Raw genomic sequence first — 137765 nt, 5'->3', positions numbered from 1 at the left:
AAGAGGCGGTATCGGATCTACTAGCATGTCAGATGCGAGACATAAATCGATGCTGATGATGTATCATGACAAGCGCTTTCAAAAAGATCCTACATTTTCTTTTGTCGCCTTTAGCCATTCTCAGATCAAAGCGTCAACTACAGGTACTTTTCTACTCGCTGAAAGATCCAAATTTGAGGAGGTTACCAATCGCATGCTAAATGTAGAACCTGCAGTCCTCACGTCTATGGCTAAGAGAATGGCCAAAGGAGAGAGAGTTAAACCTACCACGGACGCAGAGAAAGCATGTCTAAGAATCATTAACGACTTAGACAGTGTATCCGGGAAAGTACAAGGTTCAGCTACTACTAAAAAATATATGAACAATGAAATATGGTCTCTAATAGTGGCGAAAGGCTCACCCTCTTGGTATATAACATTATCCCCTCTAGATACAGCCCATCCTGTATGTATATACTACATATTGAACAACAAACGATTTGAACCAATCAACTTGCTGGACTCCAACGATTGCCAACGAGCAATCATAAATAATCCAGCAGGGGCAGCATGGTTTTTCGATTTCATGTGCAAACTTTTCATCGAAGAAGTGCTCGGATGTTCACCATTGAACAATCGTAGAGGCCTATATGGTGATACTAATGCCTATTATGGAATGGTGGAGCAGCAAGGCAGATTAGCTTTACATCTTCATATGTTAATATGGATAAGAGGCGTCCTTAGTCCTCAGGAAGTTCAAGATAACATACTGAACCCTGAATCGAACTTTCAAAAGAGAATAGTGCAATGGTTGGAAGGATGCCATATGGGTGAATTCTTCAACGGTAAGCAATCAGAGATTTATGAAAGAATGAAGAAAAACGAGACAATACCTGGTTATATTAATCCGACACAAACTTTACCTATAGGACCACCTAATGAATGTAAGGTTAAATCAGATCACGAGGATTGTTCCACATGTGATGACATTAGAATATGGAATACTAAATACAGAGAAATGGTAGATGATTTGATAATTAGATCTAATGTCCACGATTGCGAGAAATACCTAAATAAAGATGGTACATTTAGCAAGAAAAAAACCTATACAGGATGCAGAGAAAACAAATACAACAAATGTAAGGCTAGATTCCCTAGACCCACATTTACAGAAATGCAAATTGATACTGACACGGGAGCGATCCGACTAAAAAAGGAGGAAGCATGGATAAATATGTTTACATCAGCTCTGACCTATGTCATGCGTTGCAACACGGATGTCACTAGTTTGTCTTCCAGAACAGCAATCAAAGCAGTTGTGCTGTATATATCCAACTATATAACCAAGACGCCGTTGAAGACACATGTCATATTTGAAGTCATTAGAGAGATGTTTGACAAAAGTACTGAAATGCTCGCAAGCCCAATATCCAATCAGGAAAAGGCGTGAAGGCTGATAGGAAGAATAGTAAACTTGTTGGTAGTCAAGCTCGAGATGGGAGCGCCGATACTTGCAATGTATCTAATGGGCCAACCAGACCATTATACGGACCATAAATTCAAAAACCTATACTGGAAGAGCTACGTTATTGAAGCCAAGCAACCATGGCTTGATGATAACGAAAAAGAAGCAGGCCATAAGGTGACACTGATGCGTCACCACGGCCGAGTCATTGGTGTATCTCCCGTTATAGATTATATGTACAGACCGCTGGAGCTTGAGAACGTTAATGTATGTGATTGGGCTACTATCGCAAGGAGGATAAAAATCCCAAAATCAAAACAGAGACATAATAATACTGGCATAATTGATGAACAACAAGATACAACAGATGATAGGTGCAACGACAACAGAATGATTAGACCAAAAGGAGGACTATCATTTATAGATGGCCATCCACTCAAAGATACCCATTACCTGGTCGTAGACGACGCAGATGAATATACTATTCCAAACTTCATAGGAGAAACTATACCTCGCAAAGATAATGGTGATAGAGACGATTATTGCATGACGATGTTAACTCTGTTCAAACCATGGAGGATGGGACTAGATCTGAAACAACAAGGAGAAGGTTGGCATGACGCTTTCCAAAGGCATAAATTCACGGAAAAACAGTTAAGATTAATGAAAAATTTCAACCTGAAGTATGAATGCCTGGATGAACGTGATGATTACCATGCCCAGTTGAGAAGCTGGTCCTACCTTAGTACCTAGTTGGGATGAAGACAGTCATTTTTGAAACAGAGTTAGCCGCACCCGATTACTTGCCATCAACTAATAACGGGATAGATGACTTGCTGGAATGTGCAGACTTGTATTTCAAAGACAGGCAGAATGATTGATCCTGCTCAAGCATTCAAAATGGCTGATATCAAGAGAGTACTAGACTTGGCAGAATGGACGGAAGAACACCCGAACCCACTATCATCAGGACATAGAGCCTATAACGACATTGAAAGGAAGTGGCGAATGGAAGGCTATCGTTAAAAGAAAGCAGGCAAGAAATCATCGAAGATAGAATGAAAAACATACAAGACTCCGGAAAGACCAAAAAGGGCCGCCTGTAAGAAACTTAAAAGCACCAAAGTGAAAGTTGTGGACAAAAAATGGCTGGAGCTGACGTTTTCATAACAAACAGCATAAAGCGTTGCTGGATGAAACCGTGGAAGCTTACTCTTTAAACGAAGAACAGGAGCGTGCATTCAGAATCGTTGCGAATCATTCCACAAGTCCATACAACGATCAATTAAAAATGTACATTGCCGGTATGGGGGGTACGGGCAAGTCACAGGTGTTAAAAGCACTGGTTAAATTTTTCGAAATACGGAAGGAAGAACATCGGATAATTATAGTGGCACCTACTGGATCTGCAGCAGCCTTACTCGGCGGCTACACTTACCATTCAGTATTCGGTATCAACGACAGAAAGTCTGCAGTGAAAAACTTAGCTCAAGTACGAAGCAGATTGCAGGGAGTAGATTATGTATTTTTTGATGAAGTATCCATGTTGTCTACTCAAGATATGTACAAAATAAGTGCGCAATTGTGTAAAGCGAGCGGAATGGAAGACACGCCATTCGGTGGAATGAATATGATATTTGCTGGAGACTTCACTCAGCTTCCACCTATCATGGGTGAGGATTGGTCCTTATATGGACTGCAAAACAGTTTATATGGCCAAGAATCCATCAGGACAAAAAAGGGCAATAGGAAGATCTCTTTGGCATCAAGTGACAACCGTTGTTATACTCCGGCAGAATATGCGGCAGAAAACGCAGTCCAAAGAAGATGCAAAATTAAGGACAGCACTGGAAAACATGAGATATAAAGACTGCACTGACGAAGACATAATGTTCTTAAAATCCAGAGTCAACAACGCGAGGATCAATGGACCCAGGGTCAAGGACCCATCCTTCTGCAACGTGTCCATCATAACATGTAAGCCACTAACTCTATCGACTCAGATGTGTTAGGGTCGCTACTCGCACTTCGGTAGACGACGATCCAACAGATCAAAGGCAATGAAAGTCGATGGGACAAATAGTCACGAAGGACGGAGTTCAAGTTAGGTAGAATAAACCTTAGCCGAAGCTGGGGTTTAAGCCAGCTGAGGCTTTACTTAAATACACGTTGAGTAGACTAAAAATAGTGCCGCAGCACTTGTCCGATCAGAACCGCAGCACTGAGTAAGCATGAATGCATAAGGAAAAGGAAAGAAAAGAAAAAGAAATGAATAAACCGTAACATTACCCCCCCTTTAAGATTCGTTCGTCCCGAATGAATCCTGACTTTCCCCACTCTGTGCGGACTGGCTGTAGAAGGACCAGGTATCATCATCATCGTTGTCATTATCTTCGGAGTCGAAATCCCAGTTCTCGTGTACCCTTTGTAGGTTTTCGAGGTCTAGGTTGGAATCCTCATCGTTTTGTGTTTCTTTGACGATGGGTATTCCCTCTGCCTCCTCCGTGGTCACTTCCCACACCGCTTCTGATGATTGTGCGTGGGAGTGTCTCGGGTTTGTGCATTCGGAGGAGTAAACCGTTTCGATATCCGTGACGCATGGGGTATCCGGGTCGTGGTACGCCGTTCCAGCGTTTGGTGGTATTTTATCATCTCTCCCCACCGTTCGTCCATACGTGTTGACCTCCCACTGAATCCTTTGGAGGTGTGCTTCGTACTCGTTTACCAGTTCTTCCGCGTTGGCCATATCCGAACGTTTGACCCAGGAGTTCTCCTCCCGTGGGTATCCCTTCCATTTTACGAGATATTCCGTTATGGCACGGCGAGTTCGTCCTCGGCCTACGACCTTGTCCCGCTGCTCTACTATTTCCTCGATTTCGTATTCTTCTTCTTCGTCTATCAATTCTGGGGGTGGCCTCTCGGGACGTGGTTGATTGGGGAAGGCGGGAGCCACGTAAGGTGTCAGCAACGACTCGTTGAAGCGGTTGTGGATTTTCCATCGGACGGGTAATTTGAGCTCGTAAGCTGAGGCTCCCTTCTTGGCGATGATAGTGAAGGGTCCAACACGGCGATCTCCGAGTTTCTTGGTAGGGCGAGGGAGTTTTAGGTTGGTAGTGTCTAACCATACCTTGTCTCCCGGTTGGTATTCCGCCGCCTGACCCTTGTGCTTGTCATAAGCCTTCTTCATTGACTCGGCCGCCTTTTCCAGGGATGTCCTCGTTTCCTTCTGCGCCTTTTCGATTTCTGTCACCAATTTTGCCGCTGCTGGGACTACCGTCGGTTTTCGTGCTGCAGTAATAACCTGCCCGTCTCGTCCAAAGACTATCTTGTACGGGGAGTACCCGGTCGATGAGTGCTGGCGGTTATTGTGAGTGAAGGCCGCCAGGGGTAGCCATTCGCTCCAGTCACTCTGTCGATCGTTGACGAACATCTTCAGGTACTTTTCAATTTCCTGATTGACCCTTTCAGTTTGTCCGTCCGTCTGGGGGTGATATGCGGTAGAAGGGTTTCCTTCAACGTGAATGAGGGCGTAAAATTCCTTCATAAATTTGGAGACGAAAACCGAGCCGCGATCCGAAATGACTTTTTCAGGCATTACCCCGTAGGGCACATAAACATAATCCCTCAAGATCTTGGCGAACCCGAGAGAGGTGAGTTCTTCGGTGCAGGCGATGGGGATAATGGTTTTAGAGAAGCGGTCGACAATGACCAGGATGGAGTCATAGCCTTTCGAATTTGGTAGCTTGGTGATCATGTCTACTGAAATGTGGGTCCAAGGGCGGACCGGGATCTCGTTAGGATGTAACGGGGCTTTCTTTGGTCGACGGTCGGCCTTGGTTCTTTGGCAAACGTCACACCCCTTTACGTAGGTCTCCACATCTCGTCACATTCTGGGCCACCAGTAGTCCCGAAGGACTAACTCCTTGGTCTTTTCGATGCCTGGATGCCCGGCCGTGACGTGGTCGTGTTTGAGGGCTATGATCTGCCCTCGAAGGTCGCGGTCTATGGGTACATAAATTCGCCCATCATACCACAATAATTCTTGGTCGCGAGAGATGCCTTTTTCATGGTTAAGGGAGTCAGCGACTCCTCTGTCCCAACGTCGAGGTTCGTGGGTCGCTATCTTGATGCGCTCGTGCAAGTCCTCGGTCGTGGGCATGATGAGAGCCCTGAAATGTTCGGCTTTGAGCACCACGATGTCTTGATTGTCCTTTTTGCCCTGATCGTGGTCTGCCCTTCTAGACAACAGGTCGGCCTTCCGGTTCTGAGCCCCCGGCTTGTGGTGTAAGGAGAACTGGTACTCCGCCAGCTCGGTGACCCATCGGGCTTGTCGCCGATTGAGTTTCTGAGGCTTGCGGAAGTATTGGAGATTGGAGTGGTCCGTCCAAATCTCGAAGTCTTCCCTGGCTCCCATGAGGTATTGTCGCCATTCGTCGAGAGCAATCATGATGGCGAGTAGTTCCTTGTCGTAAATCTCATAGTTACGTTCCGTAACTGAGAGAGCTTTGGAGAGGAAAGCGACCGGTCGCCACTTCTCGTCTTGCCACTGAGAAAGTACTGCCCCCACCGCTCCTTCACTTGAGTCCGCTTCTACCTTGAACTTCCCTTGGTCGAGTGGAATGGCTAATACTACGTCCTCGCGAAATAGTTCCTTGAGCTTTTCGAAGGCCTGTTGTTGTGATGTCCCCCACTGCCACTCTTGTTTCCCAGTGAGCGCCGTAAGGGGCCTCACATGCTTGCTATAGTCGCGAATGAACCGGCGGTAGAAATTACAGAATCCAAGGAAGGATTGTAATTCTTGCTTGCGTCGAGGTACTGGCCAGTCGAGTAAGCCGGCAATCTTTACCGGGTCCATGCGAATCTTCCCTTCACTAACTATCACCCCTAGGTATTCGGTCTCTTCCACCTCGAACTCGCACTTCTCCGCCTTCAGGAATAATTTGTTTTCGCGGAGAATCTGGAGTACCCGGCGTACGATCCGCCGGTGCTCAGCCTTGGTCTTCGAGGCGATAAGGATATCGTCCAAATATACGGATACCTCCCCTGCTGCAATAAGGTCTTTGAAAATATCATTCATCATCCACTGGAATGTAGCGGGGGAGTTGGTGAGTCCGAAGAACATCACCAAAGGTTCATAGAGCCCGCGGTTGGTCTGAAAGGCCGCCTTCCACTCGTCTCCCTGCTTGATCCGAACGTTATTGTAACCCCAACGGACATCCAACTTGGTGAAGTACTTGGCCTTCTTCAACCTGTCCATCAACTCTCCGATAAGCGGTAACGGGTAGCGATTCTTGATCGTCATCTCGTTTAGTTTTCGGTAGTCCTGGACTGGACGTAGTCTGCCGTCCTTCTTTTTTACGAAAAAGAACGGTGAAGCCATGGGAGACTTCGAGGGTTGAATTCGGCCAGTAGACAAGTTCTCGTCAAGAAACTTGTCTAATTCCTCTTGTTCGGCATGGTTGAGGGGGTAGACCTTACAGTCCAAATTGGCGTTTGCGTTGGGGATCAGCTCGATAGCATGATCCCAGGGTTTTCAAGGAGGTAGCTCATCAAAGTTCTCTTTGTCGAAGATATCTTTAAATTCCCGGTATTCCTCGGGCACTACTTCCTCAAAGGACTTTGCAGTCTTTTTGGCGTTGGCTCGAGCCGCTAGCTCGTTAGCCTTAGTCCCCATGGCTCGTACGTGGAAGGCTTCCTCGAAATCAATCACTAGGATAGTATCCCCTTCCTCATACTCGTCCCAACGCGCCGAGGGATCGGTGTCGGGGAGGGAGAAGGGAATCTTTCTGCATGTACATCGGGCCAAGGTAACGGCTCCGGTATCCCAATCAATGAGCGGGTTATGACGTTGTAACCAGTCATGCCCTAGGAATAACGGGGTAGAGCCTAGGTCGACCACGGCTAGTTCGATCCGTTCCACGTGGTCTCCTATCCGTAGCCGTACTTCGGCATATTCGGTGATATCCCCCCCCTTGTTACGAGTGCCGTCGGCATTATAAACCGGGACGGGTCGGGCCGCTTTTTTCAAATTGAGGCTGTGGGCCTGGGCCCAGGCGCGATCAATCGAACTTCCCGTTGCCCCGCTGTCGACTAAGGCGGATAAGGCGTGAGTCTCCCGGGTATCAAGCGTTTCTAACTGCAGCTTTATTGAAACGTTCCGTCCCTTTCTCCCCCGTATATACATCGGTGGCTTCTGTAAGTCCTCCATCCATTGCCACCGTTCCCTGGCCTGAGCGGCCGTTTCGGTCTGTTCTTCCAGTTGATGACACAATTGATCGGTTACCTCCTCGCGCCGCCGTGGGTGTACCCATCCGTTAAGAATGGCGCGGGCTGCCGCATCTCCTCGAGCAATTCGTAAGGCCCGACGGGTCCACAGGATACCGTGGGGTTCGTAGTACATCGCCGCAAATACTTTCTTGTCGTTGGCATTCGCGGTGAGGGACACGGCGGGAGATGATGGCCTTTTAGGGATTACGACGGGTATGTCGGATCGTAGGTGGGCTTCTTCGTCTTCGACTTCCTCCAACAAGACCGAAGGGGTCTTCCCTCGAAGTGGCATTTGGTCACCTGGACGAGAAAGGTCCAGAGGCGGCACTTGGGCGCCTTTGATATTCGAGGTGGTGGAGGAGGGCTCGCTGCCCTGTGTTCGGCCCTGGCCTCGGGCGCTTGTGCGCGACGTTGTAACCTCCACTCCAGTGCTGTGCTTACCGCTCTTCCTGGACCCGGCGGTACTTCGGGTAACTCTTCGCGAACGCACACATGTTGGCTCGGACGAGGGGTCTGCACCGTTTGCCGCAGCATTGTCCTTGGCTACTAAGGGCAGGGGGTCCCTCGCCTTCACGGCCTCAGCTGCTTTTTCGACGCTTCCCACTGGAACAGACGGCCCTGAGGACGCAGGCCCAGCGGGCTGAGTTGGCGACCTTTCTCCCACTCCGGGGTGACCTCCCTTCGTCAAGGGTGCAGTCGGGACACGACCTAGGGGGCTCCGCCCTCGAGGGGCTTTCCCTGTACGGTCGGCCGGGGGTTCCTGAGCTGGGACGGCCCCTAGGGGTTCGTTACTGAGCACAGACTGCGCCCAGTGGCGGAAATCCCCTCCTACGCCGTCGATGATTGGCGATTCATTGTCTTTAGTTTCTTCTATTGGTAACGCGGCGAAAAAATTGGTATATTGGTCGTAGGGAGTACCTACACATACAGATTGAGCTTTACTACAAGTACATGAGCGCGCACCAGATGAAACTAAGTCCTTGGCCGACGTCGTCGAATCGCTTATTTTGACGCCGGCTGGTCTTTTGACGACTTATCGTCCTTGACCTCCTCGATCTTTGTCTCCTTCCCGTTCTCCTCTTTCACGGCTTCTTCGAGCAATTGACGGAGGCGGGCGACGTTGGGTTTTTTGCGCGGTGGGAGTTTGACGGGGAGCCATTTAGACTTGTCGTCAGGGCATTTGTGCTTCGGGGTCCACCCAGTGTTCCCACACTTGAAGCACCGCTTGTCGGATCGCAGTTTGTCGATCTCCATCGGCTGCCCTGCTCCACCGTACGTGGTTCCTGTGGCGTCCTTCTTATCGCCTCCGGAACCCGTCCCGCTTCCCTTTGATTGATTGCCTTGACCCGAACCACCCTGGTTCGAGGAGGACTTACTGCCCAGTCCTTGGGCTACTCCGTATCGATAGTTGGCGTCGATCCTCAAGACTCGCGCCTTCCATTGTGCATAGGTTGTGGGGCGCTCGTTGTCCCCATGCATAACCGTGTTTCGCACCGTTGGCCTTATCGCCGCTTCGACTGCTTCGAACATTTGCTTCTCGTCTCCGAACTCCTCGCACTTGTGGGCTAGCCGTTCGAACTTCGCGAAAAATTCAACTGCGGATTTGAAATCCGCTTGTCGGATCTTCTTCCATTCGGACTTCCAGATGGTCAGCTCCGCTACCTCGCGGAACTCGCGTCGGAGATCCTCGGAGAATTCCGCCCATGTGGGGAACCTCCAATGACCTTGCGGGTCCCGATATCGGTAGTATTGATCTACCCACCACTGCTGCGCGTCTCCACGGAGGTATCCCTGGGCAAACGTGATACGATAGGGGTTATGCCCCTGATCGTTCATGGTGTAGTACATGGAAAATACCGCGAAGTATACCTCGCAATGGTGGAGGAAGCGGGTGATGTCGGAGGAGACCCCGGTGAAGTACTCGGGCTGGGTCACCAGCTTAGGCTTCACGTCGTTCCAAGGATTATTGGTCGCTCCTTGGGCGAGTTGCCAGGGAGGAATGGGGTCCGGGGGAGATGGAATGTGCGGGGGTACCGGTGGCTTCGGAGGTCGGGATACAGATCGTAAGTTCCGATTTTCTCCGGGGGGCGGATACCCTGCGGGTTCGGGATAGCGTGGCGGCACTGGGGGTATTGGCGGGACCGTGGACTGTTTTCCCTTGTCCTGGTTCGAAGGTCCTGCCCCCATGTCTGCGTAGTCATCGTCGTCTCCCCCGGCTCCTCCGAAGAAGCCTTCTGGGAAGAATCCTTCCATGTCCGTTGGTGGCGGCATTGGTTGGGGTCGTCGATACGGGTCGCACCCCCGCTGGGGCGCATTAGGGTTTACCTGGTTCCAGACGACAGCCGCCCGGTGCCAGGTCTCTACTTCGAGGATGTTCTTCATTAGATATACATCCCCCATTTGCTTCGCGTGGCGGTAGTCTTGGCCCGCCTCGGAGAAGAGCCACTGCGGGTCTTTCTCCATATCTTCCATCATGATCTCGTATAGTCCGTGCCAGGGTAGTAATTCGAAAATGCCCGGCCTAGGCACTGGTCCCTGAAGAAGGACCTGCTTCACCGCCGCCATTACCGTCGGTTCCAGGGCTTGGTTTGGAGGCCGACTTGGCATCCTCTGTCTTCTTCCTCTCTCGGGCGATTCGGTCAATTTCCTTGTTTCTCCGCCACCGCCCGATGTCGGAGTCCTCGTTGGAGATCTCCTCCTGGTAGACTCTCCATGCTCGGGCTCTGGCCTCGAGATCGGTCCCGGCTCTTCGGACGTATCCTGTGTAGCGGACGGCGGCCGCTCGTATTCGGTTGTCCACTTCGATGGGAGTGGCGTCGGGCTCGAGGGGAAGATCCCAGAAGCCATTGGGTCCGTAGAGGGCATCTTCCTCGGCGCGTCGGATGCGTGCATCGTGCGCTCGCCCTCGGTCCATTCTGGCCTGGACCTCTGCGGACTCCCGGGCATCTCCTCGGAGTCTGAGGGACTCGACGTACGTGTGATAAAGGAGCGGCCACGGACGCTGGGAGAGGGGGACGGGATCGGCGAAGGCTCGCGATGGAACTGACGCCTCCCAGTTGGAGACTCCGGCGAGTCGCTCGGCGGCGGTAATTGTTCCAAGTTCCTCATCGTCGAGGTCGCGGAACTCGCTCCAAAGCTCCCCACTCGTCTGCTCGTGCGGGGCGACGGGGGAAGGGAGTGCTGGTGTCTCGGGCCTTTCAGGGATCGGGTCGGACTTTCTTCTGGACGCGATTCTGGCCATAACATCCTCTTCCCCGTCGTCGGCGTAGACCCAACTGGTGCTGGGATGCCAGCCGACTGGAGGGCCTCTATTGGTTGGCCAGGCCCTTGGAAGAGGCTGTGACTGAGTTGAACTGGTGGAAGCCGCGGAGGCTCCGAGGCCAAGTTCTCCGGAATCCTCATCGTAGTCGTCCTTTTGCCTCTGTATATACCTTCTTCGCTCTGCTCCGATGTCGGAGTCTCCCCACTGGGCTTCAACCCACTTTGTGGACGACCTTCCAGACCAATTGTCTCCGGAATAGGTTGCATCCTCCTCCGTGTTCGGGTAGATGTCGTCGAGGAGGTCGTCGAGGCGGGTTCTTTCCCACTCGGTGAGCTCGTCCCCTTCGAACTCGGTATCAGGGCTTTCTTCGCCCTCGACCAGATGCCTGGTGCCTTGTCCTCGGCCTCTGTCGGGGCTTGACTCGCCTTCGACTGAAGGCTGGTCGAAGAGGCCTGGTAGGGGCGAGTCTCCTCTGTCGAGGAGTATGCTCCTGGTATCGGTGATGTCGACGGAGTCGGTTGACTCGTCGGTAGTGCTTCTGTAGGAGTCGGTGCTCGACTCTGAGGATCGCGAGCTGGGTCGCGACGATCCGTAGAGGGACTCTCCATAGAGAGAGTGTGGCTCTAGCCGTGGGGTTTCTGGAACGGGTAGTGTCTGTTGTGAAGCCGCGGGGATATCTATCACCTGCGGGGGGTATGCGGGTGCGCTGGGCACGTAGTGGAAGGGAAGCTGAGGTCGAACCCTCCTCTCTCGTCGGCAGCAGCGGAGTGTGTAGTATAAAGAAATGGACAAGAAAAAGGCGGTAAAAGTTACGAAGATTGCAGGAATGGCGTCGGACCAGGGCATCCGTATAGGGATCTATCCTTTGCGCAGGTCGACGATTTGACCATGCAAGCTGGTATACCGCAAGGATGGTGAGAACGATCAAGAGCGCGATGATCAAGCTAAGGTCGGTCTCGTAATTAGAACCGTTCATTAACTGGATTTCACAGGATTCGTCTGAAGGAGTGCTCGTGGTTATCAACAATAAAATTGTCAATATCGACGCGAGCTGGAGGGCAAGTATGAAGGGTTTCGTGTTGGGATACGTGATGTCCTTAAACGAGGCGGGGATATAACGAATACAGGGCGGCTAGCAATCCTGCTAGTACCACTGCTGATATTCCAAGCCCGATGAGAACAAGGGTGAAAGTTACAGTCACGAAGACTGCGAGGATAAGGTCGTCGAAGAGGATTGATTCAGCAATCAACCGGGTTACTAACAACAGAAGGAGTAGCCGAGGGGGTATTAGCCACAAGGCTAGTGCAACGAAGTAGTGTATTGGATGAATGGTGACGGTGAGTGCTTTCCCGTTGGTCCACTCGCTGTACGTTGACAAGCACCGGGTTGTCCACACGAACGTAGGCGATGACCTCTCTGGTCAAGCGGGGTAATTTCTCGTAAAAGGGTTGGGCAGCGCTCTTTCTCGGAAGTGACGCTGAGCAACGTAGAGCGAGCTTCGGCTAAATGTAAGCCACTAACTCTATCGACTCAGATGTGTTAGGGTCGCTACTCGCACTTCGGTAGACGACGATCCAACAGATCAAAGGCAATGAAAGTCGATGGGACAAATAGTCACGAAGGACGGAGTTCAAGTTAGGTAGAATAAACCTTAGCCGAAGCTGGGGTTTAAGCCAGCTGAGGCTTTACTTAAATACACGTTGAGTAGACTAAAAATAGTGCCGCAGCACTTGTCCGATCAGAACCGCAGCACTGAGTAAGCATGAATGCGTAAGGAAAAGGAAAGAAAAGAAAAAGAAATGAATAAACCGTAACATAACAGCATGGAACGTACATAAAGACGAAATTAATAGATTAGGCATGGAACGTTTCGCCAACGAAACCGGGCAAGATCTGATAGACTTTTATTCGAACGACTCTTTGAAAAACACGAATGTGGAAGATAGCGAAGAGAATTTGTCCGGTTTTCATTCAAACAACAGACTTATACACTTGCAAGACATCAGTAATGAACTACAAACCTTATTGTGGAACCAACCGCCCTCGGCTACGTCGCAACATCTACCTGGAAAATTAAGGTTATGCTTGGGATTACCTGTAATGATTCGATATAACAACGCTACTGAATTATGTATAACTAAAGGTCAAGAAGCATCAGTGTATGCTTGGCAATCTACCGTCGGAAATAAAGGTCAAAGAGTACTAGATACTCTTTTTGTCAAGCTGACTAACCCACCAACAGACGTCCATCTAGACGGCTTGCCATTGAATGTAGTACCACTCACACCGTCAACCACAGCACTAGAAGTTAACCTACCATCGAGAGAACGTATTATTATAACCAGAGAACAAATTGAAGTACTTCCAAACTTCACAATGACAGACTATGCGTCTCAGGGCAAGACCAGGCCTTATAATGTAGTAGATGTTGCAAAATGTAGATCGCATCAAGCCCTGTACACATGTTTATCACGTAGTTCAACAGCTGCAGGCACTCTGATACTACAGAAATGGACAGGGGACATGACGATGAAAGTACAAGGTCGAGCAAGCAACGCTCTCAGACAAGAGTTCAGGGAGCTTGAATTACTAGACAAAATCACAAAGCTTCGATATGATTCACAACTAAACTCTAGAGTAATAGGTCTCACACGTTCTGATTTAATTAAGTCGTATAGGAAAGTAAAAGGTATGCAGTACATACCTCATCGCATACATTCATCTATCAAATGGGACAAAAACAATCCTTTCATCGAAGAGGATCATCCGGATATCAAATGGCATATCAGTTAAGCAAGAAAAAAAGAAGGATAACAGTAAATTCGTACCCGCTCAAGGAACCTGTGAAACTAGATGTAAATGATCATATCTTCGATGGATCGACAGCAAACAAAGAGAACGTGATTTCGAGAATTACGTCCGAACAAAACTTCCTTCAGTGTTGCACATCTAACAGGGCATACCAAGTAGCACACACGCCATATGAGAAAGAAACCAACCCCAAAAAAAGAAATTTATCACCACACGCACAAGACCCGCATGCATATAAAAGACTATGCAAAGATGAGACTATGACTAATTCCTCCCGAAAAAGACATGCGTCACATCAAGACTCAGACGAGCACATACGCAAGAAATCGCGTGGAAACGATGAACTTAGACCAAGTTCTCTATATTCGCCCGAAGGTTTGATATGGAGTAACAACAGCTGTGCGTATGACGCATTGTTAAGTATACTGTACAACGTGTGGAAGCAGGATATAGTTTCATGGGTCACAGGCTTCGAACAGCTTAATGGACTATGGTTAAAACTTTTGAGCGATTTGTTTCAACAGCACTACGATGGCGACATAACTGCTGGAAACGGCCAGAGACAGATTTCGTAGAAAACTGGCTAGACGCCATCCAGCAAGCCTCCGCTTCGGAAACTTTGTACACATAACAGATCTTCTTGACTGCATGTTTACTACGGAAGATAACATACGGACAACTTTATTAGAATGCCCAACAGGGCATGATACGCTGAACACCCGCATAAACAACAATAGCGTAATGCTGATAGGAGGTCGGTCAAACTCTTACATTAGCATATCAGAATGGCTTCACGAACAATGGGAGGCAGGGAGATATCAGACAGCAAAGATGTAGAACATGCGAATCTCACCTCAGAAGACGGCACATATGGTTGAAAGCACCCGAAATGTTGGTCTTTGCATTGATGAATGATCAGCTAAAAACAATCGACGAGCATCTCGACCTCGCGGTTGAAGGCAGACAGAATGTCTATAATCTAGCTGGTACGATATACCATGGACAGGAACACTTCACCTCAAGAGTAATCATTAATCATGAATGCTGGTTTCACGATGGTCTGTCAACAGGTAGAGATTTAGTGCTTGAAACCCAAGGCACGACGATGGACATGACTCGATGTAGGGGGAAAAAGGTAACAGTTGCTATTTATACTCTTAAAACACGAGGAGAATAGACAATATATATGTTCGATGCTAACCTGCCAGATGGCCAGTACTTCAATGGACTTGTAACATGCCGCCCCGCTCTATGAATTCAATTCTCGTATTCTACGTCCCTAAAGTCTTTTCAATAATTGTAAGCAGTGTCGTTCAAAACATTTTCCATCGCATCCTGTATCTCCTGAGGATGTACGTTGATGCTCGAACGGTCTACAGTGTCTCAGTTTGACGTTGTTTCCGTTCCCAGTCTACGAAGAAGTATCGAATGCCGCCGCGACCATGGCAATGCGACTGATCCTTGATGCGAAAAACTCTGAAGAGCACTCCTTTGGAATATGCTCCCGTATGTCGTCAAATTATACGCCGCATTTTTTGCAATAGTGGTGTCTCCCTCTTTTTGATGTGCTGCCAGCAAGGAATACATCCTGAAACTGTAGTGAACTTATTGATATGCTGCAAAATCTGCGATAGTACAACTGGTAGAAAAGTCGAAACATATTTTCTTGCCCGATAGGGTCCCATTGACATGTGTGCAACGCGTTCACACATGTAATTTTGCGAATTCTAGGAATGCAAACGTGTGTGTGCCCCGTGAATAATATTAGAGTGCATGTAAGGCATAGAGCGCTACACACTGAGGCAGAAAGCACTATAATAAAAATAATATGAGTAGAGCACATGGCTTAGACTTAGAACAGCACACTTGTGTCATTTAAGTGTGCAGTCTCAGTGCTTATACACACACACTGTGCCCTCCTCTGCAGTGTATCACTCAATTAAATTCACTGAAGATAATATATTGAAGGTGCTTCGCGCTACATTGATCTATGATGTGCGAACCCTGCCGATCCGGCAATCACCGAGAAACGTCATCCTGAACGAAGAATCAACAAGTCCGAATACTCTAAGGAGTTCTCGGCTGGAGAGAAATAAAACCCGCTGCCCATATGAAATATTAAACTAGAAATGGTTGCGCGGCAACCAATAAAATAAAACTTGCTCACTAGATAAGTTGCGTGGCACTGTAATTAAATCCGTGGAGCCAATAAGAAGACACACGCTGCATGGCATGACGAGGCTAGGCCTTGCCAAGTGGAGAAAACAGCGGTAGCACGCACGCCGACACGGAGTGCTGAGTAAAATAATGATTACTATCACTACGGCTGACGCGGCACGCAAGGGAAGGGAGTCCGAGGTGGAGTGTTGTCTATTTTCAGTATTTACATTTCATATAGTTAACGGTAAATATAAGAGCGGTAGTTACAGGTAGTTAGCAAGTTTTCAGACCCCCGCAGTTGTACTACGAAGCAGCGCGCTTAGTGTATGACGAAAGGATTTTATTTGAAGCTTCGAGCGAGAGAGTATTATTGAACTTAGAATTATTTTGAACACTCTGAGAGCTCGCGAGGCACGCCTTGCTCGAGCGCGCTTGATTCGTTCAAGTAAAGTACAGTAATTGATTGCGCTCTACTTAGAGAATATTGTATTGTGATAACTTGAATGTGCATTTGTGTTTTTGGAACTTGTTTGTGAATTCCGAGTTATTGCAAGTGGCAGAGGTTCGAACCCTTTGGCTTGTCAGTAATCTCTGAGGTTTTTTTGGTTTATTCCCAAGTGGCATAGGTTCAAACCCTGTGGCTTGTGGACGTGTTTTCTGTGTTTGTGTATCTCTGGATCGCATAGGTTAGAACCCTGTGGATCTACGAACGGGTTTTGAAGTGTTTTCTGCTTGGAGCGCAAGGCTTTAAGTCGTGTTAAGTGTATTGTGAAATGTTGTGGACACTTGTGTGTTGCGCGCGACATATTTTGAGGGTTATACGTTCTTGTAGAACATTTGGGGGCTTGCGAAATAATACTTTTGCCTTGAGGCCGAGCGATTCTGTCGCTCACCTCCTGTTCCAAAAGCATTTGGACTTAGAAGATTATTATATTGCTAAGCACGCTATATTATATTGTAACGTGCAAGGATTATTTCAATACTACTGCTATTGTGTGCTTGTATCGCACATCACCCCCGAACTACTGAGGGTTTGTGTGTGTGTGAGTGTGAGTGTGGGTGTGTTAGTGTTATATACACTAGTGCATTTCTAGCTTGGCACGCACAGAGCCTCTTCACCGTCCTTCAAAACTGGAGTGTATCGTCCTCACTGGTGGCACGGAGATGTGAATTTTGCACCTGTCAAGTGCTTATTGATATCCACCAAAATACGAAAGCAATTGGAACATCGATATACTCTTTGATTGAGCCTTGTCGGTAGATCGGGTGGGCATAGATTTCAATGCCATTTGCTCATCATTAACCAGAAGATGTAGCCTACAGTTCTTACGGCCGCTGGTGCCAACCTTGGGGCGTGAAGTGTCGACAATGGGGAGACGATGGAACGTGACAAGGTGATATAGTAGGTCGAAGAAAGTGAAAGGGTGAGTACCGCATGATGGCACTGGACACATAGTCGTCGGAGTCTTATCGGGGTCTTGTCAAGGTTTCCAAGATGTTGAACGAACATGTAGCTAGAAAAGACGCCATTGTCTCGGAACTTGTAGAAAAGGATGAGCTGAAGAAAGAAAAAAAAAAGGACAGAGAGAGGCTCACTAATACCTCCGTTTTTGGCGATGTTAGCAGCCCATCAAAGACACAGTATGGGCAGTAAATTGGAACGACAGCAAAGCTCTGCTCAATGTACCCATAAAGTTCTGGATGATGACCGCCCAAACCTTCCATCGCGTCATACACAACAACATTGTCATGAATGCCAACACTACGAGGTTGCAAATCAACGTCGCCTCCCGCACGCTCCTGGAATAAAGGGGACTGGTCATTGTAGTGAAAGACGCAGTATTCGGCCCAATCGGTTGAAGTGCAGTTGTTGTCTTCCTTGTTGCAGACGACCTCGTCAACCCACAAACATTGACTTTTCACCCCGACCGTCGGCGCTGTTTGCGTCAACATCTTTACATGCTGACCGATGTGCTTGATATATCCTTGGCGAGTCAGCCATATCTGGCTAGCCGAGCAGCAGTCTTGCCACAGGCACGGGTTGGGTTAGTAGTTATTGCTCGCATTGCTTTGAGCCTCTGCGGTCTTTTGCTTATCACTACAGTCATATAGATGCTTGCCAATCTGTCGCATGTCACTAAATGATGAATCGTTAGACCTCTGGCCACTCGAAACAACGGAATCCCGACATACCTAGAGTCCTTGTCGCATATCGCGCATTTATTGGCCTCTGTCAAACCCTCCCCTGAGCAACAAACGATGTGTTTGGTGTGATTGAAAGTCGTCAAGACTAGGTATTTATTGACAAACTCGATGATGCCATAGTTGATAGTGGAGAAAAAGGTAGTCACAACGTTATTCCGGGCGGCAGCTTGATCGGACGGAGCTTTGTGACGCTCAGCAACGAGAGTCGAAGTTGTATTTTATTTTCCTTTGGTTATGGGCAAAATGGTGACGTTGGTGGTCTGAATAAACCAATGAGGACAGACCGCCCGAGAACGCCAAAAGACACATACCTGTCCAACAAGCTGACAGGTCAACTGTTCTTGGAAAAACTGTTTCCGAAGTTCGTTAACTTGACTAGACTCTTCACGTTGCACAATGTTTCGATACTTTTCATCCAATTTCTTCTTCTCCATTTTCAATGAAGCTTTCTGCGTGACCAGCTCTGCTTTAGATTCTTTGCTGAAGTTGGCACATGTCAGGGGACCCAATGAGATCAGCGATCTGTAATTCACCATCGTCAGTAGTGTTGCCTGATGACTCGGCTCGAAGTCACCGAGTCGCCGAGCGGAGTTGAGCCGAGGGTGAGCCTAGTCATCGGCAACGACTCAGTCCCTCATATGGCTCGACTCGGCTACGACTTGACTTTGACGGCTTCAAGCCGACCAGAGTCACTGACTGCATCTAAATTGGGAAGATCTGTATTTACCTTGTCCTGGGAGACTCTAAGGCTTATCTATGAGCAGTAAAAATCAATCTTGAGCTATTAAGTCTGAATCAGTGAAACCTGGACCTGAACTCAAGGTTTTTGGTTAAGTTACAAGCCAGCCATGGGTACGTGGGAAAATAGTGCCTTGAATGGCATGATTTTCCCATGATATTTATCACAGTTCAATCTTTGTGGTTTTTTAATGTCCAGGGGCTTAAGAGAGGACAGCTATGACATGCATTCACATTTAGAGCCTTTTTCTAAACTCTTCTCAAATATGTACTACACGTTACTGAATTTTTCTAAGTCAATTCTAAGTTACTTTCCTATTTGAGAATGCAGTCAATGACTCGGCAAAAGTCAGTGGCTTGAAGCCGAGCCGAGTCAAAGTCGGTGACGTAATATGACTTTGGAGTCATCTTGAAGCCGAGTCGTGCCGAAGTTGAGCCGAGCTGAGGCGAGTCGAGTTGTGGCAACACTAGTCGTCAGCGGGTGAGCAAGGGTTGGGAGCAAAAGATATAACCTTTTTTTCGTTCCTTGTCCATTTCGACGAGTTCTGGTTCAGCCAAAAGCTTTGCTTTATACTCAAGAGACAACTTTGTATGTGCGTTTTCATCTCTACGAGATGGCATGTCTGACAAAGCCTGGAACGGACATAAGCAAGGAGTTGGAAAGGTTTCGAGCAACATACCTTGCTAGCCTCTACGTACTGGACATTCTGGTCTCAGGCCTTGCATGACTGGCTCCTGAGATCCGAAGCTATGGATCAACTTTTGTAGTGTTTCTAATTTATAAAAATGACAAGTTCGATTGCAAGCTGATACGTCAATAAAAAGACCTATACCTGTAACCAATCATCTTGAATAGCAAGCTCACCATTCAAGACGATTGGGTACAGGTCTAGCTCATGAGTGCTGCCCCATCTTCCGCACTCATTTAAGAGATGCGATTCTAGGCTCCATGCCGACAACAATAACAGGTTACATATATTAACACTACAGTCGTACTACTGGACAGACAATATCGGTCAAATCAATGAATAAAGCAGGACTCAGCTCTCAGTGATAGGTACTGGCCATTTTGAAAGATTTGAACGCCAACATCTTTGCTATACCGAAGTCATCAATTGGCTAGTTATGTAACAAATAGGCATAGTCCACATACAAGACACTCCAGAAAGTGCCTGTGATGTCTACATTGGAGGGTTTCCATCGCATATATCCAAAAAGACGGCGTCCCCAAAATTCAGCCTGATTGATGACCAATACAGATAGTAATTCTCCAATCTCAAGAGCAGACCCAGGATTGTCGTTCATGCGTACAGCCACCAATGAATTTTCGGCAGATGTGGAACTGGGAAAGTGGTCGGTAGCGCATCCCATTAGCAACAACATGATCAAACAGTGTTGCATGAGGAAATAGCATGATGCCACCAGCAGGCGGGCTGAGAGACAAATATGAATACAAGCCGCTGGCAGGAAGACTGCATCTGCAAGTGGGTCAACAATGGCAGATAAATTTCGGAAGGCAAATAGCGCTCTTCAGCGCGAGTGCTCGGTTCCAATCGGATTCCGTCTACACGTAGATTAGCAGATGAGCGTGTATGAAAAAAATAGCTCCATACCATCTTGACGAGCTTCGTCAAGTTCTTTGGCTAAGCTCTGAACAGTTCCTCGATCATCTGAAGATGCTGCGAACATAGCTTCTGCAGCCAGGCGTAACTCCGAGCCGGGGGGTTGTTGTGCTGATTGTGCTAACTAGAAAGTAAATGAGATGACGAGAATCACTGCGACATATTACAGTAGATGCTGACCAAACGCGACTGTTGAACAGTTCGGTGAAACTCCCGGAAGAATGTAGTTTCTAATTCACCGCCTGACTGATTTCCTGTCTTGAAACTCTTCAATACTTTATTCAAGCGCTCAAAAAGGAACGTCCAGAACTCTCGTAGAGGCCTATAGTTTTTTATACAAGAAGATACGTGGGTAGCATAGTGGTGGTTCGGTTTTATGACTGCTGCGCCATAGAGCTATGAGCGACAATCAGATGATGGTTCACAGTCAGAAAGAGACAACGTACCACCATCAACTCTTTCGTGTAGCTGCGCAAGAGACGATCCGATAACTTCAGGTCATCTGTTGTAATTGTCTTGGAAACCAGAATGCGAAGAACCCTGCATAGCTTAACAAAGTTGGCAGGATCGTCCCGGTGCAGATTTGAGGCCATGGCATTATCACGTTCTTCTTCTTCAGCAACTGACAGTGTATTAGGCTTGGGTCGTTTGCGGGCACGAGATAGAGCATCATAATCAGGATCATCGCCCTGCATGCGTGAACCATCATTGACACCATTGTCATCTTCGGGTTCAATGTCGCGTTGCTATATTATGTGTGTTAAGCGCACGTATTCTCATGGATACCGTGTCTAGACCTACCGCAACTCGAGCAGTGGGAATACGTGTTGGCTGAGGGCGACCTGAAGTGACTGAACTGTCTGCTTATTCTTGAACCTCCAGACGACGTTAACGAGCCTCCTCAGCTGCCTGTTTCTTGGCCTGAATGGCTGCTTGCTTCTTAGCCTCAAGAACCTCAGCTATTGATGCTGCTCTTCGTGTAGCCATTCCCGCTGGGGTTTCTTGATGGCCACCATAGTCGGACCAGATATGTGGTATCTGCTGATTCTTTGAGTAATGGACATGTTGATGGAAGTTGTGTGCTGACTGCTAGTGGTGCCACAATGGTGGCTAATATGAGCCATTGATCTGCCATTAGTGATCCTTCAGCCGGTTCGCCTATGAGACTGGGTAGTCAGCCGAGTTTGGATGGCATTCGAAGCTAGGAAGATAGCTCATTACTTATTAATAAGAGTAAAACATAAGCCATAATTATACCTCAGCCATAATAACATGGAGAGCTCGGAGCTCCTTCGTTTTGCGAAGGACATTTTGTTGGACCCATATGTGATAGAAGTGAGTCTTGATCAGTCCTTGAGACTTTGATTAGATAATCCCAAACGGTTATCTAGTTGACGTACCCAAGAAAAGGTTGTGCGTAGGATCAATCACAACCATCTCGCATACATCGAAGTAAGGTAGATGAAACAGCTCCGTCCATCGTGTTGCGTATGCTGTCGCAAATTCATCTCGAGCACTCTTGATTTTGCACTTCAAATATTCCTGTTGTAGTCGGCGCTGCTCTGCATTTGTGCGAGCCCGGAAAGCTGACAACGAATCAATATTGATGGAGTACCTGACCGAACTAGAGAAAACGTACCATCCTTGAGGCGTAGCTTTATCGGACTGTTTGACCCAACACAGCGTATAAAAATTGGTGTGAGAATGCGAGCCGAACCCAGCAAGCTTATGAGCAGCTGGCTTGTCGCATACTAGAGCCACCAATGCTACACGAACCAGCCGGCCTTCTGGAAACTTGGGGGTACAAATCACAACGCCTTCACACCATAAACGTATCAATTCATTCGCTAAGACCCGAAGATAGCGCTGAACTTGATCATAATTTGCTTCCTTTGGTCCCGGAAGGATACCTGCAAGTAAAATATTCGCTGTTCGGTATCTGCAAGACAGCAGCATCAGTTATGTATCCCTGGCACTAGTTCATGTTGCGTACCGTAAATGCTCCGGCAAGTTGATCATAATGTAAGACATTAGACATGATGTGTGAGGTGGCGCTAGTTGACTCCGAAGGTATTAGAGCCTGAGAACGTCTGTTATTGAAGGCTTCTAGATGTAGAGCCAAACTGTACCAGTCAACACCCAATGTCACACCGACTCGAAGCTCTCCTGCAGCAATAGTCTCTGCACTCGGCCGAAAGAAGCGATAACCATTGACAGCCTTCAATTCTTGACAGATTTTACCATCAAAAATACCGGTGTATACTCCCGGAACATGCTGTCGAACTTTAACCAAGGAGTTGCTAATTTCGTCTTCGATCCCCGGCACCATCAACAGTGTGGCGAGTTGCTCCTCAAGCGACTTCATAGGGAACTGAAGAAGTGGCTTAGGCTTCTCCCGTGAGGTATGACCATGTCTTTCCTCAGCAGCCGTCGGTGTCGTATTATAAAGTGTATGATTGCAAGCAGTGCATTTGGCATCTGCAGGAGTGTTCACAGCATAAACTTCCTGGCATTTGGGACAGACAAGCAAAATGCGAAAGGATGGCTCCACATCGAGATTGTGGAGAACGGCCGGCAGAGTGCGGTACATTGGCGGATCCACTGGTATACCAAAACTCTGCAGGGCAAGAGCAAAGACCACTGAGGAGGGCATTACACGCTCGAAATGGGAGGTGAAACTGTGAATGCAACCAGACAACGAAGACATAGATGATATAGACTATTTTATTAGGGTGTATGTCGGCTGGAGTGGGAAGGTATGATAGTGTCGATGGCTCGTACTGGTAAGGGCCGGGAGTATTTTCGTGGCGAGGATCAAAGTCATGCAGGAAATCCAACGGTTGACCAGACAATGTAGGTGAGGGAGCCATAGGCAATGGGCTATAGTGTGAACCCCCATTGGATGCTATTTCGAAGTCAGTCACCGGCCTGTCGAATTCCTCGTTGCTGGATTCGTCGTCACTGGATTCGTCGTCATCAGGTTCCTCCCAATCGTCAGTCCCTATTTCTTCGAATAGCTCCCTTGCGAGCACTGCCAGTAGATGCTCCAGCCCCAATGCTTCTGCCTCCTGGACCCTCAGATCATGATCATGCTTCTCCTCCATTCCACCTCGCTCACTCATAAATGAGAAGGCACTCTCATCAACCATACGTTCATCCTCTGGAACTAGCGGGGGAGTGCTCACTAACCGAACTGCAGGCTCGCATCTCTGGGACGATCGTCATCTAGCCCATTTTGAGGTAATGGGCCTGGTGGAAAATGACCTCCGAGTGGAAGTGGCGTTTGGAGCGACGTGCCCAAGTCCTGAATTGACTGCGGACGAAGACGAGGGAGTTCGGACAGATTTGGTGAAGGGTGAGTGACAGTTACCGGACGTGCAGAAGGTCCGATGAATGATGCAAGAGGGCGGGGTGCTGGCAGTGTCGAAATCAAGGACGCTGTTAGCTGGTAACTCTCCTCTTTTCAGTCGCCAAACTTCGTGACTATTCCACTTTTTGCGGAAGACGAGGTCTCCTTTGCATGAATAGCAAGAACAGGGTACTAAAGACTAAAAAAATAATGAAAGAGAACAATGCTAATAGGAGAAACCAACCCACCATTTAATAATACAACGAAATAGAACACATTGCGACGATAGTTTGACTCAAAAACGTTGGTGCAAGAAAGAGAAATCACGTTGCATTGATGCAAGTCTGTCCTGCTAAGTCTCGATTGCCCGGCGTCTAAACTTTCACAGCCACCACGTGAGTATTTGATCTCCCAATCGGCAATTAAGATATTTCATTGGAACTCATCGCGACTATTCATCTTCGCTACTTTTATTCGTCTTCGTCTTTTCTTAACAACCACTGTAACATCGTCTTATCCTATATGCCAGTAACACGAAAAGATGATATTAGGACTGAATGAAGATCAAGAAACTGGGTTCGCAAAAATCGGGGAGTTGCAGCAACCCACGTATATTGTCGAATCAAACACATCATCTGAAACGTATGCGCAGAGCTAAAAGGCATTCCTATCTCGTTATTGACCAACGCTAGACTACTAGAACCATTGTTAGGACAGTCAGAACCGATATTTCGTACACTGACCTATACCCACGAGAGGAGAAACAGCAGGATGGGGATCATTATCACTATTGACGAAGACGGGGTCATCCGAACTATCACAATTCATGCAGCGTATCGAGCCATGCATGCGAGAGCAACGTACCGATTCGGAGATCGAGTCAACATACGTCTTCACGTTGACGACACCGGTGCAGTTATATCCGGTGCCTGTACTGTGAAACTGGGTTGCGTCGAATTTGGTTTTGATCTTAGAAACAGAGGGTATCGTCACCTTTCTGATACTTGGTTGAATACTTACTTTGCCTATCCCTTCGGCCAGGGAAGTTCACGCAGAAGCTTGAATTTGCGTACAAAAGAGTACCTGTAGAGCGGAGAGACATAGATAAACGACGGCTTCTTGTTGTACAGACACTTCTTGAAAGCGAGCTGGATGTATTCTAACTCCAGGTGAGTGAGTTTTATCGGCATAGAGGATAACGGACTCAATAAAATCAGACATAATCTTGTCGTATCTTGCAGAGCAGACGGTTGCTAACTTGCGATAAACTGCAGTGATTCATGAATAACAAGTAAGTACCACGAACCTTACGTACAAAAAAAAAAACGAACTGACTACAGTTCGAAGCAATCCCAGCCACTGACACACGTACCACACGACAGCCATCACAAGCGCTGTCAACACGAGAAAGACCAGATCCGTAGATTCCAAGAGAAAATATGATATCCATCGTGGAAAGTCGAGTATATGTACATTATATATAACACATTATTGCCGCTCACTTCATTCGACAAAAGTCCGACGATTCTAACTCGACTCTCTAACAAACTTTTACCGTCAAATAATCCACTGTAGAGCCTCGTTACTCGTCGTTTGACGGAATGCAGAAAAATACTGATACCCGACAGACTACATTTAGTACGATATTAATATCGGCACATTTGATTCGGCATTTAAAGGCTGCAACACGCGAGAGCCAGTATAGAAGAAAGAAGCCAGAAAGTAAGCATAAGCACATACACATCTCGTTGATGCACTACAGTAAAAATGCTTCAGTGAAAGTGTATTAAAGATACAATATCATAGTGTTACCCACCGCAATGACCAACCAGATGGGACATCACATCACTTGCACCATAAATCTACTATCGCCCACTACCCATAAAGAACTTATAGAGTTACTATTCGCCCTGGGAAACCTGAGCTGAATCCAATGCACAGATATTAACCCATTCCTGTGTCCGAGATCTGTCCTCATGGAGTTCGAATGCCATTTGCACTTAATAAACTTGAATTTCCTGGCTGAACGAATCGCAACTAGTATACACGTATGTCGGATCCATGTTCTCAAACATATATGCACAGAATACATGGATAAAAATTCTTGTGCTTCTCACTCGCAAAAAATCGTACAAGAGCTCCACACAAGGGGCGCAACTATATGAAACACTTCAATCGATACCACTAACTTCAATCAAACATCATGAGACTGAGAACTACCATACAAAAGCACAGAGTTGGATGAACGTATAAAAAGACAAAGATAGATTATAACATTAGAGTGACTACTGTTCTGTTCACCCAGTAACACAACATCGAAAAAGCAGAAAGAGCAGTAATTGAAACTCCGCTATCGTTTATAAACAACTTTCTCACAAGCTTCGGAATTAGCCGCAATTGGACATCGGACTCGTACCCGTGCCGTTGAGCGGCCCACCCGTTCAAGTATTTAAATTTGGAAAATTCCTCCTGCTCTCTGTCGCACTGAACTACTACGGATTAACGAGTGGACATGAAGTTTCGAAAAGACCAAGCAGACAGGGCTGTACTCCATCCAGGGACCAGCTTATCGATCATTTCCTCCAATTCAAGGGATACGCTCGGCTCTAGATCCGGACAAGCTTTACATTACAGGCTACCTTGATTCATGATTATGGTTGTGCCTGAGAGCAGTATTGTGTTTAGACCCCACCCAGGGATCTGTAAAGTTCGACCAGTCTCTCGCGTCTATATTGAATCCCACCGAACTACACAGCCGGTTCTTGTCTTTGTTCGACTAGCTCTGGATGCTCCCTACTTTACGTGGATGTCAAGACACACCTTTGATAACGGCGCTTAATGCCATCAATACGAATGCCCACGACACAGCAACGTGGCTTCCCACGAAGAAATTGTTCATATAAAAGGTTCCCCTTCCTTTGATAATCGCACATCGACTACCCACCTTCGCTTACCCACCTTCGCTAGCCAGATGATCCTGGAAAAGAGATGGCCCGACGAATGGTTCTCATCTCCATCACTGCGGGTCAAATCTTCCTTCAATGTTCCAGTTATCACAGAAGTCGGTCAGCATACACTGAAAAGCGAGCCATTCGGATTAGGATGGATTGTAGAGTGCTCCATTAAAGTTAACATCATCGGTGGGAAATGTGTCCCATCGCAATCTCGGGAAAATTATTCTTTCTACATTCTGCCGAGCTCCTCTAAACACACCTCTCTTGGGAACCTGTCTTTCTGTGCATCATTTGCATCCAAGCCCGAAACCGTGAAGGAAATCCAGAATCTGACCATGGAAACCCTCCTCGTGAAGGATACCTTATCAGACATGGATTGGAATTACAATTCGAACCGCTCCCTCGAAATCGAGGTCACGTTCCCTTTTCGACCAAATCCCGCTCTTGCATCTTGGCCAAGGGTGTCTAAAGCTATAACGTCTACTCTTCATCATGACGGTAAACTGCCCATCGACCTCAAGTTCATCATATGCTCACGCCTGTCACCCCGCGGACACATTGATTATCCAAAGGCAGTTTTTGCGAGCAGTGAGCTCTTGGAGGGGCACACGCCATTTGTGGATAAATGTACGTACACCATTTTTGTGAAAAGAAGGTTGTTGATACTTTCTGCCATCAGACATTAACACGGGTGTGAAGGCGGTTAACCTTGATTCGGACGATTGCGACTCGGCGATATGGAGTGCATATGATTATGACGCAGATAGTGATTTTGACGGCGAGGATGATAGTGATCAAGATACTATGGACATCGACGCTGCACTCGCACCGTCTGCGACAGGTAATTCTTCTTTCTGACTGGGGCGTAATAATTGAATATCGGCACTGTCATGATCAGATATTGATTTCCAAAACCTTCAACCGGCGTATGAGGAGTGGCATTCACCAGGCCGTCTTTCACAAAATATCTCAGTCACGTCTTCCCCACCGAGGTCACCGCTGTTGGAGTTTCAAGTGTCGCGCATCACAGCGCAGTTGACGTCGGGATCATCGGTTGTCAGGGTTAGTCAGGCAAGAACTCGTTTATTACATCCTGTTGCTTCTATTAGTGTACACGGTGAGTAGATAAATAGGTAGTCAAATGAAGACAACCCTCGCCTGTTTGCGAGGGTTCCCTGCTATATCCGGGTGAGCAGCTGGAGAATTACCGCTTATCTCAACAACCGCTGCCACAAACACCAATATTAGCATCTCCATCCATCGATGACATTGATCTGCCAGCAGAAGATACCATAGCTGAGTCTCCTGATAGACCCTTATCGCCGGTTCAACATGGAGACCAAATCCATGAACCGGAAGTACATGGGACAGAGCGCTTTGGGTCTGTCTGGCATGTCGATGACGCCGCATACAAGACGTGGGTTGCTTTCATTAGATGTGGGTTGCTTTCATTAGATACGTGATCCACGCTGATTATTAATATATCTACTAGTTGGACAGCCCTTCTGGCATATCTATACACGCACGAAATCTCTTTTGCGTCCCTCAAGTCAAATGGAACAGCTCGAATCGCACCAGCGGATGCATGCTCTCCCAAGTCAATGTATCGCTTAGCTGTAAAGGTGAGCGATCATAGACACAAGTTTATTCTATTTCTCCTCATTTCACCATCAGGCTGATCTTGACAGTCTTCAAGAGTTGGCGTTCGAAAACCTTCGTTCGCAGTTGACGCCGAGTAACATCATCGCAGAAGTTTTCTCCAAGTTCAGTGGGCAGTACGTTCTCGTTAGCTCTACGGCGCAGTTTCTGATAATGATCCTGCTTAGGTATCCTAAAATACTGGATATGGAGGTCGAGTACTTGGTCTACCACTTCGATGACCCTCTTATGTTGGGATAGCAATCCCGAGTTAGTGCTAGAATGCACTCGAAGCTTCGGCATGACTAAGCGGCATGAACATTTAACCGCAATAGTAGGCACATATAGTAATCCGTAGTAAATTCTAGAAGTAGTACAACTTGTATTTAAGTACAATGCCTCTCCCTCGAGAGGCTAATTAATTCTCTCTCTCTTACATTCTCCTCTGTACTCCCAACAGGTTATGGGCCCCGGCCCTAACTGAACTACTTACACTGTTACCCACTTCGCACTTTTGTACATTATGTACACATACAGAACCACATGGAAAGCCAGTCCGTTTACAGAATTGACCCCCTTAAGGGCCCGGAAAATTACCCGACGTGGAAGATCAAGATGATCGACATCCTAACCGATTTAGGTCTAATTGATTATGCAGACGGAAGCACTCCGGCCCCGGCAGAAGCGGCACTGGTGGCAGATTGGAAGAAGAGCGATAGGAAGGCTCTTTCGACAATAAGGTTGCGGGTTTCAGATGGCCCGCTGGTGTATATTGCTGGTTCGAAGACTTCGGAAGAAGCATGGAATGCTCTAAAAGACATGTATGAGTCCAGGGGACCCATGGGAATTGTCCTTGTTAGAAGGAGATTCTTTAGAGCTCAGTGTGAAGAAGGGGGAAACATAGAGGAACATATTAGGACTATGAGGTCCTATCAAGAGGAGCTGGCATCCCTCAAGCAGAAAGTTGAGGAAGAGGACTTCTCTATTACACTGCTTACATCACTCCCGGAATCATGGAATTCATTCATTTCATCAGTGGACACTGCTGATTTGAAAGATTCCTACAAATTGATCTCCCGAATTCTCCAGGAAGACATCCGATTACGAGAAAAGACTTCTGATCCGACCACAACACTTGCAGCACATGGCAAGAAGTCTAACTCAAAAATCACATGTTACGGATGTGGAGAAGCCGGGCACATCAGGGCAAACTGCCCAAATGGAAAGAAGAATTCTGGAAAGTCATGGAAGGGGAAAGGGAAGGGCCAGACCCAGGCACATGTTGCCAAATCGGATTCAGATGAAGAAGATTACGCGTTTTGCACTACAGACACTGCACTTGTTATGCTTGCAGGGTCATCATGGCTGGGGGACTCAGGAACAACTAAACATATAGTCAAGAACAGATTGCATTTTTCTGACTATGTTGAGACCCCAGGACATGAAGTTATTGGTGTAGGAAAGTCAAAAGGCTTGGGAAGAGGAACAGTAAAGATTAAAATGGTTGAAGGGGACAAGACTACTTCAGTTACACTGAAGGATTGTATTCACTGTCCCGAGGCACCATTCAATCTTATTTCGCTAGGGCGCATCACGGATGCCGGGTTTGAACTCAAATTCAAAGGATCTCGGATGGATATTATCTCACCGCGTGACAAGACAATTGGTCATGGAGATAAGATTTCGAAGCTGTATAGCCTTGACATCATTGCGCCAGAAATAACTCAAGCCCATGCAATTAAACCGGCCCGATCGTGGCAGAAGTGGCACCGAGTGATGGGCCACTTAAATATAGGATCGGTAAAGAGATTATTCAGAAAGAAGATGGTCAAGGGTATGGATGTGGATGAGTCAGCTGACCCCCAGAAGGATTGCAAAGCCTGCATAAAGGCCAAGCACCATGTTGAGCCATTTCCGCAAGAAGCTCAAAGGGAATACACAAGAATAGGTGAAATGACATTTTCGGACCTATGGGGGCCAGCCCGAACTCACGGTATCCATGGAGAAAGATATTACATAAGCTTCACAGATGGCAAATCCCGGAGGACAATATTGTATTTTCTCAAGTCAAAAGAAGGTACAGAGATCCAAAAGAAAATCCAGCAGTACCAGAAATACATCAAAGTCCACAAAGGGGAGGACCTGAAGTTTATGAGGATTGATAATGGGAAGGAATACATTAATGAGGTGGTGAAGGAATACCTCCATGGCAATGGCATTCAGTTGGAACTGACTGCCACATATTCTCCACCCCAAAACGGAATTGCGGAGAGAGTCAATCGGACCCTTGTGGAGCATGCGCGTGCCATGCTAGAAGAACATCACTTGCCGAAATTCCTATGGCCCGAGGCCGTGGCATATGCCACGTACCTGAAGAACCGATCACCGACTAAGGCCATCAAAAATGATCTAACCCCCGAAGAAGTGTTTTGGGGCATGAAACCGGACATTTCAACACTCCAGGAGTTCGGAGCAAAGTGCTGGGTGTTGCAGCAAGATAACAAAAGGTCAAAACTCGACCCGAAATCAAGGGAATTCATTTTTACAGGTCTTACAGATGAATCTAGGGCCTGGAGATATTATAATTCTCAGACCAGACAGATTCAGACCTCAAGAAATGTTATATTCCTTGATGACAACACTAAAGAGCCTACAGACAATGACTATATTGTATCCCACCCTTCGTTGCTCGAGGGGGAGTCAGGGAACAATGTCGAGCAGACTCCAGGTGGAAATGATGACATTTCCGATGATTCCGCGGCTGCCGAAATTGCCGAATCAAAAGGGGAAATGCCCCTTGATGCCCCGGCAACCAAATCAAAGCTTCCCATTTGGCGTGGGAAGGTGATCGAGCCACGTACCAAATCGGTCCGGATCTCATCAATCAATCAACCAAGTTACCGGTTGCTCCATAATCCAGCTGCAAGAGGCACGAAACTGCCGGAATTGCAGCGTGAAATGACACAGGAACCTTTGGAAACTGCAAATATAGCAGCAGACTATGCATGTCTGGGGGAGACTGCAGATAACCTCAGTGATGAGCCATTAAGCCTTGAAGAAGCTAAAACAAGGCCAGATTGGCATCATTGGAAGAAAGCAATGGATGAAGAATATAATCTATTGACTTCTCTGGGTACATGGCAGTTAGAGGAATTACCCCAGGACAGATCACTTGTAAATTGCAAGTGGACTTATAGATTAAAAAGGGATGGTGATGGGAAAATCACCAGATACAAGGCCAGACTCGTTGCGAAAGGATTTTCGCAGGTTCCCGGCATTGATTTCTTCGAGACATATGCACCCGTTGTCAGGCTGGACACATTCCGCCTACTTATGGCCATTGCCGCACAAAGAAACTTGATTATACATGGAATGGATGTCGTCGGAGCTTACTTAAATGGAAAGCTCAATGAATCCATTTACATGGCTCAACCGCCAGAATATTCTGATGGAAGCGGCAAAGTGGCACACCTCAAATTGACATTGTATGGACTCAAGCAATCTGGCCGAGTTTGGAACGAAAAATTAAACGCTACATTTTTGGGACTTGGATACACGAGATTGATCAGTGATCAATGTGTATACATCAGACAAGCGAAATCAGGCCCCATAATTATAGCTGTGCATGTAGATGACATGACATTGCTTGCCCAGGATGATGAAACCATGTCTAACATGAAAGAAGAACTTAAGAAGAAGTTAAATGTTACAGACATGGGGGAGATTCAACATATATTGGGCATGAAGATAGACAGAAATTGGGAGAAGGGCACTATTACCTTATCCCAGAAGGCATATATTCTCAAGGTACTCGAGAGAATGGGCATGAAAGACTGTAAACCGGTCAAAATGCCTATGGACCCGAATGTACGGCTAGAGAAAATCCCCGAAGGTGACCCCCGAGGCACTGACACAGCCACCAGACAGTATTACCACACTGGTGTCGGATCTCTGATGTATGCGGCAAATGGATCCCGGCCCGATATTGCACATGCTGTCACGGAATTAAGCAAATATGTGCAGAATCCGGCTGCTGAGCATGTCACAGCCCTCAAACGAGTTTTCCGTTACTTGAAGGGGACTCTAGACTTAGGAATTACATATGGAGGGACTACAGATGAACTGATACCCTATTCAGATTCAGACTGGGGAGAAGACAGAACAGATAGAAGATCAACATCTGGTTATGTCTGTACCTATGCAGGGGGAGCTGTTACTTGGAGTTCAAAGAAACAGCCCACCGTAGCCCTATCCACTATGGAAGCAGAGTATATGGCCCTCGCGCACACAACTAGAGAAGTAATATGGTTGCGAGCGCTTCTAACCGAATTAGGGTTGCCACCTGATGGTGCAACTACTATTATGGTCGACAATCAATCAGCGATCAAATTCGCTGAGAACCCAATATTCCACGCGCGATCAAAACACATTGATATCCGTCATCATTTTGTTCGCGAGCGCATGGCTTCAAATGAAGTCAAAGTTCAGCACTGCGCCTCAGAGGAGAATTTAGCAGATATATTCACTAAAGGACTACCAAGACCATTACATGAATATTTATCTGCAGGTATTCTAGGTACTCGGAATTGAGGGGGAGTGTTGGGATAGCAATCCCGAGTTAGTGCTAGAATGCACTCGAAGCTTCGGCATGACTAAGCGGCATGAACATTTAACCGCAATAGTAGGCACATATAGTAATCCGTAGTAAATTCTAGAAGTAGTACAACTTGTATTTAAGTACAATGCCTCTCCCTCGAGAGGCTAATTAATTCTCTCTCTCTTACATTCTCCTCTGTACTCCCAACATCTTATATATCCCCAATGGCAAAACAAAATGACGGAGGTTGGGCGTGGCGAGTGTCCTCATGGAACAGAGGTCGTGAACCGGGCCATGTGCCTGGCTTTGTTGGGCAAGGCTCCTGCGAGTTAATTCTTTTATGGCGGCATTTTCAAGTATAGCGTATAGCGATGGCTTTCAATCGTTACATATATTGAGTAGCAGAAAGGTATCACTGGAAATCAATATTTTGTATCTCTTTCGTCGGTAAAGTAAACTTGGAGGAATACGACCGCCTTGTACTGATGCCCAATTCATATTGAGTCTGATGGTGTCGAGATTCGGAGATGACCCACTGCCAGTGCGCGCCGCCATCCGTCCCAGCCTCCAAAATCCGTCCTTCCCAATTCTCGAGTCGACGCCTAGTCGCGCAGATGGGAAAGGAGCATGGCGGCGTCCCTGGAAATCCTACCAAGGTGTCCTGGAGTTCGTGTTAGTGGCCGTATGCCGAGCTTGAGGGCGTGATAGACGACGTTAGATGCTAGAAGAGAAACAACAATGAACTAACTCACCACGTTCGGCCGTTTATCGATATCTACCGTATTAGTACCCCTCGACGCAAGCCAAATCCTGGAGTCCTGTCGACACGTAAGGAGGTGGAAACCGTGGAACGAGGATGTTACCTCGGAGCGTGAGATTGGGACCACGCCACTCAAATCGCAAAGCTTGTAGCCGGGAGCCTTGCATTTGATCCTCCTACCCAACAAGAAATAGTGTCAGCAGATACGACGGAGAGTACTTATATCATTGAATACTTACTACGTGCCTATTCAACAAGCTTATCGCCATTTGAAGAGAAATTTCATGTAAGTTAAGGCCAATATGAGCAGCCTCAGATTGAAATAGAGTAGAAGCGTACAAGTCGAGGGGCAGTGCTCATATCTCCTGATGATGTCAGTGAACAAGTTGTACACGGCATCCTGCGGCATCACCAAGGACACTTGTAGAATGATCGATTGATCGTTCAAAGTACCATCAATCTTCTCATACACGTGTCTACCTTGTCTGCGGTAGCTAGCACCAACAACTATGGCCAACGAAGGAGGGTTATTTTTGCTTTCACTGTTTCTTCCTTGATATCTGTGCTCATATGTCCTCGCCGTAGTCGGATCCTTTTCATTCGTGGTTCGTGTCATCTACATTTGAATACTCAGTCCAGCCTTAAAGCTCTATAGAACTCGAAATCGTCAAGATCGCACCTACAAAAGAGTCAAGGTTTCGCTTGAAAATCACTGCTGGCGCCAAGAAGCAGAAAACAGAAGTAATAAAGATCGATGGGGTCGGCGTCCTGCCGAAGTGGACCCAAAATTTGACGCTGTAAGTTGTATATGCACCCATCTCATCTTGGTGGATGTCTCACGATTTCACAAGTGACTTCGACCCGCAAACTGTGGCTTTATGGGAGCTTTACGGTCGTCTGTGGATGAGCCCACATTTCAAGGTCCTTGGCAGCGCTGAGAAAACACTTGGAGAATTGTTTGGAGAGACTAGTACGAGTGCGTGCTGTATTTCTTTTTTTATTCTAACAAATGCTGATTTTTCTGCAGGCGCTAATATACATCTATACAACGGATCTTCTGAGGTCGCAGTCCTCAAAGTATCTTGCAAGTTGGGCGGTGCCAAGGATGTCATGACCGATGTCGTCCCGAACATCGAGAAACCCTCAGAAGGCTCCAAGCTTCTGGATAGCAACGACACTCTGGACACGGTGCTCAATGCCGTGAAGCAGATGATTGATGTTCTCGCGGACGTAGGCAATATTTTACAAGCTAATTCATATTGCTTAACAAGCCTCCTCCCAAGGTGCACCCCGCGGCTACCATCGCTTGGGGATTTCTGTCTATCGGATTCAAAGTGGGTTGTGGACGGTGTTCCCAGTGCATGGATATCTTCACATCATAGATACAGGTCTTAAAGAAGCAGCACGACACGAATCAAGCTATACGTGATCTTTACACAGACATGATATCAGCATATGAAGTGTTCAGCAAGGATGATATCTTAGAGCAGCGAGATCGGTTACGGGGAACATATAGTTCCTTGTTCAAGCAGACCATTGAGTGCGCCATTTTCATTGAAGGCTATACAAAAGAGAGCGGGATAAGTATGTTTATAAGCTACAATCATCTCATGATATTTGACGGTTCTTTCAGAGCATCTCTTCAAGATGGATATATCGGCCCAAGCCGAAATTTTTCGTCAGGCTTTCGTTGACCTGAAGAACCACTTGAGCATGGGATATGCAAAGGAGGCAGTCATTGTCACTCTCGGTGTCCAGAAAAGTGTGGATATTCTGGGTGCGCCGTTTTTCAGCTGCAGTGCTTCTTGAGTGCTGACCATTGACGCCTTTAGTCATGAGAGAACGGCTACGAGATCTCCATCCGCCTCAAGAGCTAGGCCCAAAATCGTGGTGTATGCAAGGAACGCGTGTCGCGACCATCAACATAATGGTGTCGTGGATTGCCCAGTGTGACGGCAGGACGATGTGGTGCAAAGGATTGGCGGGGACGAGGAAGAGTTCCCTGATGGGAACTCTCCATGAGCTACTCACAACGAATTTCGGAGGACGCAGTCGGCTTGCAGCATTCGTTCGCTACGACCGTATCGAGTATTCAAAAGCTAGCAAGTTAATCACCAGTATCGCATACGCCTTGGGAGTGTTTGACGACCGTATCGGGATGGCCATCTCCTTAGTTGTCCAGACATTGCCATCGGTGGCGACCTTGCCACCGTCTGCTCAGTTTCAGCTTCTACTCCGTAATCCGCTTGAATCCGTTCCTGATCTTGGTGATGGAGGACCTCTGGTTGTCATCATTGATGGATTGGATGAGTGCGACGCATCTGATGATATGCTGGCTGTCCTCGCCGAGGGATTCGGTCCGAAACTTCCCTTCATGCGGCTCATTGTGTCCAGTCGACCAGTTCATCACATAGCTACGGTGTTCGAGGGACAAGACTGCATATATCCACTCTATTTGGATACCTCCTCCAAGAGTATAGACCGTGATATCCAGTTCTATTTGGAGCGAGAGCTTGCAACCATACACGACAATGCGTTCCTGAAGAAGTGTGAAGAGCTAGATGCTGTCAATGAACTGACAGCACGGGCGAGTGGTATATTCATTTGGGTAGCGACTGTTGCGAAATTTATCCATGCATTTCCAGGGATATCAAGGTTGCAGGCTCTCCTAGACACGAAAATCCCTAGAGACGCCACCGAGGCTCTAACAACCTTATACTGCAAGGCTCTGGATACTCTCGTGTCTGAACCGGGTACCAATACGGATATTAAGAAGTATGTGCGAAGCGTTTTAGGTGCTGTGTTGGTGACCCAGACACCTCCAGGGATGACAGAGGACGTCCTTGATAAAATTGTCCTACTAGGCAAAGGCAGCCCTCCTTCGCGTCACATCGTGTCTATGCTAGGAAGTGTACTTAGCCCTGAAACTGAGGACTCGCCGATCCGACTCATACACAAATACCTCGACGCTTTCTTGCAGGATCGGAGTCGATGTGGAGATGAATGGTTCGTCGATGTCGCTTTGCACCACAAGGCAATAGCTGAACAGTGTCGGATTGTATCGAAATCATTTCTGAAGACATGGTCTCCCAAAAGTGATATGGACATCGGAGCCGTACCGGTGTATATATCCAAATATACATTGTTTGGAATGTTCTGGTATTCCGCTTTTGACAAGAGTGACATAGAACTATTCACTTCCTTTTTTCCCCGGTACTTTCGTCCATGGTTGGAGGTTGTTGTCACGGATGGCGGCATTCTCCATTTTGAAATCATGGACACGTTCTGTCGACAACATGGGCTAACACGCATGCCAATCGAAGTCGATATCCGCGATTCGGACACTATCCATCGTGTTCTTCAAAGTTCCGCTGCGTTTTACTGTCACCTTCACCATTCTGGCGAAGAGAGCCCCCTTGCTGGAAAGGTCACTCGAGTGTTTGAAACTCCAAGCAGTGGTACAGGGCTCTCCCTTCGACCCCTACCCCCCAATCGCCGCCATCCCCTTCTGGTTCCCTATCTTCTTCCCTACCACCTTTAACCCTACCGGCAATAACCTGAACATCGAAGATGTGATTTTCGTTGATGCCGATATGCAGACAAGATATGGATTTAAAATTGTCAATACCACATTGGTGCCTCTTTATGTTTCGATGTTCATTTTCAATGTCAGTTCTTTGAGCATTCGTACGTAGTCCTGTCGATCTTCACTCTTTGCTCTACTGACGAGATCCTGCCTTTTTAGATGCATTCTATCAACCGGGAAGTGCAGAAGGTGTTGATGATCCGCTTCCCGCCGGAAAATCATGGACCATCGGGTACGGCACCAAGCAAAGGACTGGTCCATGGACCTTCAATGTAAAAGAAGGACAAGATGTTGATGTTGGCTTCTTGAAGCTTTTCTTCTCGACAGAGTATCTAGACTTGTCGGCCATCATTCAAGAGTCACCTTTTAAAGGCTATCGCCAGAGGGTATCGCCTCTGATGAGGAAGATACCTTCCCTATATCATACAATGTGTGTTCCAATTGTTCAAAAAAGGGGAGCTGAAGCTGAGACCAAAGACGAGGAGGAGGGTGATATTGTGGAGAGTGAAGAGTAGACTTGTTTTAATTGTATGGCTGTTCATATATATAAATATTTTTACTGCATTTTGGCACTGTGTATTTGAATCGCGAGTACTGGTCCGGCAAGACCATCAATTACATTTCGAATATCTCAGGGTATCGTGATGATGTTTTTAGGCCTGAGCTGAGGGCGTAGATTATCGAATGCGTGTTTCTTTCCACTTTCATTGCTGGCCTAGGGTATACGGGTTTAGACACTCGGATAGAAGAAAACAGCAATATCGTACTTTAACTGCAAGACGATACATTGCTTTCGGAGAACATGCATCACCGACGTCGTACGAGCGTCCACCACTGGATTTGGGCGGGATGAAAGCGACCTCCTTCAAGTTGGTGTACATATATACTATTAAGGCTCGGAAACTAAACGGGCGGTGGATCCATGTCAATTATTGTGCAGGTAGAGATGTAGGGGTACGTACGTCCTGAAAGCCATGGCATTGACCAATGCCAGGTGTGCAAGAGATGCCACAGCTTTCTCTTGAGGCCGCTCCGCTTTGTAGGCCAAGCAGTCTTCGGAAAACCGGCCCGTAGGCTCATCAACGTCACAGGTACTTCTTTTTCATATTCAGAAATGCAAATACTATCAGATTTACTAGCACAGCGAGTCAATTGAGGTATGAGAACGAAGGCCTTTAATCGGTGAATGTTTGGATGGAAAATCAGCGTCTACGTCGAATATTGATACTGTAGACAACATTTTACCGCTAGGAGATTCGGGTGGCATAGACTAGACTGTATCCAGATTTGGGATATACGAAAGATAAGGCCCGGGCAAGTGGATCCGGTTCCCGCTCCCTGATAGTGATGTCAGACATTTCGGAGACGTCGCGGGGGGGGGGGGGGAGCCTCGTCCAAGTCAGATACGAGATCACTTTCTTCGCCATAGAGATACTGGTAGATGCCAGGTGGATGAGAATCATCTCCAACACGGGAACCATTCATATCTAGAAAGAGGGTATATATTAGTATTTACGAAGGAATGCAGCGCCAGATGAAACATACAGATATCCAAGAATGAGTTGCAGCCCTTCAAAATGTTTCTGCTTGCAAAAATGGGACGATGGTTGCATATGAATGGACCTTTCCCCGTCAGTGTGACAATGAGATCAGTGAAAAGTTCGCCCAGTCGAAGGGATATCGCAGCGCCCGAGATGAGTTGTCGCGGTTCGTTCGACCTCTTTTACTCTCTTACCTCCACCTTCCCAGCCTCGTCCATATTGGGACGTTTAGTGCATGTGTTACGCATTAGCACGTGTCTTGCGAGGTGTTGCGACCAAAATAGCATGTTTGGCACACCGGCATTAAGTCAAACAAAGCGACGACTCCGTACCGCCATTCTCGTACTTGTTTTTGATCTCCCTTTTTCGTCCGGCAACGTTGTTCGAGGCCTTTCAAGACACTCTCGCTGCAGGGTGATTTCAAAGCATCCTGTTAGTAGAAGTCGGCATTGATTTTGGATGACAATTCACCTTGATTTTCAGCTTTTTCGATTGCTCCAAAGTTCAAGCACTCGACGTGAACCGCAATTTCTTCAAAAATTTGTCTCCGGCGAGCGAATCCCTACCAAGAGGACTTCAACGTTGGCACAGAGTAGGCGTGGAATGTGGGTGATGGCCGTTTTAACCATCCACCCTTCCCCTGGTCGTCGTTCCCAGACAGACTCTCTCTCGACGACTGGATTCAAGACGACTAATCCAAGGACCTGATTTTGGGTCAAGACAATGTTCGCCATCCGGCAAGTAGCGCCTACACGTCGTGAAGGGAAAGACTTGTTCGTCGCACTTGACCATGATGGGAGCCGGGAGACAATAACGACAGCATACCGTCGGATGAAGCGGGAGGTAGATGTGCTGGGAATGGTTAGTCTCTCCGATTACTTGCATTCATTGGCACTCACATCTCTGTAGCTCGATCTTACCTACATGACTCTCCTTCACATGACGACCTCAAGTACCAAATCTTGGCCATTAACGATGTATCGAGGACAGCTACCCAGACTCAGTGTATCATTGTCCGGTGAGCATACAACGATACTGGGAGTAGATGACGTGGGAAGGAGAATAGCCGCGGACATGCGCAGGAGTAGCCCGATCTCACTCGGTTGAAGAATACGCTCAAGGGACATATCGAGCCCTTCCAAATACAAACGCAACATCGTGGCATCTGGCGCGCTTGGGAGCGGGAATTTGGCACTATGCAGCGAAAGCAGACGGAGACTACGGATTCGTGTCTGGAGGGTGGCGTAAGGTTCTCTCTCACAATTCTATAACTTTGGCTAAATTGCATTATCCACCAGTATGTTCGATGCCGGCGTTCCTGCTAGTTACGGTCTGCAAAATCCCATCCGCGCTATTTGGCGACTGGCAACAAACGCGCCTGAACCATGACTACGCGACCAGGGTGTGCCTACTATCTTCTTGTCTAACATGAGGCTCTCGCGTGTCGTACAACCCACGCAGTCCGTTTATCCCTCTAACACCGTTGCCGCTGTGTGCCCACTCCTTATGCCAATGACTACTTTTCCTGCCCCATATCTTCCTCAACAGCCTCGCCGCTCTTGCAATGACCAGATCTCGTCGTGGAGATTTCGCTGCGGACAAGTAAACCGGTAAATGAGTCATAAGTGTGTCCATTTTTGTCCTAATCTCTCGTGATTCGAAAGCTTACTCTTGCTAGCTCTGGCTGCTCATGGGCGTCAAGATACACTTTTGATAATGTCGCCTAATGCCATCGATACGATGCAGCAACATAGTTTCCCACGGAGGAATCGTTCCTTCGACAACACTTTGACCGTTAGCCAGATGATCTTGGAAAAGAGACGACCCCACGAATCGTCCTCATCTCCACCGTTGCAGGCCGAGTTCTCTCCGTTCTGTTTATCAGTGAAGTCGGCAGCATACATCGAACACTAAGCCATTTGGATTAGAATGGATTACAGAGTGTTCCATTAAAGTCGACACATCCGGCGGTAAACGCACTCATACCTCTCTCGAGGACCTGTTCGTTCGCGTACAAGACTAAAGCTGTGAAGGTTGTGGAGAGTCTAGGCCTAGGAACCTGCCTCGTAAAGGCTACCTTAGCAGAATCAGAATTGATTTACTGATCGAACCTCACCCTCGAAATCGAGGTTATGCTGCCTTTACAACCAAATCCCGCTCTTACGTCTTGGCATGGGACGTCCCATCTACATCACGATGGGAAACTGCCTATCGATCTCAAGCTCCGGGGAGCGGAGTTTGCGAGCAGTGCATTCTTGGAAGGGGTACACGCCGTTCGTGGATAAATGTACGCACACCATCGTTGTGAAGGGAAACTTATTGACACTCGGCTGTTAGATATTAAGACGGGTGTGAAAGCAGTTAACGCCAATTTTGACGATTGCGAGTCGGATATGGATGACGCAGATAGTGGTTTCAACGAGGATGATGGTGATCAGAGTACGAAGGACATCGACACCGCACTGGCGCCGCCTATGACAGGTAATTTCTCCTTGTGCTTGGTGCGTAATTATTGACTGATAACTATCAGAACCGTCATGGCCAGATTTTGAGTGCCAAAACCTTCAACGAGTGTATGAGGAGCCGTATTCAGCAGACCATCCTTTACAAAACCCCTCGATAATGGCTTCCTTATCAGGATCATCACCACGAACGGCGTTAGCATCTCTGTCTGTCGATGACATTGACCCACCAGCAGAAGAAACCACAGCCGAGCCTCTTGATGGTGTGTTATCGCCAGTTTCATACAGAGAGAAAATCCATGAAACAGAAGTACAAGGGGCAGAGCCCTTGGGTCTATCTGACATCTGAATGACGCCGCGTATAAGACGTGCGTCGCTTTCATTGAACTTGCGATCCACTCTAATTATATGCTAGTTGGAAAGCCCTTCTGGCGCATTTGTACCCTCGCGATCTCTCTTTTGCATCTCTCAAGCCCAATGAGATCGCAACAACGGATGCATATCCGTCCAAGTCGATGTATCGCTCCGCTGTGAAGGCGAGCGATTACAGGCACAAGCTTATTTTATTTCTTCTGGTTTCCCAATCAGGCTGGACATTCGTACGCAGTTGACGCCGAGTAACATCATCGGCGAAGCTTCAGTGGTCGGTACGTTCTCGGTTAGTTTTACGGCCTGGTTCTGATAATGATCCTGCTTAGGTACCCCGAAATACTTGATATGGTTGGTCGACCACATCGCAAACCCTCTTATATATCCTCAATGGCAAAGGAAAATGGCATAGGTCGGGCATGGCGGGTGTCCTCGTGGAATTTGTTACACATTAAGTAACATGCAGGTATCAGAAATTAAATAATGTCTTGTATCCCTTTAGTCGGCGACGTAAATTCAACGGATCAGCCCAGGCTATTGAGTCTGGTATCTCAGGCTTACGGTGTCGATTGAAGCTTTTGGACGGTCCTTGTGGGGGTTGCGGAAGTGTACTTGACGCAGGCATCTCGCGATGGTGGTACTCATGAAGTCGACCGCGAATCGTGGTTCAAATTTGACCCTCGGCGGCGGCAGACTCTCGTCAGTTTGAACAAGTGGCGTTGAGGGCAATTTTTGTGGTGGCCAAGGAGGCTGCGGAGGTGTATCACATAGGCACGCCTGATGACCTGGTCGCCGTCGATGGAGAATCAACGTTTCAACGAGCGTACCCTTGAATGACCCTGCACTCAGCGTATCCGGCGTTGAACCAGGTGGTTTTCGTCTCCTCGAAAGTACTGGTGGTACTGGTGAAGTCGGAAGTGAATCGTGGGTCAAAGGGGACATTGTCGAATCCTCCGTCCTGAGAATCGGAGACGTTAACGACAGTTTTGCGAACGCGTCTGTTGGACTCAACGGCGATGGCGATGTCGGCATCCGAGCTCGGCCTTTCCTCGTCTTTGGCAGAACTACCCATCCTCACTCTCCTTGTTCCGTCCTTTTCTCCACCGGCAAGACCTCCTTCGCTTTCTTTTGGCATCATCTCGAGTACACAGCTCATCCTACCATCACCTGCACGAGCCACGAACGCAAACATTCCTTCCAAGGCATCGACAGCTTCAAGCTTCATAGTATTGGTAGCAGGTATGGTACTAAATGAAAATGTAAGCCTTGGTCGCAAAAGTACCAAAAAAGCGGCTCACCCGAAGAATTAATCCAGTCAGTGCGCTTCCTCCGCGGTTGCTCCAAACATGGCTTTCGGTTGCCCAATATACGGAGTGAGCCTATCAGCGACCGTGGCTATAGAAAGCTGGAGATGAATCAGGATCAATGAGCGCTACCACGTGCCTGGTTCGTCTTCCCTTCCGCGTAACCGAGCACTGGCAGATGACTTTTCTAGCAAACGTAAAACGAGGAGAGGAGTTGAGCTGAAAGGACTCTAGACCTGTAACCGGTCGTCTTCCATATATGGGAGCAAGCTCACGATATATTCATAAGACCGTGAGCTTGCTCCCATATATGGAAGACGACCGGTTACAGGTCTAAAAGGACTCGGCGCCGCACTGCGAGGTTGCCATCCGAGGTGATTCTCAATTAAGGCTCGCCATGAGTTGAACAAGTTGTACGCGGCATCACCAAGGATACGTGTGGGATGATTGATTGATCGTTCAAATGTTGTGGGACTTCCCATACATGTGTCAACCTTGTCTGCAGTAGTCAGCACCAACAACCATGGCCAATGAAGGAGGGTTAGTTTCGCTTTCACTGTTTCTTCCTTAATTTCTGTGCTCATATGTCCTCGCTGTAGTCGGATGCTTTTCATTCGTGGTTCGTGTCATCTACATTCGAATACTTGGTCCAGTGTTGATGTGCTGCACAGAGGCCGAAATCGTTACGATCGCAGCCCCAGGAAAGTCGAGGGTTCACTTGAAGATCACGGCCGGCAACAAGAAGAAGAAAACAAAAGTAATCAAGAAACCTGATAGAGGTGTCATGCCCGGTGGCGCGTTGACTATAAATATGAACCTGTAAGTTGGTATATGTGCTCTTTCGTCTTGGTGGATGTCTCATGATCGCAGTGACTTCGCCCCGCAAACCAGGATTTTATGGGAGCTTTACGGTTGTCGTTGGCCAGTGATCCCACGTTACAAGGTCCTTGCCAGCGTCGAAAAGACACTTGGAGAATTGTTTGAAGGGAGTACTAGTACGAGTGCGTGCTGTGCTTATTTCTTTCTTCTGATATATCCTGATTTTTTCTGTAGGTGCTGATATACATTTATTCAACGGATCTTCCGAGGTCGCAGTCCTCAAAATATCTGCCCAGTTGGATAGTCCCAGTAATATCGTGATGGCTGTCGTCCCAAATATCGAGAAACCCTCAGAGTGCTCCAAGTTTCTGGATCCCAGTACTCTGCAGACGGTGTTCGATGCTGCGAAGACGATGATCGATACTCTCGCGGGGGTAGGCGACATTTTACATGTTAATATATATCGCTTGACGAGCCTCTTCCCAAGGTCCACCCTGCGGCTACCATCGCTTGGGGATTTCTCTCTATTGGATTTGAGGTGGGTGTCAACGGTGTTCCCAATGCACAATATCTTCACATCATAGAGGCAGGTCCTGAAGAATCAGCGTGACACGAAAGATGCAATATGGGATCTTTACAAGGACATGATATCGGTGTATGAAGAGTTCAGCAAGGATGATATCTTAGAGCAGCGTGATAGGTTACAGGGAATCTATAGTTCCTTGTTCAAGCAGACCATCGAGTGCGCCCTTTTCATCGAAGGCTATGTAAAGAAGAGCGGGATAGGTACGCATTTGGGTCACAATCATCTTACGATATCTCACAGCTTTCCCAGGGCGTCTTGTCACAATGGACATATCGGACCAAGCTGAGAAATTCAGTCATGCGTTCGCCGACCTAAAAAGCCAGCTGAGCATGGGATTGATAAAGGAATCAGTCACTGTCACTCTCGGCGTCCAGCAACTTGTGAATGACGTCCAGGAGCGCGTGGACCTTCAGAGTGCGCCGTTCTTCAGCTGCAATTCGCTTTAAACGCTGACCGTTGAGACCTTTAGTCATGAGAGATCGACTACGAGATCTCGAACCACCTCAAGAGCTGGGCCCAAAATCACGCTGTATGAAGGGAACTCGTGTTGCGACGATCAACAAGATGATATCGTGGATTTCCCAGTGTAATGGCGAGATGATGTGGTGCAAAGGCTTGGCAGGAACAGGGAAGAGCTCTTTGATGGGAACTCTCCATGACTTACTCACGGACATGGGGGGACGCAGTCGGCTTGCGGCCTTCATTCGCTACGACCGCATCGAATATTCGAATGCCAGCAGGTTAATCACCAGTATCGCTTATGCCTTGGGAATTTTCGACGTGCGCATTGGGATGGCTATCTCCAAGGTTGTCGAACAATCGCGATCGGTGGTGACTATGGCGGACCCGTTTGCTCGGTTTCAGCTACTACTTCGTAGTCCACTTGAACGCATCCTTGATCTTGTTGATGAAGGACCCCTGGTTGTCATCATTGATGGATTGGATGAGTGCAACGCGTCTAGTGAACTGTTGACCACACTCGCTGAAGGATTTGGTCCGAAACTTCCCTTCATACGGCTGATTGTGTCCAGCCGACCAGTTCATCACATAGCTACGGCGTTCGAGGGACGAGACTGCATATATCCGCTCCATTTGGATACTTCCTCGAAGAGTGTAAACCGTGATATCCAGTTTTATTTGGAGCGAGAGTTTGCAACCATATGCAACGATGTGTTCCTGGAGAAGTGTAAAGAGCTAGATGTTGTCAATGAACTGACAGCACGGGCGAGTGGTTTATTCATTTGGGCAGCGACTGTTGCGAAATTTGTCCGTGCATGTCCGGGGATATCGAGGCTACAGGCTCTCCTAGACACGAAAACCCCTAATGGCGCCACTGAGGCTCTGACAACCTTATACCGCACGGCTCTGGATACTCTCGTGTCTGAACCAGGTGCCAATGTGGATATTAAGAAGTATGTGCGAAGCGTTTTAGGTGCTGTGTTGGTGACCCAGACACCTCCAGGGATGACAGAGGACGTCCTTGATAAAATTGTCCTACTAGGCAAAGGCAGCCCTCCTTCGCGTCACATCGTGTCTATGCTAGGAAGTGTACTTAGCCCTGAAACTGAGGACTCGCCAATCCGATTGATACACAAATCCCTCCACGATTTCTTGAAGGATCGGAGTCGATGTGGGGATGAATGGTTCGTCGATGTCACTCTGCACCGCAGGGCAATAGCCAAACAGTGCCGGATTGCATTGAAATCATTTCTGAAGACATGGTCTCCCAAAAGTGATGTGGACATTGGAGCCGTGCCGGCGTATATATCCAAATATGCATTGTTTGGAGTGTTCTGGTATTCTGCTTTTGACAAGAGTGACTTAGAACTATTCACTTCCTTTTTCCGCTGCTACTTTCTTCCATGGTTGGACATTGTTGTCACGGATAGCGGCGTTCTCCATTTTGAAATCATGGACACGGTCTGTCGACAACGTGGGCTAACACGCATGCCATTCGAAGTCGATATCCGTGATTCGGACACTATCCACCGTGTTCTTCGAAGTTCCACTGAGTTTTACCGTCACCTTCACCATTCTAGCAAAGAGAGCCCCCTCGCCGGAAAGGTTACACTCGAGTGTATGAAACTCAAAATGAGAAATGGCTCCTTCAAGCCTAGCGGCAATAACCTGAACATCGAAGGTGTGATTTTTGTTGATGCCGATGGGCAGACAAAATATGGATTCAAAATTGTCAATACCACATTGGTACCTCTTTATGTTTCAATGTTCATTTTTGATGTCTGTGATTTAGAAATCCGTATGTAGTCCTGTTGATCTTCACTCCTTGCTCTACCGACCAGATCCTGCCTTTTTTAGGTCCACTATATCAACCGGGAAGTGCGGAAGGTGTTCATACTCCCCTCCTCCCTAGAGAATCATTGACCATCAGGTACGGCACCAAGCTCTGGGACGTATGTTCCTTCAGTATAAAAGAGGGACAAGATGTCGATGTTGGCTTCTTGAAGCTTTTCTTCTCGACAGAGTATCTAGATTTGTCGGCCATCGTCCAAGAGTCATCTTTTGAAGGCTATCACCAGAGTGTTCCATCTCCGATGAACAAGATACCTTCCGCATGTCATGCAATTTGTGTTCCAATTGTTCAGAAATGGGTAGCGAGTGCCTCGCAACGCCCCGGAGGCAGGTTACAGTGGCCAGGGCCGCTAGTATGATTTCCATTTTGTTGATTTGACATTGCTCCCAAGTACATCCCGCAGTAGTATGTACCATACCTAGTGTACCCCGCAGTCCATTATTCTTATACAAGGTTCGGCCTCCTTTGATAGTACCTCGTCCCTTAAGTTCACTAGCCAAAATCTGAACATACCTCTCTTTTCGTACTTCATTTGCGTCCAATCCCGAAACCATGGAAGTAGTCGGGAGTCTACTTTAGCAGAGTCTGGTTTGATATACAGCCGAACCTCACCCTCGACATAGAGGTTACGCTCCTGTTTCAACCAAATCCGGCTCTTACGTCTGAGTCGAGGATATGTAGCGAGCTTGAGTGCAAGACATGCGACATTAGATACTAGGAGAAGAGAACCAACAACTCACCAACTCACCATGGTTTGACCTTTTTATCGATATCCACCATACTAGTGACCCTTGACGAGTACCAAATCCCAGAATTCGGATACTACCCAATGACGTGTTAGTTTGTGAAAACACAGTGAACATAGGCGATGTGCCTTGGAAAGGGAGACTCATCCTGCAAAGTGAGGAATTTTCAACGTTATTCCCATATAATTCCTCCCTCATAATCACCTCCTCATACCGTCTACACACCCGACAACTCGCATCCCAACTCAGTCCAATTTGAGACTCCTCGACGCGTGTCGACCCTCGGAGGATTGAATAAGTGGCGTCGAGGGCGATTTTTGTGGTAGAAAGGAGGGACGTCGCCAAGGTGTATCACATAGGCACTTCTGACGAACTGGTTGCCGTCAATGGAGAATCAATGGACGTGTTCTCGAATGGCTCTGCACCCAGTGCATCCAGCGTTGAACTAGGTTGTTTTTGTCTCCTCCTCGAGAGCGCTTGCGGTACTAGTGAAGCCAGCAGAGAATCGTGGATCAGTTGGATTCTCCGCCTTGAGAATCGAGGATATTAACGAAAGTTTTGCAAATGCATCTGTTGGGCTGAAGGGTAATGGCGACGTTGGCATTCATGCTTGGCCTTTCCTCATCCTGGGTGGTACTCCTTGTTCCGTTCTTTTCTCCACCGGCAAGACTTCTTCACTTCCTTTCGCTTGTGCTTTCCTTTTCCTGGTACAATCTTGGCGCCACCTCTCTCCCTTGCTCTGCTTCCCGACCAGCGGATCTAGGTTGCCAGCCTTCCAATCCCCTCTGTGCATCACCTCGAGTGCACAACCCATCCTGCCGTCGCATGCGCAAGTCATGAAAGCTCCCTCCAAGGCGTCGACAGCTTCGACCTTCCCTTCCTCACCACCATGTATGGGATGGGCATCGTCCCATTCCCATCCAAGCACTATCTCATCTCCGGCACTTAGCTCTTGTATGGTAAACCTGAACCCATCGTCATGCGGCAGCTCACACATGCACTGGAGCGTAGAGTCGTCAGGAGAGAATATTTGCTTGGCCGTCATCGAAGTAGAAGCACAGGGAGAAGAGGAAGCACAGGGTAGCGTTGGTAGCAGGTATGGTACTAAGAGAAAGTATAAGTCTTGGCCACAAGTACCCAAAAAAGAGAGGCTCACCTGAAGAAATCAAGTCAAACGTGCTCATTGCGCAGTTCATCCGATATGGCTTCTGGTTTCTCAGTATATGGAGTGAGCCCAGCAGTAACCAATGGCCATAAAAATCTGGATATAAATGAGTACCGGCACAGATCAATGAATACCGCTACGTACCTGGTTTGTCTTCCTTCCCGCGTAACCGAGCACTGGCAGATAAATTTTATCGCAATACAAAATGAGGAGACATGTCGCACTGAGCAGAGTCAACGTCTAGCTGTTATTTGCCATTTGACAGATAGATTACACTTGGTGGACGACCATGCTCAAAATGGAACCTTAAATAAAAAGAGAACCCAGCCTCATCCATACTGGGACGTTTAGTGCGCGTGTGTTACGCGTTAGCACGCGTCTTGCGAGATGGGTGTTGTTGACCAAAATAGCATGTTTGGCTCGCCGGCATTGAGTCAAACAAAGCGATTACTCCGCACTGCCATGATGCCATCCTCTCCATAACGAGTGTACCGTCGGATGAAGCGGGAGGGAGGTAGGATGTGCTGGGAATGGTAAGTCTCTCCGATTACTTGCATTCATTGGCACTCACATCTCTGTAGCTCGATCTTACCTACATGACTCTCTCCTTCACACGACGACCTCAAGTACCAAGTCTTGGCCACTAACGATGTGGCAGCTACCCGGAGTGTATCATTGTCCGGCGAGCATACAACGATACTGGGGGTAGATGACGCGGGAAGGAGAATAGCCGCACTGGACACACGCGGGAGTTCGCCCACATAGCCCGATCTCACTTTCGATTAAAGAATACGCTCAAAGGACATATCGAGCCCTTCCAAATACAAACGCGACGTCATGGCATCTGGCGCACTCGGGAGCGGGAATTTGGCACTATGCGGCGAAAGCAGACGGGGACTACGCATTCGTGTCTAGAGGGTGGCGTAAGGTTCTCTCCCATAATTCTATAACTTTGGCTAAATTGTATTATCCATCAGTATGTCCGATGCCAGCGTCCCTACTAGTTGCGGTCTGAAAAATCCCCTCCGCGCTATTTGGCAACCGGCGACAAACGCGCCTGTACCATGACTACGCGACCAGGGTGTCCCTACCATCTTCCTGTCTAACATGAGGCTCTCGCGTGTCGTACAACCCATGCAGTTCCTTTATCCCTCTGATACCGTTACCGCTGTGTGCCCACTCCTTATGCCAATGACTATTTCTCCTGCCCCATATCTTCCTCAACAGCCTCGCCGCTCTCGCAATGACCAGATCTCGTCGTGGAGATTTTCGCTGCAGGCAAGTAAACCGGTAAATGAATCATAAGTGTGTCCATTTTTGCTGCGATCTCTCGTGATTCGAATGCTTATTCTTTCTTGCTAGCTCTTTACTCTACATGGACGTCAAGATGCACCTTTGATAATGGTGCTTGATGCCATCGATACGAACGCCAACAGCACAGCAACGTGGTTTCCAAATCTTTTGGTAAAATGCTCGGCCTTCGACAGCACATTGAACCCCCGGTCTCCGCTAGCCAGATGTTATTGGAAAAGAGACGACCCGACGAATGGTTCTCGTCTACATCACTGCAGGACAAGTCCTCCTTCTCCGTTCTGTTTATCAAAGAAGTCGGCCAGCATACACTGAAAAGCGAGCCATTCGGATTAGGATGGATTGCAAGGTGTTTCGTCAAAGTCGACACCATCGGGGGCAAATGTGCTTTAATGCAATCTCGGGCGACGTTTATCTTCTACATTCTGCCCGACTTTTGCGCCACGATGCCGTTTCGAATTCGGGCGAGCAAGGACGCAGCGTTGGTAGTTGCAAGACTCATTTTCAACACGAACGATACATCTCCCACCCAAGGTTCTCCCTGGACAATGGCTTTTGCGCCACCACGACGTGTCAACATCTGGCGAGCAAGGGCATGACGTTGTGAGCGCTGTACCGTGTGTTTCTGAGGTGTGTGGAGTCTAGGGAGGATGTGCAGGAAGACGGTACGTACCTACCACATCAACGGCTGTTTTTGTTGCTAATCATTCCAATACAGGCTACTCGTCACGCGTCAAGCTTCAAGGCTTGTGTTCAATAGGAACGATGCATTTACCATCCAACGCACTCTTTTAATGACGACCTTCGCACTGTGACGACGTATCGACGTCCGGCGAATGCTGTATGGGCGAGTAGATGTTTCCGAAGCGTCATATTTCTTTAAAGCTAATGATCTCCATATAGGATGTCGACGGTACCTTTTCTTTCTAATTGTATCCAGTGTCGGCGCCACCATCGTGCGTCTGTTCAGAAGGAGGAAATCAGTGTGGATCTCCGCACCATCCTTTTTCTGCTGTTCGATGTTAACTCCATTCTCTTCAGCTGTGTAGTCCCCGAACTAAATTAATATTCCTGATGACTGTGAGCTTTTCCGTACCCAAAATCTTGAATCTTGACTTAAGCTACCTTTTCAGACTCAACTCGACTCTACCGCAAGCTCGAAAGCAGGAGCCGCGCCTTCGTTCGTCCCCGTTTTGTGTGTCGCGCTTGAGTAAGGAGGGGGTGTCCTCTCATTCATGCCCCGGCTAAGCGTAGTCTCCACTTGAAACTATTCCAATGAGAAACCAAGGCTGGCTCGCAGTTTGTGTGCCAAAAGGCAATAAAGAACGGGATGGGATCCCCGTCGGACAGAAACGCAACGAAACACCCCCCGGTCAGAGCCAAGTCAGAGCATGTAGGATTATAATCTCCCGACTGACGCTCTTTTTGGGGGCATACAGTGGGATCTCATTCATAACTTTTATAACTATTCTTTGACATTTTCTCTTTACTTTGTGTACGCGACCAGTATCAATAACAACTCGCTGCTTTCCAATTCCTTATCGCGCTCATCATTGTCAAGAAATCGGGCTTTTTGTGCTCGCGTTCGTCATCGTTGATGGAATACACTGCCACTGAATACCCTGACAAACGGCGAGCACAAAGACCAGCTTCGAGAAGATCTCCACATCTAGAAAGAGGATGTATATTAGGGTGTGGCTCCGATAGCCTTCGACATCAATAACAGAGCTTTTTTGGGGGGTCTTTCATTGGGTCTGAGTGAAGGAACATGGTGATGACCACGTCAATGAAGAGTTCGCTCAATGGAAGAGGGATATCGCAGCACCCGAGCGAGATGGTGCTCTCTCCTTGCAGCACCAAATTCTGCTGATCATTCTCTAGGGACACGACCCCCTGACGCACAAATCGATAGGGTCCCAAGCTGAAAACCCGCGGAGCTTGACTGGGGCAGGTATCTCTCTTGGATTTCTCGAGCCGCTTCTTCGCACCATTTTTTTCCCTGGACGACAAAATAATGCAATGGAGCAACCCACTAGAGGTAGACTTAAAAGACGACTACCAGAGATCATCATCTGCGAGCCATGCCTGGCGCTAACATTGGCAAAGGACTGTCAAAAAAGGTCGAGGACTAGCCATCACCGACTACAGTAACAAGATGATGGCGAAAACGAGACGCTCTCGCCAACATCAAGTACGTCGAAAACGTGCGGAGCCGGACAAAGTCCAGATACTGAGCACATCCTCGACATTCACCAGCCCGAGTGCTCATCACTGAGGAAGAGTGATTGCCGAGCTCCGAGGATTTCAATGAGACGGTCTGTATTTATGCTTTTAAGTCAATCATATCTGGAGGAATCAATAGCTTCACCTCGGCAGCGATAATTACTACCGTATGCACCACATTCATCCTGTGCACGTGCGGCAACCAAAACGTAGTTTGGATCCAATTCGACAGACACCCTTCGACGAGCCGCCATCCCTCCCGGCCTCCAAAATTTATCCCTTCCAATCCGCGAGGAAAGCGTTGACGCCTATCATCGTGCAAGTCCGAATCCAGGATGCTACCTCCATCATAAGGAAAGCAGATGGGAAAGGGAGCATCGCGGTGTCCCGGGCAATCCTACCGAGGGGACCTTGTGTTCGTAAAAGTGGCCTTGTGCCAAGCTTGAGGACGTGATAGACGACGTTAGATACTAGAAGAGAAACAACAACGAACCCAACTCACCACGTTCAGCCGTTTATCGATCTCCACCATATTAGCAACCCTCGACGCACGCCAAATCCTGGAGTCTTGTAATATCAAACGACGCGTAAGCAGATGGAAACACAGTGAAACGAGGCGACGTTACCTTGGAGCGTGAGATTGGGATCACACCACTCGAATCGCGAAGCCCACAGCCAAGAGCCTTGCATTTGTTACATCCTACCAAGCAAGAAACAGTGTCAGCAGATACGATGGAAAGTATAACATAGAATACGTACTTCGTACCTGTTCAACGAGCCTGTCGCCAATTGAAGAGAAATTTCAGCCAATATGAGCAGTTACAGATTGAAATAGAGTAGTAGCCTACGAGTCGAGTCCTGGACTGAATAGTATGCACCCCAGTAATGTTGATTTCCCTACGCAAGATTAGAATAAATGAAGTTATCGAGGGGAAAAGAACAGGACTCGCCGTGTCGTCGTGGTCACTGTCAAAGTGACGAAACATAGTATTATCAACGAACAAAATCCAGTTCGGCGATAATGATCACGAGAACAAACGATCTAGCCCGCTGCTTCGACGACGAGGTGTACAGCAGGGAGGAGTAGCCAGACACGTTTTCAACAGCGAGTGCGGGGCTCGCTCCCAAGAATCAACGGCCATATCCTCCAATGGCTCTGCACTCAGTGTGTCCGGCGTCGAACCAGTTGATTTTCATCTCTGGAGAAGTCGGCAACGACTCATGGATGAAATTAAAGGTGACATTATCGAATCTGGTTAACGACAGTGTTGCGAATGCGTCTGCTGGACTCAAGCTCAAGGGTGAAGGCGACGTTGGCATCCGAGCTCGGCCTTTCCTCGTCTTCGACGGCACTATCCCCCCCTTTGTTCCGTCCTCTTCTCCACCGCCAAGACCTCCTTGGCTTACTTTGGGCATCACCTCAAGTACACGGCCCATCCTCCAAGGCGTCGACAGTTTCAAGCTTCATAGTACTGATAGCGGGTGTGATACTAGGTGAAAATAGGCCTTAGTCGCACAAAGTACTATAAAAAAGGGTCTTACCCGACGAGTCATGTCAAACGTGCTCCCAGCATGACTTTCGCCCAGCCGTGAACAATGGCCATAGCAAGCAGGAGATCAATGAGTACCGGACGGGCCAACGTACGGCCACGGTTCGTCTTCCCTCACTGTCAAATAAATTTGCAAGCAAATGCAAAATGAGAAGTAGGTGGCAAGTTTGGCGTGTAACGCGTTAGCCTTCGGAGTACTTGGCGTCGACTGGTATATATCCTCCGGCTCCGATGGGGGAACGGAAATGAGAGAAGGTAGAAGATGCTCCACAACATGGTCAAAAGGAGAGTGGGGAGTGGTATGAAGTTGGCGGCCTGAAGTAAGGTTGCAAATGCATGATGTCTTAAGGTCCGGAGATTTGGACTTGCTTTGAATACGTTTCTGCATATTAGAGACACCAAAACAGGCGTATCTGGTTGAACATAGTCAATATCTTTGTACGTGACTATGGGTAATAACTTTACTTTGTAATAAGCTGGACTAGGATGATGTTCCCACTCAAATTACTCTCCCAAGTTCATGCAGGGTGGCTCGGTTACGGTGAATGACGATCGTCAATGAAAGAGTTGTCCCGTCGAATCTTGAGGCTTGATATATATGATACTTCAAGCCGCATCTTTGTTCACACGAATTTGTTCCAAGTTAATCCTGGCTATGTCAGTCAGACGAAATCCGAGTCGACTCGAGTGCGTTGCTGGCAAGCACAGCAAGTACTCAGCTGGTCGGCAACCAGGCATGATGTAATGCTGTTTTGTCGTTCGACGGATGGCGACCTGCTGGTCCGTGTGTCCTTGTTGTTTTCCCTCTTTCACCGGTAATGACAACGACGACTGTATATATGCGAGCTCAGCTCCGTGATGTCGATGAAAAACCATGACTAGGACTTACATCGACGACAACGAAGTAAATATTCTGTCCAGGCATCCCAACACGCCTATTGCGCCCTTTGCCTACCACCTCTGAAGATCTGAACGTAACCTTGCTACCCGCATCCGACTCCCGACTGCCATCTCTCTCCTTCCCTTTCCATATACCTACGGCCGTTCCATGGTACAGCAACAGATCACCTCTCTCCGTAAAGACCTCTTCGTCCGTCTGCCCTACCTCCCCTCCCGCGCACTCTCTCCGGGTGTCCGTGCACCTCTCATACGCATGCATGTCCCGTCCTCGTCGCACTCTACACGTACACACATCCCAACTACACGCCCGCACAGACTAGAACCGGCCTCGTTAGTATGAAAACCTTTGCAGTGACAGGACTTACTTTCGTCAATCTCCCTATTCAGTGCCACTTTGACTGGTGCACATCGCATTAACTATAGACCATTAGCCTTGTGTTCGTACAATAAAATGATTATCCTTACCTTTGAATCCTCGTTTAAAATCCGCCTCAAGATGAACGGCACGGCACGTCTTGTGGCGGGATGTCTGTGTGCGGGGGAGATATATCGTCGACATGGCCGGTGTAAGGAAGACTGCAGAAAAATTGAGATAATGAAAAAGTAGATCAGAGGGTAGAATGTGCACCTTGGCTACCACTATCCCTTCCTAACACTGTGCAAAGCAACCAGCGAGCGGTGCCGGCTTCAGGGCCTACGCAGAGATTAGTTAGCTCATGATTCAAAAAAGGTTGATCGAAGTCCTTGCGTCAAGAAAACGAAATCCTAAGCCATATATCTTCACTGTAACGTCTGTCGTTAGTCTAGAGACTCGCAAAATAAGGAAACGAATCCCAAAACAATGTGAAGCAATCTACTGGCAGAAACGACTACTAAACTCCTCATCACCAAGCAAATTCCGGTATTGATGTTGGGAAGGGTAGTTCCAGTCAAAAAAGGGCGAGAATGGACCGCCACTGGCTACAACCAACAAGGCAAACATCCAGCACATCGAGCTAGACAAAGCCCGGCTGCGATGATCTCAACGAGGAACACATGCTCGACACTCACCAGCCCGAGTACTAAGGGAGTGTGAGTGCCCGGGAGTGCCGAGTATTCCATTGAAGCAACCTTTATTTATGTCTTTAGATCAATCATATGCGGAGGAATCAATAGACTCACCTCGGCAGCGATAATTATTAGCGCACGCACCACGCTCAACCCGTGCGCGGCAACCTGAACCCAGTCTTAATCCAATTCGGCGCCCTCCCAGCCTCCAAAATCCATCCCTTCTAGTCCTCAGGGAGAGCATCTACGCTTATCGTCGCGCAAGTCAAAATCCCGGATGCTGGATTCCTGACTCGATTGCATAGAGGATAGATGAGAAGGGAGCATAGTGGTGTCGCCGGCAATCCTATTGATGCTGCTTTGAATTCATAAAAGTGGCTGTATGCTGTCTCGGTGGCGAGCTTGATGGCAAGAGAGACGATATTAGATATAAGGAGAAGAGAAACGACAACAAACCAACTCACCACGTTCGACCGTGTACGAAATCCCGCAGTTCAGAATACTACCCAATGACATGTTAGCTCGTGAAAACGCAGTGAATATAGGCAACGTACCTTGAACTACACCGTGATGGAAGCGTTTGGTGCATCCTGCCAAGCGAGGAATTTTCAACGCTATTCCCGTTTCATTACTCCCGACCCATAATCATCTCCTCGACCCATCCACATACGACTTGCATCCCATCTCAGTCCAATTCGAGACTCCCCGACGTGTGTCGGTCCTAGGTGGCTACGAACTCTTATTAGTTTGAGTAAGCAACGTTGAGAGTCATTTTTATTATGGCAAAGGAGGTCGTGGAGGTGTATCACATAGGCACGTCTGATGAGTTAGTCGCCGTCCGACGACTCAGGGAGAATGACTGATTGCTATAAAAAGCTGGAGATGGCTCATTAAGAGCACTGACACGTACTTAATGCTTACCAATCCCGAGGGTGAGTCTGGCGAGTGTGGGCGCTTGCGATGATCCACACTAAAAATAGCACAGTCTTCTGTGGGGAAATTTACGAGGTGGGGAGGAGTTATGCTGAGTGGACTTGGCGTCGCACTGCGAGGTCTCCATTCGAGTGATTCTCATGTTGTAAGGTTCGCCATGACTTGGTTTTTTTGGATGAAAGTAGGATGAGATGGTGGCAGGCGAACGCCATCATCAACTGATTCCACAAGTAGGTTTCCCACGAGTATTTATCCTTAGGACTCGGAACAAGCTGCACACATCATCGTCTTCTCACCGAGGGGTTGGCATTTGTGGAACCCATCATGCTATGGGACTTCCCATATACGTGTCAGCCTTGCTTTTCCCTCGTACCGTCATCTTTACCAAAGAGTTTCTGTGGTAGTTAGCACCAACAACCATGACCAACGAAAGAGGGTTAGTTTCGCTTTCACTGTTTCTTCCTTTATATCCGCGCTCATGCGACCTTGTAGTAGTCACCAGATGCTTTTGATCCATGGTTTGTGTCATGTACATTCAAATACTTGGTCTAGCATTAATATGCTGTACAGAGCTCGAAATCGTCAAGATCACGCCTACAAAAGAGTCAAGGTTTCGCTTGAAAATCACTGCTGGAGACAAGAAGAAGAAAACAGAAGTAATAAAGATCGATGGGGTCGGTGTCCTGCCGAAGTGGACCCAAAATTTGACGCTGTAAGTTATATATGCACCCATCTCATCTTGGTGGATGTCTCACAATTTCACAAGTGAGTTCGACCCTCAAGCCATGGTTTTATGGGAGCTTTACGGTCGTCTGTGGCTGAGCCCACATTTCAAGGTCCTTGGCAGCGCTGAGAAAACACTTGGAGAGTTGTTTGGAGGGACTAGTACGAGTGCGTGCTGTATTTCTTTCTTTATTCTAATAGATGCTGATTTTTTCTGTAGGTGCTTATATACACTTATCCAATGGATCTTCCGAGGTCGCAGTCCTCAAAATATCTTGCAAGTTGGGCGGTGCCAAGGGTGTCATGATCGATGTCGTCCCTAACATCGAGAAACCCTCAGAAGGCTCTAAGCTTCTGGATAGCAACGACACTCTGGACACGGTGCTCAATGCCGTGAAGCAGATGATCGATGTTCTCGCGGATGTAAGCGATACTTTGCAAGCCAATTTATATAGCTTAACAAACCTCTTCCCAAGGTGCACCCTGCGGCTACCATCGCTTGGGGATTTCTGTCTATCGGATTCAAAGTGGGTTGTCGACGGTGTTCCCAGTGCATGGATATATTCATATCATAGATACAGGTCTTAAAGAGGCAACATGACACGAATCAAGCTATATGTGATCTTTACACAGACATGATATCAGCATATGATGCATTCAGCAAGGATGATATCTTAGAGCAGCGTGTTCGATTACAGGGAATTTATAATTCCTTGTTCAAGCAGACCATCGAGTGCGCCATTTTCATTGAAGGCTATACAAAAGAGAGCGGGATAAGTATGTTTTTAAGTTACATTCATCTCACAATATCTGACGATTCTTTCAGAGCATCTCTTCGAGATGGATATATCGGGCCAAGCCGAAAAATTTCGTCAGGCTTTCGTCGACCTGAAGAGCCACTTGAGCATGGGATATGCAAAGGAGGCAGTCGTTGTCACTCTTGGTGTCCAGAAAAGTGTGGATGTTCTGGGTGCGCTGTTTTCCAGCTGCAGTGCTTCATGAGTACTGACCATTAATACTTTTAGTCATGAGAGATCAGCTACGAGATCTCCATCCGTCTCGAGAGCTAGGCCCAAAGTCGCAGTGTACACAAGGAACTCGTGTTGAGACAATTAACACGATGATGTCGTGGATTGTCCAGTGTGACGGCAAAATGATGTGGTGCAAAGGATTGGCAGGGACGGGGAAGAGCTCTTTGATGGGAACCCTCCACGACTTGCTCACTGCGGACATTGGAGGACGCAGTCGGCTTGCGGCCTTCATTCGATACGACCGTATTGAGTATTCAGATGCCAGCAAGTTAATCAGCAGCATCGCATATGCCTTGGGAATGTTCGATGACCGCATCGGGACCGCAATCTCCAAAGTTATCCAGACATCGCGGTCAGTGGCAACCATGTCAGACCCGTCTGCTCAGTTTCGGCTTCTACTTCGTGATCCGCTTGAATCCCTCCCCAGTCTTGTCGATGAGGGTCCCCTGGTAGTCATCATCGATGGATTGGATGAGTGCGATGTATCTAATGAAATGTTAGCTGTACTCGCCGAGGGATTTGGTCCGAAACTTCCCTTTATGCGACTCATCGTTGCCAGCCGACCGATTCATCGCATAGCTACGGTGTTCGAGGAACGGGACTGCATATCCACACTCCATTTAGATACATCCTCGGAGGATGTAAACCGTGATATTCAATTCTACTTGGAAATCCAATTTGCAGCTATACACGAGGATGCGTTTCAGGAGAAATGTAAAGAGCTGGATGCCATCAATGGACTGACAGCACGGGCGAGCGGTTTATTCATTTGGGCAGCAACCGTTGCGAAATTTGTTCATGCATTTCCAGGGATATCAAGGCTTCAGGCTCTCCTAGCCACAGATATCCCTAATGATGCGACCGAGGCTCTAACATTCTTATATCGCACCGCTTTGAATACTCTTGTGTCTGAAATCCCGGGTAACAATGCGGACATTAAAAAGTGTGTGTGTGCTGTTCTCGGCGCTGTTCTGGTGGCCGAGACGCCTCCGGGGATGACAGAGGAAACGCTTGATGACCTTGTCCTAGACCAAGGCAGTCCTCCGTCGCATCACATCGTGTCTATGCTAGGAAGTATACTCAGTCCTGAAACTGAGGACTCACCCATCCGACTCATACACAAGTCTCTCGATGATTTCTTACAGGATCGGAGCCGATGTGGGGACGAATGGTTCGTTGATGTCACTTTGCACCGCGTGACACTAGCCAAACGGTGTCTGACTTCATTGACATCTTTCCTTCTGGAGTGGTCCAAAATCAATTCACATAGCTCGGACTTCATCGCTGTACCAGAGTATCTTTCCCGATATGCACTGTTTGGAGCATTGTGGCATATTAACGCCTTCGACAAGACTGGCTTAGAACTCTTTGCGTCCTTTTTCCGTCGCCACTTTCTTCCTTGGTTGGATGTACATCTATTTATTGGATCTGGCTCTGTCCTTCCAAACATGGCGATGTTGCTGAACTGGTCTAACGTACGTGGCGTGAAATGAGCTTTATTTCCCGAACTAAATCATCTTGGTACTAGCAATTTGATGGCACTGAGCCTCGCACTTTATTCTACCACGCTTATCTGTTTGCGTATAGAGCAATAGAGGACGGAGGGCGATCTACGTTAGGACCATCATATGTTTACACTCGCGCGATGTGTCTTTCACCGTCGAGTAATGTCATTCGCAAGACCTGGGACTTGGAGCAGTCCAATGTTTCGGGTGAACCTGTGTTCCCTGACAAAGAGCGCCTTCTCTCTTGCATGATACGTGGCCAGCATCCCTACTATTACACTCTTCCAGACTCCAACACTCTCATGACCTTAATGTTGAGATAAGCGGTAATTCTCCAGCCGCTCACCCGGATATAGCAGGGAACCCTCGCAAACAGGCGAGGGTTGTCTTCATTCGACTACCTATTTATCTACTCGCCGTGTACACTAATAGAAGCAACAGGATGTAATAAACGAGTTCTTGCCTGACTAACCCTGACAACCGATGATCCCGACGTCAACTGCGCTGTGATGCGCGATACTTGAAACTCCAACACACCCCCGCAAGTTCGCGCATCAATCCCAAGAAAAGAAAAGAAAAAACGAGAGGAGAAAACATACAATGTACACCCCCGGAAGGTGAACACCGTGGTGGGAAAAATATAGCCTAGAAAGTGGCATCGGAGTCACTCTCATAAGCCAACCCGGCGAAGTCCGCCGCCGCAGTCTTCCCCTTTCTCGACTTCCGCCACTTTGCCCTCTCCTCACAATCCACCTTCAAGTGCCCAGGCTTATCGCAAAAGAAGCAAATGGGGTCAACTCGACTGTTGCCCTTCACCTTTCCGCTACGAAAGGCGACAGCTGCAACATCACCATCCTCTTCCTTATCTACCTCGGTGCGTTCAGGAGCAAGCGACGCTTGACGCGTCTCCTCGTTGAGCAAGCGAACGATCACATTTGAGAGTGTGAGCTGGTCGGGTGGCGTCGCGTCGAAGTTGATAATGACATTTTCGTAGGAAGGGGGGAGTCCCATGGTGAGCGCGAGGATTAGATCTTGGTCGCTGACGTCGATACCGGCTAGTTCCATCGCCTTCGCCATTCGCCTGATCTTTCCAACCCAAGCCTCCATGCCCTGGCCCTCAAGCATCTTCGCCGTCAAGAACTTCCTTCGCAAAGACAAGCTCGTTGCAAAGCCCTGTGCACGATGCACAGTCTGCAAGTTCCCCCAGATCTCCCGTGGGTCCTTCGAGTCCATGTGCGCCAGCTGCCCGACATCCACCCTCAAAATCATCTCAGCCCTCGCCTCCGCCATCTTCTGCTTATCCCGCGCCTTCAACTTCGCCGTGACCTCTGCCAAGACCTCCGACTCCGACTTCCCATCCCCATCAACCTCAATCTCGACAATGTCAGTCCAGAGCTTCCGACGTGTGAGCTCGGCTTCCATCATCACTCGCCATTCCGCAAAGTTTCCGACCGATAACTTGGGAAAACGCGCACCAAACAACTCGTCCGACATTTTGCTCTATAGGCGATCTCGACGCGGCAAACAACGAATGTGGAGAGCAAAAAACGAACAACTGGACCGTCTCGTGGACCAGCAAAGCGAACGACCAGACCGTCTCGTGGTCTAGCAAGTGACAAAGGTGATCTCGACACCAGTGTCGGGGTGGCGGTGTAGCGATAGTCTCGAGAGTCAGCACAGAGAACGAGAGCGACAAGGACTGTGGGTTATGCTGCCTGTTTGTGTTGAGATAAGCGGTAATTCTCCAGCCGCTCACCCGGATATAGCAGGGAACCCTCGCAAACAGGCGAGGGTTGTCTTCATTCGAGTACCTATTTATCTACTCGCCGTGTACACTAATAGAAGCAACAGGATGTAATAAACGAGTTCTTGCCTGACTAACCCTGACAACCGATGATCCCGACGTCAACTGCGCTGTGATGCGCGATACTTGAAACTCCAACACTTAAGAACCTCATCATCATCCGTATTCATCCAGCAATGGGAGATCGACACGGGACGACAGAAATCATCGCCAGACATGCACCATATTATTCAACTTCCATTTTTCAGCAGTTACGAGTCTTATACCGTCTACACGTATGGACGGTCAGTACTCTTGTTTGAAAAAGAAACTTTGACACCTCCGCCAACATCAGAATGGATAATGCTACCCCAAATCCCCAACTATACTTCACAGGAGACCATCGGTACCGCTTCATGGCTTTGCATCGGTCTCTTTGACTCCCGAACTCAAACGTTCAAAACGTACCTGTTGTCGCTGCCTAACACCAAGGCCGTCTCAAAGGAAGTATATGACAATGGCATCGTCCTCGCACATAACGCTGGATTTTTTATGAAGATTACCATCTGTCAAGAAGACAACTTTGTATGGACATCAATTCCGGCACATCGAGAATTACAAATTAATCGAAGTGGATCAACAATTCTATTGAGGTACCACAATGACACTATACAGCTATGTGATGCACGGACGGGTGCTGCTGTCTTTGACTCCCTTCACAGTGATAAATACCTGGTTGGTGACTCTGATGATGGAACAAAAATTGCGCTTTGTGACTTGAATTCGGATGTGACGAGTGTATTCGACATGGCCTTGGGTGGTAAGGTCATTGTTGTATTAGATGGTCGAGTGGGAAGGGTCTTGCTCTTTGGAGAAAAGATTACCTATGAACTGAACAAATGCCTAATCATCCAAAGTTTGGAAACGGGTGACATCCTCTTTCGCCACGGCATTCCCGAGCATTGGGGGCCGTATCATATAGATGCTACTCCAGATGGAACGAGAGTTATCACTTATAATTCACGCACATGTATGGTATGGGACGTTGGAGACTTATAGTACAGTATCAGTACCTCAATTACCATCTATTTCTTTTGAAAATGTCTATACATTTCAACTCTCAGAAATTCTTATGCCGATGTCTGCTTTTCCTGTCCCGTATCTTCCCCTACAGCCATGCCGCTCTCGCAATGATCAGATCTCATCCCACGTATTTTTGCTGCAAGGAGGTATACAGGTAAATGAGTCATAGGTGCCACAATCTCTCGTGATTCGAAGGCTTACTCTTTCTCACTTGCCCTGGCTGCTCTCTACTCTACTCTATGTGGACGTCAAAATACGTTTTTGAAAACAGCCATCGATACGAACGATCAAAATGCAGCAACGTGGTTTCCCATGGGGGAAATGTTCGTATAAAAGGTTTGGCTTCCTTCGACAATGCTTCGAGTCCAGGTCTTCGCTAGCCCGATGATCTTGGAACAGATACGACCCGACGAATAGCTCTCGTCTCCATCACTGCAGGCCAAGTTTTCCTTCTCCGTTCCGTTTATCAAAGAAGTCAGCCAATCTCTACCAGTTCCAAAGCTGTGTCCAAGGATTAGTCGAGCTAGCCATTTGCCCGTCTACATGCGCAACCATCACTCCAAATCTCCTCACGACAAATGGCAAGGAAAAAAGACGAGGAAAGCACTCGACGAGGATGTCCAATGAGAAGAGAGAGCGCTAATTGACTGCCCATTCGGGAATTAGCATCCCGGCATCCTAGACAGTGGCGCGCGCCATTGAGGCCATCACTCCGAGGCTGTTGCATGCTTCCCAGTCGTAAAGATGAAGCCAGAGAAGCCAAAGTCGGTGGGTAAGGTCCATTCTTAACTGCTGACGTAGACTGTCTTTGAGGAGGTACATCGGTTGCAGATTCGTCCTTTGTGGCAGAGAAGGGTGGCGAGTCGAATATCGATGCTACAGATCACCTTGCACCCCTGCAGAATTTGGGTGGCGCGGGCTGTACTGTATTCAAGTCTGTGATATTGAAGGGAGATAAGGCACGGGAAAGTGCTCCCGGTTGTGGTTCTATGGTCGTGCTGTTAGACACTCGAGGGGGATCCTCGTCCAAGTCAGATTGGAGATCACTGTCTTCATCATAGGAATACTAGTAGATGCCAGGCAGAGGATCATCCTCAGCGTGAGAAACCGTCATACCTAGAAATAGAGTATATATTAGTGTTCATGAAAAAAGATAGCGCCTGGACAAAGCTTACATCTCTCCAAAAGCGCGTTGCGGCCTTTCAAAATGCTGCTGCTTGCATAAATGGGGCAGCAATTCTGGGTCTACGCGAAAAGGGCATAAATTTGACATCAACAGGAAATTCGCCGTCGAGGGTGGCTCTAATCGGCGTGGAGAAGATTTGTTCGAGGGACTTCGGAGGAAGGCTCTGAACCCGAAAGGGACAATGGTGACGACCAGATCAATGAAGAGTTCGCCCAATGGAAGGGGAATATCGCAGCGTCCTAGTGAGATTGTGCTTTGCTTTTGGGGTGCGCAGTCTTCCTCCAGCACAGAAAGGACACAGCCTTCCCTCCTGAATGGCGCATGAGTCGAATAGCTTCTGGGCGGAAAACCAGCCAGACCTGACTGAAGCAACGCGCGCACATAACCACACTGGAATCGATAACGATGGATTGCAGTCTTCCACCTCCCCGCCCTTTACTGACAGGGGTAGTTGCCAGACAAAGATCGAGCTTGAAACTCCATCCCATGCCACATGCAGGGCTACAGAGCAGCCCAAAGTCATTGTCAACCTATGATAGCGAATGCGGACTTGATCTGTAGCGGACTCATGGACGACAGCTCATGTCCCACAGAATCTGGGTTGATAATCGGACACGGTGATGATAAGGGAGGTGAATAGACCCCTGGAGAAGTAGGTGACAAGTTTGGCGTGTAACGCGTTAGCCTTCGGAGTGCTTGGCGTCGACTGGTATATATCCTCCGGCTCCGTTGAATGGGAGAAGGTGGAAAATCTACAACATAGTCAAAAGGAAAATGGTATGAAGTTGGCGGCCTGAAGGCTGCAAATCAGCCATGATGGATGAGATCTTGAGGTCCGGAGGTTTGGACTTGCTTTGAATATGTGTCTGCATAGTAGAGACACCAAGAATAAGCGTATCTATGGTTGAACACAGTAAGTATCTTTGTACGTGACTATGGGTAATAAATTTACTTCGTAATAAGCTGGACAAGGATGATGTTCCCACCCAAATTACTCTCCCAAGTTCATGCAGGATGGCCCGGTTACGGCGAATGACGATCGTCGATGAAAGAGTTGTCCCGTCGAATCTTGAAGCTTCAAGCGGCATCTTTGTTCACGCGATTTTGCTCCAAGTTAATCCTCGCTATGTCAGTCAGACGAAATCCGAGTCGACTGGAGTGCATTGCTGGCAAGCACAGCAAGTACTTGGCTAGTCGGCAACCAGGCATGCTGTAATGCTGTTTTGTCGTTCGACGGATGGCGGCCTGCCGGTCCGTGCATCCTTGTTGTTTTCCCTCTTTCGCCCATATTCGCCAGTGACGACAACAACGACTGTATATATGCGAACTCAGCTCTGTGATGTCGATGAAGAACCATGACTAAGACTTACATCGATGACGACCAAGCATATATTCTCTCCAGACATCCCAACACGCCTATTGCGCCCTTCGCCTACCACCCCTAGGCCTCAACGTCAATCTTGCTACCTGCATCCGACTCCTGACTGCTATCTCCCTCCTTCCCTTTCCATATACCCACAAGGCGAACATCCAGCACATCGAGCTAGACAAAGCCTGGCGATGATCTTGACGCAGAGCACATGCTCGACACTCACCAGTCCGAGTGCTGAGGGAATGTGAGTGCCGGGAGTGCCGAGAATTCCATTGAGGCATTCTGTATTATGTTTTACATCAGTCATATGCAGAGGAATCAATAGGCTCACCTCGACAGCGATAGTTACTAGCGCACGCATCACACTCGACCCGTGCGCGGCAACCTGAACCCAGTCTTGATCCGACTCGGTGCCCTCCCAGCCTCCAAAATCCGTCCCTTCTAGTCCTCGGGGAAAGCGTCTACGTCTATCGTCGCGCAAGTCAAAATCCTGGATGCTAGATTCCTGACTCGATTGCACGGAGGATAGATGGGAAGGGAGCGTAGTGGTGTTGCCGGCAATCCTATCAATGTTGCCTTGAATTCAAGAAGTGGCCGTATGCTGTCTCAGTGGTGAACTTGAGGACAAGAGAGACGACATTAGATATAAGGAGAAGAGAAACGACAACCAAACAACTCACCGCGTCTGACCGTTTATCGATATCCACCATATTGGTGACCCTCGATGTGTGTGAAATCCCAGAGTTCGGAATACTACCCAATGACGCGTTAGCTTGTGAAAACACAGTGAACATGGGCGACGTACACTGAACTACACAAAGGGGCCGTGATGATAGCACTGAGTGCATCCTGCCAAGCGAGGAATTTTCAACACTATTCCCGTTTGATTACTCCCTCCCCATAATCACCTCCTCGACCCATCCACATACGACGACTCGCATCCCATCTCAGTCCAATTCAAGACTCCCTGACACGTGTCGGTCCTAGGTGGCGACGAACTCTCGTTGGTTTGAATAAGCGATGTTGAGAGCGATTTTTATGGAGGCAAAGGAGGTCGTGGAGATGCATCGCATAGGCACGTCTGATGAGTTGGTTGCCGTCGACACAGAATCAACGGCCGTGTCCTTGAATAGCTCTGTGCTCAGCGTGTCTGGTGTCAAAACAGGTAATTTTCGCCTCCCCTCGAAAGTACTGGTGGTATTGGTGAAGTCGGCAGCGAATCGTGGGTCAAAGGGGACATTGTCGAATCTTCCGTCCTGAGAACTGGAGATGTTAACGGACAGTTTTGCGAGCGCGTCTTTTGGACTGAAAGGCGATGGCGGCGTTGACATCCGAGTTCGGCCTTTCCTCATCTTTAGCGGCACTACCCCTCATTCGTCCTTTTCTCCACCGGTAAGATCTCCTTCGCTTCTTTTCAGCATGAACCTCAAGCGCAAATTTTCACAGCATTGATAGCGGGTACAATGCTAGGTGAGAATATAGTCATTAGTCGCACCAGTATCAAAAAAGAGACTCACCCAAAGAATCAAGTCAAAAGTGTGCTCCCTCCGCAGTTGCTCTAACAGGGCCTTGGTTACTCGATATACGGAGTAAGCTCAGCAGCGACTAGCTAGGTATAAATGAGTATTGGCATGGACCAATGAACACTACCACATACCTGGTTCGTCTTCCCTTCCATAGCGAACACCGGCCGATAACTGTTGCAGCAAATGAAAAACGAGGAGAGGAGAGTCGACGAGGTTGCCATTTGAGGTGATTCTCAAGTAAGGCTCGCCACGACCTAGTTTTCTTGGATGAAGCCGGACGAGATGGCGTGCCAGTTCAAATTGATTCCATGAATAGATGTTCCCACGGTATTTAAACTTAACCGAGAGTATTTATGAAGCTGTACGCAACATCATTTTCTCACCAAGGCGCTTGTGGATTGCATGCATTCAGATGCTGTTGGACTTCCATGCACGCTGTCAGCTTTGCCTTTCCCTTGTACCACCATCTCTGCGGTAGTTAGCACCAACAACCATGGCCAATGAAGGAGGGTTAGTTTCGCTTTCACTGTTTCTTCCTTGATTGATGTGCTCATATGTCCTCGCTGTAGTCGGATCCTTTTCATTCGTGGTTCGTGTCATAGATTTGAATACTTGGTCCAGCCTTATGTAATGTGCTATATAGAGCTTGAAATCGTCAAGGTCGCGCCTACAAAAGAGTCAAGGTTTCGCTTGAAATCACTGCTGCCAACAAGAAGCAAAAAACAGAAGTAATAAAGATTGATGGAGTCGGTGTCCTGCCGAAGTGGACCCAAAATTTGATGCTGTAGGTTATATATACACTCATCTCATCTTGGTGGATGTCTCACGATTTCACAAGTGACTTCGACCCGCAAGCCGTGGTTTTATGGGAGCTTTGCGGTCGTCGTCGGTGGTGGCTGAGCCCACATTTCAAGGTCCTTGGAAGCGTCGAGAAAAAACTGGGAGAATTGTTTGGAGGGACTAGTACGGGTGTGTGCTGTATTTCTTTCTTTATTCTAATAGATGCTGATTTTTCTGCAGGTGCTGATATACATCTATACAACGGATCTTCCGAGGTTGCAGTCCTCAAAATATCTTGCAAGTTGGACAGTGCCAAGGGTGTCATGATCGATGTCGTCCCTAACATCGAGATTCGAGAAACCCTCAGAAGGCTCCAAGCTTCTGGATAGCAATGACACTCTGGACACGGTGCTCGAGGCTGTGAAGCAGATGATCGATGTTCTCGCGAATGTAGGTGATATTTTACAAGCCAATCCATATTGCTTAACAAGCCTCTTCCCAAGGTGCACCCTGCGGCTACCAATCGCTTGGGGATTTCTCTCTATTGGATTCAAGGTGGGTTGTCGACGGTGTTCCCAGTGCATGGATATCTTCATATCATAGATGAAGGTCTTAAAGAAGCAGCACGACACGAATCAAGCTATACGTGATCTTTACACAGACATGATATCAGCATATGATGCATTCAGCAAGGATGATATCTTAGAGCAGTGTGTTCGATTACAGGGAATTTATAATTCCTTGTTCAAGCAGACCATCGAGTGCGCCATTTTCATTGAAGGCTATACAAAAGAGAGCGGGATAAGTATGTTTTTAAGTTACATTCATCTCACAATATCTGACAGTTCTTTCAGAGCATCTCTTCGAGATGGATATATCGGGCCAAGCCGAAAAATTTCGTCAGGCTTTCGTCGACCTGAAGAGCCACTTGAGCATGGGATATGCAAAGGAGGCAGTCATTGTTACTCTCGGTGTCCAGAAAAGTGTAGATGTTCTGGGTGCGCCGTTTTCCAGCTGCAGTGCTTCGTGAGTGCTCACCATTGACACCTTTAGTCATGAGAGAACGGCTACGAGATCTCCATCCGCCTCAAGAGCTAGGCCCCAAATCGTGATGTATGCAAGGAACGCGTGTGGCGACAATAAACATCATGGTGTCGTGGATTGCCCAGTGTGATGGCAGGACAATGTGGTGCAAAGGATTGGCGGGGATGGGGAAGAGTTCCCTGATGGGAACTCTCCATGAGTTACTCACAACGAATTTCGGAGGACGCAGTCGGCTTGCAGCATTCGTTCGCTACGACCGTATCGAGTATTCAAAAGCTAGCAAGTTAATCACCAGTATCGCATATGCCTTGGGAATGTTCGACGACCGTATTGGGATGGCCATCTCCCTAGTTGTCCAGACATTGCCATCGGTCGCGACCTTGCCACCGTCTGCTCAGTTTCAGCTTCTACTCCGTAATCCGCTTGAATCCGTTCCTGATCTTGGTGATGGAGGACCTCTGGTTGTCATCATTGATGGATTGGATGAGTGCGACGCATCTGATGATATGCTGGCTGTCCTTGCCGAGGGATTTGGTCCGACACTTTCGTTTATGCGCCTCATTCTTTCCAGCCGACCGCTTCATCGCATAGCTACGGCGTTCGAGGGACGAGACTGCATATCCACGCTCCATCTAGATACATCCTCGGAGGATGTCAACCATGATATCCAGTTCTATTTGGAGCGAGAGTTTGCAACCATACGCGATGATGCATTCCTGGAGAAGTGTAATGAGCTAGATGCTGTCAATAAACTGATGGCACAGGCGAGTGGTTTATTCATTTGGGCAGCGACTGTTGCAAAATTTATTCATGCATTTCCGGGAATATCAAGGTTGCAGGCTCTCCTAGACACAAAAATCCCTAGAGACGCCACCGAGGCTCTAATAACCTTATACCGCACGGCTCTGGATACTCTCGCGTCTGAAATCCTGGGTGCCAATGCGGACATTAAAAAGTGTGTGCGAAGCGTTCTAGGTGCTGTGTTGGTGACTCAGACACCTCCAGGGATGACAGAAGACATCCTTGATAACATTGTCCTACTAGGCGAAGGCAGCCCTCCTTCGCGTCACATCGTGGCTATGCTAGGAAGTGTACTTAGCCCTGAAACTGAGGACTTGCCCATCCGACTCATACACAAATCCTTCGACGATTTCTTGCAGGATCGGAGTCGATGTGGGGATGAATGGTTCATCGATGTCACTCTGCACTGCAAGGCAATAGCCGAACAGTGTCGGGTTGCATCAAAATCATTTCTGAAGACATGGTCTCCCAAAAGTGATATGGACATCGCAGCCGTACCAGCGTATATATCCAAATATGCATTGTTTGGAATGTTCTGGTATTCCGCTTTTGACAAGAGTGACATAGAACTATTCACTTCCTTTTTCCGCCACTACTTTCTTCCATGGTTGGAGGTTGTTGTCACGGATGGCGGCGTTCTCCATTTTGAAATTATGGACACGATCTGTCGACAATATGGACAAACACGCATACCATTCGAAGTCGATATCCGTGATTCGGACACTATCCACTGTGTTCTTCGAAGTTCCGCTGAGTTTTACTGTCACCTTCACCATTCTAGCAAAAGGAGCCTCCTCGCCGGAAAGGTCACACTTGAGTGTATGAAACTCAAAATGACATGGCCCCCCGAGCCCCACGTCAGGCACTCGGGGATTGAGAAGTTTGGCTGCGATGAAATGACAACTTCCCGTCACTTCCTCTCCACTCCGAGTCCCTTCTGCTCCTTGTCGCCTCCGCCTCCGGGCTTCAAGCCACCTCCCAGCTACTGGTTGCCTACCGGCGATAACCTGAACATCGAAGGTGTGATTTTTGTTGACGCTGATGGGACAAGTTATGGATTCAAGATTGACAATACCACATCGGTGCCTCTTTATGTTTCGATGTTCTATTTTAATGTCAGTTCTTTGAGCATTTGTACGTAGTCCTGTTGGTCTTCACTCCTTGCTTTACTGACCAGATCCTGCCTTTTTTAGATCCATTCTATCAACCGGGAAGTGCAAAAAATGGTATGGAAAATACCGTTGATGCCTATTACGATTTCATGCTTTATCTTATCTTATCAACGTCATCGTAATCCTGCTATGCTAACTTTCTGTTCTTGATCGCATTCTACCATGCTGGTATCGTGTGTTTCCCGCACCGTTACAGACTCTTGTAGTATATTTAGAACGACTCAAACTGTATTTAAGTAGCTCGACTGCAGGTCTTAAACCTCAGTCTCGAACTAAAGTTTATTCACCCGATAACTTAGTCTGAACTCACTCTCGCTAAACTAAGCGGAAGCTCCCTGCATGCAAACCTGCGAGCAACATAAAGCGCCTGACCGAAGTGCGAGTCACGCTTAGTTGTTTGATCTTGTTTGTGTAATCGGTCGCTAACAATTAGTTCGAGACTTTCTTACTCCTCATCAATAACCACGTTGACGAGCAGTAACGAATGAACCCTATTGAACAATACCTCACCGACCTCTTTGGACTACAAGGCTTTATTGCCATAGCCTATCTCGCATTCCTATATGGATACGAATACCGACGAAACCAGGAGCCAGTCTCCGAAGAAACTATCCCCGTCGAAACCCCCAACCCGGAGGCTAGATGACCGGACACACCCCCTCCCGACTACGTCGACGACCAACCAGAACCAACCATCCACTTCATCTTCATCACTGACGACGAGTGGATCACAGAGGACTCCGACACAAGCGAGTCCAGTGAGTCCGACTCCGAGATGGAAGGATGGCCCGCACAAAGAGGCCCAGTCATTGAAGAAGAAGAAGAGCGGGGAATCTACGAACAAGGGATGGACCAGCGTGTTCTCTCTACCATTACCGAAGAGGAAAGCGAAGGGGAAAGCGAAGGAAGCGACCCCTGGAATGCACCATCCCCCACCTCCACCGAAAACTCAGCTGCCAACCCTGGATATGATTCAGACGGACAGCGCCTCTATCAGAGAGGGCTTAGATACAATTTGGGAGAAAGAAGGGCGACTGAAAATGGAACTGGAAGCAGTTCAGCTGAGGAAAGCAGCGATAGAGAGGAGGACAGTGACAGCGACAAGCTCCCAGGGCCGCGCAACAACTGGTCCCCTCCAAGGCTGGACTCACGAGGAGAAACCTGGGGCAACTACTACGCCCGTGACGACTCTTCCGACGACGAAGGAAGTTACCTCAACTTCATCACGTGTCCGAACACCCCAGTCATCATCAACGATAGGGCCAGGGAAGCCACTACCGAGCTCGACCAGTGCGAGCCCACATACGACGCCAACACCAGCTGCGATATATGCAGACAAGTACAGGACTACGCGGATGCCTGGCTCATATACGAAGGAATCGAGCCCCCTTCCTCCGTCGTCCCCTATGCAATCTATCCGCTCGCACCAGAACACCCCCTTGCCACCCCTGTCCCATTCATTGCACCCTGGGTATGGGACTGACCCCGACGACCCGACTTCGATCAAGTCGTACTCCGGGTCAATGAGTGGGCCAGAATCATTCGGAACTGGAACCGAATCGTTACAGGAAGCACAGAGCCTTTCGAGCGAGTCCGACCCATCGGACTTTGAAGAAGGCGAAATCTACGAGAACCCTGGAACCGCGCTGCCATCGATGCGGAGCGGTTACACCGGGCGGGAGAGTATGGAGACGAAGACATCATCCCGGAGTTCATGGAAGGATCTAGCTCGGGAGCCTACTGAGGCTGAGTTAGAAAATATGACATATTTGGAAATGCTGCATTGGATCGAAAAGAAGTTACCACGAGAACTTTCATGGAATGGTTCTGATCAGGGAAGATACTTCCAACAGAACAAGGATTCGCAGGTGGGAGGACAAGTACTATATCGAGAAACGATCTTCCATACCACCCTCCTATGGAACCAAGTACACCCGGACAACTACACGGACCCCGGAGAACGATACGCGATACCAACCGTGTCAGAAGCATCAAGCGGAGAAACGGTGGACTTAAGCCACCTATCCATTCTCAAGAGAACCGGGTACGTCGACCCTAGTAGGTTATTCGCAGCGGCAGGAACACCGGGAAGCGCAGGCACAGCCGCACCAATTCCCGTGGTCCCAGCTCCTGTGCCGCAAGGACCTGTATCCCCTCATCATAACCCTGCACTACGATCGTTACCACGTCCCGCAGCCATTCCAATCCCCGCAGACCCTGTACAACCACCAAACACGCCACCACCGTTCATAGTCGGAGTGGCCAACATGAACCCATGGGGACAGGTGAAGCCACAGTTGGTGGAACCACCCGAGAAGTTCAAGGGAGAATCAAGCGACGTAGACAGGTTCCTGAACCAATGCGAGGACTACTTCCACGTATTCCCGCAGCAATTTACTATGAACGCGCATGGACAAAGCCCGAATCGGGTAGTGTTCTGCATGTTCCGACTCGCGGACAAAGCATTACATTGGTGGAATCATGCAAGGGACGAGTATTACGACGAAACTTGCGAATATCTGCGATACCCCACATGGCAAACCTTCCGACAAATAATCGAAGACCAATTCTGAACCGACGCAGAGGTAGAGCTCAAGCTACAGGAGTTCAAGCGTATCCGACAAAACACCTATAAGTCGGCAAAGGAGTTCTTCCGGGACTTCGAACGTTTAGCCAAGGAATCCGGAAAACGGCACAACGAGGAATACATGATCGAAATCCTCAAACCAGCCATCCGGAAAAACGTGAAAACTGCCATACACGCTACAGGAACCGCACTCCCATGTACGTACGCGGAATGGAAGTTCCGAGTCGAACAAATGGACTACAACTACCGAGTGGGACTAGCTGAAGACATAGGCAGAAATCAAGGCATGCAGGGCCAGCAGAACAAGGGAACGGGAAAAGCTGGAAGTTCCGGGAATTCCCAAGGTGATAGGAAAATGGGAACGGGCACCACGTACGGGGGCCAAGGTCAACCGATGGAGATAGACCGACTGCGGAAGGAAGGGCGATGCTTCCGCTGCGGTCACAAAGGACATCGGAAGCAGGACAACAAGTGTCCCAAGGACGAGAGCACCTGGCTCGTCAAGCACCAACCCAAATTCTCCCGAGCCCAAATTCACACAATGTATCAGCAAGTAATCAAAGAAGAAGAACAGGAAGCCTCCACGTCGAAGATTGAGGAGGTAAAAGACGAGCCGGCGGCATAAGCGACAAACGCGCATCGGCTAAGGACTTAGTTTCATTCAGTGGTGCATCACAGAAACCCGCAGGTCAGACTAATGTACCGCATGTAGTAACTCGAGGCAATGATCAATCTGTCACGCATTCACAAAATGAAATTACTCAGTCGCATAAAAGGAACGGTGTACAGGGGATTACCACCGTGCACGAAGAAGAACCCCATTCAAGATCCTTGGCCACCGGTGTGAAAGCACAAGCGGCTAACGCTGCACAAGGCGGCGGGATACTCGGGATCAACCTCACTCCGTCGGGGGCAGATGATGGCACGGGGAACAGAGGAAGAGCGGCCGAGCCCAAGGCGAGCAGTGAAGAACCCCACTCGGGGGCGGAATGTATGCGCCAGCCACGAGTGACCGACTGCCCCCATTGTGGAATGGAGCCGCAAGAGGGAACGCGAATCCCCAGCAACAAAACTGCTGCCCCGCAAAGAACAGTCCAGACGACCGGGGACCCCATCCCTTTACAGCCCTCTACAGTACGTTTACCCCCTTCATCGCTAACACATAATGGCACCGGGGGCTCGTGTTCCCCGGTGGGCGGGTCGGTGGGACCATTATGTGCTTCTCCTATTCCCAATAAAAATACCGTTTCTATCGAAGAAGTACCAGACGAGGAAGATGACTACAGTTACCAACAAAGCCTCAAGATGCGTTCCAAAGGGGAAGACCCAGTGATACACGCCGAGGAGTACCCAGAAGACTACGAGGTAACGGAGTTAGAACAAGAATACTACAACGACAAGTGGGACCGAGGGTGGCTAAAGCCACACAGCGCAGAGTGGGTAAGGAGAAAAATGAGGCAAGAAAAGACTATGGAAGGAAAACTCGCCACCCTCCGCATGTGGATACACCCTCGACGCCTAATCGAGGTAGACGAAGATCTAGTCCTAGATCTCATTGGCTCCCCTGAGGAAACGTATCGGCAACGAGAACAATGTCTACAAAACATGGAAGACCTACGAGTACCCCCACAGTACATACGAGGAGGGAAGGGGAGAAGCGTCAACGTTCGGGTTCAATTAGAAACCCTGGACACGGCCCAGACCAAAGCTGTCGATGCCTTGATCGACAGCGGGTGCACCGGGAGCTGCATAAACCGGTCGTTCATACAAGAACACCAACTAAACATGGTAAAACTGCCAAAAGCGCAGGCGGTGTATAATGCAGATGGCAGCAGAAACAAAGGAGGAGATATTACCGAAGTAGTGGAGCTCCGAATGACCATTGGGGATCATCACGAAAAAATCGACCTGGCCATCGTGGACCTGGGAAACGTACCCTTATTCCTGGGACATGACTGGCTTAAACGACACAACCCCATCATAGACTGGAAAACAGGAGCGGTAACCCTAGCCCAGTGCACATGCCGCAAAGTACCCTTTCTTCTCCCTGACGAAGACCCAGAACAACATTGGGGAAATGAAGTAGAAGAAGGGGATACCATCCTTGTCATCGACTTCAAAGAAGCCTTACACGTTCGAGCCATGGGAAGCAAGGTGAATGAGCTAGCTGCCAAAGCCAACCAAGCAAAGGAGGCAAAGACATTTGAGGAAATAGTACCGGAACCGTACCAGGAATTCCGAGACGTCTTTGCAAAAGAAAACTTTGACGAGCTACCACCGCAAAAACCATGGGACCATGCAATCGAACTAGTACCAAACGCAAATGCCAGTCTAGACTGCAAGGTCTACCCTCTTAACCCAAACAAACAGGAGGAGCTAGACAAATTTCTTGATGAAAACCTAGAGTCAGGAAGAATTCGACCTTCCAAATCCCCGATGGCATCACCATTCTTCTTTGTCAAAAAGAAGGACGGGAAGCTGAGACCCGTACAAGACTATCACAAGCTAAACGAGATGACCATCAAAAATCGCTATCCTCTCCCGCTCATCGGGGAATTGATGGATCAACTCAAAGACGCCAAGTATTTCACGAAGTTAGATGTGAGGTGGGGATATAATAATGTGCGCATCAAGGGAGGAGACAAGTGGAAAGCCGCCTTCCGGACCAATCGAGGGTTGTTCGAGCCCATGGTGATGTTCTTCGGACTCACCAACTCACCAGCCACTTTTCAATGGATGATGAACGACTTATTCAAAGAGCAGATCGCGAGGGAAGACGTCACTGTGTACCTTGACGATATCCTGATCTGCACCAAGGACGAGGACAAACATCGAGAAGTCGTAAAGGAGGTATTAGCCATTCTCCGCGCCAACAACCTCTTCCTTAAAGCCGAAAAATGCGAATTCGAGGTACTAGAAACCGAATACCTCGGAGTAATCATCAGCCAAGGATCGATCCGCATGGACCCCGTAAAAGTTAAAGGGATCACAGAATGGCCCCAACCAACGAAGAAACGAGAGCTACAATCGTTTCTGGGGTTCACCAACTTTTACCGAAGGTTCATTCAGGATTACAGCAAACATGTGCGACCTCTAACCCAACTCACTGGAAAAACCGACTGGAAATGGGGAACCGCACAGGAGAACGCATTTCAGGAGATAAAAAGGAAGCTAGCAGAGGAAGTAGTATTGGCAATACCCACACGAACGGGAAGATACCGCGTCGAAGCAGACGCCAGTGAAGGAGCCATAGGCGTGGTATTATCCCAAGAACAGGAAGGCAAATGGAGGCCCGTAGCGTTCTTGTCCAAAGCCCTAACAGTGACAGAACGAAACTACGAGATATATGATAAGGAGCTCCTCGCTATCATGCTGGCCCTAGAGGACTGGAGGCATTATCTCATGGGGGCGCAACAAGATTTCGAAATCTGGACGGATCACCAAAACCTCCAGTACTTCCAAAAACCTCAGAAGCTCAACCGTAGACAAGCACGGTGGGTAACGGAGTTGGCGGAATACCACTTCACCCTTCACCATAAGCCAGGAACCGCGAACAAGAAGGCGGACCTATTATCCCGACGAGCAGATCATGACCAGGGTGGGGAAGATAATAAAGAGGTCGTAGTGCTCAAACCCGAGATGTTCAGAGCCCTCATCATGCCAGGGGAGGAAGAAATTCACAAAAGGATCAGATCGGCACTGAGGGATATCACCAAGTGGGACCAGGGGATAGAAGCATCTATTCACCACCCCCACGGTATCACCCAAAAGGAAGGACTAATGTATTACGATGGACGACTCTACATCCCTCGGGACGCCAAATTACGAGGAGAACTGATTGCCATACATCATGATCATATCACCGCCGGACATCCCGGAATCGAGAAGACCAAGGAGCTCGTACAACGGGAGTATTGGTGGCCAAAACTCAAAAACGATGTAGAACGATACGTAAAAGGCTGTGAAGCCTGCCAACGCACCAAGACAAGCATGCAACGGAAGAGAGCACCATTACATCCCCATGCAGTACCCTCTCGACCATGGGAGCACATCACAGTTGACATGATAGGAGAATTACCAGACTCCAATGGGTACAACGCCATCCTAATGATCGTAGACCAATTCTCCAAGGAAGTCATTCCCGTACCATGTTCCACAGAGCTGTCCTCAGTGGGATGGGCCAAGATCCTCAGAGATCACGTATGGGCCAAACACGGAATGCCTCAAAAGGTGATCTCGGACCGAGGACCCCAGTTCGTATCCAAATTCATGAAGGAGTTGTATGAGATGCTACACATCCAGGGAAACCCATCCACAGCCTATCACCCGCAAACGGATGGACAAACCGAAAGGGCGAACCAAGAAATCGAAAAATATCTCAGAATCTTCATAAACCATCGGCAGAACGACTGGAGCGATTGGTTACCGCTCGCCGCATTCCAACACAATAACCGAAAGCATTCTGCCACTGGATACTCCCCTTTCGAAATCAATCATGGGCAAAAGCCTCATCTCGCACTGCTCACGATTAAAGAAGGCACAAACCCGGCAGCAAGGGACTTTGTTGCAGATATCCAAAAAATCCACGAGCAAACAGCGAAGGCCTTAGAAAAGGCAGCCGAAACCATGAAACGACAATATGATAAGCATCAGCAGACCGCAATAGAGTACCAACCAGGAGACAAAGTCTGGTTGGACTCTACCAACCTACATCTTCCCCGACCAATGAAAAAGCTCGGAGACAAATGCGTCGGACCCTTCAAAGTATTATCAAAGAAGGGTGCCTCCGCCTATGAACTCAAACTACCGCCGGGCTGGAAGATTCATAATCGGTTCAACGAAGGCTTGCTAACTCCTTATCACCCGCCGGAGTTCCCAATCCAGATACAGCCTATGGCACCACCACCAGACCTCGTGGATGGACAAGAACAATATGAGGTAGAAGAGATCATCGATCGACAAGAGCAAACGATGGGAAGAGGAAGGAAACGCCGCACCAAAATCGAATATCTCATAAAGTGGAAAGGCTATCCGCGAGAGGAAAACTCCTGGGTAGATGAGCAAGAACTTGACAACGCCAGGGAGGCGATTGAGGACTACGAACAAGTGTCCTTCATTACTCGCCCTCCTCAAAATTGGTGGGAAAACGGAGACGAATCTGACTCTTGGTCCGAAACAGAGTCAGTAACGGAATCTGAGGTCGATCACCCACTGGTTCAAGCAATTAAGGAGTATCTAGTTAAACCGAACCCGAACTCCTTAGTCGGCGCACACCTACCGAAGCCAGACGACACCGCAGCCGGGACGACTGCCTTAACAGGGGGGTAATATTACGATTTCATGCTTTATCTTATCTTATCAATGTCATCGTAATCCTGCTATGCTAACTTTCTGTTCTTGATCGCATTCTACCATGCTGGTATCGTGTGTTTCCTGCACCGTTACAGACTCTTGTAGTATATTTAGAACGACTCAAACTGTATTTAAGTAGCTCGACTGCAGGTCTTAAACCTCAGTCTCGAACTAAAGTTTATTCACCCGATAACTTAGTCTGAACTCACTCTCGCTAAACTAAGCGGAAGCTCCCTGCACGCAAACCTGCGAGCAACATAAAGCGCCTGACCGAAGTGCGAGTCACGCTTAGTTGTTTGATCTTGTTTGTGTAATCGGTCGCTAACAATGCCCCCCTCCGCCCTGGAGGATCACAGACCATCGGATACAACGCCTTCATCAGCTGGCGGAGCCTGAGGACTGGTAATGGTCCACAGATGTTCAGCATAAGAAAGGGACAAAATGTTGAGGTTGGCTTCTTGAAGCTTTTCTTCTCGACAGAGTATCTAGACTTGTCAGCCATCATCCAATAGTCACCTTTTGAAGGCCATCACCAGACTGTTCCACCTCCAGTGAGGAAGATATCTTCCCTATGTCATACAATGTGTATTCCAGTGGTTCAGAAAAAGAGAGGTGAAGCTGAGACTGATGATGAGGACTCGGAGGAAGGTGATATTGTGAAGAGTGATGATGAGGACTCGGAGGAAGGTGGTATTGTAGAGAGTGAGGAAGGTGGTATTGTGGAGAGTGAGGAAGGTGGTATTGTGGAGTGATGATGAGGACTCGGAGGAAGGTGGTATTGTAGAGAGTGATGATGAGGACTCAGAGGAAAGTGATATTGTGGAGAGTGAAGAGTCAGATTTATTTTAATTCTATGGCTGTTCTATTTAATATACAGACATTTTACTGCATTTTGGCACTGTGTATTTGAATCATAAGTACTAGTACTTTTGTGTAGGGCCTGGTTACAGCAAAGGAATGAAGAGTTGTTTGGTACCGGGCTCTTCAAGCTTGACAGTACTTCAAGTAACCGTAGAAAGAAATAAGTAGTAGTAGAGCTGCATTCTTATTCGCCGCGGCACGATATTGAAGAACCAGATTAGCAACCTAACCTCAGATTACAGACGACTCGGCCGATACAGAGTTCGCAGAGTTCGGCAAATGCCAACATTCGGCCGGCGGTACTCTCGGCAAGTAGCGGCATGACGTAACGGTGCTTTGTCATTCGATGGATAGCGGCTCGCTGGTCCGTGCGTCCTTGTTGTTTTCCCTCTTTCACCCATATTTGCCGATATCGACAACGACGACTGTATATATGCGAACTCAGCCCCGTGATGAACGACCATGACTACTCGAGGAGCTCGTCGAGCTCGAGCAGCAGCAGGAACGGTAACGGCGCCACAATTACATCCCATTACACTTCACCCCGTGCTTCCTCTTCTTCACCCCGTGCTTCTACCTCAACGACGACCAAGCAAATATTCTCTCCTGACGATCCTACACTCCGGTGCATATGTGAGCTGCCGCATGATGATGGGTTCGGGTTTAGCATTGGCTGTGAGGACTGCTTGAGGTAGGCAGCACCCTCATTCTTCTCCCAGCTTGCGCTCACAAGCCATTTATTTTACCTCTCTTCTGCAAACTCTATTCCGAAATTGGTTTACGAATACATTTACCTTACTTAGATGGTGCCATGCCGCATGCTTTGGGATTTACGCCGGAGTCAACGAGCCCGACGAGTGGCGCTGCTGGGTGTGCAAGGGTGAAGGCGGGAGCAGGCGACGAGGGGACGAAGTCGACGAAGAGGAAGAACGTCAGACATACGTTCGTATCGAGCAGGATATCCTCCGACTGCATTCCCCCAACCATTCGCCTACGCCACATTCCAGTCCCCCAGCGGCGTCGGACCCCCACCTTACATACCTCTTGCATTTACCTTCCCCGCCTGATTCCGTCCTTCCGCCGACATATACATTGCATACCGCCCAGCGCGTCGGTCCAGGGACGTTTCTTATTCCTTATCTCTCAGTAGTCACAAGTGCGCGGTCGTACGTCGAGGATCCGCTCAACGGGTATGCATATGCACGAGTCCCGAGAGTATTCGTCCATCTCATTCCTTCGCATGACGACTCCGATGATTGTGGTGTGGCTCTCGATGCGAGACTTGCGGGTAATGCCGCCCGCTGGATCCGCTCGGGCTGTTATCCCAATGCCGAAATACATGCAAACGAAGACGGCGGATGGGGCGTGTATGCTATACAAGAGCTAAGCGCCGGAGATGAGATAGTCCTGGGATGGGAATGGGACGATGCCCACCCCATACATGGCGGCGAGGAAGGGAAGGTCGAAGCTGTTGACGCCTTGGAAGGAGCCTTCATGACTTGCGCATGCGACGGCAGGATGGGTTGTGCACTCGAAGCGATGCGCAGAGGGGATTGGAAGGCTGACAACCTGGGTCCGCTGGTCGGGAAACAGAGAGGATTCAAGACCAGGGCAAGGGAACGAGGTGGCGTCGAGATTGTAGCAGGAAAAGGAAAGCAGAAGCGAAAGGAAGTGAAGGGAGCGGTCTTGCCGGTGGAAAAAGTGACGGAGCAAGGAGGGGTAGTGCCGCCCAAAATGAGGAAGGGTCAAGCACGAATGCCAACGTCGCCGTCGCTGTTGAGCCCAACAGACGAATTTGCAAAACTGTCGTTAATGTCACCGATTCTCAAGACGGAGGACTCGACGATGCCACTTTTGACCCACGATTCACTATTGACTTCGCCTGTACCGCCAGCGCTGTCGAGAAGGAGAAGAACGTCACCTGGTTCGACGCCGGACGCACTGAGTGCAGATACATTGGAAGGCATGGTTGTTGATTCGAGGGCGACCAGCTCATCAGATGTGTCCATGTCTGAACCACCTCCGCGACCTCCTTTGCCCAAGCGAAAACCTTCAAAAAAATTACCATCGACGCCACCTATCCAAACTCATGGGAGTCCACCGCCGCCAAGGGTCGATAAAGACCACTTTACGCTTGCAGAAGCACCTCGACGACCTTCACTACCTAAACGAAGACCGCGAGCGAAAGAATCTCCGGACTCCACGCCGGACACTCCGCCTTTAGAAACCCCTGATGGTATGATAGTCGACCTACCACTGCCAACGCCTAACGCCCCGGCAGCGGAACCAGCTATCATGAGTCCAGGAAAGAAGAGGAAAGAACCAGATACAGAACCACCGACGTGTCTTAAATCGCCGTCGCCCGTGATGAGGACCCCTTCACCTGATATTCCCGGCCTGTTCCTTGTATCACCGAAGACGCCGCCATCGCACAATCCCTCATCTTCATTCCCATCATCCGCTTCTCCCACAATCCGGTCTCAACTATTCTCCTCACATTCTCCTCCATCACCACCCTCGCCGCCTTCACCAAACGTATCAAAATCACTCCCCGAGATGAAATCCCAGTCAAACCCCAACTCGCCCCAAAAGCGCCGTAAGATGACGCTGGATGATTGGAAGAAGGAGCGGGAGAAGAAGAAAGTAGGGAAGGGGGAGAGGGATGGGCCGGTGCCTGTTGTGGTTAAGCGGGAGGAGGAGGAGCCGTCATTGAGGATGACGTCTATACCGATACCGATACCAGTTCCGAGGGCACCGCGTGCGATGACCATCCCAGGCGCGCCGCGGGCCCCAAGAGCGATGATGGGCGGTGGGTGGGGGTGCTAGGATTTCGTTATTTGCTCTCTGAACAGCTTTTGTATTTGGATAATTTATGTGTTATTTCTTTGTTGTACCGGTATGTACCTTGGCATGTAGAAATTTGATTCGCTTCCAACAGCTGGGATAATTGTGAGACTGCCGAGTGTCCTAGTCTGACACAGCTGTCTTACAAGTTACAGTCCACAAATGATGGAAGTACAATGCTCGGGTTCAGATAGCAAATAGCATGATACCTCAAAGTTGGGATTGGAGCAAGACCAGAGTATCCACTTATAATATATAGAATCCGTTGGAATTGTATAGGAATCCGAAAGCAATCTTATCCAGTTATACGGTGTCACTCGATTCTCAAAGGACTAACAAGTATGGTTAATTCGAATACCTTTAGTCCTGATACCAGACTCGCATGTCCCTACGGGAACTCCCCATGATCCCCGGTGTTTGGTAAGAAAACACCGGCATCGTCAATAGGACGTCAATGTACGTCGGTCATTCCGGCAGGTCTTCGGATCTCAGCGCGCGGAGAAGGGAATACGTGAAAATGCCATGAAAGCCGTCCTGCCCTTTAAATTGTACCTCTTTCGCATACCCATACTCCTGAGACGCTACCACCATTATGAAACAATCCTCATCCGGACTCCAATCTGGGTCCAACACCGACTGATAGCCAGGGAAGTGGGCCAGGTCCTTGTCTGAAGCACGAAGCATATCGAGTGGGGAAGCACGGTTCATTAGTGAACGGATGCTTCGAGCGCCCGGCGGTGGGAAGCCCCTAAAATGAGTTCCGACAAAGCCACAGTCGAGGAAAACTGTGATTCGGTGTCCTTTGGCGGAAGAGATCACGGAGAGGATAGCGTTGAGCTCTCGGTCGCTGATGTCAGGGATCAGAGTTCCGTCGGTGAGTTCGGTGCCACGATCGATGGGACAGATTGCCTCTATAGCGTTATCAGGTCCGTCTTCCCGGTGTCCAGGTTCAGGATAGCCGGAGCCGTGTCCGGCGAAGTAGATGAGGATGATGTCGCCGTGGAGGATGCGGCTGTCACTGGATAGGCCGCGTTGATGATGTCAGCACGGGTGGCGAATTCGTCGAGGAGAAGGTGGATGTGGTCTTGAGGAACGCCGAGGTCTTTGGTGACGTAGTCCTGGATTGAGAGCGCGTCTGAGACGCAGCCTTTCAAGCGACCATTACTGTACGCGTTGATACCGATGATGACGCCCAAAATTGCACGCCGTCGATCTGTGTACTCGACTCAAGTATCGCTGATCGATGGATAGAATGGTCTCATACCTTTCTGCTTACATTCGACACCCCGCCGTGGTCCTAGCCATACGACGACGAAGGTAGTTGAGTTCATAAAGCTGCATGTATTCGTGGTAACGGGGATCGCCTACGGACGTAGATCTGGCTTTGGTCTCTTGGCGAATTGCGTCGGCGTCTGCCACGCCGTACTCTTGCGCTAACCTCGCTTCCAGCCCCCCTAGCTTCTGTATCTTTCCTTCCTAGCGCACAATTAGCAAGACGAGTTCAATTTACACATAGGGATAGCATACCATGGAATAGGAGCTGCGTGGAGAGGCTGAGACGTTTAAATCCTAGTAGAAAGGGCGCTCGTTGACAGTGATGTATGAGAGATCAATGGGGCACCTACAGAAGGGCTATTGGGTTCCTGAGGCATTGTCGAGGACACCTGTAGCACAGAATCAATATCGAATGTTCTACTGGACGAATACTTCAAGCACACCTGCTCTGCTTGGTCATCGGCAGTCTTGCAATGGCTCAGCTGTTGCGAATGTTTGTCATTCATAATCGTTGAAGACATAGTGCTGATGGAGGATCAGAAGAGCTGCGTTGGTAGGAGGTATGCAACGCACCTGGATCAGTTTCGGAAACCAAGTCAAAGTCTTCAACATACACGTAGGAATGTCATTGGTCAGGAGAACTATTGCCCCATCTGGTCCCATAGCCATTCTGAATGGTCCTTGGCGATATGATTATGTTGCGTACTACATCTGTTCGCAATCCTATGAATACTCGGTTTTTGCAGTTGAGAGTACCGTGGGAAAATGTCACTCGTCAGCCACCGGCCGTTCCTTATTGGGACATCGCGCCGGGGCCCGGTAATACCACCACCATGCTATTCCGTTCGAAAACCAACTTGTCACGGTGAGCCTTGAGAATTACCTCGAATGACAACTTCGCAGTGTGAGGCCGAGTACAACTCCTCTTCTCGTTCCACTACAAAAGTCATAAGCCAGTGATCGGTTATGCAGGAGGGTCGTATGAAGCATCTGGTGTTCAGTCTTCAAATGGCTTTCGTTTGATAGGTATGTGGGTCAGAATGGAAGAAGCGAAAGGTGACGCGTGATGGTCCGATGGATTTGAGTAATTCGAGTAGCTATACACATGACTAATCTGAAGAAGAACGAGCCCTAAAAATCGCTGGACGGAGTTTGGTAATTATTAATCAAGTGCGCAAGACACGATTTACTTTCTTCAAAATGTTTGCGCCGTGTGGAAGTTGACCGGTCGCCACCATGTCTATCATTCTTTCCCACTCGACCCTTACCGTAGGATTGGTAAAGTGATCCAACAAGACCTTTAATTCCATTTCGAATATCTCAGAGTAACTAGAACGACGAGTGCATCAGCGATCCGGTGTTAACTTCAAAGACCAACGGCGTACTCTGTAGTGAACTTCGAGAAGATCTCCGTAACAATGTTTTCAGGCCTGAGCTGAGAACGTAGATCGTCGAATGCGTGTTTCTTTAGGCCCTCATGGCTGGCCTAGAGCGTATGGGATCAGATACTTCGATACAAGAAACGAGTAACAACACCATACTTTGACTGCAAGGCGATACATTGATTTCGGAGAACATGCATCACCGGCGTTGTACGAGCGCCCACCGCTGGATTTGAGAGGGATGAAAGCGACCTCCTTGGTATACATGTATACTATCAAGGCTCGGAAACTAAACGGGCGTCGGAGCCATGTGGGTTAATTATTGGGTAGGCAGAGATGCAGGGTTACGTACGTCCTGAAAGCCACGTCGTTAACCAACACTGGATGTGGAACCGTCGTTGGGGCTTTCTGTTGAGGCTCTACTCTATACTCTTCTGTACCATGATTCGTAACCTCCGCATACCGATCCATAGATTCATCGCAGATGGGAGGCTCTGCCTTCTCATACTCAGAAACGCAGATACTATTAGATTTTCCATAGGATAGAGAGTCGGTTGAAGCAAGAGAACGAAGGCTCTTGGTCGACGACTTTTTGCGAGGCGTGACAGAGAAGGGTGGCAAATCAGCGTCTGCCTCTAATATCGATGCTGCAGACGACTTTTCACCGCTAGAAAATTCGGGTGGCGCGGACTGGACTGTATCGAGGTCTGTGATATTGATAGGAGCTAAGGCAGGGGAACGTGATTCCGGTCGCGGTTCTCTGGTAATGCTGTCAGACATTCCAGGGACGTGGCAGGGTGGATCCTCATCCAAGTCAGATTCGAGATCACTGTCTCCATCATAGGGATACTGGTAAATGCCGGGCGGAGAATCATCTCCAAGGTGAGAATTGTTGATATCTAGAAAGAGATGTATATTAACATTTATAAAAGAAAGTAGCATCTAGACGAAACTTACAGCTCTCAAAGAACGCTCTGCGGCCCCTCAAAATACTGGTGCTTGCATAAACGGGACGACGGTTACATACTGACGTCTTCCCATATTTATGCGTAAAAAGCATAAATTTGACGTCAATAGGAAAGTTGCCGTCGAGCGTGGCTCTGATGGCTTTCGACATCGGCAGAGAGAATTTTCGAGGGTCTGCCTCTGAGTCTGATTGAAGGAGTACGGTGATGACCAGATCAATGAAGAGCTCGCCCAATGGAAGAGAGATATCACAGCTCCCGAGCGAGATGGTGTTTTGTCCTTGAGCTTGCAGCCAGAAATCAAACCACTGATCATTCTCCAGTACTGCAAGGACACGATCCCCCCTCCTAAAGGACGCACGACTCGATAAGGTCCCAGGCTGAAAGCCCACAGGGCTTGACTGAAGCGAGGCATGCACCTGAACGACATCGGCACCATCTTTCAGGTAAGAAGGCGACAGATCAAGATTGAAACTCCACCCCATGCCGCACGCAGGGCTGGAGAGTGATTGAATGCCGGTTCCCACTGTAGAAAAGGTTGACTTGATTTGTAGCGGATTCATAGACCACTGCTCTTCCATCAAATCTAGTCTGAGAGTCGGAGGTGAAAAAGAAGGTTGGGGAGGGGGATGCATCCCTGGAGGCAGTGGAGAGCTTGGCTTCGAGTAGTATGCATGATTCTCCAGCTCCGACGAGTTAACAGGAGGGGGAGACGGTGGATCTCGTATAATCCACGACATAGTGGACGCGGGAAGAAGTTAGCGGTCGTGAGTGGCCTGAAGTAAGGCTGCAAGTCAGCCATGAGGCCTGTAAATTTGGGGTTGCTTCGAATAAGCGCTTACATAGTACAGACAACGACTCGGAATCGACTCAGCATCATCGGCCGGCGGTAGTTAACCTCGGCAACTATAGAGTCACTATGATGTAACGCTGCTTGGTCATTTGATGGAGAGCGGCTTACTGGTCCGTGCGTACTTGTTTTCCCTCTATTCGCCGATAACGAGAACAACGTCATGACCTTACTGTATGGGCCCTTGCCCTCCCATCTCTTGACCTTGCTACCCGCATCCGACTCTCGACTGTTGCTTCCAGGAATCTGCTCACCTCTCTAAAATCCCTCCGTCTCTCCCCTCCTTTCCGTACACCCACGACTGTTCCCTCGTACACCCACAGAGTACCTTCGTCTTCGTCCCTTTGCGTGCCACCTCCCTCCCGCGCACATCCGTCCACCCTTTACTTTCCACCACCATGCTATTCCGTTCGACTTCATCCAGGAAAACCAAGTCATGGCGAGCCTTACTTGAGAATCGCCTCGAACGGCAACTTCGCAGTGCGACGCCAGGCCAACACCTCTTCCCGTTCTACATTTGCTACAAAAGTCACCAGCCAGTGTTCGGTTATGCAGTCGGAGGGAAGATGAACCAGGTACGTAGCGGTTTTCATTGGTCCTGCCGGCACTCATTTATATCTAGCTTTCTATGGGCATACATCGCTGCTGGGCTCACTCTGTATATAACCGAAAGCTATGTCGGAGCAATCGTTGAGGGAGCATGTTCGACCGTGATTCTTCGGGTGAGTATCTTTGTTTGGCGTTTGTGCGACTATAGTCTATATCTTCACGTAGTATCGTACCCATTCTTAATGCTACGAAACTCGAAACTGTCGACGCCTTGGAAGGACCGCTCTGAATTGTACATGCAACCTTAGTCCGCTCGAGGGTTATGCTGAAGGGGAAGCTTTTACTTTTTCCGGTGGAGAAAAGGACGGAACGAGGAGGGCGAGGAGGGGTAGTGCCGCAAAGATGAGGAAAGGCAAAGCTCGGATGCCAAAGCCGCCGTCGCCCTTGAGCATTCGCAAATTACCGTCAACCTCTCTGATTCTCAGGACGGATTCGACCATATCCCCTTTGACCCACGGTTTGCTGCCAACTTCGCCGGTGCTCTCGAGAGGAGACGAAAACCACCGAATTTGAAGCCGGACGCACCGAGTGCAGAGCCATTCGAGGGCACATCCTTTGATTCTCCGTCACAGCAACCAGCTCATCAGACGTGTCGCGTCCTCGACACCACCCACTCAAACCGACACGCGTCGAGGAGTCACTTGGATGGGATGCGAGTCGTCGTCTGTGGACAGGATGAGGAGGTAGTAATCAAGTGGGAATAGCGCTAAAAACTCCTCGTTTGGCAGGATGAGTCTCCTTCTCCAAGGTTCGTCGTCTATGTTCACTATTTTTTCAAGAGCTGACATGTCATTGGGCAGTATCCGCACTCTGGGATTTGACACTAGTCAAGGGTCGCTAGTAACAAGGTGGACACTGGATATCAATAAACGGTCGAACATTGTGAGTTGGTTCGTTGCTATTTCTCTGCCCCTTATATCTCACGTCGTCTCTCTTGCCCTCAAGCTCGCACCTCTATGAATTCAAAGCCGCATCAATAGTGCTGCTGGTGACACCGCTACACTCCCTTCCCATTTATCCTCCTGGCGATCGAGACCAGGAATCTAGGGATTTATACTTGCGCGACGATACGCGTAGATGCTTTCCCTGAGGATTAGAAGGGATAGATTTTGGAAGCTAGGAGGGCGTCGAATTGGATCAAGACTGGGTTAAGGTTGTCGCACACACACAGGATGAGCGTGGGGCAACTACCGCTGCCGAGGTGAGCCTGCTGATTCCTCCAGATATAATTGATCTAAAAAACATGGATATAGACCGTCCCATTGAAATACTCTGCACTACACTCCCGGGTACTCACACTCCCTCAGCCTGTGACGTACTTCGTGTCGAGATCATGAGCTCTGTCTGGCTCGATACATTTACTTGTTGATGACGACTTTAGTAGTCATCTCTTACCTCTTACCTTGAAGTCCAGGTCTATCCTCGCCGTAACCGGGCAGTACCGCATGGACTTGAGGATCATGCTACAACGTAAATTCACTGCATGTATGCGCGTGTAAAGATGCTGATTATGATTGATCATAGATACGCTTTCGGTGTCTGTACATACTGTGTCGGCGCTCATTCGAAGCGACCCCAAATCTATGGCCTCGTGGCTGACTTGCAGCGTTACTTCAGTCCGCTACGTTCTCTCCTTTTGACTATCATGATGTCCTGGAGCATTCGAGATCCACCTTCTCCTATTCACTGCTGGGGTGTGTCGGTGTTTCTGCCTCAAAGACGACAGGTAAACACCAGCATGTATTTGTGTAGATGTTTCTGCAAGTAAACACCGGATTGTAATTACATGAAGAAATACTATCAGTTTTTCCTACCATTCCTATTTCCGTATTCATGCCAGTGTTTTTGCAGTAAAATACCCAAATAAGTACACGACATCATTTGGTCCATGTTTCCTCGCCTGTGTTTTTGTGTAAATGACATTTTGTATTTCATACATGTGTTTCCGAAGTGTTCTTTGTCCCAAAAATACCCGAGCAACAACACCATGTGTTATGATTGGTGTTTCTTTGAGGTGTTTATGGTAGGAAACACCTGCAGAACAAAGGAAAGACCGGGTATTTCTCACCATAAACACCACAAGAAACACCAACCATAACACATGGTGTTGTTGCTTGAGTGTTTTTGGGACAAAGAACACTTCGGAAACACATGTATGAAATACAAAATGTCATTTACACAAAAACACAGGCGAGGAAACATGGACCAAATGATGTCGTGTACTTATTTGGGTATTTTACTGCAAAAACACTGGCATGAATACGGAAATAGGAATGGTAGGAAAAACTGATAGTATTTCTTCATGTAATTACAATCCGGTGTTTACTTGCAGAAACATCTACACAAATACATGCTGGTGTTTACCTGTCGTCTTTGAGGCAGAAACATCGACATGCCCCAGCAGTGATTTCTGCGAAGCCAAAGGACCTATGCCAGCTGAAGCCAGGGACTGCGGAGGCGAGCGCTTGCACCCCAAACTTGTCACCAACTCCACAGCGCATGTCTTGCCATGTTTCAGCTGTGGACCTGGCCGTTCCTTATTGGGACCTTGGGCCGGTACCAACACCAACATCAGCAGCGAATCCACCTCCCTCATCTTCTCCTCGTCCATCTTCAGCTCCGAACATTCGCCTAGATCTGGTGGGACGAGAGCAGTGGTCCACGAATCCGCTACAAATCAAGTCCACATTCGTCCTCATAGGTGAGAATGATTTCCGGCTTCTCTCTAGCCCTGCATGTGGCATGGGATGGAGTCTCGGTCTTAATCTTTGTCAGCCGACTTCCTTGATGAAGCAGAAGATAAAGAAGGGGAAAATGCCCAGCATTGTCGTAGTGCGCGCCTTGCTTCAATTAGGCCCGGCAGGCTTTCCACCCGGAAGCTATTCGATTCAAGCATCATTTAGGAGGGAAGGTTGCGTTCTTGCGGTGCTAGAGAATAACCGAGAGGGCTGTATGTCCCCAGATCAAAACACTATCTCGATAGGACGCTGTGATATTACTCTTCCATTGGGCGAACTCTTCATTGATCTGGTCATCACCTTGTCCCTTTCGGGCTCAGAGCCTTCCTCTGAAGTCCCCCGAACGATCTCTGAGCCTATGTCGAAGGCCATCAGAGCCACGCTCGAAGGCAACTTTCCTGTCGACGTCAAATTTATGCCTTTTACGCGTAAGTATGGGGAGACGTCCGTGTCTCACCGTCGTCCCATTTATGCAAGCAGTAGTATTTTGAAGGGCCGTAGTGCCTTCTTGGAAAGCTGTAAGTTTCGTCTGGGTTGCTTTCTATTACGAATGTTAATATCACATTCTCTTTCAGATATCAACGATTCTTACGCTGAGGATGAATCACCGCCTGTCACCTGCCAGTATCCATATGATGAAGACAGTGATTTCGAATCTGACTTGGAGGACGAGGATCCCCCTTGCGACGTCCCTCCAATGTCTAACAGCGCGACCATAGAACCACAACCGGAAGCACTTTCCCGTGCCTTATCTCCAGTCAATATCACAGACCTAGATACAGTCCAGCCCGCGCCACGCGAATTTTGTAGCGGTGAAAAGTCATATGCAGCATCGATATTCGACTCGCCACCCTTATCTGCTACATCTTGCAAAAAATCACCGGCCAAGAGTTATCGCTCTCTTGACTCAATCGACACTCAGTCCCGAGGAAAATCTGATTGTATTAGTGTTTGTGAATCTGAAAAGGCAGAATCTCCCGTCTGCGATGAATCCATGGATCGGTTTGCTGAGGTTACGAATCATCGTGTGGAAGATTACCTAGCCGCTACAGCGGAGCCTCAAGATAAACCTACGACGTCGCTTCCACGCCTGGTATTGGTTAACGACGTGGCTTTCAGGACGTACGTAACCCTACATCTCTGCTTGCACAATAACTGACGTCAATCCACCAACCTTTTAGCTTCCGAGCCTTGATGGTATACATGTATACCAAGGAGGTCGCTTTCATCCCGCTCAAATCCAGCGGTGGTCGCTCGTACAACGTCGGTGACGCATGTTCTCCGAAATCAATGTACCGCCTTGCAGTCAAAGTACGGTGTTGCTCGTTTCTTCTACCGAAGTATCTGAACCCATATACTCAACTAGGCCAACCATGAGGGTCTGAAGGAACACGCATTCGACAATTTACGCTCTCAGCTCGGGCCAGCGAATATCATCACGGAAATCTTCTCGAAGTTCACTAAAGAGTATGTTATTGGTTTTGGAAGGTATCATTAGGTGTGCTGACGCGCCCGTCGTTCTAGTTACCCTGAGATATTTGATACGGAATTGACGGTCTTGTTGGATCACTTTACGAATTCTACGGTAAGGGACGAGTGGGAAAAGATGATAGACTTGGTGGCGAGCGGTCGGCTTCCACACGGCGCAGACATTTTGAAGAAAGTGACTCGTGTCTCGCGCACTTAACTAACAATTACCCGACTTTGCCCGGCAATCTTTTGTACTATTTCATTCATCAAACTGGTCATGTATATTGCCCGCTACTCGAATTCCATCGGACCATCAATGCATCTTGGGTCATCTTTCGCTTCTTCCATTCGCACCCACATACCGGCAGAGTCATTTCAAGACTGAACGTCAGATACCTTGCACGATTAACCTTAGCACACATCGTCAAATGCAATCCGAACATAATCTCATCTCTCCTTTTAGTCGTTCTCGGAGTCTCGGTCCAACTCTTAGGAGGAATACCTTCAGCAAGTTGAGCGTCCGTAGCAAGACTGAGGGGCTGTATCGCATCAGCGCTGAATCCAGTAACCGCCGATAACTAGTTTCTTGTCTTCTTAAAGAATCCCAATGAGAAACCGTTCGGTGAGTCTGTGACTAGGTGTAAATGCCAATACGGCCGCGGCTCACATCATCAGCGTTTTTTTTCGAGTTTTCTAGAGTAGATAACCTTTAGGCTAAAACGACGTGGCGTGAAATACTGGTTCCGTCATCAGACCAACTTTTCCGGACCGACTGATCCACTGGCATCCTCTGTTTCCCACACGCATCGCAAAGTGTCATCTTGACTTCTCACGCGATGGACCTAGCATCAACCTCTGCCTCGCAAAACGCTCCGCGAGCATATATAAATGGCTTCAATCTCTCTGTGGACTACAAGATGCCCGATCTATCTTTGGTTCGGAGCCAGGCTGCTAAAGGTGATATGCGCTATCTGATACCTCTACACGTTGTTCTGACCTGTGATAATGAGCAGTTACCGAAGTCATGGACGCTCCAATACCGCCTCGAATTGTTCTTCAAAATGCTAGAGGTGAGGCTGCTACAGGGCCCATCCCACCGGCCCTGTGGTACAACTTTAAGCTTCCTCAGCTCTTTCAGTTCAGCTTTTTCTGCTCTGTGGAGGATGGTAAGTTCTATGTCGCTTCTAGGCATATCCCTCTCTATTATAGTATACAGTTCCCGAGGATATATTACCACAATGCATTTGGTCTCTCGGATGGTCGATTCGCGCCTATCTGGAAGCTTCGGACGAGCAACTGAAGATTTTCGCTCTTCTCGCGCCGCAGGGGCAAGGTAACGGTGTAACCATTGACACAGAACGGTACATCTTGGTGAAGTGTTCCATTACAACCCAGAGATTTCTTCGTGTACTTACTGATTGCGTAGCTTGAGACCTGTCGCTCCAAGATAGCCGATCACCTTCTGTGAGTATCTATTCCGGCGTAACACCTCACCTCTGATTCCTTGACAATGAAATTGTAGTAAACCCAAAATCAACCAACCACTAGAAGCTCTCCGCTATATTCGGTGTTCCATGGAGGCGGACAAAGAACGTAGTGGACAGTCCGATATTTTCCTTATAAATCCGTGCGTACCCACAATCATAGCCGCGTCATCTCCATATGGATCGTTTCTCAAAGGGGATTATACGCTTCGTTTGCTGCATGCCTCGCACGGGCAAGAACGGACGACGTTGAAGCAAAAGCAGCGCTATCACGTGTGATGAACGACATAACGTTAGACTCGGGCTCTCTAACCACGTTTTATCGTGTCGAGGCAAAGGTGTATCTTGCCCGTGTACTTCGGAGACTTGGGGAAGACGACGAAGCGCAGAAACTGTATGTCGAACCGTCGTGACTGTCTCTACTAGTGATGTTGCCTGAGAAGGTCTTTAGGGAGATATGGCTGGTCAGATGGTTCAAGAAGCATCCGCATGAATTCAGTGATTCCGTTTTGGTACAAATGTTCACCACGGATATTGATCCAGCCGTGGATCCAATTTTCACAGGCCTTGGGGGATCAAAGTGGCTGGATCATAGGAAGGCGACGTTGAAAACACAAATTCGTGAAACTAGGAACTGCCGAAACTGCCGTGCGCGCGAACCCCAAGTGAAATTGGCGCTATGCAAGGCTTGCCAGCGTACATTTTACTGGTCAGTGATAACTCCGGTTTTCTTCTTGTGTAATTCTGAGGTCATGGCTCCAAGTTCTGCAGAGTGCCAGAAAAAGGATTGGCCCTCCCATAAGTACATTTTCCATTATATTTGCGTTATGAAAGAACTAATGACGCGCCTGAATAATTTAGGGTATACTGCAGGTGAATGTATTGGCTCGATCACGAAATATGATGTTAATGCCAATTTCAGAGAAGCTGCGGCATATTTAAAGAGAACAGCAGAGCTTGAGGGAATAAGTGCTTTCGCAGCACAACAATCCCAAGATTGGATGCATTACAGAGACAATTTTAGGCCGGAGATAGTGGAATGCTTTGTAAACGCTCTTGGACTAGTACGCGATGTATCACGAGGCCGAACACACATCGTATATCAAGAAGTCGAGTACGTCCCGTCCGTAAAGAATTGTCTCGACAAGTTCAGAACTACAGGAGCTGGAGTTTTCAAACTCGAAGATGTCTGGCAAGATATTGAATCCAGAATGGGCCTAGATCCTGGTGAGGGGAAAGTGTATATCCGCGAGATGCTGGAGGTGTTCGATCGTGAACCTGGGAATGGGCAAACCAGGGAAGCGCACATTCCCATCTTTAATTTGATGTTCTCGGCCAAAAATGATGTCCAAGTGTATCTTGGAATCAGTGCGTTGTTTCTCTTTCTTGAACAATCTTTTGTGATGTTGCTTCCCAATTTTCAATTTTAGGCGATATTTCACAAAAGAAGGTAGCATTCATGCGACCCAAGCCGGACTGGAGACGGGATCTGAATATGAGAGGTGAACCTCCTGCTCACATCAAGTTAGGCGAAGACAAAATTCGGGATGCAGAATTTATCTTTTGAAAGTGTGTGTCAAACCGTAGTTATCGACCACGCATGAGTGGCTAATGTTGATGTATTTAGGTTGCAACAGGAAACGAAGAGATAGTAACTCTGCCGACGGCATTGGTGGGTATGTATGTGCGCACAGGTGCTGATGAGTAATAATTGGCAGGGTTTGAATAAATGTAGTAATGTAGTACCATACCTTTGACTCTTCCATCGTTGTTTCAACGGCCGACTTCAACGGCAAGGGTGAAATAGACCTATTCGTAGAGGCATCGGATAAATTCAGAATGTCATCTTGGTGAAGAAACTGCAAGGAGGCTCAGATATTTGTGGAGTTGAGGTAGAATCACGGGGTGACTCGGAAGTGTAATGGGATGTAATTGTGGTGCCATTGCTTGGGCTTGACGAGCTCCCGAGCGGCTATCCGATACCTGTAGTTGCTGTCGGGCCGAGAGTACCGTCGGCCGAATGCCTGCTGTGCTTGGCATTTGCCAAATGGTTGTCTTCCGAACTTTTGCTCTCTCATTGCCAGCATCTACTAGCAACAAAATTGCAGTAAATGACAATGAGGCTCTATGCGATCTATAACTACTTGAAGTATCAGCTGGAAGACTCTTTCATTACAATATTCTTTCGCTTCTCTGCTGTTAGTAACCCGGTGAAGTAAACATCATTAAAAATTTCAAGCACAACTATCGTGGTTATAGTGTACAAAAATTATCTGCATACAGGTACTACAGGAGGTCAGCTAAAACAGGTACCTGTTTGACACACACCTAGTCTTTTCTCCATCTCCAGGTACTTTCATACATCCTTATAGGTGTACCTGCATCTACTAGTACTTGCTGCTGTACTGTAACAGGCTGTTCACAAGTACTTTTTGAGAACATCCGTGTTGGGTCCGCAAAGATCTGGGCATTGCTGAGACACCGAACCGGCCGCTGATGGCATATTCACACCAAGCCTCGAGCTTGTATGGATAATATAAGCCTATGCCAATGCAGTAAATGTTAAGATAAGCGGTAATTCTCCAGCCGCTCACCCGGATATAGCAGGGAACCCTCGCAAACAGGTGAGGGTCATCATCGTTCATCTACCTATTTATCTACATGCCATATACACTAATAGAAGCAATATGATGTAATAAGGAAAGCCGAGGAGGAGAACAGATGAACGGTGCTTCCTACTGAAGATCCCGACGTCGACTGCACCATGATGCATGACACTTGACATTCCAACACACCCCCGCAAGTTCATGCATCAATCCCAAGAAAAGAAAAGAAAAATGAGAGGAGAAAACATACAATCTACACCTCCAGAAGGTGAACACCATGGTGGGAAAGAGTAACCTAGAAAGTGACATTGGAGTCACTCTCATAAGCCAACCCGGTGAAGTCTGCTGCCACAATCTTCCCCTTTTTTGACTTCCACCACTTTGCCCTCTCCTCACAATCCACCTTCAAATGCCCAGCCTTATCGCAGAAAAAGCAAGTGAGCTCGACTTGACTGTTTCCCTTCAGGCCCCTGGATGCCTTGCCACCGCGAAAGGCCACCGCCGCAACTTCATCATCATCACCTATCCCATCCTTATCCTTCTCCGAACATTCAGGAGCAAGCGATGCTTGGCACGTTTCTTTGTTCAGCAAGCGAATAATCACGTTTGAGAGTGTGAGCTGGTTGGGAGGGGTCGCATCAAGTTGATGATGACATTTTCATAGGAAGGGGGGAGTCCCATGGTGAGCGCGAGGATTAAGTCTTGGTCGCTGACATCGATACCAGCTAGTTCCATCGCCTTCGCCATTCGCCTGATCTTCCCAACCCAAGCCTCCATGCCCTGGCCCTCAAGCATCTTCGCCGTCAAGAACTTCCTTCGCAAGGACAAGCTCATTGCAAAGCCCTGTGCACGATGCACAGTCTGCAAGTTCCCCCAGATCTCCCGTGGGTCCTTCGAGTCCATGTGCACCAGCTGCCCGACATCTACCCTCAAAATCATCTCAGCCCTTGCCTCTGCCATCTTCTGCTTATCACGCACCTTCAACTTTGCTGTGACCTCCGCCAAGATCTCCGACTCCGACTTTCCATCTTCATCAACCTCAATCTCAACAATGTCGGTCCAGAGCTTCCAACATGTGAGCTTGGCCTCCATCATCACTCGCCATTCCACAAAGTTTCCGACCGATAACTTGGGAAAACATGCACCAAACAACTCATCCGACATTTTGCTCTATAGGCGATCTCGACGTGGCAAACAACGAATGTGGAGAGCAAAAAACGAACAACTGGACCATCTCGTGGACCAGAAAAGTGAACAGCCGGACTGTCTCATGGACCAGCAAAGCAAACGACCAGACCATCTCGTGGTCTAGCAAGTGACAAAGGTGATCTCGACACCAGTGTCAGGGTGGCAGTGTAGCGATAGTCTCGAGAGTCAGCACAGAGAACGAGAGCAACAAGGACTGTGGGTTATGATGCCTGTTTGTGTTAAGATAAGCGGTAATTCTCCAGCCGCTCACCCGGATATAGCAGGGAACCCTCGCAAACAGGCGAGGGTCATCGTCATTCGTCTACCTATTTATCTACATGCCATGTACACTAATAGAAGCAATATGATGTAATAAGGAAAGCCGAGGTGTCAACAACCAACTAATATCGACTTAGATCAACTAAGGATCGCCACTCGCACTTCAGTGGACGATACTCTTAGAGGTCAAAGGAGATAAAAGAGAGTTTATTGAGGACTTAGATAGTCACGAAACAAGGAGCTTTGAGTTGGGTAGATTAAACCTTAGCCGAAGCTGGGGTTTAGACCAGCTGAGGCTCTACTTAAATACACGATGCGTAGACTAATAATAGTACTGTGAGAACAAGTCTGTTGCGATCGTACGAGAGAATCATGTAGCATAAGCAGGAAAGGTAAGCAAAAGGAAAGAAACAAAAGAGAAAAATGAATAAACCGTAACATTACCCCCCCTTTAAGACTCGTTCATCCCGAATGAGTCATCTGACTGCCACTCCTCTTCTGACGATGATTTTCTTGATTGAGAATAGAAGGAGAGTGTGTCTTCCTCCTCCATGTCTGATTCCCAATCCCAGTTTTTGTGGATTTGTTGGAGGTTTTGGAGGTTTACCTCTTCCTCTGTGTCATTTGTTTCTATAATTGATACTCCATCGGCTTCGTCCGTGGTTACGGTAGGCCACTTGTTTTGTAGGAAGTCAGGTTCGAGTTCTGGATTGAATGTGGGATGCCAGTTTTGGGCTAAGACCTCGAGAGCGGATGACGAAGGAGAAGAGGGATAAGAGTCTTGTTAGGTACTACCGTTGTACGATAGTCCATCATCGGCTCGTGTGATCTTTTCTTTTATCCGCTGGACCCTCGCCTCATACTCATTGACCAGTGTCTCCGCGTTGGCCATGTTCGATCGTTTCACCCAGGAGTTCTCCTCCGATGGGTATCCCTTCCACTTGACCAGATATTCGGTTATGGTGCGACGGGTTCGTCCTCTGCCGACAACCTTGTCTCGTTGTTCCACAATCTCCTCAATCTCATATTCTTCCTCGTCGTCGATTAACTCTGGAGGTGGTCTTTCTGGACATGGTTGATTAGGGAATTCAGGAGCGTGGTATGGTGACAGGAGGGATTCATTGAATTGGTTGTGGATCTTCCAACCTGCTGGGAGTTTAAGTTCATAGGTGGAGGTGCCCTTTTTGGCGACGATGGAGAATGGTCCCACTCGTCGATCTCTGAGTTTCCTTGTGGGACGAGGGAGGTTTAGGTTGGTAGAATCCAGCCACACCTTGTCACCAACTTGGTATTTCACAGCTTTGTCTTTATGCTTGTCATAAGACTTTTTCATGGATTCTGCCGCCTTTTCCAGAGATTCTTTTGCCTTTTCCTGCACCTCTTGTATCCCTTGAACCAACTTCATGGCAGCCGGAATGGTGTCAGGACATTGGGTGGTTTTAATGACCTGTCCGTCCCTCCCGAAGACTACTTTGTACGGGGAAAAACCTGTTGCTGAATGCTTTCAGTTGTTGTGAGTGAATGCGGCTAGTGGTAGCCATTCACTCCAGTCATCCTGTCGATAGTTTATGAACATCTTGAGGTATTTTTCTATTTCTTGATTAACCTGCTCTGTCTGTCCATCTGTTTGAGGATGGTAGGCTGTAGAAGGGTTACCTGTGACCTGAATAAGGGTGTAGAATTCCTTCATGAACTTCAACACAAAGACAGTCCCCCTATCCGAGATGACTTTCTCAGGCATTACTCCATACAGTATGTAGATGTGATCTCGTAGGATTTTGGCAAAACCGAGAGAGGTGAGTTCCTCGGTGCAGGCGATTGGAATTATGGTTTTAGAAAACCTGTCCACTATGACGAGGATAGAGTCGTACCCCCTTTGAGTTAGGGAGCTTGGTGATCATGTCGACGGAAATGTGGGTCCATGGCCTCATTGGCACTTCGTTGGGATGAAGAGGAGCTTTCTTCAGGCGACAATCTGCTTTGGTTTGTTGACAAACTTCACATCTGCCTACGTACGACTCCATCTCCCTGCGCATTCTGGGCCACCAGTAGTCTCGTAGGACAAGTTCCTTGGTCTTCTCTATACCAGGATGTCCAGCGGTTACGTGGTCATGCTGCAGCGCTATGATTTCTCCTCGTAACCTCCGATCCATTGGAACATAGATGCGTCCGTCGTACCAGAGCATTCCTTGGTCTTGGGAGATCCCCTTCTCATGGTTCAGAGAGTCGGAGATTCCTCGGTCCCACTTCCTGGGGTTGTGAGTGGCCAGCTTGATTTTCTCGTGTAGCTCCTCCTGGGTGGGCATAATCAAAGCCCGGAAATGTTTGGCCTTGAGTACAGTCATGTCCCTGTTATCCCCCTTGCCTTGGTCATGGTCCGCTCGTCTGGATAGGAGATCGGCTTTACGGTTCTGAGCCCCCAGCTTGTGATGTAGCGAGAACCAGTATTCCGCCAACTCTGTCACCCACCGCGCTTGTCGTCGGTTGAGCTTTTGGGGTTTACGGAAGTATTGGAGGTTGGAGTGGTCCGTCCAAATTTCAAAGTCTTCCCGAGCCCCCATAAGATATTGGCGCCATTCTTCTAACGCGATCATGATGGCAAGGAGCTCCTTGTCATATATTTCGTAATTGCGCTCCGTCGTCGATAAGGCCTTGGAGAGGAATGCTACTGGATGCCATTTATCGTCTTGTAGCTGGGATAGTACTGCTCCTATTGCCCCTTCACTCGAATCTGCTTCCACTCTAAACCTTCCTTCATCGAGAGGAATGGCTAGTACCACATCCTCTCGGAACAGTTCTTTAAGCTTCTCAAAAGCTCCCTGCTGTGCTGGACCCCACTTCCATTCAGTTTTGCCTGTGAGTAAGGTCAAGGGTTGGACGTGTTTGCTATAGTCACGAATGAACCATCGGTAGAAATTGCAGAAGCCTAAAAACGATTGTAGCTCCTGTTTCTTGTGGGGGACTGGCCAATCCAATAAACCGGCAATTTTCACCGGGTCCATCCTGATTTTCCCTTTGCTGATAATTACTCCCAGGTACTCCATTTCCTCTACTTCGAATTCACACTTCTCCACTTTCAGGAAGAGTTTGTTATCTCGAAGGATCTTCAATACTTTTCGTACAATGCGCCAATGGTCCTCCTTTGACTTGGAGGCGATGAGGATGTCGTCCAGATAGACAGACACCTCTCCAGCCACTATGAGGTCCTTGAAAATGTCATTCATCATCCACTGAAAGGTGGCCGGGGAATTGGTGAGCCCAAAAAACATCACCAGGGGTTCATAGAGGCCGCGGTTGGTTCGAAATGCCGCCTTCCATTCGTCCCCCTGTTTGATCCTGACATTATTATAGCCCCAGCGTACATCCAATTTGGTGAAGTACTTGGCCCTCTTCAACCGGTCCATCAACTCCCCAATCAGCAGTAGCGGGTATTGGTTCTTAATGGTCATCTCGTTAAGCTTTCGATAATCCTGTACTGGGCGAAGCTTTCCATCTTTCTTCTTCACGAAGAAGAATGGCGATGCCATGGGTGATTTGGAGGCTTGGATGTGGCCAGTGGAAAGGTTCTCATCAAGGAATTTATCCAATTCCTCCTGTTCTACAGGGTTGAGAGGGTAGACTTTACAGTCTAGGTTGGCATTGGCATTAGGGATTAGCTCAATGGTGTGATCCCAGGGTTTCCGCAGGGGTAACTCGTCAAAGTTCTCCTTATCGAAGACATCTTGAAATTCCCGATATTCTTCTGGTACGATTTCTTCGAAAGATTTTGCCTTCTTCTTAGCGTTGGCTTGGGCAGCTAACTTGTTGGCTTTAGTCCCCATAGCCCGTATGTGGAAAGCTTCCTCGAAATCTATTACCAAGATGGTATCTCCCTCTTTGTACTCATCCCAGCGTGAGGAGGGATCTGTATCCGGCAAATGGAAGGGAATTTTGCGGCAGGCACAGCGAGCGAGGGTGACCACCCCTGTGTCCCAATCGATCAATGGGTTGTGCCTTTGTAGCCAGTCATGCCTGAGAAAAAGGGGCATGGTACCCAGGTCCACTACGGCTAACTCGATTCTTTCCACATGGTCTCCAATGCGTAACCGTACTTCGGCATACTCGGTGATGTCACCTCCTTTGTTCCTAGTGCTGTCGGCATTGTAGACCGGGATGGGACAGGCCGCCTTTTTAAGGTTAATCCCGTGTTTTTGAACCCAATTACAGTCGATAGAACTTCCTGTAGCCCCGCTGTCCACTAGCGCTTTGAGGGCAAATACGTCCTGAGTGTCCAAGGTTTCCAATTGCACCTCAATGGATACATTGCGCCCCTTCCTGCCTCGTATGTACATGGAGGGTCTCTTCAAGTCTTCCATCCACTCCCACCTGTCTCGGGCCTCTTTTGCCGTCTCTGGTTGCTCTTTGAGTGAGTCCCACAACTCAACCGTCACCTCCCTGACCCTACACGGATGCATCCACTGTTTTAAGGCGGCGAACGCGGCTGATTCGTCTTTAGCGAGTCGTAACGCTCGACGGGTCCAGTGTACTCCAAAGGGTTCGTAGTATATGTCAAGGATGGCTCTCTTGGCTTCAGGCGCTACCTCAGGTTCAGGGGTCACAGAAGACTTCCCCTTAGGTATCATAACTGGAATGTCGGACCGGAGGTGGGCTTCCTCATCTTCTACTTCTTCTAGCAAAACCGAAAGTGTCTTGCCTTGATGTGGCAGTTGGTCACTGAGCCAAAGAGGGCCCCTCGGCGGCACTTGGTCACCTTCCGTCGAGTTGGTGGAGGAGGGTGCGCTGCCCTTTGTTCGGCTCTGGCCATGGGCGCTTGTGCTCGGCATTGTAACCTCCACAATTGATCCATCCTTATCCTCATTCCTAAACCTGGCGGTACTCTCGGTAACCCTTCGCGGACACACACATATTGGCTCCCCTGGAGGGTCTTCACCTTTTGCGGATGAGGCCGTTACTAAGTGAAGGTGGTCCTCCCGCATCCCAGCCTCAGCTGCTTTTCCGTCGCTGGCTGGAGGAACAATTGGGGTAGGCCCGCCAGCCCGAGTCGTCAGCCGATTCTCCCTTCTGGGGCGACCGCCACCACATCTGGCGCTAGTCTGGACTTGACATGAGGGCCTCTCAGTTGCATCCCGAACTTTCCCCATACTGTCAAGCAGGGGTTCCTGAGGTGGGACGGCCCCTAGGGGTTCATTGCTAGATGCAGACTGCGTGGAGCGGTGGAAATCCCCTCCTACGCCATTGGCGTTTTGCAATTCCTCTTCCTTAGTTTCTTCAATGGTTAACGCGGCGTAAAAGTTCATATATTATTCGTACAGTGTACCTACATATGTATGAGAACCCCAACCAGCAGATGAATGCGTACCACTAGAAACTAAGTCCTTTGCCGACGCCGTCGAATCACTTATTTCGACGCCAGCTCATCTTTTGACGACTCATTGTCCTTGACCTCCTTGACCTTCGTATCCTTTCCTAATTCCTCCTTCTCGGCCTCCGCAAGTAGCTGACGTAGTCGTTGAGTGGGGATCTTTTTGTGTGGGGGGAGTTTGACGGGGATCCATTTTGATTTGTCCGTTAGACATTTATGGTCCCGGCTCCACCTGGTATTCCTGCACTTGAAGCATCACTTCTCGCTCCGCAGCTTGTCAATTTCCATCGGCTGTCCTGCTCCCCCATAGGTGGTTCCTGTGGTGTCCTTCTTATCGCCACTCGAACTGCCCGATCCTCCTGCCTTTCCTGATGATTGGTTTTGATTGCCTCGACCGGAACCTGATTGGTTCTGGGAGGGCTTACTGCCTTGCTGCTGGGCGAGGCCATACCGGTAATTGGTGTCGATTCTCTCGACACGGCGTTTCCACTCGGCATAGGTGGTGAGGCGAGCGTTGTCCCCGTGCATTATCGTGTTCCGAACCGTGGGGCGTATGGTGGCTTCCACGGCTTTGAACATCTGCTTCTCGTCTCCAAACTCCTCGCACTTGTGAGCTAGCCCCTCGAACTTCGTGAAGAACTCCACTGCTGACTTGAAGTCCGCTTGGCGGACCTTCTTCCACTTTTGCTTCCAGATCGCTAATTCGGCCACCTCACGGAATTGGGCAGTGAGGTCATCAGTGAATTCCTGCCATGATGGTAGCCTCCAGTGCCCTCGGTGATCCCAGTATCGATAGTATTGGTCGGTCCACCATTCTTGTGCCTCTCCCCTCAGGTATGACTGGGCGAAAGTGATTCGGTACGGATTTTGCCCCTCGTCATTCATGGTGAAGTACATTGGGAACACCTGGAAATACAATTCGCAATGGTGTAAAAAGCGAGTTATATCCGAGGATACCCTGGTGAAATACTCGGGCTGTGTGATCAACTTTGGTTTAACGTCATTCCACGGTGAAGAGGCTCTGTGCGCGCCAAGCTAGAAATGCACTAGCGTATATAACACTAACACACCCACACTCACACTCACACACACACAAACCCTCAGTAGTTCGGGGGTGATGTGTGATACAAGCACACAATAGCAGTAGTATTGAAATAATCCTTGCACGTTACAATATAATATAGCGCGCTTAGCAATATAATAATCTTCTAAGTCCAAATGCTTTTGGAACAGGAGGTGAGCGACAGAATCGCTCGGCCTCAAGGCAAAAGTATTATTTCGCAAGCCCCCAAATGTTCTACAAGAACGTATAACCCTCAAAATACGTCGCGTGCAACACACAAGTGTCCACAACGTTTCACAATACACTTAACACGACTTAAAGCCTTGCGCTCCAAGCAGAGAACACTTCAAAACCCATTCGTAGATCCACAGGGTTCTAACCTATGCGATCCAGAGATACACAAACACAGAAAACACGTCCACAAGCCACAGGGTTTGAACCTATGCCACTTGGGAATAAACCAAAAAAACCTCAGATGTTACGGTTATTCTTTTTCTTTCCTTTTCTTTTTCTTTCCTTTTCTTTTCTTTTCTTACTCAGCCAGATTACGCGCAGGCGATCATCACGGACTGCGCACTTAGTACTATTTTTAGCATAGCAACATGTATTTAAGGAGAGCCTCAGCTGGTCTGAACCCCAGCTTCGGCTAAGGTTTAATCTACCTAATATCGAACTCCGTCCTTCGTGACTATCTGTCCCATCGACTTACGTCGCCTTTGACTTGCTAAAGCGTCGTCTACCGAAGTGCGAGTAGCGACCTTAGTACGATCTAAGTCGATTTGAGTTAGTGGCTAACATTTAGCCGAAGCTCGTCTTCCGTTGCCCAACGACGTACCGTTGCCCAACATTTTCCCAATAATTCTCTTCATTGTTGTGGCGCTCTCAGTACTACAATTCCTTCTCAACGACCCTCTAGGACTGGTTATCGTAACCGTTCTTCGAGTATTCCTCGCCTGCGTATATGTCCCATCCCCAGTGTTTGCAGGACTTCTCCTGCTACTCTGGGTCGGATTCCTACGCCATTTCTAAAAACATTAAACCCTTCATCCTTGCCCTTCAGCTCGCCTCCATATTAACAATCGCATTGTTAATAGTGACGAGCTCCCCATCCGACGAAACCTGCGAAATCCAGTTAATGAACGGATCCAATTACGAGACTGACCTTAGTTTGATTATCGCCCTCCTTATCGTCCTCACCGTACTTGCTGTCTATCAGCTTGCATGGTCAATCGTCAACTTACACCGAGGATAGACCCACGGATGAATGCCCTGGTCAGAATCCATTCTCGCCGTCTTCGCGACTTTTATACTCTTTTTCTTCTCCATTACTTTGTACCATCTACGCCGTTGCTTTCAGCAACAGAGGCGAGTTCGTGCGCAACTTCCACTCCACTACATTCCCAGCACCCCGGCATATCCACCGCCGGTAATCGACATTCCCTCGGCATCCCAACAGACAATCGGAGATGTCGAATCCAACAACTCCGGGGGATCTGGAGGATCCCTCTACACATCATCGCGACCCAGCTCGCGATCCTCAGAGTCGAGCACCGACTCCTACAGAAGCGCCTCCAGCGCAGCAGCAGATTCCATCGACATCACCGATACCCGGGGGGTACTCCTCGACCGAGGAGACTTGCCCTTACCAGGTCTTTTTGACCAGTCTCCAGTCCAAGGCGAGTCTGGCGACGACAGAGGCCGAGGACAAGACACCGGGCATCTGGTCGAGGGCGAAGAAAGCCCTGACACCGAGTTCGAAGGGGACGAGCTCACCGAGTGGGAAAGAACCCGACTCGACGACCTCCTCAACGACCTCTACCCGAGTGAGGAGGAAGATGCCACCCATACCGGAGACTCCTCGAGCGGGGGAGCCCATTCAGGGTGGGGACACCAAGGCATATGGAAGGAAGTCCGCGACAGGAGAATCGCGGCCGACGATGCCAGAGATCGCGCCAGAATTGCGTGAAACCGAGGCCGCCAGGACGACTTCTACGAGGATCCCGGAGAGCTTGGCCTCGGAGCCTCCACGGCTACCTCCCGTCCAACTCACCCACAGTCTGTACCAAGGGCCTGGCCAACCAATAGAGGCCCTCCAGTCGCCTGGTACCCCGACACCAGTTGGGTCTACGCCGACAACGGGGAAACGACTGCTGTGGCCGGAGTCGCGCCCGGATCAGAGTCCGACCAGGTCCCTGAAAGGACCGAGGCCCCAATACTCCCTTCCCCCGTCCCCTCGATCGAGCCGACGAGTAGGGAGCTTTGGAGCGAGTTCCCAGACTTCGACCCCGAAGAACTTGGGACAATTACTGCCGCCGAGCGCCTCGCCGGAGTCTCCGATTGGACACCGTCCGTCGCGTCGAGAGCCTTCGCCGACCCCGTCCCTCTCTCACAGCGTCCTTGGCCGCTTCTCTATCACACGTATGTCGAGTCCCTCCGACTCCCTCGAGATGCCTGGGAATCCCCAGAAGTCCAGGCCAGAATGGACCGAGGAAGAGTGCATGACGCACACATCCGTCAAGCAGAAGAGGATGCCCTCCAGGGACCCAACGGCTGGTGGGACCTTCCTCTCGAGCCCGACGCAACCGACGCCGAGGTCGATAACCGGATACGAGCCGCTGCCGTTCGCTACACTGGAAGGGCAAGACGAGCCGGGGCCGACCTCGAGGCAAGGGCCCGAGCCTGGAGCGCCTACCAGAGCGAGATCACTGACCCAGACTCCGACATCGGGAGGTGGAGGAGAAACAAGGAGATCGACAGAATCGCCTGAGAGAGGAAGGAGGCAGAGGATGCCCAGTCGGCCCCCGAACCAGGCCCTCGAGCCGACTGTAATGGCGGCAGTGACGCAGGTCATGCTGAGGGGCCCAGTTCCTAGGCCAAGTATTTTCGACATGCTTCCCTGGCATGGGTTGTATGAAATTATCATGGAACACATGGAGAAAGACCCGCAATGGCTGTTTACGGACGCCGGGGTCGACTATCAGAGCGCGAGGAGCATGGGGGACATTTACCTCATGAAAATATCCTTGAAGTAGAAACGTGGCATCGGGCGGCCATCGTATGGAACATGGTGAACCCCGGGATGCCCCAACGTGGGTGCGAGCCATATCGACGACTGCAGCCCATGCCCAACCCACTCGAGACCGAAGAGTTTTGGGCAGGGGCTGGGCCCGACGACGATGACATGGACGACCCAGGCGCTGGGCCCTCGGATAAGGGGAAGCAGTCCACAGTCCCACCGCGGGCCGCCGTCCCAACCTCCGCGCCGCCCGGCTTACCCCAGCGACTACCCGCCTCCTGGAGACAATTACCGATTACGGTCGCTCCCTCGACCACCGAACCCACCGGTGCCGCCTCCCATACCTTCACCCCTGGACCCGATTCCCCCCTGGACGTTAGCCGCGGGCAAGGATAACAACCCGTGGAACGACGTGAAACCGAAATTAATCATGCAGCCCGAATACTTTACCGGGGAGTCTGAAGACATTAACTGGTTTTTGCATCACTGCGAGATGTATTTCCAGGTATTCCCGCTGCACTTCACCATGAACGATCAGGGTCAGAACCCCTATCTTATCACCTTTGCACAAGGGTACCTTCGGGAAAAGGCTAAACAATGGTGGGGCGACCAATACTACCGCTATCGGGACGACCAGGGGCATTGGAGATTCCCCACCTGGGTGGAATTCTCCCGGGACCTCAAGGTCGAATTCCAGGAAGTAGCGGAGGTCGCAATCTGGAAGGCAGAATGGAAGAAGATCCAACAGTCGGAATTCAAATCCGCAGTCGAGTTCTTCGCGAAGTTCGAACGCTTGGCCCATAAGTGTGGAGAATTTGGAGACGAGAAGCAGATGTTCGAAGCAGTAGAAGCGGCGATAAGGCCGACGGTGCGCAAGACGGTCATGCATGGGGACAATGAACACCCCACGACCTACGCGCAATGGAAGGCGCGAGTCCTGAGGATTGACGCCAACTATCGATATGACGTGGCCCAAGGCCTCGCCAGTAAGGCCCCCCCGAGCCAAGGCGGTTCGGGTCGAGGCAACCAATCAAAGGGATCAGGTTCTAGCGGCGACAAGAAGGATGCCACAGGGACCACGTACGGAGGGGCAGGGCAGCCAATGGAAATCGACAAGCTCCGGTCCGACAAGTGGTGTTTCAAGTGTGGGAACACCAGGTGGAACCCGAAGCATAAATGCCCCGACGACAAGTCGAAGTGGCTCCCCGTCAAACTTCCCCCTCGTAAAAAGCCCAATATCGCTCGCCTCCGCCAATTACTCGCTGAAGCCGAAAAAGAGGATCTCGGGAAGGACACGAAGATCGAAGAGGTAAAGGACGAGAAGGAGAAGGAGTCGTCAAAAGACAAGCCGGCGTCGAAATAAGCGATTCGACGGCGTCGGCTAAGGACTTAGTTTCTACTGGTACGCATCCCTGTACTATTAATCGGACTTATACTACGTATGTAGGTACTCCGTACGTCCAATATACCAATGATTTCGCCGCGTTACCAGTACACGAAACTAAGAACAGTGAATCGCAAAAGCCCGATGGCGTAGGAGGGGATTTCCGCCACTCCGCGCAGTCTGCGCTCAGTACCGAACCCCTAGGGGCCGTCCCAGCTCAGGAACCCCCGGCTCACCGCACAGGGAAAGCCCCTCGAGGGCAGAGCCCCCTAGGTCGAGTCTCGACTGCACCCCAGACGTGGGGAGGTCACCCCGGAGAGGGAGAAAGGCCGTCAGCCCAGCCTGCGGGGCCTGCATCCCCGTTTGTGGAGGCGTCTGTTCCCGCAGGAAGCGTCGGAAAAGCAGCTGAGGCCGGGAACTCGAGAGACCACCTGCACCTAGTAACCGAGAGCAATCCGGTGGCCAACAGTGTAGACCCCTCGAGGGAGCCAATATGTGTGCCCCCGTGAAGGGCAGCCCGAAGTACCGCCGGGTCCAGGACGAGCAGTAAGTACGGATCTACAGTGGAGGTTACAACGCCGCGCACAAGCGCCTGTGGCCAGGGCTGAACAAAGGGCAGAGAGCCCTCCTCCACCACCTCGACTACCAAGGGCACCCAAGTGCCGCCTCGGGACCTTTCTCGTCCCGGTGACCAAATGCCACTTCGAGGGAAGACACCATCAGTTTCGGTGGAAGAAGTAGAAGATGAAGAAGCGTATCTGCGGTCCGACATTCCGGTACGGACCCCACGAGGGAAGCCATTGGTTGCCCCTACTGCGAAGCCATTACCTGCGAAACGAACCCCGGTTCAGGACACCTACTACGAACCGTTCAGGGCGCACTGGACCCGCCGCGCGCTACGGCTCGCCACTAACGAGGCCACCGCCTTCGCGGCCCTCAAGCGATGGGTACACCCCCGTCGCATGGGGGAAGTGACGGTGGAACTATGGGAGGCTCTCAAAGAACAGCCTGAGTCGGCAGCAGAGGCTCGAGATAGGTGGGAATGGATGGAGGATCTTACAAAACCGCCAATGTACATACGGGGGAGAAAGGGACGAAATGTATCCATTAACGTGCAGCTGGAAACCTTGGACACTCGGGAAGTCCATGCCGTAAGAGCTCTAGTGGACAGTGGAGCCACCGGCAGTTCCATAGATCGCACCTGGGCTCACGAGCATGCCCTTAATCTCAAAAAGGCAGCCCGATCCGTTCCGGTTTACAATGCCGACGGTACCCGCAATAAAGGGGGAGACATCATGGAATATGCCGAGGTACGGCTCCGCATAGGGGACCACATGGAACGGATCGAACTAGCCGTAGTCGATCTAGGTTCCATGCCCCTATTCCTCGGACACGATTGGCTACAACGGCACAACCCGCTAATTGACTGGGATACTGGAGCCGTGACTCTAGCTCGTTGTGCGTGCCGCAAAATTCCTTTCTCTCTCCCCGACACGGATCCCTCCTCCCGCTGGGAGGAGTACAAAGAAGGGGACATGATTCTGGTGATCGATTTCGAAGAAGCGTTCCACGTGCGGGCCATGGGTACTAAGTCCAATGAATTAGCCACCCAGGCCAATGCACGCAAAGAAGTGAAATCCTTCGAAGAAATGGTACCCCCCGAATACAGGGACTTTCAGGACATATTTGCCAAAGAAAACTTCGACGAACTACCCCCTCGTAAACCGTGGGATCATGCCATCGAACTTATCCCCAATGCGAATGCCAACCTGGACTGTAAAGTCTATCCACTCAACCCTACCGAGCAGGAAGAACTGGACAAGTTCCTCAACGAGAATTTATCCACGGGTCGCATTCAACCTTCCAAGTCCCCTATGGCCTCGCCGTTTTTCTTCGTTAAAAAGAAGGACGGCAAGCTGCGTCCAGTCCAGGATTATCGCAAGCTTAACGAAATGACCATTAAAAACCGATATCCGTTACCCCTCATCGGGGAACTGATGGACCGACTTAAGAAGGCCAAGTACTTCACCAAACTAGACGTCAGGTGGGGATACAATAATGTGCGAATCAAGCAAGGGGATGAATGGAAGGCCGCCTTTCGAACTAATCGCGGCCTCTATGAACCCCTGGTAATGTTCTTCGGCCTTACCAATTCGCCCGCCACCTTCCAATGGATGATGAATGATATCTTTAAGGACCTCATCACCGCCGGGAAGGTATCCGTCTACCTTGACGACATCCTCATTGCCTCCAAGGAAAGGAAGGAGCACAGGAGCATCGTACGCGAAGTGCTCCGTATCCTACGCGAAAACCAACTGTTCCTTAAAGCGGAGAAATGCGAGTTTGAAGTGGAAGAAACCGAATACTTGGGTGTCCTCATTAGTGAGGGGAAGATTCGCATGGACCCCGTCAAGATTGCCGGCCTACTAGACTGGCCCATCCCGACCAAAAAGCAAGAATTGCAGTCCTTCCTCGGCTTTTGCAATTTCTATCGGTGTTTCATCCGCGACTACAGTAAACACGTCCGACCCCTCACCGCTCTAACCGGAAAAGTGGAATGGAGATGGGGGGACGCGCAGCAAAAAGCCTTTGAAGAAATCAAAAGGCTGTTCTGTGAGGACGTAGTGCTAGCCATTCCATTGGACGAAGGGAAGTTCAGGGTAGAAGCAGACTCGAGCGAAGGAGCCATCGGGGCCGTCTTGTCTCAATGGCAAGAAGAGAAGTGGCGACCGGTAGCCTTCCTTTCCAAGGCTTTATCAATAATGGAGCGCAATTATGAGATCTACGACAAAGAACTTCTCGCCATCATGCTTGCTCTGGAAGAGTGGCGTCAGTACCTCATGGGCGCTCGGGAAGACTTTGAGATTTGGACAGACCACTCCAATCTTCAATACTTCCGAAAGCCCCAAAAGCTTAATCGACGACAGGCCCGATGGGTGACTGAATTGGCCGAATATCAGTTCACCCTACACCACAAACCGGGGGCACAGAATCGTAAAGCAGACCTACTATCTAGACGAGCGGATCACGACCAGGGGAAGCAGGACAATCAAGATGTTGTAGTTCTCAAACCAGCCCATTTCCGAGCCCTTGTTATGCCCTCCACGGAAGAGCTACACGAGCGGATCAAACTTGCCACTCATGACCCTCGTAAGTGGGACCGCGGCATTTCTGATTCGCTCAATCACGAAAAAGGGGTTTACCGAGAGCAGGAATTGCTGTGGTACGATGGACGCATTTACATGCCCTGCGTCAAACAACTACGGGGCGAAATTATTGCCTTACGCCATGATCACGCAACCGCTGGACACCCAGGGATAGAAAAGACGAAGGAACTAATCCTATGGGATTATTGGTGGCCTCGGATGCGTTCCAAGGTAGAGGCGTATGTGCGGGGGTGCGAAGTGTGCCAGCGGACCAAGGCGGATCGTCGTCCCAAGAAAGCACCCCTCCATCCGAACGAGATCCCGGACCGACCGTGGACCCATGTCTCGGTCGACATGATCACCAAACTCCCTGACTCCAAAGGGAACAATTCTATCTTGGTGCTGGTCGACAGATTTTCCAAGACAATCATCCCCATAGCGTGCACCGAGGAATTGTCGTCCCTCGGATTCGCAAAAATCTTACGAGACTATATCTACGTGCCATACGGGGTAATGCCCGAGAAGATTATCTCTGACAGAGGAGCCGTGTTTGTATCCAAATTCATGAAGGAGTTTTATGCCCTTCTTCACGTAGCAGGGAACCCTTCAACAGCGTATCACCCTCAGACAGACGGACAGACCGAGAGAGTCAATCAAGAAATCGAGAAGTATCTCAGGATGTTTGTCAACTATCGCCAGGACGACTGGAGCGAGTGGTTACCCCTCGCCGCGTTCACTCACAATAACCGAAAACACTCCGCCACGGGTTTTTCCCCGTACAAAGTAGTTTTTGGACGCGACGGGCAGGTGATCAAAGTGGCCCAGCGCGCAGACGCGGTACCAGCGGCTTCAAAACTGGTCCAAGGGATTCAAGAAGTGCAGGAAAAGGCAAGGGAGTCACTAGAAAGAGCGGCCGAATCGATGAAAAAGGCGTATGATAAGCATAAAGGAAAAGCGCGGGAATACCAAGTCGGCGACAAGGTGTGGTTGGACTCCACCCACCTAAATCTTCCTCGTCCAACGAAGAAACTCGGAGACAGACGAGTGGGGCCTTTTGAAATTGTGGCAAAAAAGGGAGCATTGGCATACGAGCTAAGGCTCCCCGTCAAGTGGCGCATCCATAACCGTTTCAACGAGTCCCTGTTGACCCCATATCAGGCCCCGGAGTTCCCAAATCAGCCACGACCTGAACGACCACCCCCGGAGCTGATTGACGATGAAGAAGAGTACGAGATTGAGGAAATCGCAGGAGAAAGGGACCGACTTATAGGCCGCGGGCGAACTCGTCGAACCATTACGGAGTACCTTGTCAAGTGGAAAGGATATCCAATAGAAGAAAACTCTTGGGTAAAATGCTCCGATATGGCCAATGCCGAGGAGCTTGTCAATGACTACGAAGCCCGAGTCCAAAAGATGATCTGGACAGTAAACGAAAAGGGGAAAACGATCGGATTCGACGACAAGATACCTCGTAACTTGCCTGTCAAGTACCATGATCCTGACACCCCATGTGTCACTGATATCGTAACGGTATATTCATCCGAGTGTACGAACCCGAAACACTCCGATGCCCAACAAGACTCGTATGCCTCTTCCGAAGTCATCGACGGTATTAACCTTGCCGATGACTATCCTGACGAAGATGAGGAGGTCAACTTACAAAACCTCGAACGTATACGAGAGAATTGGGACTCGGATACCGACAACGACGACAACACAGACGACGACACATGGTCAATTCATTCCGATTCACGTTTCTCAAGCTCAAGCGGTGAAGCGGATACAAGCGACTCATCTCAGACGAGCGCCACCTAGACGCTACAATAACGGTGTAGAAGGGGATTTCCACCGCTCATTAGAGCATTGAACCCTTAGGGATCGCGGATCCCGACAGACAGTTGAGGCCTAACCGGCGCAAGGTGGCTCAGGAAGGCTAGGAACCTGAGTCCAGGGGGAGAGAGGGTCAGAGGCCAAACACACGAAGTGACTCTTTTACGGTGTAGCGGAGGTCCAATCGATCCTGTTTTAAAGCAGAAGGGAGATCCTCAACTCGCTGATGGGGAAGGGAGGAGATAAATTCTCATTCGAGACGAATGAGTCTTAAGGAGGGGGTAATGTTACGGTTATTCTTTTTCTTTCCTTTTCTTTTTCTTTCCTTTTCTTTTCTTTTCTTACTCAGCCGGATTACGCGCAGGCGATCATCACGGACTGCGCACTTAGTACTATTTTTAGCATAGCAACGTGTATTTAAGGAGAGCCTCAGCTGGTCTGAACCCCAGCTTCGGCTAAGGTTTAATCTACCTAATATCGAACTCCGTCCTTCGTGACTATCTGTCCCATCGACTTACGTCGCCTTTGACTTGCTAAAGCGTCGTCTACCGAAGTGCGAGTAGCGACCTTAGTACGATCTAAGTCGATTTGAGTTAGTGGCTAACATCAGAGATTACTGACAAGCCAAAGGGTTCGAACCTCTGCCACTTGCAATAACTCAGAATTCACAAACAAGTTCCAAAAACACAAATGCACATTCAAGTTATCACAATACAATATTCTCTAAGTAGAGCGCAATCAATTACTGTACTTTACTTGAACAAATCAAGCGCACTCGAGCAAGGCGTGCCTCGCGAGCTCTCAAAGTGTTCAAAATAATTCTAAGTTCAATAATACTCTCTCGCTCGAAGCTTCAAATAAAATCCTTTCGTCGTACACTAAGTGCGCTGCTTCGTAGTACAACTGCGGGGGTCTGAAAAACTTGCTAACTACCTGTAACTACCGCTCTTATATTTACCGTTAACTATATGAAATGTAAATACTGAAAATAGACAATGCTCCACCTCGGACTCCCTTCCCTTGCATGCTGCGTCAGCCGTAGTGATAGTAATCATTATTTTACTCAGCACTCCGTGTCGGCGCGCGTGCTACCGCTGTTTTCTCCACTTGGCAAGGCCTAGCCTCATTGTGCCATGCGGCGTGTGTCTTCTTATTGGCTCCGCGGATTTAATTACAGTGCCACGCAACTTATCTAGTGAGCAAGTTTTATTTTATTGGTTGCCACGCAACCATTTCTAGTTTAATATTTCATATGGGCAGCAGGTTTTATTTCTCTCTGGCCGAGAACTCCTTAGAGTATTCGGACTTGTTGATTCTTCGTTCAGGATGACGTTTCTCGGTGATTGCCGGATCGGCAGGGTTCGCGCATCATAGATCAATGTAGCGCTGATGAGCCTCAAGGCTCTGTACGCTCAGAATTCGCGGATTTTAGCATTATAATAAATGCCTTGTCCACTTAGCGGACTTTCACTAAGTCAACGATTGCAATCACGGCAATACCCACTCTTACCGCCAACTATCCTTCCCAGCTCGTATTCCGTATCAATATGCGCCACTTCATTAATGCCGCCAGGCACCTGATTGCAGATCTCACGGATTTAGGACCATCATTGATCGCCCAGCACAGCCATCGATGACATCAGCATCAAGCGTCATTTAGAAGAATGCCACAGTCAAAGTACCAACTCCACGGCAAAAGACCTAATGCCGTGACCTTTCCACTCACTTTACTAAGGCTGTTACAATGCCAAGATAATGCCGCACGCATCTACTTCAGTGTACTACCTTCAGTGTACTTTGCCGCAGCAACACAGCAGCCCAAGAGTCCGTATGTCGGGGGAATTCTTTCTGATCATTAAGTCTATACGCGGTAAAACCGTGTGGGTGCTGTTACTTTAGAACTCTGGGAGCACGCGTTTTGTATCATTTCTTACCAATCGATGTACTAAGGACTTACTAAGGACTCATTTCAAGTATTCTAATTTTATTCCGGACTTGTAGTATAAAAGCTAGTGTAGTAGTAGTTGCTAGACAAGTTACTGGACACTAGCCATCATCCACGTTATCGACCACCGTTATCGCTTGTACTCGCTAGGAGATAGACAATAACAACATAGTCACTCCAAGTTATACTCTCTGTCACGGCTTTTCTTCTAACGGTATTGGTGTACGCTCATATTGCGCCAATACACGGAATTTGGTGTCCACAACTCGCTTTTATCTTTTAATCCGCCAGCATCGTTTCACTTTCACCAGCCAGGATCGTTTTCATCAGTTTTCACCTTCTACGTCGCCATCGTTTTACCCAGTTCAGTTCAGGATCGTTACGTCCCCGTGTGGACTCAGATTAGGATCGTTATTGCCGCCAGCAGCATCTGTCACGGAATTTCGGTCAACAGCTTCAGTATAGGATCATCAGTCACGGTATTTGGTATCTTGCCGTCAGTTTCAGTATAGGATAGTCTCCGTGTAGACTCAGGATTAGTATCAGTTTCGTTTTGCCGTCGTTAACCTCAGTATAGTTTCAGTTTCAGTCCAGCCCAGTCCCAGCCATCGTTTTGCCGTCACTAGTTCCCCCTCATATCATCGCCAGTTCGTCTTATCTTCGTTTTACCGCCAGTTTCTCGTTTCTCGACTACAGTCTTCGTCTCTTGCCGTCACGGTATTTGTTATCTTGCCAACGGTATTTCTCTTTGACGGCATTTTCTCTAATTCCGTCAACATCGCCCACGGCTTTTACTAGTTAAATTGCCGTCACTTCGTTCACGGTTTGCCGGTATTCCCAGTTATACCGGATTCCGTTCCTTCTCGTCTATCGAGACCCTTCCCGGCTTACAGCCAACGTTTTCTAGTACTCGATCGTTAAGGGTACTACTTCGCTGACTGAAAAGTCGCAGTGTATACTTGCGTTCTTGAGGAATTCATCGCACGGAGGTGCACCGAAACACTCGCACAACAACAAAGCCTTTATTGCCGCTACACGCCATTTGCCGTGAACTCCTGTAGAGTTTTGGTTTTTGCCGTTGCCACGGAAGTTTAGGCTCATCATTTCTGGAGCCCACCGCGAGGGTTTCGTTTCCACGGAATTCTTCATCGTTCGTATACCGAACCTATCCACTTTCAATTCGCCCTTTGTAGCGGTCTTACGGTTGCTACAAACCCGAATCTTTCACCATTCCATCTAAATTCGAACGCACTACCCCATACGTCCCAGTTCAAGGCAGAGGCCTTAGAGATACCACCGCTCGTCGACAGTTACAAGAATCTACCGCGCATTTAGCTCAGACACAAGAACCAGAGGCATCTTCCTCTACCGTACCTTCAGAAACCGCAGAACCCGATTCTCCTGAATCACAGTCATTCCCAGGAGGATTACCGCATTCACCACTTTCCCCTTACCCCGAAGAACTCGATATCTCTACTGGAAATCCGCTACGGTTTTCAGATACCAGTGACGAAGAAGAAGTCACAGGAGACCTTTTAGGATCAGATTACGGGACCGCACCCGTATCCCCAGCTCGTTCCGCAGAAGATTTCTTCCAAGGATATTCCTTTGGAGCAGCATCTTTTACCGCGTACCGCGACAACGACTCGTCAGAATCTAGTGACGAACTAGAATTACCACCAGCTCCATCTTCTACTCCCGAACCTTCGGTAAAAGAAGAACCCATCGAACCCAATCTTAATATCGCAAACCCAACTGTACCACCTGTAATTCCGGTCGTACCGCCACCTTCCTTACCACCACCAGTAATACCACCAGTCATCATGGCAGCACAAATGCCCTATCGCAAAGAAAAGAGCGCGCCCGTCATTATCGACGAGACTAGCCCAGGACGCGAGCTTCCTCGCTATATCGTTGATATCGAGCAGCTGTTCTCACGTGCTCAGATAACCGATAATACCGAGAGAAAGAAATGGTTTATATTCTATCCCGGTTTAATGGTCTCGGAATTTTGGGAATCCCTTCCTGAATATTCTGACGCTAATAGCACCTACGACCAATTTAAAGCCGCCGTGTTAAAGCAGTACCCAGATGCTAATACCGAGCGCAAATACGAGCGTCATGATCTCGATCGAGTCATTGGCAAATACGCCAGAGAGGTCGACACGCTTGCGGAATTGGGAGCTTTCTACAGGGAGTTCTACCCTAAAGCCAAGCACCTTATCGAGAAGAAACGTTTGTCAGAACACGAGATTGGCAATATGTTTAGCAAGGGCTTCGCTACCCATACCTGGGATGCTATCGCACGTCGTCTTCAGATCAAGTTACCCGATCACCACCCAGCAGACCCTTATCCTCTCTCAGATATTTATGCCGCCGCGCAGTTCGTTCTACAAGGCACGGATAAAGGCGAGAGCAGCATCAGCGGAATGTCTCACCACGGATATTATGGTGGAAGAGACGCTGGACCTGCTAGGCCAGAACCTATGGCAATGCCGAGTTCGACGCCAATGCCGTCCGTTCATGTCAAACCCGAGCCAGAGGAGCCTACGGTTAAATTCGAGCATATCAATCAGCTTATCAAACTCAGCGAAACGCTCTTACAGTTACAGACTCAGGACCGTTTCCAACGCGCTCAGCAGAGATCGTACCCCTCAGCCCCTCAGAATAGCTTTGTCAACGCGCAGACTAGCTCAGGACAAAACTGCGGATTTTGTGGTAATCTCGGCCACTTCATTCGAGACTGCCCTGAAGTCGAGGAGATGACGAAAGCAGGGAAATGCAGGCGCAACGTGGATGGCAAAGTCGTCTTGTCCACAGGTGCTTGGGTCCCTAGAGGAACTCCGGGAGCCTACCTCAAAGATCGTATTGAGGAATGGCATCGTTTGAATCCAGGACAGACCGGAATTTCCACGTTGATGAACTCTATCGTCGAACCCGTTCCCTACCTTAGCAAGCAGCGCTCGTCACCCGTAATTCCGGATGCGCAGTCTCAATTGCTTAATGCACCAGTCTCAGGTGTTGATGCAAGGAAGCGTCTGGAAGCACTCATTGCTAGATCAGAGGCTATAGGAAAGGAAATCCAAGGCATTAAACAGTTCATGCACATTGCCGAGGAAGACACTAGTCCGAATACCGCAGCCAACCAGGATAACGCTGATACCCTCTTACGCCAAGTAGTCGTTGAGGTACCACGGCTTAAGCGTGGACCACCCAAGAATGCAGTACCCGCAGTCAAAGCCACCCCACCTGAACCATCTAAAACCGTGGGAAGGCAGACTCGTACCAGTCGGAAAGCCGCTGAAGAAGCTGTGCTTGAACACGGGGAGCCTGCGCCTCAGATCCAAGATCTTACCCCGGATTATGACGACATGCCGGCATTAGCGAGTGGATCAGATTCTGAGTCGGAGGAGGATAATTCCGTTGCCCCTCAGACGAAGGAAGATGACCAAAATGCCGCAGCAATTATTGAATCATACGCTCCGCAGAAAGTCAAGGAGAATACCGTCGTTCACGATAATACCGTCGACCCCCACGCGAATATTCCAATGTATAAAGCCCCCGTAATTCCGTCAGATCAGACCAAAATAGCCAAGACAGTACCCGACGCTAGTTCCGCCACAGAACGTGTTGAGCAGCTAATACCGGAGGACATACACCCTTTCGCAGCAGCTAGGCCTGCAAATTATGCACCGCCTGCTATTCGAAATGCCGGAGCTAAACCGGATATTCGCAAACGTCCGAAGGATAGCGAGCCAGCTTATAGGACAAAAGCACCTATAGAAGGAGCTAATGTTGCCCGAGAAGTCTATGAGCGCGCGCTCGACTCCACTATCACTTTGTCGCATCAGGAATTATACTCTTTATCGCCGGCAATCAGAGATATGATTAAGGAAGATAATACCAAGCGCAAGGTTCCTAATGTCGTAGAGCAATTTCAGAAGGAAGTAGCTTTGCCGTTCACCGGACCCGAGACTATAGAGATCACTGTAAAGCCGGAAGGCAGCAGTAAGGCCGATAAAACTGCCACTCTGTTATACAGTATGCCGTCCGGATTTGTTCAGACCTTTGAACAGACTGGTACGCCTCGAGTCAGGCCAGCACCTCCAGATGGATCTCTTATTGTTCCAGACCCGTTTGAGGCACGGATTAAGAAAGGAGAAAAGATTGGTCCTTTGAAAAGCGCAGAGACCTCTATCTCACTCCGTTCCGTTGTTCCCGTCGTCGACCATCAGCTCAAAGTCGAGTGCATCATTGATCCCGGATCTCAGGTTATTTCCATGTCAGAAGCCGTTTGTCTACGCTTGGGATTAATTTATGATCCTACCGTGGTCTTGGAAATGCAGTCAGCAAACGGATCTGTCAATCGTTCCTTGGGTTTAGCGCGGAATGTCCCATTCCTCTTTGGCGATATTACTTTGTATCTCCAAGTGCACGTTATTCGGCAATCAGCATACGACATTTTATTGGGCAGACCATTCGATACCTTAACCGAGAGTATCGTCAGGAATTATGCCGACGAGAATCAGACTATTACCATTCATGACCCTAATACCGGCAAAACCGCCACCATCCCGACTATTCCACGTGGGAGACCTCGAATCCTTAACCACGTCCCATATTCTTGGGAAAATTGACTAGAAGAACCCGCAGAAGACATAGAGGAGATCGCCCTCGTCATCGAATTAGACGCGAATCAAGAACCAAAGATTATTGCCTACGCGGCATTAAATTCAGAATCAACAGCAGAACAGGTTTCCGCGCAATATTTATCCGCTTGCGACCCTAATAAATTCCCTATCCCCGCTACTACGTTTACTCAATCACTATGGTCGTCTTCAGAATCAGAATCTACCTATATTCCGTCCCCCAGTCCAGAATTTTCACTTCCCGAAGATCGAGATCAGCTTATGCCGCTATACTCGAATTCCCCTAGAAATTCCGAATCTTGTTACGTTTCCCAGCCTCGAGACTACATGTATAAACTTTACGGATCTAATATTATTGGAGATCAATCGTATGAACCCTGGTTCCCTGAGAAAGTCTCAGTATTTGCAGGAAAGAAGTATAAGCCCGTCGCGTTGAAAACAAAACCGGTGCTTGCTACACTACCTGATAAATTCCGTATCATTCGCCGTATTTATGGGGATCCATTGGCTAATATTCCGACTCTATCACCTACCCCACCACCTTATACTCCTACCGAACGTTATACCCCAGAAAGAAAAGAATATATCGACTCTATCCATGTTACGGTTATTCTTTTCTTTTTCCTTTTCTTTTCTTTTCTTACGCATTCACGCTTACTCTATGCTGCGATCTCGAGCGGACGTTGCTGCGGCACTATCTTTAGCCTACGTAACGTGTATTTAAGTAGAGCCTCAGCTGGTCTAAACCCCAGCTTCGGCTAAGGTTTATTCTACCTAACATCGAACTCCGTTCTTCTGTCTAAGCGTTCCATTCGCTTTCATCGCCTTTGACCTGCTAGTGTATCGCCTACCGAAGTGCGAGTAGCGATCCTAGCACGATCTAAGTCGATTAGAGTTAGTGGCTTACATTTAGCCGAAGCTCGCCTTCAATCGCCCAGCGTCACTTCTGAGAAAGAGCGCTGCTCGATCTTTCCAAGAAATTACCCCGCTTGACCAGAGAGGTCATCGCCTACGTTCGTGTGGACAACCCGGTGCTTGTCAACGTACAGCGAGTGGACCAACGGAAAAGCACTCACCATTCATCCGATACACTACCTCGTTGCACTAGCCTTGTGGCTAATAACCCCTCGGCTACTCCTTCTGTTGTTAGTAACTCGTTTGATTGTTGAATCCATCTTCTACGACGACCTACTTCTTGCAGTCTTTCTGACTGTATACCTAACTATCCTCCTAATCGCGCTCGGAATACCGGCAGTGTTACTAGCAAGCTTGCTAGTTGCCCTGTACTCGTTATATCCCCGCCTCGTTTAGGAACCACGTATCCCAACACGAAACCTTTCGTGCTCGCTCTCCAGCTCGCTTCTATTTTAACAGTTTTGCTGTTAATAGTAACGAGCACTCCTCCCGACGAAACCTGCGAAATCTCGTTAATGAACGGTTCCAACTACGAGACCGACCTTAGCTTGATTATCGCGCTCTTGATTGTCCTGACCATCCTCGCTGTTTATCAGCTTGCATGGTCCATCGTCGACTTACGCCACGGATAGATCCCCTGACGAATGCCCTGGTCAGAATCCATTCTCGCCGTCTTCGCGACTTTTATACTCTTTTTCTTCTCCATTACTTTGTACCAACTTCGCCGTTGTTGCCAGCGGAGACAAATCCGCGCACAACTACCGGTTCATTACATTCCCAGCGCACCAGCATACCCACCACCAGTGATCGACATTCCCTCGGCCTCGCAGCAGACGATCGGAGATGTCGAGTCCAACGCCTCCGGGGGACCTGGAGGGTCCCTCTACGCATCGTCGCGACCCAGCTCGCGATCCTCCGAGTCGAGCACCGACTCCTACAGAAGCGCTTCCAGCGCACCAACAGGATCCACCGACATCGCAGATACCGGGCGGGTACTCCTCGAGCGAGGAGACACGCCCCTACCAGGTCTCTTCGACATCTCTCCAGTCCAAGGCGAGTCAAGCGCCGACGGAGCCGGAGGACAAGGCACCAGGCATCTGGTCACGGGCGAAGAAAGCCCTGACACCGAGTTCGAAGGGGACGAGCTCACCGAGTGGGAAAGGACCCGACTCGACGACATCCTCAACAACCTCTATGAGAGCGAGGAGGAAGATGCCACCGATTCCGGAAGCCCCACGAGCGAGAGAACCCACTCCGGGTGGGGAAACTCAGGTGTCTGGGAGGAGGTCCGTAACAGGAGAATCGCAGCAGACGATGCAAGAGATCGCGCAAGGATGGCGCGCAACCGAGGTCGCAGAGACGACTTCTACGACGATCCCGGGGAGCTTAGCCTCGGAGCCTCCGCGGCTACCACCCGTTCAGCTCAGCCACAGCCTGTTCCAAGGGCCTGGCCAACCCATAGAGGCCCCCCAGTCGCCTGGTACCCCGACACCAGTTGGGTCTACGCAGATGACGGGGAAGAGGATGCTGTGGCCGGAGACACGCCCGGAACAGAGCCCGACCCGGTCGCTTCAAGGACCGAGACCCCAACGATCAGCCCCACCGTCACCTCGGACGAGCCGACGAGTGGGGAGCTTTGGAGCGAGTTCCCAGACCTCGACACCGAGGAACTTGGGACAGTTACCGCCGCCGAACGTCTCGCCGGAGTCTCCAATTGGGAGCCCTCCGTCGCGTCGAGAGCCTTCGCCGACCCCGTCCCTCTCGCACAGCGTCCGTGGCCCCTTCTTTACCACACGTACGTCGAGTCCCTCCGACTCACTAGAGCTGCCCGGGAGGCCCCAGACGTCCAGGCCCGAATGGACCGAGGCCGAGCGCACGATGCACGCATACGACGCGCAGAAGAAGACGCCCTCTACGGACCCGATGGCTTCTGGGACTTACCCGTCGAGCCCGATGCCACTCCCGCCGAAATCGATAACCGGATACGAGCCGCTGCCGTTCGCTACACCGGATACGCCCGAAGGGCAGGGACAGACCTCGAAGCTAGAGCCCGAGCGTGGAGGGTCTATCAGGAGGAGATCTCCAACGAGGACTCCGACATCGGGAGGTGGAGGCGGAACAAGGAGCTTGACCGAATCGCCCGAGAGAGGAAGGAGGCAGAGGATGCCAAGTCGGCCTCCAAACCAGGCCCTGGAACCGACGGTAATGACGGCGGTCCGGCAGGTCCTTCTTCAGGGCCCCACGCCTAGGCCTGGAATCTTCGAATTATTGCCCTGGCACGGGCTGTACGAAATCATGATGGAAGACATGGAAAGAGACCCGCAGTGGCTCTTCTCCGAAGCGGGCGAAGACTACCGCCACGCGAAACAATTAGGGGATGTATACCTGATGAAGAACATCCTCGAAGTAGAGACCTGGCACCGGGCGGCTGTCGTCTGGAATCTGGTAAACCCCAACGCGCCGCAGCGGGAGTGTGAGCCCTATAGGCGGCCTCAACCAATGCCTCACCCGGTGGACCCGTCGGACTTCTTCCCCGAAGGATTCTTCGGAGGAGCAGGAGAAGATGACGACGACATGGACGACCCAGGCGCCGGGCCGTCTCGCACAGACAAAGGGAAGGGATCGACCGTACCCCCGTTCCCGCCGAAACAGCCACGATACCCGGATCCCGCGGGATATCCTCCCCCGGGGGAAAATCGAAACCTGCGGTCAGTGTCGCGACCGCCTAAACCGCCGGTACCGCCGCAGGTGCCTTCCCCGCCGGATCCGATTCCACCCTGGCAACTTGCGCCAGGGGCAGTCAATAACCCATGGAACGACGTAAAACCTAAGCTGGTAACCCAGCCGGAATACTTCACCGGGGTTTCTTCGGATATCACCCGTTTCCTACACCACTGCGAAGTTTACTTCGCGGTGTTCCCAATGTACTACTCCATGAACGATCAGGGGCACAACCCCTATCGGATCACGTTCGCCCAGGGGTACTTACGAGGGGACGCGCAGCAGTGGTGGGTCGACCAGTACTACCGATACCGGGACCCGCAAGGTCATTGGAGATTCCCCACTTGGGCGGAGTTCTCCGAGGATCTCCGACGCGAGTTCCGCGAAGTCGCGGAGTTGACCATTTGGAAGTCCGAGTGGAAGAAGGTCCGACAGGCGGATTCTAAATCCGCAGTCGAATTCTTCGCGAAGTTCGAACGACTGGCTCACAAGTGCGAAGAATTCGGCGACGAGAAGCAGATGTTCGAAGCAGTAGAAGCGGCGATAAGGCCGACGGTGCGAAACACGGTTATGCATGGGGACAACGAGCGCCCCACGACCTACGCACAGTGGAAGGCGCGGGTCTTAAGGATCGACGCCAACTACCGATACGGAGTCGCCCAAGGACTGGGCAGTAAGTCCTCCTCGAACCAAGGCGGTTCGGGTCGAGGCAATCAATCAAAAGGAAGCGGTTCCGGAAGCGACAAGAAGGACGCCACGGGGACCACGTACGGTGGAGCAGGGCAGCCAATGGAAATCGACAAGCTGCGGTCCGATAAGCGGTGCTTTAAGTGCGGAAATACGGGGTGGAACCCCAAGCACAAGTGCCCGGACGACAAATCCAAGTGGCTTCCCGTCAAACTTCCACCACGCAAGAAACCCAATGTCGCCCGCCTCCGCCAATTACTCGAAGAAGCCGTGAAGGAGGAAAACGGGAAGGAGACGAAGATCGAAGAGGTCAAGGACGATAAGTCGTCAAAAGATCAGCCGGCGTCGAAATAAGCGATTCGACGACGTCGGCCAAGGACTTAGTTTCATTTGGTGCGCACTCATGTACTCCTAGTCGGACTTATACTACGTATGTAGGTACTCCGTATGAACAATATACCAACTTTTTCGCCGCGTTACCAGTTGAAGAAACTAAGGAAAGTGAATCGCCAAGCACCCATGGCGTAGGAGGGGATTACCGCCGCTCGTCGCGGTCTGCGACTAGCACTGAACCCCTAGGGGCCGTCCAAGCTCAGGAACCCCCGGCCGACCGCACAGGGAAAGCCCCTCGAGGGCAGAGCCCCCTAGGTCGTGTCTCGACTGCACCCTTGACGAAGGGAGGTCAGCCCGGAGTGGGAGAAAGGCCGTCAGTCCAACCTGCGGGGCCTGCGTCTCTGCCTGTGGAGGCGTCTGTTCTCGTAGGAAGCGTCGGAAAGGCAGCTGAGGCCGTGAACTCAGAGGACCACCTGCACTCAGTAGCCAAGGGACACCCGAGGAACAACGGTGTAGACCCCGCGAGCGAGCCAATATGTGTGCGTCCGCGAAGGACAACCCGAAGTACCGCCGGGTCTAGGAAGAGCAGTAAGTCTAGGACGATCGTGGAGGTTACAACGCCGAGCACAAGCGCCCGAGGCCAGGGCCGAAGAAAGGGCAGCGCGCCCTCCTCCACCACCTCGAGTTTCAAAGGCGCCCAAGTGCCGCCTCTGGACCTTTCTCGTCCAGGTGACCAAATGCCACTTCGAGGGAAGAACCCACCGGTCCGACTGGAGGAAGTAGAAGACGAAGAAGCCCACCTTCGATCCGACATACCCGTAGTAACCCCCAGGCGATCGACATCGCCTGCCGTATCTCTCACCGCCAACGACAACGACAAGAAGGTGTTCGCGGAAATGTACTACGAACCCCACGGGATCCTGTGGACCCGCCGAGCAATACGCATTGCCCGCGGGGATGCGGCAGCCAGAGCAGTTCTCAATGGATGGGTTCATCCTCGTCGCCGAGGGGAGGTCACCGACCAGCTGTGTCATCAGTTGGAGGAACAGACGGAAACCGCCGCTCAGGCCAGGGAGAAGTGGCAGTGGATGGAAGACCTGCAAAAGCCGCCCATGTACATAAGAGGAAGGAAGGGGCGTAACGTGTCAATAAAAGTACAGTTGGAGACCCTGGACACGAGAGAAACCCACGCCGTAAGCGCCCTAGTGGATAGCGGCGCTACTGGAAGCTCGATAGATCGAGCGTGGGCCCAGACTCATGACCTCAACCTGAAAAAGGCGGCTCGACCCGTCCCGGTCTACAATGCCGACGGCACCCGCAACAAAGGAGGGGATATCACCGAATATGCCGAAGTACGGCTACGTATAGGGGACCACGTGGAGCGGATCGAACTAGCCGTAGTCGATCTAGGCTCCACCCCTCTGTTCCTAGGTCACGATTGGTTACAACGTCATAACCCCCTGATTGACTGGGACACCGGAGCGGTGACTCTGGCCCGATGCACGTGCAGGAAAATTCCATTTTCCCTCCCCGATACCGATCCCTCGGCACGATGGGACGAGTATGAAGAAGGGGACACCATCTTAGTAATAGACTTTGAGGAGGCTTTCCACGTACGCGCTATGGGGACTAAAGCCAACGAACTCGCGGCCCAGGCCAACGCCAAAAAGACGGCTAAGTCGTTCGAAGAGATAGTGCTGGAAGAATATCGAGAGTTCAAAGATATCTTCGACAAAGAAAACTTTGACGAATTACCCCCACGGAAGCCGTGGGATCACGCCATCGAGCTTATCCCCAACGCAAACGCCAACCTAGACTGTAAAGTCTACCCTCTTAACCCAGTCGAGCAGGAAGAACTAGATAAGTTTCTCGATGAGAACTTGTCTACGGGACGCATCCAAGCCTCCAAATCGCCTATGGCCTCCCCATTCTTCTTCGTCAAAAAGAAGGACGGGAGGTTACGTCCTGTTCAGGACTATCGCAAGCTCAACGAGATGACCATCAAGAACCGTTATCCGTTACCCCTTATCGGGGAGCTGATGGACCGACTGAAGAAGGCCAAATACTTCACTAAGTTGGACGTACGGTGGGGATATAACAATGTGCGGATCAAGAAGGGAGACGAATGGAAAGCGGCGTTTCGGACCAATCGGGGCCTCTACGAACCCCTGGTCATGTTCTTTGGGCTTACCAACTCACCAGCCACTTTCCAATGGATGATGAATGACATCTTCAAAGACTTGATAGCCGCCGGGGAAGTGTCAGTATACTTAGACGACATTTTGATTGCATCCAGGACCAAGGGGGAACACAAGAAGATCGTACGAAAGGTTCTCCAGATTCTCCGCGAAAACAAGTTGTTCCTCAAAGCGGAAAAGTGCGAGTTTGAAGTGGAAGAAACCGAGTATCTAGGGGTGATCATCAGCGAGGGGAAAATCCGCATGGACCCCGTCAAAATTGCGGGCCTCTTGGACTGGCCAGTCCCCCGAAGGAAGCAGGAGTTGCAATCCTTCCTCGGGTTCTGCAACTTTTACCGACACTTCATTCGTGACTATAGCAAACATGTCCGACCCTTGACAATGCTTACGGGAAAGCAGGAATGGAAGTGGGAAAAGGCTCAACAGGGAGCGTTCGAGAAGCTCAAGGAGTTGTTCCGCGAGGACGTAGTACTTGCCATCCCGCTGGACCAAGGACGATTCCGAGTCGAAGCAGACTCGAGTGAAGGAGCCGTAGGGGCGGTACTTTCTCAGTGGCAAGAGGAGAAATGGAGGCCTGTAGCCTTTCTCTCCAAAGCCTTATCCGTAACAGAGCGCAACTACGAAATTTACGACAAGGAACTCCTCGCCATTATGATCGCCCTGGAGGAGTGGCGTCAATACCTGATGGGCGCCAGGGAGGATTTCGAAATATGGACGGACCATTCCAATCTTCAGTATTTCCGCAAACCTCAGAAGCTCAACCGGCGACAAGCCCGGTGGGTAACTGAGCTCGCGGAATATCAGTTCTCCCTGCATCACAAACCTGGAGCCCAGAATCGTAAGGCCGACCTTCTGTCCCGGAGGGCGGACCACAACCAGGGGAAAGGAGACAACAAGGACGTCGTTGTCCTCAAAGCCGAACACTTTAGGGCCTTGGTGATGCCCACTACGGAAGATTTAAATGAACGGATCAAAGCCGCTACTCACGACCCTCGTCGTTGGGATCGGGGAATTTCAGACTCCCTCAACCATGAGAAAGGCGTCTCCCGAGATCAAGACATGCTGTGGTACGACGGGCGGATCTACATTCCAGTAGACCGAGAACTTCGAGGGCAGGTCATCGCCCTAAAGCACGACCATGCCACCGCCGGACATCCGGGTATTGAGAAGACCAAGGAACTCATCCTCAGGGATTACTGGTGGCCACGGATGCGACGGGATGTAGAAGCTTACGTGAGAGGCTGCGACGTTTGCCAACGCACGAAGGCGGACCGGCGCCCCAAAAAGGCGCCCCTCCACCCTAACGAGGTCCCTGTGCGCCCTTGGACTCACATTTCGGTAGACATGATCACGAAACTGCCAAATTCAAAGGGTTTCGACTCCATCCTAGTCATCGTCGATCGATTCTCAAAGACCATCATTCCTATTGCTTGTACTGAAGAACTCACGTCTCTCGGCTTTGCCAAAATCCTGAGAGACTACGTCTACGTACCCTACGGGGTGATGCCGGAGAAAGTCATATCAGACCGGGGCTCGGTCTTTGTTTCCAAATTCATGAAGGAGTTCTACACCCTCATCCACGTTGAAGGGAATCCTTCCACTGCATACCACCCACAAACGGACGGGCAAACCGAGAGAGTAAATCAAGAAATCGAAAAATACTTGAAGATGTTCGTCAGTGACCGGCAGGATGACTGGAGTGAATGGTTGCCGTTAGCAGCTTTCACCCATAATAACCGACAACATTCGTCTACCGGGTACTCCCCATACAAAGTGGTGTTCGGGAGGGATGGACAGGTCATCACAACCTCACAAAAGCCGACGGTAGTTCCAGCAGCGGGGAAATTGGTCACCGAAATCGAAAAGGCGCAAAAGGAGACGAAAACATCCTTGGAAAAGGCGGCGGAGTCGATGAAGAAAGCTTATGATAAGCACAAAGACTCAGCCATCGAATATCGACCAGGGGATAAGGTGTGGTTGGACGCGACTAATTTAAACCTCCCGTGCCCCACCAAGAAACTCGGAGATCGTCGGGTGGGACCTTTCAAAGTCATCACCAAGAAGGGCACCTCCGCGTACGAGCTAAAATTACCCGTCCGATGGAAGATTCACAACCGCTTTAATGAATCTCTCCTAACTCCTTACGTCGCACCCGCCTTCCCGAATCAACCGCGACCCGAGAGACCGGCCCCCGAGTTGATTGACGATGAAGAAGAGTACGAGATTGAGGAGATCGTAGAACAGCGAGACAAAATCATAGGACGTGGAAGGACCCGACGCGCGATAACAGAATACCTGGTGAAGTGGAAGGGTTACCCAAGGGAGGAGAACTCCTGGGTTAAACGCTCAGACATGGCCAATGCGGAGGAACTAGTAAACGAGTACGAAGCACGTCTACAACAGGTTTACTGGGAGGTAAACAAACATGGGCGAACGGTGGGAAGAGACGACAAAATACCACCGGACGCTAGAACACCTTACCATGACCCCGACACCCCATGCGTCACAGACATCGAAACCGTTTGTTCCTCCGAGTGTACGAACCCAAGGCACTATGATTCCCAATCATCAGTGGCAATGAGAGAGGTCACTGCCCAGGAAGCGAAAGGCATACCCATCATACAGGAAACAACGGACGAGGAAGACTCAAAATTGGACCTAGCGAATCTACAAAAAGTGTATGAAAATTGGGACTTCGACTCCGAAGATGATGACAACGATGATGACGACACGTGGTCCTTTTACAGTCAATCTGCACAGAGCGGGGAGGAAAGTCAGGGCTCATTCGAGACGAACGAGTCTTGAGGAGGGGGTAATGTTACGGTTATTCTTTTCTTTTTCCTTTTCTTTTTCTTTTCTTACGCATTCACGCTTACTCTATGCTGCGATCTCGAGCGGACGTTGCTGCGGCACTATCTTTAGCCTACGTAACGTGTATTTAAGTAGAGCCTCAGCTGGTCTAAACCCCAGCTTCGGCTAAGGTTTATTCTACCTAACATCGAACTCCGTTCTTCTGTCTAAGCGTTCCATTCGCTTTCATCGCCTTTGACCTGCTAGTGTATCGCCTACCGAAGTGCGAGTAGCGATCCTAGCACGATCTAAGTCGATTAGAGTTAGTGGCTTACAATCCATAACGACGGATTTCTTTGGCCAGAAGAGATGAAGTTATTACATCACTTCATGTCAATACAGGATAAAGCCTTTGCTTGGGAAGACTCAGAACGAGGAAGTTTTAGACAAGATTTCTTCCCTCCAGTTGATATTCCCGTCATAGAACATACCCCTTGGGTACTACGGAATATTCCAATACCACCAGGAATCTATGCCGAAGTCTGTCGTATTATCAAAACCAAGATAGACGCAGGTGTATATGAACCTTCCAATTCCTCATACCGCTCGAGATGGTTCACGGTATTAAAGAAGGACGGCAAAAGTCTTCGTATAGTTCACAGTCTAGAGCCACTTAACGAAGTCACCATTGCTCATTCCGGATTACCACCAGCTACAGATCCTCTCGCAGAACATTTCGCAGGACGCGCATGTGGAGCTACTCTAGATTTATTCGTTGGATATGACGAACGTCTACTAGCAGAATCCTCTCGCGACCTTACTACTTTCCAAACTCCTTACGGCGCCTTAAGACTAGTAACGTTACCTATGGGTTGGACTAATTCCGTGCCCATCTTTCACGATGATGTTACTTTTATTCTTCAACCAGAAATTCCGAATGTCACTATTCCATACATCGACGACGTTCCAATTCGAGGACCAGAAACTCGATACGAGATTGAAGGAGGCTACGAGACCATTCCCTTAAACAACGGCATTAGACGTTTTGTTTGGGAGCATTTCCAGAACTTAAACCGAGTAGTCCAACGCATGAAATATTGTGGAGGAACATTCTCTGGAAAGAAAGCCTACCTTTGTTGCCCCGAAATTACAGTGCTAGGTCATAGATGCACTTATGCTGGTCGCCTACCCTTAGAAAGTATTGCCTCTACGGTATTACGTTGGGGACCATGCATTAATCTCTCGGACGCTCGTGCTTTTATTGGTACGGTTGGAGTACTACGGATTTTCATCGAAAACTTCGCAACCCGAGCTTTACCTATTACCAAATTATTCCGCAAGGGCGTAGAGTTCAAGTTCGAAGAAGAAGAAATTGCCGCACAAGAAGATCTTAAAATTGCCGTGAAGGATAGCCCAGCGTTAAGGCCCCTTAATTATAAATCGACAGGAGCTGTCATACTTGCCGTGGATACAGGGCCTGCCGCTGTCGGCTATTATCTTGCTCAATGCGACCCTGTCGATCCGTCGATCCGGTATTTTGCCAGATTTGGATCAATCACGCTCAATGAACGCGAGTGCGGATATTCTCAAGCAAAGAAAGAGATATTTGGCCTCTATAGAGCGTTAGGAGATTGCAAAATCTATTTAATCGGTCTTCCTACCTTTGTTGTAGAAGTTGACGCCAGTGCCATCAAGGGTATGCTCAAAAACCCTGATATTGCGCCTTCAGCTGCAGTAAACCGTTGGATTATCGGAATTCTCTCATTTCATTTCGTCCTAGTCCACGTACCAGGTACCAAACATGGTCCAGATGGATTATCCCGACGCCCACCCCAACCAGGAGATCCTCCACCGCCCGAAGATGGGATGGAAGACTTCTTACACACTCATTATGGGCTGATGCATTTAATAAATTCGACTTCCCCTACCATTAATCCGCCCACGACCCTAGTACAATGCCTGTTACAAGATTCTGAAGTCACGGCATTAGAAGAAACTCAGACGTTACCTTATTCAGCAGTACCCCGCACGGCAAAACAAAATCGTCTAGATGAACGGCTTAATCATTTAATACCGTGGTTCATCAGTTTGAAAAGACCGCCTGGTTACGACGATATTGCCTACAAGAAATTCATGAAATATGCTGTTCAATTCTTTGAAAGAGATGGTAGACTTTGGCGTAAAAATCCGCAGGGGAAACACCAGTTCGTAGTATTCCCTCGAAGACGCATGTTTGTGATGACGTCTTGTCATGATGATGTCGCACATAAAGGATTTTATGCGACCCACGCCTTAGCCAAAGAACGCTATTGGTGGCCGGATATGAAGTATGACCTTGCGTGGTTCGTACGGACCTGTCATCTTTGTCAAGTACGGCAAACCCGCCAAATCCTTATTCCCCCAACTGTTGCAATTCCAGCTCCGCTATTTTCAAAGATGTACATGGACACAATGATAATGCCGACCTCCGGACAGTTCAGATATATCGTCCAAGGCCGGTGTTCGCTCAGCCACTATCCAGAATTCCGCTGTCTTAGAAAGGAAACCGCTCGTACTATAGGAGAATGGATCTTTGAGGATATTTTATGCCGTTGGGGATCCCTAGTCGAGATCGTTACAGACAATGGGAAAGCCTTCGTCGCGGCATTAAACTATCTTCAAAAGAAATATCATATCAACCATATTCGCATTTCCGGATATAACTCCAGAGCCAATGGGATTGCGGAAAGGCCACACTTCGACGTCCGTCAAGGCTTATTTAAGGCCTCTGATGGGGATCAAAAGAAGTGGAGTCAAAATGCCTATTCCGTATTCTGGGCAGATCGCATCACTATCAGGAAGCGCATGGGTTGTTCCCCGTATTTTGCCGCCACCGGAACGGAACCCCTTCTCCCCATGGATATTGTCGAGTCAACTTGGCTAATGCCGCCACCTGATAATATCATCAGTACCACTTCTCTAATAGCACGTCGTGCAGTCAGTCTTCAAAAGCGTTCAGAAGATCTCGAACGTTTAAGGTCTAAAGTCTATGAGGCTAGGCGCAATGCTGCCATTAAATTCGAGAGGGATCACGAGCATACTATCCGTGATTTCAACTTCCAAAAAGGAGACTTAGTCTTGATGCGGAATACGCAAATAGAGAAAGCCTTGAATAGGAAAATGCGCGCCCGGTATTTAGGTCCTTTAGTGATCTTAGGACGGAATAAAGGCGGTGCATACCTTCTTTGCGAATTAGACGGCTCTACCTTCGCCAGACCTGTTGCAGCATTTCGGTTAATTCCGTACTTCGCCAGACAGAAGATTGATCTTCCCGATATTGCAACTATTGTCGATATTCCACCTGCACTGTATCACCGAGCTCTTTGAATCAAATGACGATGGCACCCTCGATGATCTTCCAGACCTAGAAGAGGATCACAATGAGGCGGAATTAGCTTAAGTCACTCGAAGAATTGGTGTTGAAACCAAAATATTATTTATTTGGGGCCCTTTTGGCCACCCATACACGCTCATTCTAAAATAATATACAACCGCTGGTTGAACAGCGGTACTACGACACTCCTTCAAAATTAAAAATGCCGCGATGAAAATACGTTGAAAAGAAAAATCCGCCCGCCAAAACTAGTTAGGCCAAGAGCCACGGTTATTGGACCGACCACTGTTCTTGTTGGACCAATTACCTTTACCGTCGTTAGGCCAACTTCCTTCGTCGTTATTGTCCCAACCTTTGCCCCAACCATCGTCGCGTTGCTTACCATGGTTACCCTTCTTCTGACCATTGCGACGCTTCCTGCGACTTTTTCCGCCAGTTGAGGAGGAAGCAACCTTAGAAGCGGTTGAAGCCTCGGCGTACTCAGCCTCGCGTTTGGCCTCGAGCTTGGCTTTGATAAGGCGGTAGTGCATCACGAGCACCTGGCGAGTTTTCAGGAGCAAGAAGAGCTCGCGGGTGTTGGTCTCGAGACGCTGGTAAAAGGCATCGGAGGTAGCCACCAAGGAAGGAATGGACTCCTCGCCGGTAAAGGCAAATTGAGAGAAATTGGTACCGACATAAGCCTTCGCGGAATCGACAATTTCGTCAGTGGCCTTGTCCTTGATGGGATCATGAGGGTCAACTGGAAAATCAGGGTATTAGTCAATAGAAACCCTGAAAATCGGAGATAAAACGTACCCGGACCAAAAGGATGGAGCTCGAGGAGATCATCGATAATGGACAAAGTTTGCTCGTCGTCCTGAAAATCCGGCTCGTTGAAAGGAAAGAGCAGGATTTGGCGATCGGGGATACCGCCTTGGCAGTACCGGCCCCAATTCTTAGTGCAGCCTGTGCAACGTTCTCCAAGGCCAGCCCAGTAACAGGTCTCGCCAGCCTCACGGCATGGATAGCATGGGCGCACGGCCTATACGGAATATTAGTTCAGTAAATTCTGTCACGGAAATTAAGAAACATACCGTGGTAGTCCGGGCAGGACAAGCGTGAGCCGGATGATGAGGCGTGCCAGAACAGTAGGCGCAGAAGGCCTCCCCAATCTTCATCTCGTCCTTCTTAAAGGAAGCACGGTAAATATCCGTGATCTTGTTGCCGATATCAATCGCGTCCTGAAGAGTGCCTTCGTTCTCGGCGCGAACCTCCGCGAACGAGGAAGAAGAATGAGCACTGTTCTTCGACGACTAATATTGCCAGAATCAGTCAATCATCTGGCGATATTGATACCAAGAACATACCGATTCCAAATCCGGAGAAACAATTTCCCCAATGTTAGGAGACGCAGCAAAAGAAGCCGGAAGAGAAGCAATTGCCGTAGAAGCAGTGGTCGCGTTGGAAGACCAAGACGCAGACTCTGCAACCTCCTTGGCAGGCAGAACGGGCGAGATTGGAACAGAAGTCATATGAACGTCCTCGTCAATGAAGGAACGAGGAAGCACAGTCAAACTACCGACGGCGGATTTCTCAGGAGGAGAGTCTTTGCCGGCGACAGAAGGGACGACAATAGGAGAAAAGTCCGGCATAGTAGCAGATGGCTCTGCAGCAGCGCTGGACTGACTAGTCTCAACACCAAGCATGATACTCCAGAACGGTTGGAAGTTCAAGAGCGAAATGCCGGCCTGAACAGTATCCTCGAATTCCGTATAAAAACTTTCTTTAACGAGGCGAGGATAATGAGTCAAGAGAGCAGTCTAAGAAATTATCAATATTCCGGAGGCAATATATAATGGAATTATACCCTACCCGAGTCTTTGCTGCATCGTCGAACCAGGCGACACGAACGGAGAACGGGGATTCCTTTGTCAAAGGATTTTTAACGAGCGAGTCCGCACGCTGGACGAGGGAGAGGAGAGTAGGAATTTCTTTGACAAAAGGAGCAGACATTGTTTGCGATGGAGATACTAGGACAAGACACCCACCTTTTATACGACAAAGGGAGGGAGTATCACCTCAGCACGATGATGTTACAATTCCGTCGGACTTAAAATTGAAACTTCGACGAGACACGGGTTGAAGAAAATACCGTGTGCTAGCTCAAAACTGTACTCAGCGGCATTATTTTCACATCGGCGAAGCTTGCGTACTTCGGTATAAATCTTTCAGGCTTTTGCCGTTAAAGATTTAAAAAGTCTAGGGGGGAGAGACATGGTCCCCATGTGTTCCTACGGCAAAAACATTCCTCTCATTTCAACATATTATTTTCGCGCAATCAGTAACGAATTCATGAAAGAAACGACCTCACAATTCACGAAAAACCGCACGAACTCATTATGAAAATCACTCCGGAATTATAAATATCCCACCTATTTGACTATACAACACGGGGATATCACAACTCACGGTAAAAACGCCATCCACCCACCTTACGAGTTCAAAATCCGAAGCACGAATCTTTATCTATGCGATCTACGGCGTTTACATGCCATCTCCATTCACACTCCTTTCATATTTCCATTCCACGGCATTTGGACTTAGGGATATTTTCAATCAAAGTGCTCTCGAGGTCACGTCAAAACCACACACGTGATCTCCAGTCACTAAAAATCCTCTAAGTTCGAAAATCCGCTAAAAATTCACCAATATTCACTCACTTTCACACAAATCTATACAAGAAAAGACTATTTATTTTGTTTAACGTCCTTGGGACGGTACATGCAAGTCTGATATAATTTTGCCCCAAGGGCGCGCGATATTCAACTCCTTCAAAAATAATACGGAGCCTAGCTCCCAAGAGATCCTACGCCAAGGCCGACTCAGAAATGGAAGAGTGGCGAAAACCCTGTACTTCTACTCACGGACTTAATCAACTTGTGATCAAGTAGTAGAAGGGCCCGCCCCGTCCTCATCCACCTCCTCATCGACAACAGCCTCCGTATCCTCAATTCCCTCATCCTCAGCCATGACCTCGGCCAGAGCCTCCGCACCCCATAGCGAATTGACGCAATCCCGAAGTCCATCGACATGTTCTTGCAAATTTGAGGCGCGGAAAATGTCGCTAATAATCCGAGCAATTGCGTCCATATGCTGGGCAATCAAGTTGCGAGCACCGACAATAGCATCGTATTGGACTAGAACAAGTAGTCAACGAAAAGAAAAAGGTCAAAACTAGTTGAAGACTTACCAGGATCCGGACGATATGGAATACGAGGGCAAAGTAACTTCTTGCCGTTGAAGGTGCAAGCGCTTTTAGTATAGACACATCTTGCACAGACGCAGCCTGATCGCTGCAGGGCACGACAATGAGTCCCGGCCTTCTTGCACCGGTCACACGAGTAGGAATACTATAAACGTACAGTCAGGAAACAAACGACGGCAGAAAAAGACAAAAGAACTTACAGCTTCTAAGACGAAGGGAGCGATATCAGCAGCCCAAAGTCGTCCATCCACCTCGACATGCGAACCAAAATCCTTGGAGAGCATGAGAACGCCCATTGAAGTACGGGGCTTCGAGACCTCTGTCATGCCTTTGGGAACTGGCTCTCCGAAACCTCCTCCAGAAATCCCTCGAGTAGGAGGCGGAGGTTCGTTCTTGGCTCGTCCACGCGTACGCTTGGCGTCAGGAAACTGTGGTGCTAAAAAGAAGGAATTAATAAAATCGGCAAAAAGGCAGAAGAGAGACTTACTCTGGGTATCCTCGTCTTCCGCGATGGCAGAAACCTTGCGTTTCTTTGAAGAAGGAACTTGGACTTCTACGGCCTTACCCTTTCCTTTAGACGACGTCTTCTTGATAACCCTGGATCCAGGCTTAATAACCGCGTGCTTTGTACGGTCGCGAAACGTTCGAGGGGAAGGAATGACGACGGTGTCATCGTTATCAGGGATAGAGTCTTCGAAAATCGGATTGGGCGCAGGCTTTGAAGTCTTAGCAATGCGACGAGTTGGAGGAGGAGAGTCGACGTCCATAGTTTCGTCCTCTGGAAGGGGCGGCGGAGTTTTGGCATTGTTCATAGTCGTATCCTGTTCGTCGTCGGTGCCAGGATAAAACAAAGGTGTACGATCTCGTACCTCGACTTCGTCAGGCTGAGAGGCCGCAGGAGACGGAACACGACGAAGGGGCGGCACTTTGAGAGTGATCAAGTCCGCTAACAGTAGCCATAAGTAAGACTACAAGATCTAAGAAAACAGTACTTACAGACTTGGACACCAGTGGACGAACTCGGTTCCTTCGTGACTGAGGCCTTGGAGTCTTTGAAGGAAGACAAAGCTTCCTCCACAAAAGAGGGCCTGGTAGGACGACGAAGAGGCGAATCTTGCGGCAAATGGAAATCGAACGTTGAAGGCAAAGCAGAATTTTGACTACCAAAAGGGGAGTTTAGTTGTGAAAGCGGCGGAGACCAGGCAGAAGTTCCCCACCCAGCCGGCGTAGAGAAAAGAGAAGGACCAGCTGAACCAGGACGAACGTCATTGGCAGCAGGCGGACCTGATTGGTCTACGCCTTGGTCTTTGGCTCCATGAGCAGCAGGAGGTGTTGGCGCATCGAAAAGATCTTGAGCAGATATCGACTGCTTATCCAGTACAGGTGGTACTGGCGACGCCTTTCTCGACGTTGAAAAGAGGGGGGGAGTAGGTTTGAACACCGGCGAGACTGGAGTTTTCTCCTTTGAAGGAGAACGACGAGGCGTTGGAGGTCTTGAAGCTGGAGGTACAGGCGTCTTTTCTGTTACTGGAGAAGGCACGGGAGTCGGTTCCCTGGGCTTTTCATGGAGAGTAGCCGTCCCCTTGGGAGACGGAGGAATTGAAGTCGTGTGTCTTGATTGCGCCGGTACAACTTCCTGCTGAATAATAGAAGTCGACGCGCCAGTATTCGATGGAGGAGCAGGCGTTGATTTGTCTTGAAGACGTTCGCGTCGAGGTGTTTGACTAAGCCCGCGACCGAGAGCCATCGAAGGTGCACGCGACTGACGAGACACGGCCGGACGAAGTACGAGAGGACTAACAGTGATGTTATACTTGTCCTAAAAGGAAGAAGTCAGTCAAACGAACGAAAGAAGAAAATAGTCAACGCACGAAGAACACCAGCATCGCATTAAACTCTGCTCGCGCCTGAGACACGAGTTTCCGAGGAAAATGTTGAAGGCACGATAGTGC

At 49.2% G+C, this 137765-nt stretch overlaps 25 protein-coding genes across 25 annotated transcripts in view; 17 read left to right on the top strand and 8 right to left on the bottom strand.

Annotated features, from left to right (window-relative positions):
• Nucleotides 1-565: 565 nt before the first annotated feature.
• Nucleotides 566-2197, top strand: EV420DRAFT_1623165 (uncharacterized protein; the record flags this gene model as incomplete). The annotated part of the gene is made up of 5 exons (XM_060475912.1): nucleotides 566-875; nucleotides 939-1061; nucleotides 1092-1382; nucleotides 1440-1818; nucleotides 1843-2197. The coding sequence occupies 5 exons, from the start codon at nucleotides 566-568 to the stop codon at nucleotides 2195-2197; spliced, it is 1458 nt and encodes a 485-aa protein (XP_060323377.1).
• A 10592-nt stretch (nucleotides 2198-12789) lies between these two features.
• EV420DRAFT_1244476 (uncharacterized protein) lies at nucleotides 12790-14234 on the top strand (the record flags this gene model as incomplete). The annotated part of the gene is made up of 2 exons (XM_060466667.1): nucleotides 12790-13762; nucleotides 14008-14234. Coding segments are annotated over 2 exons (1200 nt in total), but the record flags the coding sequence as incomplete, so codon positions are not given.
• A 458-nt stretch (nucleotides 14235-14692) lies between these two features.
• EV420DRAFT_1279418 (uncharacterized protein) lies at nucleotides 14693-14962 on the top strand (the record flags this gene model as incomplete). Its single annotated transcript, XM_060468141.1, has 1 exon — nucleotides 14693-14962. The coding sequence occupies one exon, from the start codon at nucleotides 14693-14695 to the stop codon at nucleotides 14960-14962; it is 270 nt and encodes an 89-aa protein (XP_060323375.1).
• A 2262-nt stretch (nucleotides 14963-17224) lies between these two features.
• On the bottom strand, nucleotides 17225-18686 carry EV420DRAFT_1486185 (uncharacterized protein; the record flags this gene model as incomplete). Its single annotated transcript, XM_060470356.1, has 4 exons — nucleotides 17225-17503; nucleotides 17542-17953; nucleotides 18139-18341; nucleotides 18462-18686. 4 exons carry the CDS (start codon nucleotides 18684-18686, stop codon nucleotides 17225-17227), a joined length of 1119 nt encoding a protein of 372 aa, XP_060323374.1.
• A 676-nt stretch (nucleotides 18687-19362) lies between these two features.
• On the bottom strand, nucleotides 19363-25309 carry EV420DRAFT_1486184 (uncharacterized protein; the record flags this gene model as incomplete). Its single annotated transcript, XM_060470355.1, has 21 exons — nucleotides 19363-19521; nucleotides 19588-19661; nucleotides 19754-19833; nucleotides 19950-19985; nucleotides 20042-20230; nucleotides 20311-20452; nucleotides 20502-20634; nucleotides 20691-20906; nucleotides 20957-21256; nucleotides 21312-21352; nucleotides 21404-21557; nucleotides 21768-21862; nucleotides 21911-22125; nucleotides 22150-22304; nucleotides 22504-23188; nucleotides 23292-23717; nucleotides 23775-24058; nucleotides 24543-24602; nucleotides 24724-24788; nucleotides 24880-24942; nucleotides 25228-25309. The coding sequence occupies 21 exons, from the start codon at nucleotides 25307-25309 to the stop codon at nucleotides 19363-19365; spliced, it is 3654 nt and encodes a 1217-aa protein (XP_060323373.1).
• A 1521-nt stretch (nucleotides 25310-26830) lies between these two features.
• EV420DRAFT_1650779 (uncharacterized protein) lies at nucleotides 26831-28712 on the top strand (the record flags this gene model as incomplete). The annotated part of the gene is made up of 7 exons (XM_060478495.1): nucleotides 26831-27440; nucleotides 27493-27654; nucleotides 27712-27875; nucleotides 28010-28250; nucleotides 28314-28435; nucleotides 28488-28588; nucleotides 28640-28712. 7 exons carry the CDS (start codon nucleotides 26831-26833, stop codon nucleotides 28710-28712), a joined length of 1473 nt encoding a protein of 490 aa, XP_060323372.1.
• Nucleotides 28713-34649: 5937 nt separating this feature from the next.
• Nucleotides 34650-35447, top strand: EV420DRAFT_1169199 (uncharacterized protein). Its single transcript, XM_060466185.1, has 2 exons — nucleotides 34650-35392; nucleotides 35442-35447. Exon 1 carries the CDS (start codon nucleotides 34712-34714, stop codon nucleotides 35201-35203), a length of 492 nt encoding a protein of 163 aa, XP_060323371.1. The 5' UTR covers nucleotides 34650-34711; the 3' UTR covers nucleotides 35204-35392; nucleotides 35442-35447.
• EV420DRAFT_1169158 (uncharacterized protein) lies at nucleotides 35070-37427 on the top strand. Its single transcript, XM_060466184.1, has 4 exons — nucleotides 35070-35142; nucleotides 35197-35392; nucleotides 35442-35585; nucleotides 35641-37427. The coding sequence occupies exons 2-4, from the start codon at nucleotides 35251-35253 to the stop codon at nucleotides 37347-37349; spliced, it is 1995 nt and encodes a 664-aa protein (XP_060323370.1). The 5' UTR covers nucleotides 35070-35142; nucleotides 35197-35250; the 3' UTR covers nucleotides 37350-37427.
• EV420DRAFT_1169142 (uncharacterized protein) lies at nucleotides 37262-38103 on the top strand. Its single transcript, XM_060466183.1, has 2 exons — nucleotides 37262-37495; nucleotides 37554-38103. Exons 1-2 carry the CDS (start codon nucleotides 37402-37404, stop codon nucleotides 37907-37909), a joined length of 450 nt encoding a protein of 149 aa, XP_060323369.1. The 5' UTR covers nucleotides 37262-37401; the 3' UTR covers nucleotides 37910-38103.
• Nucleotides 38104-40859: 2756 nt separating this feature from the next.
• EV420DRAFT_1169069 (uncharacterized protein) lies at nucleotides 40860-42021 on the top strand. The gene is made up of 4 exons (XM_060466182.1): nucleotides 40860-41222; nucleotides 41273-41416; nucleotides 41466-41765; nucleotides 41813-42021. The coding sequence occupies exons 1-3, from the start codon at nucleotides 41108-41110 to the stop codon at nucleotides 41744-41746; spliced, it is 540 nt and encodes a 179-aa protein (XP_060323368.1). The 5' UTR covers nucleotides 40860-41107; the 3' UTR covers nucleotides 41747-41765; nucleotides 41813-42021.
• A 1572-nt stretch (nucleotides 42022-43593) lies between these two features.
• EV420DRAFT_1769383 (uncharacterized protein) lies at nucleotides 43594-47250 on the top strand (the record flags this gene model as incomplete). The annotated part of the gene is made up of 10 exons (XM_060481025.1): nucleotides 43594-43610; nucleotides 43670-43689; nucleotides 43742-43889; nucleotides 43941-44071; nucleotides 44124-44323; nucleotides 44377-44427; nucleotides 44480-44675; nucleotides 44725-44889; nucleotides 44945-46732; nucleotides 46792-47250. The coding sequence occupies 10 exons, from the start codon at nucleotides 43594-43596 to the stop codon at nucleotides 47142-47144; spliced, it is 3069 nt and encodes a 1022-aa protein (XP_060323367.1). The 3' UTR covers nucleotides 47145-47250.
• A 545-nt stretch (nucleotides 47251-47795) lies between these two features.
• EV420DRAFT_1169055 (uncharacterized protein) lies at nucleotides 47796-48917 on the bottom strand. The gene is made up of 3 exons (XM_060466181.1): nucleotides 48842-48917; nucleotides 48689-48793; nucleotides 47796-48636 (listed from the first exon to the last, which is right to left on the bottom strand). The coding sequence occupies exons 2-3, from the start codon at nucleotides 48726-48728 to the stop codon at nucleotides 48137-48139; spliced, it is 540 nt and encodes a 179-aa protein (XP_060323366.1). The 5' UTR covers nucleotides 48729-48793; nucleotides 48842-48917; the 3' UTR covers nucleotides 47796-48136.
• Nucleotides 48918-49195: 278 nt separating this feature from the next.
• EV420DRAFT_1486176 (uncharacterized protein) lies at nucleotides 49196-50607 on the top strand (the record flags this gene model as incomplete). The annotated part of the gene is made up of 5 exons (XM_060470354.1): nucleotides 49196-49230; nucleotides 49499-49673; nucleotides 49778-49987; nucleotides 50060-50161; nucleotides 50185-50607. 5 exons carry the CDS (start codon nucleotides 49196-49198, stop codon nucleotides 50605-50607), a joined length of 945 nt encoding a protein of 314 aa, XP_060323365.1.
• A 3780-nt stretch (nucleotides 50608-54387) lies between these two features.
• On the bottom strand, nucleotides 54388-55672 carry EV420DRAFT_1486175 (uncharacterized protein; the record flags this gene model as incomplete). Its single annotated transcript, XM_060470353.1, has 7 exons — nucleotides 54388-54612; nucleotides 54671-54816; nucleotides 54903-54959; nucleotides 55047-55079; nucleotides 55147-55257; nucleotides 55310-55375; nucleotides 55555-55672. 7 exons carry the CDS (start codon nucleotides 55670-55672, stop codon nucleotides 54388-54390), a joined length of 756 nt encoding a protein of 251 aa, XP_060323364.1.
• Nucleotides 55673-57080: 1408 nt separating this feature from the next.
• EV420DRAFT_1733548 (uncharacterized protein) lies at nucleotides 57081-60083 on the top strand (the record flags this gene model as incomplete). The annotated part of the gene is made up of 10 exons (XM_060479960.1): nucleotides 57081-57097; nucleotides 57157-57179; nucleotides 57214-57373; nucleotides 57428-57552; nucleotides 57605-57807; nucleotides 57840-57911; nucleotides 57960-58161; nucleotides 58211-58354; nucleotides 58410-59890; nucleotides 60003-60083. 10 exons carry the CDS (start codon nucleotides 57081-57083, stop codon nucleotides 60081-60083), a joined length of 2508 nt encoding a protein of 835 aa, XP_060323363.1.
• A 1857-nt stretch (nucleotides 60084-61940) lies between these two features.
• EV420DRAFT_1650768 (uncharacterized protein) lies at nucleotides 61941-62762 on the top strand (the record flags this gene model as incomplete). The annotated part of the gene is made up of 1 exon (XM_060478494.1): nucleotides 61941-62762. The coding sequence occupies one exon, from the start codon at nucleotides 61941-61943 to the stop codon at nucleotides 62760-62762; it is 822 nt and encodes a 273-aa protein (XP_060323362.1).
• A 2287-nt stretch (nucleotides 62763-65049) lies between these two features.
• Nucleotides 65050-67091, bottom strand: EV420DRAFT_1486172 (uncharacterized protein; the record flags this gene model as incomplete). Its single annotated transcript, XM_060470352.1, has 11 exons — nucleotides 65050-65284; nucleotides 65343-65404; nucleotides 65440-65515; nucleotides 65568-65626; nucleotides 65676-65907; nucleotides 66025-66097; nucleotides 66150-66193; nucleotides 66344-66600; nucleotides 66626-66769; nucleotides 66862-66912; nucleotides 67002-67091. 11 exons carry the CDS (start codon nucleotides 67089-67091, stop codon nucleotides 65050-65052), a joined length of 1323 nt encoding a protein of 440 aa, XP_060323361.1.
• Nucleotides 67092-67363: 272 nt separating this feature from the next.
• On the top strand, nucleotides 67364-68762 carry EV420DRAFT_1733535 (uncharacterized protein; the record flags this gene model as incomplete). The annotated part of the gene is made up of 9 exons (XM_060479959.1): nucleotides 67364-67380; nucleotides 67440-67459; nucleotides 67531-67654; nucleotides 67709-67839; nucleotides 67891-67959; nucleotides 68018-68205; nucleotides 68254-68455; nucleotides 68505-68648; nucleotides 68704-68762. The coding sequence occupies 9 exons, from the start codon at nucleotides 67364-67366 to the stop codon at nucleotides 68760-68762; spliced, it is 954 nt and encodes a 317-aa protein (XP_060323360.1).
• EV420DRAFT_1733533 (uncharacterized protein) lies at nucleotides 68763-70336 on the top strand (the record flags this gene model as incomplete). Its single annotated transcript, XM_060479958.1, has 2 exons — nucleotides 68763-69880; nucleotides 69954-70336. Coding segments are annotated over 2 exons (1116 nt in total). The 3' UTR covers nucleotides 69955-70336.
• A 9506-nt stretch (nucleotides 70337-79842) lies between these two features.
• On the top strand, nucleotides 79843-81059 carry EV420DRAFT_1583231 (uncharacterized protein; the record flags this gene model as incomplete). The annotated part of the gene is made up of 2 exons (XM_060474723.1): nucleotides 79843-80149; nucleotides 80262-81059. Coding segments are annotated over exons 1-2 (990 nt in total), but the record flags the coding sequence as incomplete, so codon positions are not given.
• Nucleotides 81060-82534: 1475 nt separating this feature from the next.
• Nucleotides 82535-84107, bottom strand: EV420DRAFT_1733519 (uncharacterized protein; the record flags this gene model as incomplete). The annotated part of the gene is made up of 5 exons (XM_060479957.1): nucleotides 82535-83329; nucleotides 83588-83787; nucleotides 83839-83880; nucleotides 83937-83975; nucleotides 84030-84107. The coding sequence occupies 5 exons, from the start codon at nucleotides 84105-84107 to the stop codon at nucleotides 82777-82779; spliced, it is 912 nt and encodes a 303-aa protein (XP_060323357.1). The 3' UTR covers nucleotides 82535-82776.
• A 474-nt stretch (nucleotides 84108-84581) lies between these two features.
• Nucleotides 84582-86789, bottom strand: EV420DRAFT_1583223 (uncharacterized protein). The gene is made up of 5 exons (XM_060474722.1): nucleotides 85926-86789; nucleotides 85321-85867; nucleotides 85128-85257; nucleotides 84972-85072; nucleotides 84582-84915 (listed from the first exon to the last, which is right to left on the bottom strand). The coding sequence occupies exons 1-5, from the start codon at nucleotides 86671-86673 to the stop codon at nucleotides 84753-84755; spliced, it is 1689 nt and encodes a 562-aa protein (XP_060323356.1). The 5' UTR covers nucleotides 86674-86789; the 3' UTR covers nucleotides 84582-84752.
• A 3718-nt stretch (nucleotides 86790-90507) lies between these two features.
• EV420DRAFT_1583215 (uncharacterized protein) lies at nucleotides 90508-91942 on the top strand. The gene is made up of 5 exons (XM_060474721.1): nucleotides 90508-90648; nucleotides 90706-91252; nucleotides 91312-91441; nucleotides 91497-91597; nucleotides 91655-91942. The coding sequence occupies exons 1-5, from the start codon at nucleotides 90546-90548 to the stop codon at nucleotides 91815-91817; spliced, it is 1044 nt and encodes a 347-aa protein (XP_060323355.1). The 5' UTR covers nucleotides 90508-90545; the 3' UTR covers nucleotides 91818-91942.
• Nucleotides 91943-92419: 477 nt separating this feature from the next.
• EV420DRAFT_1316062 (uncharacterized protein) lies at nucleotides 92420-94978 on the top strand. Its single transcript, XM_060468675.1, has 11 exons — nucleotides 92420-92557; nucleotides 92614-92766; nucleotides 92817-92965; nucleotides 93036-93064; nucleotides 93123-93227; nucleotides 93281-93478; nucleotides 93536-93793; nucleotides 93848-93886; nucleotides 93946-93957; nucleotides 94007-94452; nucleotides 94515-94978. The coding sequence occupies exons 1-11, from the start codon at nucleotides 92437-92439 to the stop codon at nucleotides 94649-94651; spliced, it is 1647 nt and encodes a 548-aa protein (XP_060323354.1). The 5' UTR covers nucleotides 92420-92436; the 3' UTR covers nucleotides 94652-94978.
• Nucleotides 94979-135331: 40353 nt separating this feature from the next.
• EV420DRAFT_1752849 (uncharacterized protein) overlaps nucleotides 135332-137765 on the bottom strand; it is a gene marked incomplete at its 5' end in the record, with an annotated part of 2918 nt that continues 484 nt past the window's right edge. The window contains 8 exons of the mRNA XM_060480427.1: nucleotides 135332-135414; nucleotides 135473-135745; nucleotides 135799-135958; nucleotides 136014-136249; nucleotides 136301-136634; nucleotides 136683-136759; nucleotides 136810-137632; nucleotides 137685-137765. The exon at nucleotides 137685-137765 is cut by the window's right edge and continues 247 nt beyond it. Coding sequence (XP_060323353.1) covers nucleotides 135492-135745; nucleotides 135799-135958; nucleotides 136014-136249; nucleotides 136301-136634; nucleotides 136683-136759; nucleotides 136810-137632; nucleotides 137685-137765 — 1965 coding nt within the window. The 3' untranslated portion in view covers nucleotides 135332-135414; nucleotides 135473-135491. The remainder of the gene's footprint in view (nucleotides 135415-135472; nucleotides 135746-135798; nucleotides 135959-136013; nucleotides 136250-136300; nucleotides 136635-136682; nucleotides 136760-136809; nucleotides 137633-137684) is intronic.

The sequence above is a fragment of the Desarmillaria tabescens genome, assembly GCF_030435595.1.
Source record: "Desarmillaria tabescens strain CCBAS 213 chromosome Unknown EV420scaffold_82, whole genome shotgun sequence".
Lineage (NCBI taxonomy): Eukaryota > Fungi > Basidiomycota > Agaricomycetes > Agaricales > Physalacriaceae > Desarmillaria > Desarmillaria tabescens.
This window is presented reverse-complemented; position numbering and strand designations above follow the sequence as displayed.

Bases quoted from the DNA above. Each gene is read 5' to 3' on its own strand.
- EV420DRAFT_1169199 (XM_060466185.1), top strand. From the start codon at position 34,712: ATGAGCCCACATTTCAAGGTCCTTGGCAGCGCTGAGAAAACACTTGGA.
- EV420DRAFT_1169158 (XM_060466184.1), top strand. From the start codon at position 35,251: ATGATATCAGCATATGAAGTGTTCAGCAAGGATGATATCTTAGAGCAG. The intron at 35,393-35,441 runs GTATGTTTATAA...CGGTTCTTTCAG, and splicing joins TACAAAAGAGAGCGGGATAA to AGCATCTCTTCAAGATGGAT. The intron at 35,586-35,640 runs GTGCGCCGTTTT...TGACGCCTTTAG, and splicing joins GAAAAGTGTGGATATTCTGG to TCATGAGAGAACGGCTACGA.
- EV420DRAFT_1169142 (XM_060466183.1), top strand. From the start codon at position 37,402: ATGCAGACAAGATATGGATTTAAAATTGTCAATACCACATTGGTGCCT. The intron at 37,496-37,553 runs GTACGTAGTCCT...CTGCCTTTTTAG, and splicing joins TGTCAGTTCTTTGAGCATTC to ATGCATTCTATCAACCGGGA.
- EV420DRAFT_1169069 (XM_060466182.1), top strand. From the start codon at position 41,108: ATGGGACGTCCCATCTACATCACGATGGGAAACTGCCTATCGATCTCA. The intron at 41,223-41,272 runs GTACGCACACCA...CTCGGCTGTTAG, and splicing joins CACGCCGTTCGTGGATAAAT to ATATTAAGACGGGTGTGAAA. The intron at 41,417-41,465 runs GTAATTTCTCCT...GATAACTATCAG, and splicing joins ACTGGCGCCGCCTATGACAG to AACCGTCATGGCCAGATTTT.
- EV420DRAFT_1169055 (XM_060466181.1), bottom strand. From the start codon at position 48,728: ATGAACTGCGCAATGAGCACGTTTGACTTGATTTCTTCAG. The intron at 48,637-48,688 runs GTGAGCCTCTCT...ACTTTCTCTTAG, and splicing joins GTTTGACTTGATTTCTTCAG to TACCATACCTGCTACCAACG.
- EV420DRAFT_1583223 (XM_060474722.1), bottom strand. From the start codon at position 86,673: ATGTCGTGGATTATACGAGATCCACCGTCTCCCCCTCCTGTTAACTCG. The intron at 85,073-85,127 runs GTATGGTGTTGT...CATACGCTCTAG, and splicing joins TGTATCGCCTTGCAGTCAAA to GCCAGCCATGAGGGCCTAAA. The intron at 84,916-84,971 runs GTACGCCGTTGG...TCGTCGTTCTAG, and splicing joins TTCTCGAAGTTCACTACAGA to TTACTCTGAGATATTCGAAA.
- EV420DRAFT_1583215 (XM_060474721.1), top strand. From the start codon at position 90,546: ATGCCTTTTACGCGTAAGTATGGGGAGACGTCCGTGTCTCACCGTCGT. The intron at 91,442-91,496 runs GTACGGTGTTGC...ATACTCAACTAG, and splicing joins TGTACCGCCTTGCAGTCAAA to GCCAACCATGAGGGTCTGAA. The intron at 91,598-91,654 runs GTATGTTATTGG...CCGTCGTTCTAG, and splicing joins TTCTCGAAGTTCACTAAAGA to TTACCCTGAGATATTTGATA.
- EV420DRAFT_1316062 (XM_060468675.1), top strand. From the start codon at position 92,437: ATGGACCTAGCATCAACCTCTGCCTCGCAAAACGCTCCGCGAGCATAT. The intron at 93,065-93,122 runs GTGAGTATCTAT...ATGAAATTGTAG, and splicing joins AAGATAGCCGATCACCTTCT to TAAACCCAAAATCAACCAAC. The intron at 94,453-94,514 runs GTGCGTTGTTTC...TTTCAATTTTAG, and splicing joins CCAAGTGTATCTTGGAATCA to GCGATATTTCACAAAAGAAG.